The 128,222-nt window shown below is 41.2% G+C and overlaps 1 protein-coding gene across 3 annotated transcripts; it reads left to right on the forward strand.

Moving 5' to 3' along the window:
* The first annotated feature begins 13,377 nt into the window (after positions 1-13,377).
* Positions 13,378-101,538, forward strand: LOC104939798 (short chain dehydrogenase/reductase family 16C member 5). Of its 3 annotated transcripts, none has more exons than XM_027276536.1 (7): positions 13,378-13,545; positions 14,711-15,038; positions 32,325-32,456; positions 33,451-33,550; positions 42,903-43,047; positions 58,746-58,871; positions 99,020-101,538. In XM_027276536.1, exons 2-7 carry the CDS (start codon positions 14,718-14,720, stop codon positions 99,114-99,116), a joined length of 921 nt encoding a protein of 306 aa, XP_027132337.1. In that variant the 5' UTR covers positions 13,378-13,545; positions 14,711-14,717; the 3' UTR covers positions 99,117-101,538. The 3 variants fall into 3 exon arrangements, with proteins under 3 accessions (XP_027132337.1, XP_019120240.1, XP_027132336.1); XM_019264695.2 differs by lacking the exon at positions 99,020-101,538 and adding an exon at positions 60,487-62,098; XM_027276535.1 differs by lacking the exons at positions 13,378-13,545; positions 99,020-101,538 and adding exons at positions 13,556-13,738; positions 60,487-62,098.
* Positions 101,539-128,222: the final 26,684 nt, after the last annotated feature.

Consider the following 128,222-nt stretch of genomic DNA (forward strand, 5'->3'; position numbering starts at 1 on the left):
GCAATGACTTAACAGGAATCAGTGAGAGTGGACACATTAAATACTTCCAAACTTGTCATTTATTAACACTATAAAAATACACTGCACTACTCAATCACAGTAAAAGAATAGTGATGAGAAATGATGGATCACATCTGTGGGGTGAGTTTTTATATATATATACATAAAGATGCAGTCAGGTCCAGAATTATTGGATTCTCTGGTTGAACAAACACACAGCTGCATTCACATAACACTAGCAATGAACAAAATTATGTCATTATAAAAAGTGTTATTTTCTTTCATTGTAGGCTAACTTACATTGTCTTTAGCCACCTAGCTACATAAAACAGCCCATTTTTTTCCTGGCCTAAATAGGAGCTTACCCGAGGACTACTAGTTGAACAAAGAAATTGAGAGTGCTAACTCTTCACTTTTCACTCACATTTTTGGTGAGTGGTGGTGGCTTTAAATATGCCTAGGCTAGAATTACTGGAATGAACAGATACCTGCAGATGCATTCACATAACATAGACAAAATTATATAATTAATTAATTAAAAGTGAGACTTTCTATCAGTTATGTAGCCTACATTGTCCCTACCACCTGGGCTACATAAAGAGCTGATATATTTGCAGGACAAAAAAGCAACTTAGCCAATAGGCCAGCCTAGTACTCACCCCTTATTAGACTTAACAATAAGTCTAATAAGAAATTAGACTTATTGTTAATGTTGGTGAATAGTAAACAAGTTTTCTCACATTAAAGACTATTTCATTTAGAATGAAAGACATAAAAGTAGGCTACTAAGCTCGGCTTATTTTCTCATCCAGCCAGTGTGGCCTACAATGTCTTACAGTCAAAATAACGCTAATGCTCATTTCACCTGCATTAAACTAACCAACTTGGCCATAGGGCAATAGACAGAATTATTTGATTGACATTTTATCGTATTTATTAAGGGGTTGGGTGGCTTTATCCTACTCGTTGCATTTCATACATGTTCTGACAGTAGTCCAGCTTACTTAGGTTCAACAACATGCTCCTGTTGAGTGCCACTGCCACCGGCACCACTGTCATCAGTGACGGGAGCTGATGAAGGCCCTGCTGTGGCAAACATAGCAGTGATTTTGGCACACTTCGCAGCATCTGCCTGAAGAGCAAGCTCCTATTTATCGCAGAGTTTTTCTGCGCCACCTTTGTGTTTTCTCTCCATCTCTAACTGATAACGTTTCACCTGCACACCGGCGCACCAAGCCAAAGGGGGGAGGTGTTTCATGATATGATTGGGCCGGTCCCCTGTCAGTCAGCGTGTAAGGGCCTGTGGTAAGGAAACAAAGTCTTGCACAGCCTTTTTTTTTTTTTGCCTGTAGGCGGGACCAAAGCGAACGGGGTGGTTATTCAACAGTGTGTTTGGGCTGTGTGATCTACTGGTTATGGGCCGGTCAGACCAATATTAAAATATATATATATATATATATTGGGACTTACCGGCCCAAATAGCACGTCGGCCCACCGGGCAAATGCACGGTATGCCAGATTATCAGTCCGTGCGTGCAGGAGGGTCGCCCCGCCTGCAGGAGAGTCACCCCGCCTAGAAAATCTATATATGTAAGTTTGGGGACGAGGAAAAAGTTTAAAAAGTTAAATCTCATCAGTTTACTGACAAAGTCAGAGAAAATAAGGAGCAAATAATAGACCCACCGTGATCTGACTGCGTGAGTTGGATGCCCTCAAACTCGTCAGAAGTCACTTCATGAAATGAAAAAGACATTCAGTGTAAAAAAAACAAAAACAAAATCCTAGATACAACAACCCAAAAGCACCAAAAATGTCTTATAACACAGAAAAACACTGTTTTAAAATCACATATGAACATGTTAACATTACTGGCTAGTTTCTAAAATGTGTGGAAACTCTTAGCAGTAGTAAAATATTGGCTTGAAGAAAGCTTTTTGCAGAACGCTATATTAATAGCAATAATATACTAGTGCAGCAATGAACTCGTTATTCAAGTTGGTTACTCAAACTTGTCAGAAGTCACTTCAAGAACTGAAAAAGACATTTGTTGCAAAACCGAATAAAAAAAATCACTTACCGGGAAATAGGAATTGTTGGTCAGAAGGAGAAGTAGGAGGCTGAACCTCAGATGAAATATTATTTTCTAAAATAAAATAAATACTATAGTTCACTTTTTTTGGTAGAAAGACAAAAAATAAAGTTAAAGAAGTAGTTAAAGTTTTCCCATACTGCGCTCCATCTTGTCAACCTTTGTGCGTTCACTGACTCTGGCTCAACCAGCTCTAAGGTATGGTTTTATACCCAGAAAAGAGGCAACAGAGACAACATTTAACAAAAAAAAAAGCCTTTGAAGGTAAAATTTTTGGTGATAGTCAGCCATTTCCAGAACATTTTCCCACACAGTTATCCCTTATCTTGCAATATGTAATATAGTAACATGTCTGTGTATATGTGTGCGCATGCATAGACATCCCATTATAACCCTCTTTCATCTGAGCCCCCAATCTGATACACCTCATTAAAAGGTCAGAGGCTGGTTAAGGTCAAGTGGAATTCTGCATTTCTTCATTGCTCGCGTCAGAAACATCATTGTCTCTGTCGATGCTGTTGCTGGTGACGCATTTAGATCTTTTCATGATGAGTTTCCTTTTTCACCACAATGGTTTTGAGTCATTCTCGGACGCACACTCGTTTTAAAAGAATCATACAAAGTGTTTTCCACACCTCCTTTCTCTCATTGGTTGTTTCTCAGATTTTATTCTTATTATTTTCTACAACATTTGGGTTCATATCTGTGTGTGTGTGTGTGTGTGTGTGTGCGTGTGTGTGTGCATATGTGTGCGTGTATGTGTGTCTGTGTGTCTATGTCTGTGTATGTGTGTGTGTGTGTGTGTGTGTGTGTGTGTGTGTGTGCGTGTATGTGTGTCTGTGTGTCTATGTCTGTGTATGTATGTGTGTGTGTGTGTGTGTGTAAAACTCACAAAGGGTTAATAGAGAAGACACTTTCACACAACTTTTCTCTTATCTCATCTTGCACTAATTGAGGAAGTGAGGAGGGGGGGGGGGGGGGACCCTCATTAGGTCAAAGGTCAAAGTCGTAAAACTGTCAAAACGGGGTCACGGAAAAACGGAGTTTGACGAAAGGTGTGAAGTATATCTCTCTGGCTGGTGACTCAGATGAACTTACCCTCAGCAGCAGAGGTAACTCTTGGTCTTCCTTTCCTGGGGCGGTCCTCATGTGAGCCAGTTTTGTTGTAGCGCTTGATGGTTTTTGCGACTGTACTTGGGGACACATTCAAAGTGTTAGCAATTTTGCGGACTGACTGGCCTTCAGTTCTTAAAGTAATGATGGACTGTCGTTTCTCTTTACTTAGCTGATTGAATCTTGCCATAATATGAATTCTAACACTTGTCAAATAGAGCTGTCAGCTGTGTAGCAACCTGACTTCTGCACAACACATCTGATGGTCCCAACCCCATTGAGAAGGCAATATATTCAAGGCATACCTATGAAGTGAAGACCATTTCAGGTGACTACATCATGAAGCTCATCGCGAGAATGCCAAGAGTGTGCCAAGCAGTAATCAAAGCAAAGGGTGGCTATTTCGAGTAATCTAAAATATAAAACATGTTTTGAGTAATTTCTCACTTTTTTGTTCACTACATATTTCCATGTGTGTTCATTCATAGCTTTGATGTCTTCAGTGAGAAAAACCATTAAATGAAAAGGTGTGTCCAAACTTTTGACTGGTAGTGTATATATATACCTTTCACATCAAATCAAATCAAATCAAATCAAATCAAATCAATTTTATTTGTATAGCCCAAAGTCACAAACTACATTTGCCTCAGAGGGCTTTACAATCTGTACAGGGAGTGACACCCTCTGTCCTTAGACCCTCGGTTCGAGTGAGGAAAAACTTGCCCACAAAAACCCTTTTAACAGGGAAAAAATGTGGAAGAAACCTCAGGAAGGGCCACAGAGGAGGGATCCCTCTCCCAGGACGGACAAACGTGCAATGGATGTCACGTGTACAGGACAGATCAACACAAACATATTGTACAATTACAATGACTGACAAAATGACAATGAATCACAATGAATGATAACATGACCACAGTAGCAGATATGGTAGCAATAATGACAGTAATAATATATGTAGTGGACGTCGTGCAGGATCACAGCGAGAACCTGCTGGACGACAGAGCACAGAAACTCCGGGGAAGTTTGGTTAGTAACATGCATTAATGAGACATGTATGTCCACATATGGTAAGAGAGAGAGAGAGTGAGTGTTTTTGGTAAGGGAGATGTGACTGCATCATCAACCAATACCATGCCTAGCTAGGCATTACCCTGGGGGGAGGGGGAGTCCCCCGGCAGTCTAATCCTATGGCAGCATAACTAAGGGATGACCTGAGCCAGCCCTAACTTTAGGCTTTATCAAAGAGGAAAGTCTTAAGTCTACTTTTAAAAGTGTTGACTGTGTCTGCCTCCCGAACCCACAATGGTAGTTTGTTCCACAAAACAGGAGCCTGATAGCTGAAAGCTCTGGCTACCAATCTACTTTTGGAGACTATAGGAACCACAAGGAACCCAGCATCCTGAGAGCGCAGTGTTCTAGAGCAGTGGTTCTCAACTGGTCTGGCTTCGGGACCCACCATCACCCCTAAAGGACAAGCCGTGACCATGGGCGGACTGGGAAAAAAAAAATCGGCCCTGGCATTTTGGACCAGAGCAGCCCACAACAACTCCACTACTAAAAAATCCACTTCAAAATAAAAGCACAGGATTTTGTTCTTAACATTTTTTTTCTCAGGCAAAGGCCCGCGACCCACTGAGAACGGGTCCGCGACCCACTTTTGGGTCGCGACCCACCAGTTGAGAATCACTGTTCTAGAGGGGTAGTAAGGTATTATGAGCTCTTTTAGATATGATGGTGCCTGACCATGAAGAGCTTTGTAAGTAAGGAGAAGAATTTTAAATTCTATTCTAGATTTAATAGGTAGCCAATGCAAGGAAGCCAAAAATGGGAGAGATGTGATCTCTGATCTTGGTTCCTGTCAGAACACGTGCAGCAGCATTCTGAATTAACTGCAAAGTCCTAAGAGACTTATTAGAGCAGCCTGATAACAAAGAGTTGCAGTCCTCGAAATTTGTTTTATGTGGACGTTAAAGGACAAATCCTGATCAAAAACAACTCCAAGATTCTTTACAGTGGAGCTGGAGGCCAGGGTGATCCCATCTAAAGTAACTAAGTCTCTAGAAAGAGAGTTTCTGAGGTCCAATTACAAGAACTTCAGTTTTGTCTGAATTTAACATCAAAAATTGTAGGTCATCCAACTTTTTATACCCTTAAGGCATGTTTGGAGTTGACTGACTGGTTTCATCAGGCTTGATCGATAAATATAATTGGGTGTCGTCAGCATAACAATGAAAATTGATAGAGTGATTCCTAATAATGTTCCCTAAAGGAAGCATAAACTAAATAAAAGTGGTCCAAGTACAGAACCTTGTGGGACTCCATGACAAACTTTGGTATGCATGGAGGATTCATCATTGACGTGAACAAACTGAGATCAATCTAAGAAATACAAGTTAAACCAGCTTAGGGCGGTTCCTTTGATGCCAATTTGATGTTCCAGTCTCTGTAAAAGAATTTGATGGTCAATGGTGTCAAATGCGGCACTAAGATATAACAGATATAAGTACAGAGATGAGTCCTTTGTCTGATGCCATTAGGAGGTCATTTGTAACTTTGACTAATGCGGTCTCTGTGCTATGATGCACTCTAAATCCTGACTGAAAATCCTCAAATAGACTATTGTTATGGAGAAAGTCACACAGCTGATTAGCTACAGCTTTCTCAAGTATCTTAGACAGAAAGGGGAGGTTTGATATCGGTCTGTAGTTGGCTAAGACCTCTGGGTCTAGAGTGGGCTTTTTAAGAAGAGGTTTAATTACAGCTACCTTAAAGGACTGTGGTACATATCCTGATAATAAAGACAGATTAATCGTATCCAATAAAGAATGACTAACGAGAGGTAAAACATCCTTGAGCAGCCTGGATGGAATGGGGTCTAAGAGACAGGTTGACGGCTTAGCTGCAGAAATGATTAACGTTATTTGATGAAGGTCGATGGGAGAAAAAGAGTCTAAATACATATCAGGTTTTACAGCTGTTTCCAAACTTGCTGTATCAAAATGCAGATGAATGCCTGTTGAGGGCAAGAGGTGATGGATTTTGTCTCTAATAGTTATAATTTTATCATTAAAGAAGCTCATTAAGTCATTGCTACTTAGACCTAAGGCAAGGCAAGGCAAGGCAAGTTTATTTGTATAGCACAATTCGCAACACAAGGCAATTTATAGTGCTTTACAGAGGCAAGGAAAAACATTTGACATTAAGACAAGCAATAGCAATAGAAATAAAACATTAAAAAGAGAAGAAAATTTAATTAAAAACATCAGAATGTCATATAAAATCATTAAAACAGCAAATTTGAAAACAATTTAAAACATTAAACGAATCACTGGATTATGATTAAAAATTCTTTAAAAGTTCTTTAAAAGAGCTCAGCCATAAGCACGTGAAAATAGAAAAGTTTTTAACCTGGATTTAAAAGTGCTAAGAGTTGGGGCTGATTTCAGTCCTGCTGGTAGTTTGTTCCAGTTGTGAGCAGCATAACTGCTAAATGCTGCTTCACCGTGTCTGGTTTGAACTCTGTGCTCCACTATCTGACCTGAGTCAGTAGATCTCAGAGCCCTACTGGGTCTATATTCTACTAACATTTCATTTATGTATTGTGGGCCTAAACCATTCAGTGATTTGTAAACTAGTAGCAGAACTTTAAAATCTATTCTGTGGCTAACTGGGAGCCAGTGTAAAGACTTAAGAACTGGGGTGATGTGTTCTGATCTCTTTGTTCTGGTCAAAACTCGAGCTGCTGCGTTCTGAATGAGCTGCAGCTGTTTGATACTTTTTTGGGGGAGTCCAGTCAAAAGACCATTACAGTAGTCAAGTCTACTGGAGATGAAAGCATGGATCAGCTTCTCCTGATCTGTTTGGGACATAAAGCCCTTAACTCTGGATATGTTCTTAAGTTGGTAGAAGGCTGTTTTGGTGACTGATTTTATGTGACTGTTGAAGGTCAGATCTGAGTCTATCAACACGCCAAGGTTTCGGACTTGGTCTTTAGTTTTTAGAGACAGTAACTCAAGGTGTTTACTGACAGCAACCCTCTTCTCTTTATTGCCAAAAACAATTACCTCAGTTTTTTCTTGATTTAACTGAAGAAAATTTTGGTTCATCCAATTTTTGACTTGCTCTAGACAGTTACACAATGACTCTATAGGACTGCAGTCATCTGGGGACAGCGCAAGATATATCTGTGTGTCATCTGCATAACTATGATAGTTGACATTAGAATTCTGCAGAATTTGACCCAAAGGCAGCATATATAGGCTGAACAAAAGGGGTCCAAGAACTGACCCCTGAGGAACCCCACATGTCATAGCCACTCGATCTGATTGATTACTTCCAATGGTCACAAAATAACTCCGCTCCTCCAAGTAGGACCTGAACCATTCTAGGACTGTTCCACGGAGTCCTGCCCATGTTTCCAATCTGTTCAGCAGTGTGCTGTGATCCACAGTGTCAAACGCAGCACTGAGATCCAGCAGGACCAGAACTGATACTTTGCCTGAGTCAGTGTTCAACCTTATGTCATTTAACACTCTAATAAGAGCTGTTTCTGTACTGTGGTGAGCTCGAAAACCTGATTGAAATTTGTCAAAAAGTCCACTGGAGTTCAAGTAATTACTGAGTTGATTAAAAACCACTTTCTCAACAATCTTGGCTATAAAAGGAAGATTTGAGACAGGTCTGTAGTTGGTTAACTTGAAAGTATCCAGCGTTCGCTTTTTTAAGAGTGGCTTGATGGCAGCTACTTTTAGGGGTTTAGGAAACGTGCCTGATTGAAGTGAGCAATTTATTATTTGCTGCAGATCTGTTTGGACAGATTTTACAATAGCTTTAAAAAAGTCAGATGGCATTGTGTCAAGACAGCATGTCGATGATTTAAGATGCTGAACTGTTTCTTCTATGTTTTTTTGATCAACTGTATTAAATTCTGACATCACAGTTGATTCATTCCTAGGCGGTTTTAGGGATTGCGTCACTTTATCATTTTGTAGATTTGTGTTGATATTTAACCTTAAAGATTTGATTTTTTCATCGAAAAAGTGAGCAAATTCATTGCATTTTTCTTTTGAAGAGAGTTCTGAAACTATCTCTTTTGGGGGGTTTGTAAGCTTATCAACTATAGCAAACAGAGTGCGAGTGTTGTTGATGTTTTTATTAATAATTTTAGAGAAGTGTTGCTGTCTAGCCTTGATTAACTCATGGTTGAAATTACTGAGACTTTGTTTGTAGAGGTCGTGGTGAATTTGGAGTTTAGTTTTTCTCCATTTACGCTCTGCTTTCCTGCATTCTGTTTTCAATGCCTTTACCATCATAGTGTTCCTCCATGGTGATCTCTGTCTACTCAAGGTCATCTTAGTTTTAATAGGTGCAACAGCATCCATGACATTTGAGATTTTCCAGTTGAAATTATCCAGGAGTTCATCAACTGTCTCTGCGCTCACAGTTGGTGACATTGCTATAGCCTCCATAAACTTAGCACTAGTATTCTCGTTTATGTACCTTTTCCTAACAGACACAGAGGTTATCTGAATGTTTGGAATTATCTGTAAGTCAAAGAACACACAGAAATGATCAGAAAGAGCCAAGTCCTTAACAACAACAGAAGAAATGTCAACACCTTTAGAGATAACCAGATCTAGAGTGTGTCCCCGAGTGTGTGTGGGCCCTTTGACGTGTTGGACAAGGCCAAAGGTGTCAAGTAGAGAACAGAAGTCTTTGGCATTAGTATCCATGTTGTTGTCTATGTGAATGTTAAAATCCCCAGTTACGATAAAAAAGTTGTAGTCAGTGCAGATAACTGACATCAGATCAGCAAACTCATCAATAAATTTTCCTGAGTACCTTGGTGGTCTATAAATGATTAGAAAAAGGACTTTTGGATCACCCTTCATTAAAAAACAGAGATATTCAAAAGAACTAAAATCACCAAATGTAATGTCCTTGCACTGAAATACTGATTTGAAAATGGCAGCAACACCCCCGCCCTTCTTGCCATTTCGACTCTTACTCATAAAACTGTAATTTGTTGGCGCTGCCTCATTAAGAATGGTAGCACAACTACATTCAGTCAGCCATGTTTCACTAAGAAGTAAAAAGTCTAGATTATAGGTCATAATCATGTCATTTACTATCAGTGGTTTGTTGACTAGTGATCTGATATTGAGTAGGGCTATCCTTGTGGGGATAACAGGAGACACTGGTAAGTTTCGTGGTTGACATGCTATACTCAGTAGATTGGCAGATTTAAATGAACCCTTTTTATTTCTCATCAGTTTAACCACTTTTCTGTTACCTGTCATCACAGGGATTGAGAAGGGTATCTGAACTCCATAGGGCCCTGACTTTTCCTGGTGAAGATTATTTATATCAGTATTGCAGCCTGGACCCGGCACATATCAGTCAGACTCACAGATATGATGATTCAAAGGAGGTGGGGGGGCTCGGTGACTTTTAGTCGAGTGTTGTTTCCGAGGTGGAATAGGTGGGGCTGGACGGTGTGGTAGCTTAAGGGGAGAAAATAGGGGATTTTGGCGTGGTGTTAATTGGATTCCCATATTGACAAGACTCTTCATCCTGTCTGTGAAATCCAGAAGTGGGGAGTCGTCCAGACTGAATGGAGAGAGTTGGGGGCTGGGTGGGGTCTGGGGGGGTGGAGGTTGAGTGTCCCCTGTTGGGGCTGGGGGAGACTCCACTTGTTGGGGTGAGAATAATGATGTTGCCGGTTCTTTCTGGGTCTGCTGTCCTCCCTGTTCAGTCCTAATCTCAGCGCCCTCACCAGAGCGCCGCCTTATCTGTTGTTTTGGATTGTCTTGTCTTTGGTCCTTGGCAGTGGCTGCTGGTGTCTGACGCAGAAAATAAAAAATGTTGGAGCTTAGCAGCTGTACTCCTGATTTGTTAAGGCAAAATCCATCTGCCTTAAAGAGGTGCCTGCGTTCCCAAAAGATGTTGAAATTGTCAATAAAGTTTATTGATTGAGTAGCACATGTATCTTTGAGCCATCTGTTTAGCATCATCAGCCTGCTGAATCGCTCATCTCCTCGCCGAACTGTTGGTAGAGGTCCACTGAAAAACACCTCAGTATTTAGGCATTGGACTCTCTTCATCAGATCAACAAAGTCCCGTTTTAATACCTCCGACTGTTGCTTCACAACATCGAGGGCTCCTGTGTGTATGATGAGTGATTTAACTGTTGGATGATCAGTAGCAATCTTCAGGATCTTCTTTGAAATATCAGACACCATATCTTTGGTAAAACAGAGTACTTTGGTGTTTTTCTTGCTGCAAAAGCGTTTTATCTCACCCACAGCTCCGTCACCCACTATCAGAGTTTCAGGCCCAGTCGTTAGCTCTTTCTGTGGCCTTTTAGCATATGATTTAGCTTCATACCTTTCTCTTGCGCTGGAAGATGAGCTTTCTTTTGGGGAGTCAGGATTTTGGGAAAGTGGAGCAAATCTGTTCTCTAGTAGAATCCCTGTGTCTTGGGGCAATTTGCTCTTTGTTTTTGTTGTACTTCCAGTCCATGGTTGTTTTCTCCTTGGTAGCGGGGTTGAAGATGCATTCCTGTTTGATGGCAGTGCAGGCCACTCAGTGTCATCATGAGTCTCCGGGTGCTGGGTTCTGCCTGTTAACCGTCTTCCCATATCTGAGGGAGGCAATTTGTGATGCCTGGGCTTTGCACCAAGAGAGTTCCAGAAAGGAGTTGTTGATTTAGTGGCATTTACACCTGGCTCCTGCTGCGTCTTTGTGGAGCTAATTAGCTTTCTGTTAGCCTGCTTTTTCTCACTATTTTGGGACATTGGCATAGTGGTTTCATTCCCATATTGTCCATTTACCTCCACGTTCACTTCGAGCCGATGAATTTTAGTTTCCAGTACTGCTATCTTCTGGAGCAGTTTGTGGTAATCATCCGTGGAAAAGGGAGGCATCTTGCTGCTAATTAGCTTTTGTTAGCTGAGCTCCTCAGTCCCAGTCACGATAGTGCAGGCTTGTGCTGCTGATAGGCCACACTCACAAAATAAAACAGATTAAAATAAAAGTGGCAGCCTTCGGTAACTAAACTCCCAGTGATATAGGTATCCAGGATCCGCTTTCCAAAAAATTGTTTGCAAAAGGAAAGGATTACAATAACAGAAAAAACTGTAAAGCAGAGTAAAGCGGAGAGCAAAAGAGTGAAGCGTCTGCACTCAAGCAAGGTCAGCGACGGACTCAAAAACTAAGGGAATAGATGGTTCAGAACTGTGATTCTCTGTTAGCCTGGCTACAGTGCTTACATGTACATAGCTTTTGTTTTTGTTTTTGTTTATATCAATGTTTACCCGTCAAGTCCTCAGTTTTGTTTTTTAACTGTGCCTGTGTCTATATATGTTTGATCCGTACCAAGAGAGCAAAGTGTAACCGTAAGCAAATTCTTCTAGAAAAAAATATTAGTTTCACTCTGGAGCCCTGCTTATCCTCATCAGGGTCACGGTGGGGCTGGAGCCTATCCCAGGTGACTTTTGGGCGAGAGGCGGGGTACACCCTGAACATGTTGCCAGCTTATCACAGCACATAGAGACAAACAACCATTCACACTTATATGAACGTGCAATTTAGAGTCACCAATTAACCTATAAAGTAATTCCTCGAGCAGCCGCTTGAGACAGGCTGCAGAAGTGACTCAGCGGTCATATTAAAATGACCAATTTCACAGCAGATAGATTTACAGATGGCTTACTGGAGCACCCAGGTATCATTCAGACCGCCTCAGATCTGCTGATGAACCACGAGTTTTAGATTGGCCAGGAGTTCGGTGTTCATTTTAGGACATCCTCAGATCTCAGACTCAGGTGTCAGACTCAGACGAAATGGTGTCAGACTTAGACAAAAAGGCATCAGAGTCACCTAAAAGTCACTCAGTCTCAGAAAAACAGGCATCATCCTCACATGAACCAAGAAACGAATGCGAAACCGAAACCATACGAAAAGACAAATGATTTTTCATTTTAAATTATTAAATAAATTATTTAGTATTTCTTTTGGATTGTTTATTTAGCCTATTTAGCCGCTATTCTCAGCAATCCATGTGAATTTGCTAGAAGACTAGGAACCAGCTATGATTTTTTGTGTTAAGTTGACTGACGAGACGTGTGGTTTCGGTTTCACATTCATTTCTTGGTTCATGTGAAGATGATTCCTTTTCGTCTGAGTCTGACACCTGAGTCTGACACCTGAGTCTGACACCTGAGTCTGACACCTGATGCCTTTTTGTCTGAGTCTGACACCTGATGCCTTTTCGTCTGAGTCTGACACCTGAGTTTGACACCTGAATCTAACACCTGATGCCTTTTTGTCTGAGTCTGACACCTGAGTTTGACACCTGAGTCTAACACCTGATGCCTTTTTGTCTGAGTCTGACACCTGATGCCTTTTTGTCTGAAGATGACAAAGGTTTTTCTGAGACTGAGTGACTTTTAGGCGACTCTGATGCCTTTTTGTCTAAGTCTGACACCTGATGCCTTTTTGTCTGAAGATGACAAAGGTTTTTCTGAGACTGAGTGACTTTTAGGCGACTCTGATGCCTTTTTGTCTGAGTCTGACACCTGATGCCTTTTTGTCTGAAGATGACAAAGGTTTTTCTGAGACTGAGTGACTTTTAGGCGACTCTGATGCCTTTTTGTCTAAGTCTGACACCTGATGCCTTTTTGTCTGAAGATGACAAAGGTTTTTCTGAGACTGAGTGACTTTTAGGCGACTCTGATGCCTTTTTGTCTGAGTCTGACACCTTTTTGTCTGAGTCTGACACCTGAGTCTGAGATCTGAGGATGTCTTAAAATGAACACCGTACGGGAGGTGGTAGAAGCCAACCATCCAACATGGCAGAGTCCAGCACTGCATATTTTTGGCTTCAAAACAGCGCTTTGGAAACATCATGACATCACTCAGGCTCTGTCCATTCTTCATACTGTCATTGGTTAGAACACAAAATCTTACTAATAATTCGATTACTAGTTGTCTTTTACTCTTGCTTAATCTTAAACGTATAGTCTCTTGACGTGAATGCACTTTACGTGTTTTATTTGTAGTATTTAGTTGTTTGTTGCATATTCAATTTAGAAGTACAGTAATTGAAAGAGCGAAAGCAGACGCACTCCAAGTCCCACAACACCTTGCGTGGGGACTAGAAATGGCTGATTGTTTGTCACGTGACACATCCGGCTTCTCCCTGCTCAGAAACGTTAGGCTTGTGTTTGATGTGAGCTCTTCTGTTTTTTTCGCCTGGGGCTACAGACGCAGTCCAACCCTTGCCAACACAACAGATCGAGCACAGCCCGTCAGCCACTCGTTATCCTGCTAAACAAACGGTACGTTCACCCGCTTCGGCAGCTAAAAACAGACGTTTAGTGATCTTTACTGTTTGACTAGAGCCCGTGTTGTAACGTTAGCCTTTATGGTGAGTAAAGGTCTCGGTTTAAACCGTTGCACTGGATGCCCGCAGGAACAAACGAGGAGGTCGTTGTTAAACTCTCCCACTAGCTCCGTAAAACTCGTATTTTGGTAAGTTCGAGACTCGAGATGTATTTAATAACCGTTAACTTTATGGCGGCCTGTGTTTCCCGACAGCCGAACTTTTAAAGGAGTTTCTTTATGAAGTTAAACCCTCAGAACAAACAAGCAAAAATACATCCAGTGTATGACGTCCTTATGTTCAGTGTCTCGATGTTTCTACGTGTTTACTTCCATTCAAACAAACTTGTTGTTGCTCAACAAGGTATAAAGATATGAAATTAAAGTTGAATTAATTATTTTCCACACAATTCTTTATTGACATGCAAGGTAAGTGTTTTCAAATGACCCTTCAAAAAGGAAGACTGGATTCAAAGTATCAAAGTTTAAGTTGAATTTATTATTCCTGTACTAGAAGGAGCGTTTAACAGTGCAACACACAGAAGAAGTACAGTTACAGAGAAAAGGCTCCCTGTGGAGCTCTAACAGTTGGTTCTTACACACTCTCTAATGGGCTGTTTCGGACCCCTCCCCATAGATACAGATAGCATCATAACGTCTTCTTAGTTTCCTTAATTAGTAGTCAACATTTCCCCAATTTAAATGTCACCTCTCTGACCTGTCCCTGACTCTCGTTCTGTTCTGGACATCTTCTATTTATACATTAGTCTGAACTTTACCTTACCCTGCCAGCCTTAGCAACAAAGTCATATTAGAGAAGTGAAAATAGAACATGTGAGCAATAGGAACTTACGTACACATTGTATGATTTAAAACATCTGAAACACAGTATAAACCTATTTTTTATAACAGTAAGTGTAAAAAGTCAAGAGTCACACTGTCTGCTGAGCTTTTGGTAAGAACCCAACAGCAGGGTGTCTAGCAGGTATTTGCTAGATCCTGATTAGTGCATAGACATACTGTATGTAACATCATATTTTTCCAACAGAGACCACCTAAGAAGATAAAATAATTCTGATTCTGATCACTCATTTTGTCTAACTTCTTTTGTTTCCTTCCTAGACCCAATATGAATTTCTTCCTGGAAACAATCCAAGTCATCCTGCTGTCCATCTGGTACAATGTGGAATCGTTTATCCACTTCTTTGTACCTATGAAGAAGAAGAACATAGCTGGTGAGGTGGTGCTGATAACAGGAGCAGGTAGCGGGATCGGTCGCCTCATGGCTCAGGAGTTTGCAGCTCTTGGCACTGTGCTGGTGTTGTGGGATATTAACCAAGAGGGAATGAAAGAAACGGCTAGACTGGCTAAACAGAGTGGAGCTAGTAGAGTCCACTTCTATCTATGTGACTGCAGCGACAAGAGCGAGGTTTACAGAGTGGCTGACCAGGTAAGGTTACTTTTTAAAAACCTGAAAAAACTACTATACTATTTACAATTTTGATCTTGCATACTAAATTTGTACTAACTGTATTTACTTTGCCTTTTTCTGGCCAATGGCCTATTGTGTTACTCCTCTCCTAAATTAACTGCTGTTAAACCATATTTGATGCTACACTGGTAGTGTAACACTTTATGGCACTAAGTCACACACCACCAACTATTTGACTGATTTTGGTGAAACTGGATATTTTATAGAGAAAATGTTTTCTGGTTTTCCGTCTGATGGTTCTGTCCTCTGCTCCGCCTCAACTCTCTGTGATTTACAGAGTTTCCTGATGGACAGTGAAGTAAACCGCTGCCTTGCTGTTCAGAGCACTTGGGAGTATTAGTACCACAGATATTTTGGACCACCAGGAAAAGTAGGTTTGCTGACAGGGAGTGGAGAAGTGAATGAGAGTGCCAGAATGATACAGCCTAGTTTTTCACTGAAATGTGAGACAACATGAAAATTCCATGGAACTATGTAAATAATTACAAATAAAAATAAATAAGTGATAATGGATTTATTTCTGTTAATGGACCTCGAAGGGCATTATCCTGCCTATACCATGGTCACTTATGAAAGAAAGAAATATTTAATCAATTAATAATACTTTAATGTGTTTGAGGTAAAATCGTGAGGGTTTTTTTTTATTTTTACAAGTCGAGCTGACTATTTGCGTTACATGATACAAAGTATCATTTCAGAAGGCCAGTCCACTACTTACCGCTTGTGTGTGTCCAGAGGATGATGCGAAATTTTGTTTCAAAGAATGAAAGTTCACAAGTAGTTTCCTAAATTGTCAACCATTCACTCTGATCATCACATGGGTTGAAAGGAAAGGAAAGCGAGCGAGTAGCCATTATGCAAGACAGAAAGACAGACAATGGCAGTATGCCAGACGTAACTTAACTATTAACACACTATTTAAAATGAAATGCTACATTTCCATTAATTGTAAAATTTGATAGCGATATTGGCATGTCCATCATCGTGGCATTTGATGGACGGAAATTTAAAGTTTGTGGCTCGCTACGACCACTGCTTGGGACATTGGGAAATGACAAAATGTTGCTCCATTCTCGTCTGTCATTTTTTTCACCATGTTCCCCAGGTAGTGGACACCCTGCGGCTGCCTGGAGAGTCACACATCAGATGCCACAGTGATGGAGCACTTTGGGTGGAGATAAAAAGATTTTGCAGCTGGTGGACGCTTGGAGTTGTACTTTTTAAAACTTCCCACCTCTGTAATGCTTCAGTATCGCCTTAAAAACCACATTACTGGTCTTGAACACAGTGTCACTAATGATGCTGACGTCACTTTGAATGGTGGTTAATAGCGGCTCTCAGACTCCTCAAACTGGCAACACTGTATTCTCCTCCTTCCTTGGTCGTCTGGACAGACGCATAAAACAGTCACAAATGACATTGAGAGTAGTGGCAGTGTAGCTTTCAAAGTTAATGTCCATGTTTTTGTCTTATCAGATTATTAGGTATACCCTAATACTGTCATCAGGATAATGCATTTGACTCCATCTAATGCCAAATCTTAATAATCCTAACTTCATGCTTTATGTATGTTTGGAAATTTAGGTCTCTGTGTGTGTGTGTGTGTGTGTGTGTGTGTGTGTGTGTCCTTGAAGCAAGGGAGGGATGACTGTTGTGTAAACAGACCTTTAATTTGCATAATGCACTCAGTCCTAAAAGACTGTTTAATTAGGGCCCGAGCACGCGGTGCGAGGTCCTATTGAATTTCGTATGTTTATTATTTTTTTTCGTTTTTCTTTTTCTTTTTCTTCCAATAAATGAATCGCATTTTTGACAGCCCATATCCCCCCGAAAACTCACGAAAATTTGCCTAACCTCCCAATGTCAGGTGTAAAATTACGTATTTTGGGGGTCTCACACATGGACGTACGCATATGCCTCCACAGCGCCACCTAGGTGTGCGTTTTTGGAGGTGCCCCCCGCCATGCTTTCGCCCACGTGCACGAAACTCGGTGGGAGTATGTAACATGCCCAGACGCACAAAAAAGTCTCTTGGTGCCCCAGGCTACAGTGAACCGTACGGCGTCCAATTTTTGTCAATTTTGGACTTTTCGTGTTTTTGCCTCATTTCCAGGGGTCGCATTTGAACGAACTCCTCCTAGGGATTTCATCCGATGTGCTTGAAACTTGGCGTGTGTGTTCTCAAGGCCTCGACAATGAAAAGTTATCAAAATCACAACTTTTTATCAGAGGGCGTGGCCGTGACGGAGCGTCAAAATCGACGCTGCCGATTTTTTCACAAAAAAACAAGACTCCATTTACTTTTTGGCTGATTTCCGGGCAAAAGTGTGCGGCTATCATATACTTTGTCACAGCTGTCTGAAACTTCTTGGGGTTGTTGAGAGCAATATTATGCACAATTCGGCTGCATAATTAATGAGGGGGAGGGGCAAAAGCGCTCTATAGCGCCCCCTTGAATTTTTCTTTGGGACAGGCCTGCCACAGTTTTGGACACAGAATTATGAAACTCAGCCACTGTGTACAACATGGCAGGACCTACAAAAAAAATCTATTGTCCAAAACTGTGGGCGGGTCTGTTTGAAAGAAAAAATCAGTGGCAAAGGCGCCGATTTCGATGTGAGCTCATATCTCAGGAACGCTTTGGCGAAACGGAACCAAATTTGATGTCATGCTTCGAGGCGCTGTCCCCAGTCCAGGAAATAAATATGGTGTCATTTCGTCTCTAGGGGGCGCTATAATTAGCAAAACATTGTTTTTGCTCATATCTCGTGAAGTGTTTGTATATAAAATGAAATTGTGATATCCACAGATACTGTGGCTTGCCCCATTGATAGTTGATGCCAACTTTTCATGTTAGCCAATCGCTGTTGGCGGCAATGCCGCCAGACAGGACGTTTGCTCATATATCGCCAACGCTTTGACCTCTGAAGACCAAATTCGGTCACGGGCATCGAGACCCGCCCCAAAGTGTGCCAATACAATTTGGTGTCATTTCGTCTCTAGGGGGCGCTATAATTAGCAAAACATTGTTTTTGCTCATAGCTCCTGAAGTGTTTGCATTTTAAATGAAATTGTGATATCCACAGATACTGTGGGTTGCCTCATTGATAGTTGATGCCAACTTTTCATGTTAGCCAATCGCTGTTGACAGACAGGACGTTTGCTCATATCTCGGCAACGCTTTGACCTCCGAAGACCAATTTCGATCACATGCATCGAGACCCGCCCCAAAGTGTGCCAATACAATTTGGTGTCATTTGTCCACTAGGAGGCGCTGTAATTAACAAAATTGCATGTGAGCTCATATCTCAGGAACACTTCGGCGAAACGGAACCAAATTTGATGTCATGCTTCGAGGCGCTGTCCCCAGTCCAGGAAACAAATATGGTGTCATTTGTCCACTAGGAGGCGCTGTAATTAACAAAATTGCATTTTTGCTTTTTTGTCTTTTGTTGGGGTTGTTAAGACCAATATTATGCACAATTCGGCTGCATAATTGATAAGGGGCCGGTGCAAAAGCGCTCTATAGCGCCCCCTTGAATTTTTCAGTGGAACAGCCCCGCCACAGTTTTGGCCACAGAGTCACAAAACTCAGCCGAATTGTAGAACATGCCAGGACCTACAAAAAACTCTCTTGGAGCAATGGGCTAAGACTGAACAGGAAGCAAGATATTTAAGAATCAAAAGCGCCATTTTCTGTGTTTCGGCCTGGTTGACAAGGGGTCATGTTTGAACGAACTCCTCCTAGGGATTTCATCCAAGTCCCTTCAAACTTGGTAGGTGTGTTCACATAGACTTCCTGAGTACAGTAACAGTTATCAAAATGATGAATTTTGAGGAAACGGTGTGGCCATTTCCACATACCCACATTTCAACGTGCACACATTTCGACGTGCGCGCATATGCGAGGGCCCGACCATCGCTGCTTGCAGCTTTAATTGTAAGATGTATTTTGTGTTCTATTAGGCTTACAGTTTAGGAATATGTCACAGCCAGTTTGATCTGCTTAAAGACTGTGCTGTTGATTGGTTGATTGTTGAGTGTGCGTGTAAGGCGCACACTATATGTTAACCACCGCGCTTATTGAGTGTGCTTGCAAAGCGCACACTATATGTTATCCACCGCGCTTATTATTATTGAGTGTGCGTGCAAGGCGCACACTATATGTTATCCACCGCGCTTATTATTATTGAGTGTGCGTGCAAGGCGCACACTATATGTTATCCACCGCGCTTATTGGTGTGGGTGTCTGAAGGGCTCCCACACTATTGTTATCCTACATCTTTATTATTATTGGTGTGGGTGCCTGAAGGGCTCCCACACTATTGTTATCCTACATCTTTATTATTATTAATTTTCTTCTTCTGTACGTTTTTTGTCCCGTAACTACTCCTACAAATTTTGTCCCACAAAAATAAAAATGATACCACTAGATTCAGCTCATTCATGCCACTGCTGCTATTACTTTTCTCAATTCTACTATTAATATTCTACAAATTATTCAACTTTTTCTGCAAATATTTTCCTATTTAAAATGCATTACACAAACTTCAAATCATTCTACAAAACTTCTACAAACATTCTACAATTTCAACAAGTTCTACTACTACTACAGACTTCATTCAAATTTCAAACTGTACACAAACTCTTCAACTATTAAACTCGTATTTAACTTTTTTCAAAATCTTTTACCATTTTTAAACTATCAAGGCTCAAAGTTGAGCAGGTTTTTAGTCAAATTTCTGGGTTATTAAATGGGTTGTGTATTGTGTCGCGGAATAATGTTTGTGCTAGAGTGGATGACATCATCAGCTTAGCGTGAGGCAGCAGGGATGAAAAATCAGTGAAAAATAAAACGGATTTCACTACCCTGGCCTCAAATGCCCCACTACAGACACGATTTCTACATAAAAACGTAGCAAAATTTGTTGTATCACTCACATTCGCCTGCCAAAGCTGTCAACATTAGTTTTGGCTCCTGACGGGCTCTATGATCGACTACTCCGCCAACAGCCTCATAGACTCCCATGTTATAAAAGGGGAGAAAATTAACGTTTTCTCCTCTTGCTCTGAGGGCACATTTCTTCATTTATCGACACAAACGATATGTAAAACGGACAGGAAGGTCTCATCGTGCCTCAGGGTTAAGCCGGTTCAATGATTGGAAATACGGTTTTGGTCAGAAATTCCTTCCTGTTCGAGAGGAGTTCTCAGCATTTTCTTCAGTCTCTAACTGACATTCTGCAAACTGCTCCCCTGATTACCGTTGGTCCTGGTTGCTTGGCACCTCAGGCCGCTTGAAGGAAGAGAGGGGGGAGGGCCGTAGAAGCCGAGCCGCAGCCATTTTAGTAGTCGGCACAATGGAACTCGTCTGTGTAAAGCAGACAACACACACACACACACACCACCACACGCACAAACACACACCAGTAACACACACTTCAAACGAGTCCTTCAAAATAAAGACTAAAACTCTTCTTAACAGCTCCTCACCACTTCCACAAATTTGTATTACAGAAAAAAAAATTATATAACGGACATTCAGCTCATTTTACTTTCTACACTAACCTTTTACAATCCTCTAAAGGCCTACAATTTAAACTACCTGGTCCTTCTATCGAGGTCAGGCAAATACCAGTTTACCAGATCTGTTATTAGGTACAAAATCTACATAAATTCTACAAATTATTTAACTTTTTCTACAAATAATTTTACCATTTCAAACATTATACAAACTTCAAATCTTAATACAGACCTACAATTTAAATGACTTCTACTTTACTCAGACTTCATTCAAACTACACATTTCAACAGGTCTTTTACTATTAAACTTTTATTCAACATTTTTTTTTGTTCAACTCATTTGAACATTTTCTACAGCAACATGCACTGAACACACACACACACACAGTAACCACAGACACACAGACAGACACACACACAGACAACATTGAACACACACACAGCAGAGACATGAACAGACGCTCAGTAAACAGATCGACATCATCTGTGTCAAAACAAAAATAACTGCGACTACGATCAATACAGGCGCAGCTGCACACTGGACAGGAGGGAGGCGGACCGTCTGGACGCTCCACACCGCCACACGAAACACCGCCACTACAGACCTCAGGAAACATCACAGGCACCAAGAGCTGTATAGACAAACACACGACTATCACAAAAGCAACTTCTACAAATATACCAAAATCCAGACAAACAAACTAACAGACCACAATAACCCCCCTTACGACAGAGTGCAGTCCAACACACCAGGTCCCAAGCGGGGTTACATACGATGACCTCTACAATTCTACCTCATCTGAATTTCTACCGTGTTACACAACATTGTATCACTTCATACTATTCTACTCTTTTCAACCAATTTCAACATCTAAGTATATCCTTTATGGCCTTTTCAAGCTTTATAGTATAGAGACGACTGAATAGCGACCGGAATGTGAGGGGGAGAGAGAGTGAAAGAGACAGGAAAAGACATGCAGAAAAAAGCGCAGCAGTGGGCCGCTGGGGCCGGCGGCAGCAGAGGGCACCCACACCGCACTTTCCACAGGAAATGCAGTTTTCTAGTTGAGTGTGCCGTGCAAGGCGCCACATTATGTTATCACCGCGCTTATTATTGAGTGTGCGTGCAAGCGCACACTATATGTATTCCACCGCGTTTATTGAGTGTGCCTGAAAGACACACTCTTTAAAACCTCTCGGGTATTATTATTCCTTTCCGTTTTTTTCGCGTTTTTGGTTCGCTATCCTCCCAGAGTTTTTGTCGCACATACCAAAACGGGTATCAAAACGAGCGGCTCGGCCGGGAATCGTGTGCTATGTCTTTTCTAAGGTTTCGGCAAACGGTTTTGCCAAAAATCCAGAAAACGAAGCCAAAAAATGAATGGGTGTGTATTGCGAGAACTTCCAGACCTAGAGGCGTGATGTCATCGTTAGAGTGGAGAGGAGAGGGGAGAGAAAAATCAGTGAAAAAATAAAACGGATTTCACTACCCTGGCCTCAAATGCCCACTACAGACCAGATTATCCCTCAAAGTAGGAAAAATTTGTTGTATATCCATGCCTGTGAAGCTGTTCCTATATAGTTTTGGCTCCATACAGGCTAATTGATCGACTACTCCCGCCAACAGCCTCATAGACTCCAATGTTAAAAAGGAGCGAAATTTTCTGGAGAAAGCAGAGTAACGTTTTCTCTCTTTGCTCCGAGGGCACATTTCTTCATTTATCGACACAAAACGAATATGTAAAACGATCAGGAGGTCTCATCGTGCCTCAGGTTAAGCCGGTTCATGATTGGAATTACGGTTTGGCCAAAAGTCCTTCCTTTTCGAGAGGGTTCTCAGCATTTTCTCTCAGTCTCTAACTGACATTCTAACAGGTGCAGATCACTGCTGCTGTGATTAGGTCCTGGTTGCTTGGCAACCTCAGCCTGCGTGAAGGAGAAGAGGGGGGGGGGGCCACCAGAAGCCGAGCGGCAGCCATTTTAGTAGTTCTTGGCACTTAATTTGAACTTGTCTGTCTAAAATGGCAGACAGAGACAGCAGAGCAGCTAGCTCGTTAACATGCTAATGATAATTACCATTAGCCACTAGGAATTAAATACATGCTAATATTAACATGGTAATGCCAACCTGGTAATGTTAATTGCTAGTGCTTCAGCGTTAACATGCTATGCTAACATGCTAATGCTAAAACATGCTAATGTTAACATGCTAATGCTAACCTGACAATGCTAACATGTTTAATGTTAACTGTTAGCCCATCAGCGTTAACATGCTCATGGTAACATTCCATGCTAATTGTTAGCACATCAGCGCTACATGCTAATGTTAACAGCTAATGCTAACATGCTAATGTTAACTGTTAGCCCATCAGCGCTAACATGCTAATGCTAACATGCGAATGCTAACATGCTAATGTTAACATGCTAATGTTAACTGCTAGCCCATCAGCGTTAACATGCTAATGTTAACATGTTAATGTTATCATGCTAATGTTAATTGTTAGCGCATCACCGTTAAAATGCTAATGTTAACATGCTAATGTTAACATGCGAATGCTAACATGCTAATGTTAACATGCTAATGTTAACATGCCAATGCTAACTGTTAGCACATCAGCGCTAACATGCTAATGCTAAATGCAATGCTAACATCTATGTTTAAATGTTAGCCCTCAGCGTAACATGCTAATGCTAACATGCTAATGTTAACTGTTAGCCCATCAGCGCTAACATGCTAATGCTAAAATGCGAATGTTAACATGTTAATGTTAACATGCTAATGCTAACATGCTAATGTTAACTGCTAGTCCATCATTGTTAACATGCTAATGCTAACATGCTAACTGCTAGCTAAAAATGCTAATGTTAATTGCTAGCACGTAAGCGCTAGCTGCTCCTGTGTCTAAATAAACATGTTAAAAATGACTCTTTGAGGTGTGCTTTTTGAATACAGACCCCCAGCAACAGCCCACTCGTCACTCTCAAAATTTCTTTTCTAGTACTGAATTTGCTGAGCAGTGTCAGTAATAATTGTATGGGGACGACGGGGCCAGAGTCAGGCACACTCAAAATTTCTTTAGAAATTTTTCTAGTTCTTATTATTATTCTTACGCCCTTTTTTTTTGTCCTGCTACTCCTCCCAGAGTTTTTGTCGCACATACACAAAACGGGTATCGAAACGACCGGCTCGGCCGGGAATCGATTGCTATGACTTTTCTAAGAGTTTCGGCAAACGGTTTTGCCAAAAATCCAGAAAAACAAAGCCAAAAAATGAATGGGTGTGTATTGCGAGAACTTTCCAGAGCTAGAGTGAGTGATGTCATCGCTAGGGTGGAGAGGGGAAAGAACGATCAGTGAAAAAATAAAATGGATTTGACTACCGTGGACTCAAATGCCCCACTACAGACACGATTTCTACATAGAAACGTAGCAAAATTTGTTGTATCACTCACATTCGCCTGCCAAAGCTGTCAGACATATAGTTTTGGCTCCTGATGGGCTAATTGATCGACTACTCCCGCCAACAGCCTCATAGACTCCAATGTTAAAAAAGGAGCGAAATTTTCTGGAGAAAGGCAGAAGTAACGTTTCTCTCTCTTGCTCCTGAGGGCACATTTCTTCATTTATCGACACAAAACGAATATGTAGACGATCAGGAAGATCTCATCGTGCCTCAGGTTAAGCCGGTTCAATGATTGGAAATACGGTTTTGGCCAGAAATCCTTCCTGTTCGAGAGGAGTTCTCAGCATTTTCTCTCAGTCTCTAAGTGACATTCTAACAGGTGCAGATCAGCTGCTGCTGATTAGGTCCTGGTTGCTTGGCAACCTCAGCCTGTGTGAAGGAGGAGAGGGGGGAGGGGCCAGCAGACAGAATCCGAGTGGCCATTTTAGTAGTTCTTGGCACTTAATTTGAACCTGTGTGTGTAAAATGGCAGACAGAGTCAGCAGAGCGTTAGCGCAAGCTCTAAAGACATGCTATTTGCAAACATTAGCGACCAATGCTAAAATTAATGCTAAATAACATTAGCCACTAGGAATTAAATACATGTTGATTGCTAACAAGTTAATGCTAACATTCTAATGTTAATTAACATTAGCCACTAGGAATTAAACACATGCTAATGGTAACATGCTAATGTTAACTGCTAGCGTATCAACGTTAACATGCTAATGTTAACGTGCTAATGCTAACATGGTAATGCTAACTGCTAGCGCATCAGCATTAACATGCTAATGCTAACATGCTAGCGCATCAGCGTTAACATGCTAATGTTAATTGCTAGCATGTAAGCGCTAGCTGCTCCGTGTGTCTAAATAAACATGTTAAATATGACTATTTGAGGTGTGGTTTTTGGATACAGACCCCCAGCAACAGCCCACTCGTCACTCTCAAAATTTCTTTTCTAGTACTGAATTTGCTGAGCAGTGTCAGTAATAATGCATGGGGATGACAGGGCCAGAGTCACGCACACTCAAAATTTCTTTAGAAATTTTTCTAGTTATTCTTACGCCCTTTTTTTGTCACGCTACTCCTCCCAGAGTTTTTGTCGCACATACACAGAACGGGTATCAAAACGACCGGCTCGGCCGGTAATTGATTGCTATGACTTTTCTAAGAGTTTCGTATGTTTTTCGCGAATTTATTTATTTATTATTTATAATTTCCCATAGGGAATGAATGGGGAGGCCCGAAAAAAAATACATTTCAACAGACATTTTCAACAATGAACTGCTCTGGCATGCTTTCACCGAGAGACTTTGTTTAAACTTTAAAACGTTGGTATGCTTCCCTTATCTTCAGGGATTCACTACACTCATCGACTGCTTTTACCGTTTTTAAACTATCAAGGCTCAAAGTTGAGCAGGTTTTTAGTCAAATTTCTGGGTTTATAATGGGTGTGTATGTGGCGGAATGTTTGTGCTAGAGTGGATGACATCATCAGCTAGAGTGAGGAGCAGGGAGAAAAATCAGTGAAAAAATAAAACGGATTTGACTACCGTGGCCTTAAATGAGCCACTACAGACACGATTTCTACATAGAAACGTAGCAAAATTTGTTGTACCACTCACATTTGCCTGCCAAAGCTGTCTGACATATAGTTTTGGCTCCGTACGCGCGAATTGATCGACTACTCCCGCCAACAGCCTCATAGACTCCCATGTTAAAAAAGGAGGGAAATTTTCTGGAAAAAGGCAGAAGTAACGTTTCTCTCTCTTGCTCCTGAGGGCACATTTCTTCATTTATCGACACAAAACGAATATGTAAAACGATCAGGAAGGTCTCATCGTGCCTCAGGTTATGCCGGTTCAATGATTGGAATTACGGTTTGGCCAGAAGTCCTTCCTTTTCGAGAGGAGTTCTCAGCATTTTCTCTGCAAATGCTAAGATGCTAATGTTAACATGCTAATGTTAACTGTTAGCCCATCAGCGTTAACATGCTAATGCTAAGATGCTAATGGTAAAATGCTAATGTTAACATGCCAATGCTAACTGTTAGTGCATCAGCGTTAACATGCTAATGCTAACATGCTAATGTTAACTGTTAGCCCATCACCGTTAACATGCTAATGCTAAGATGCTAATGGTAAAATGCTAATGTTAACATGCCAATGCTAACTGTTAGCGCATCAGCGCTAACATGCTAATGTTAACATGCTAATGTTAACTGTTAGCCCATCAGCGCTAACATGTTAATATTAACATGCGAATGTTAACATGCTAATGTTAACATGCTAATGTTAACTGCTAATCCATCATCGTTAACATGCTAATGGTAAAATGCTAATGCTAAAATGTTAATGCTAACATGCTAATGCTGACTGCTAGTCCATCATTGTTAACATGGTAATGCTAAAATTTTAATGTTAACATGTTAATGCTAACTGCTAGCTAAAAATGCTCATGGTAATTGCTAGCACGTAAGCGCTAGCTGCTCCTGTGTCTAAATAAACATGTTAAAAATGACTGTTTGAGGTGTTTGAGGTAAAAATCGCCAAAAACGAAGCCAAAAAATAAATGGGTGTGTATTGCGAGAACTTTCCAGAGCTAGAGTGAGTGATGTCATCGCTAGAGTGGAGGGGGAGAGAAAAAGTCATTGAAAAATAAATTTGTAAACTGCGACTGTGGCTGCAAATGCACAGCTACAGACATGCTTATCCCCTCAAATGTAGGAAAATTCGAGGCGGTCACAGTGATAACACTGTTGTAGCTGTCAGATATATAGTTTTGGCTTGAAGTTGGCTCAATGATTGGAAATACGGTTTGGCCAGAAGTCCTTCCTCTTTGAGGGAAGGTCTCAGCATTTTCTCTCAGTCTCAGGATTTTAATTGACATTTTAACAGGTGCAGACCAGCTGCTGCTGATTAGGTCCTGGTTGCTTGGCAACCTCAGCCTGCTGGAAGGAGGAGAGGGGTGTGGGGCCAGCAGGCAGAAGCCATTTTAGTAGTTCTTGGCACTTAATTTGAACTTGTCTGTCTAAAATGGCAGACAGAGACAGCAGTGCAGTTAGCGCTAACGCGTAAAGACATGCTATTTGCTAACATTAGCGACTAATGCTAAAATTAATGCTAATTAACATTAGCCACTAGGAATTAAATACATGTTAATTGCTAACAAGCTAATGGTAAAATGCTATTGCTAATTAACATTAGCCCCTAGGAATTAAATACATGTTAATTGCTAACAAGCTAATGTTAACATGCTAATGTTAATTGCTAGCGCATCAGGGCAAACATGCTTATGATAACATGCTAATGTTAAGATGCCAATGCTGACATGTTAATGTTAACACGCTAATGTTAATTAACATTAGCCACTAGGATGAAATACGTGCTAATGTTAACATGCTAATGTTAATTGCTAGCGCATCAGGGCAAACATGCTTATGATAACATGCTAATGTTAAGATGCCAATGCTGACATGCTAATGTTAACACGCTAATGTTAATTGCTAGCGTATCAGCGCTAACATGTTAATGCTAACATGCTAATGTTAACATGCTCATGGTAATTGGTAGCGCACCAGCGTTAACATTCCAATTGTTAACATGTTAATTTTAACATGTTAATGTTAACATGCTAACGATAATTGCTAATGATAACACGGTAATGCTAACATGCTAATATTAATTGCTAGTGCATCAGCGGTAACCTGCTAATGTTAATATGTTAATGCTAACTTGCTAATCTTAATTGCTAGTGCATCAGCGCTAACATGCTAATGTAACATGCTAATGCTAACTGCTAGCGCATCACCGTTAACAAGCTAATGCTAACATGTTAATGCTAACATGCTAATGTTAACTGCTAGCGCATCACCGGTAACATGCTAAGGATAACATGCTAATGGAAACAAGCTAAGGATAACATGCTAATGGTAATTGCTAGCGTGAAAGCGCTAGCTGTTCCTGTGTCTAAATAAACATGTTAAAAAATTACTATTTGAGGTGTGCTTTTTGAATACAGACCCCCAGCAACATCCCACTCGTCATTCAAAATTTCTTTTCTAGTACTGAATTTGCTGAGCAGTGTCAGTAATAATGCATGGGGACCACGGGGCCAGAGTCAGGCACACTCAAAATTTCTTTAGAAATTTTTCTAGTTCTTATTATTCTTACGCCCTTTTTTTGTCTCGCTACTCCTCCCAGAGTTTTTGTCGCACATACACAAAACGGGTATCATAACGACCGGCTCGGCCGGTAATTGATGGCTATGACTTTTCTAAGAGTTTCGGCAAACGGTTTTGCCAAAAATCGCCAAAAAAACATGCCAAAAAATTAATAGGTGTGTATTGCAAGAACTTTCCAGAGCTAGAGTGAGTGATGTCATCGCTAGAGTGGAGGGGGAGAGAAAAAGTCGTCGAAAAATAAATTTGTAAACTGCGACTGTGGCCGCAAATGTACAGCTACAGACATGATTATCCCCTCAAACGTAGGAAAATTCGAGGCGGTCGCAGTGATAACACTGTTAAAGCTGTCTCTGTTATAGTTTTGGCTCCCTACGCGCTCATTGATCGACTACTCCCATCCTCAGCCTCATATACTCCCATGTTAAAAAGGAGGGAAATTTTCTGAAGGAAAGCAGAAGTAACGTTTCTCTCTCTTGCTCCTAAGGGCACATTTCTTCATTTATCGACACAAAATGACTATGTAGATGATCAGGAAGGGCACACAATGCTCCCAGTTATGTCGGTTCAATGATTGGAAATACGGTTTGGTCAGAAATCCTTCCTCTTCGAGGGATGGATTTGTAACTGACATTTTGTGCAGATTAGCTGCTGCTGATTAGGTCCTGGTTGCTTGGCAACCTCAGCCTGCTTGAAGGAGGAGAGGGGGGAGGGGCCAGCAGGCAGAAATATAGCGGCGCCATTTTAGTAGTTCTTGGGACTTAATTTGAACTTGTCTGTCCAAAATGGCAGACAGAGACAGCAGAGAGAAGCATCAGCGCTAACATGCTAATGCCAACAAGCTAATGTTAATTGCTAGCGCATCAGCGTTAACATGCTAATGTTAACATGTTAATACTAACATGCTAATGTTAATTGGTAGCACATCAGTGCTAACATGATAATGATAACATGCTAATGTTAACTGCTAGCATATCAGCGTTAACATGTTAATGCTAACTTGGTAATGTTAATTGCTAGCGCGTCAGTGCTTCACTGTTAATCAAATGCTAATGTTAGCATGCTAATGTTAATTGCTAGCGCATCAGCGTTAACATGCTAATGTTGACATGCTAATGTTAATTGCTAGCGCATCACCGGTAACATGCTAAGGATAACATGCTAATGGAAACAAGCTATGGATAACATGCTAATAGTAATTGCTAGCGTGTAAGCGCTAGCTGCTCCTGTGTCTAAATAAACATGTTAAAAATGACTATTTGAGGTGTGCTTTTTGAATACAGACCCGCAGCAACATCCCATTCGTCAGTCTCAAAATTTCTGCCCGAATTTTCTAGTACTGAATTTGCTGAGCAGTGTCATTAATAATGTATGGGGACGACGGGGCCAGCTGACAGCTGCCCTCCTGCCAAATCAGAACACAAACATCATTTATACTTCACAAAAGTGACAAAAACTTTGTTATCTTCCACTAATGTTTACAAGTAACTAGTAGTAAGTACTGCAGGAGTAGTAATTTATGCCCTTGGCTGTAGAGAAATGCTACGTTTAGATTAAGCTAGAAGATAGAGAGAAAGCCTTTAGGAGTTCAGCATGTCTGAAAACAACTGGACTGAAAATACTGGTACAACTCTAACATTAAAGGAGTGAATCTTTACTGACTTCATGATATGATTTGGTTTGATTACAATCCAAGAATCCCAATGAAAAAGTAGCCATTGACTCAAGTAGCCAGTCCCAAATACATTTTTTATTTTACTGTATTTTTCATCAATTAATATGAGCTGTCACATAAATCGGAACTGCCAGGCTACAACTGCCCATAAGTTGCATTGCTGTGACCTAGCTCAATACATAACTGTTGTGGTCATTGTTACATAAGAGTCTGCCATCTCATGGTAACTTGATGAACTTTACTCACTGATTCCATATCTGTGCTTTGGTTTGGCTGTAGAATACCTGCATCACTGATGCCCTGATGGCAGCCTGCATCTGAACTGAGCAGCTCAAGCTGACAGGAAGTCATGCACAGAAATGGCAGAGAATCTGGTTGATTAAACTGAAAAAAAAAAAAACCCTGTGCAAACTGCAAATTGTAAAAAAAAAAAAAAAAAAGCCAAAAGGGTAACAATTTAACAATTATATTGACATATTCTGAAGTACCTAAACCAAGGAAAATGACCAAATATGAGCTGGCAGACAAGTCCTTTGCTACATTAAGATATGGCATTGAATTCAATAGTGAAGGAATCACTTCCTTAAATTTGGCTACAGCACTATCAGATAAACATCTGCTGTAGGAGTTTCTACACAAAGGCTTGTAGTCCAGTAATACTCAAAGGTTATTAAAAAATGGTCAGACAGAAGAGGATTCTGTGGAAAGACTATTAGATGATCAATTTCAATGCCATATGAGAGAACAAGATCAAGAGTGAGGTTCAGACAATGAGTCGGTTTGATCATTGTCACCATTTATCATTGTGGTTGTCCACATGAATATTAAAATCACCTACAATAATTACTTTATCTGTTTTAAGGATCAAGCCTGATGCAAATTAGGAAAAAAAAATTTAGAGTAAGGACCTGGAGCTCGATATACTGTAACAAATAGAGTTGGCTGTAATGTTTTCCAGGTTGGGTGAGGGAGGCCACGAACAAGACTTTCAAATGGATCATAATTTAGGTTTAGGATTTCTTAATAGACTTGAAATATGGCTACAACGCCACCACCTTGACCGGTACTTGGAGGAATATGGACCATGGGTCGGCTGTGGCTCCGCGGTAGAGCGGGTTGTCCACTAATCAGATGATCGGTGGTTCGATACTCTCCAAGTCTGCATGTCGTCCTGTGTCAGGTGTCCTTGGGAAAGATACTGAACCTCAAATTGCTCCTGAAGGCTGTGTCATCGGTGTGTGATTGTGCATGAATGGTTCGCTCATCAAACTGATGAGCAGTTGGCACCTTGCATGGCAGCTAATGCCATCAGTGTATCAATGTGTGTGAATGGGTGAATGAGATACGTACTGTAAAAGCACTTTGAGTGGTCAGAAGACTAGAAAGGTACTATAAAGTACAGTCCATTTACAATTTATTACAATGACTGGGAGGAGTGGATTCATTTAAGATAACATATTCATCATCACGCAGCCAGTTTCAGTGAGACAAAATAAATCATAATCAGATCCACCGGACCAAACTGGTAGTGATGGGGAATTCCGGCTCTTTTTAGTGAGCCGGATCATTTTGCTCAGCTCACCAGAAGAGCCGGCTCTTTCGGCTCCCAAGTGGCTCTTCATTTTACCTTTTATAATTCAGGCAAATTTAGCTCTGTTTTTACTTGTGATTTGTATTTTAACACATATCAGTTGAATTTCAATAATTTGCTGTAGCCAACTGCATTTACAGTTGTAAAATCCCTTGTAACTCCCTGAAACCACCCAATGAATGCAGTAACTTGCTTGAAGAACCACTCTGCTACACAAAGCAGATAGAAACGCCTATAAAAACCTAAGCATAGAAATTTAAAAAAAGGACAGCTATTGACATTTTTTTTTTTTTTATATTTATATAAACACACACACACACAAAGTACTGAAAAAAATATAAATTAAATATAAATTAAATAGCACTCAAGTAAATGTGCTTTGTTAATGCCCACCACTGACATCTGGACAAATAAAACCAAAATGTTTTCGGTATAGTGTAAAAAATAATATATTTTTGCACCCCACTCCTGTCTCGTCTTCACTCCTCTCTCTCCTTCAGCGTGTCTCCCTCCTCTTGTCTCTTGTCACCTCTCAGCGCTCCTACCCCCGCCCCTCCCTGCTTGGTGGTATGCTCCTTGTCAATCCTCACATGATTTGTTGCACAGCATGCACGTGACACCCGTAGCCAGTGCCTGCAGGTACTTTTCCTAAAGAGAAAAGTAAAAAAAAAAAAGAACCGACACATCACTACAAACTGGCAAAACCAGAAATTGACCCAGCTTTATTCTTAACCCATTCTAGTGTTACCAACAGCTCCTGTAAATGGGAATATCTTTTTCAGAATGAGATTACATCATACATGTTGAACATTTTCTTTTGCTCCATGCAGGTGAAGCGAGAGGTGGGTGACATCAGCATTCTGGTGAACAATGCTGGGATTGTAACAGGAAAGAAGTTCATGGATGCTCCGGATTCCCTGATTGAGAAAACAGTGGAGGTCAACACCATGGCTCACTTCTGGGTCAGTCAGACACATTAAACATACAGAGCTGTCAGCTAGAAAGAAACACCACACTCTTACACACTTATCTTTTTCATGTCCTTTTTTTTTGTTGTGGATTAATATGATTGGAGATTTAATCTGTTCATCTAGAGCAGTGGTTCTTAACCTTGTTGGAGGTACCGAACCCCACCAGTTTCATATGCTCATTCACCGAACCCTTCTGTAAAAAATAAAATATGATTTTTTTTTTACTGGTGCACAAAATGAACCATGCATTAACATCACCTTGTTCAAATAACAAAACCAACACAGTGCATGAACTCACAACAACTTACCTCAGTGTGACTTCTGCTGTTGCCTTTGAGAGACCAGTTCAGATATGTGTGGCTTCACCTTGGCAAGTGCCAGTCTCATATCATTTTCACAGCAAAGTCTGTTCCTTTTCTTAGTTTTTATGTCCAGCATCCTCAAAAAACGATTGCTCACAAAGATATGTTGTAACAAATGGTATAAAAAATTCCAGGGCTGAGGCTCCACCGAACCCCTGAGACCGACTCACCGAACCCCTAGGCTTCGATCGAACCCAGGTTAAGAACCACTGATCTAGAGACAGATTAGGCAGTATTGTAGAGTTAACTTTAACATTTTCTCTAGCCTTTGCTTCAGTTATCAGAATAAATAATTTATTTTCAATTATTAGTCAGTACTCCATCCCATGGTCTTCATATTACATGACTGAAGTTCCATACTCGCATAACATGATAACAGTCGAACTGTCTTCCCAACTGAAAGATGCAACAAGTAGAATATGATTGAGTTGTGTTTTGCTTAGTATAGTATATTATATTATATTATATTATATTATATTATATTATATTATATTCCAATGATGTATGTAGAAGTGGTTGTTAGTTTTACTCTAAACTGAATCAATCCCTGCCTGTTTAGACAAATCTTTTTGTTTCATGCTTTAATTGTTTTTTGGGTTTTTTTTTTGTCTCTCTTCATTCAGACCTACAAGGCCTTTCTTCCTGCCATGATTGCCAATAATCATGGCCATCTTGTCAGCATTGCTAGTAGTGCTGGACTCATAGGAGTTAATGGATTAGCAGGTGTGTGCTTTCTACTTCTAATCATATCATGCATGTCATGTGTACGATTTTATTCAAATGCAACAACATGGTCAAATTTTTGCTTGTAGAAAAATATTACAATTCTGGTGAAAACTTGTAACTCAACAATGGCAAACAGAGTGGAGAACAATGCTGTAGCTAGTTACAAATATTAATAGATAATAATAATAATATGACCCGCTCTACCTCCGAGCCACAGCTGCCCCTGTGGCAAGTTATACATCTGTAACATCACCATAATCTTCAATTAACACAGAAGCTGATGGAACAGTTCAATCTTTGACACCAATGATTGACTTTGTTTTATCTGTGAGTTGACTTCTATTCTTGTGGCCATGTCATTGTCACAATTTTCTTCTTGATTTAGCTAGTTTTGTCCCTGTACTTAAGCCTTATTTCCACCGGGGACATAAGCGCTGTAGAATGGCTGCCGGAGCTGATCGCTGCCACTCTAATCAATGAAACCATTCCCCCTGGGCGCATCATCTCAGCAGCGCTCCAACAGGCCACTACGCTGCCGTCACACGGCCAGTGGACGGAGCAAAACCGCGGCACTTGCGTCCCCGGTGGAAATCCCCAGTTAGTCTGCCTTACAACCCTTAGATTGGTTAATTGTTTCTGTAGCTGGGGGTAACGTCAATTAGTGCAACGCCAGATCTATTTGATCGTAGAGAAATCAAGTGATGCATGACGGCTTGCGGCTGCGACACATTTTGGCTTTGACACATTCACACTGTGATTCACCTGGGTGTCCGCTCTGCTCCACATCGAATAACTGTTGGTTTTTTGATGGACGCCGCATCAAGCAGCAGAGCAGATTCAGCTGGTAGGAAGTCAGATACAGAAACTATGTCCCGTATTTCCTGGTTAGGTCTCTTGTAAAAATGATCTTAATTTCAATGTGACTTCTTCATTAAGTAGAAGTTCTGTACTGCAGCTCCAGAAAAAAAAAAAAACAGACCAACAGACCAAAGACATAAAACATGGCAAAACCAAACCAAAAGTCAAATTTCAATTTTGAATGTTATACACAGCCAGTAATTTTATTCATCATTCATTGAGCTTAAACAGTCAGCAGTCCAAAGTAAAATATGATTCATTCTCAAATTAAAAAAAATATCACAGTGACAGACAAAGCAGATAAGATTAATATTTATAGAAACTACACAAAGAAAGACACGTGTAGGAAAATGTTGCTAATTCTATACAGGACTGTTCTCTATCAATGTAACGTGCCTCATCACACTGCAGGTGATACGACACCTCCAGAGAGAAAACAAACTAATCTTTATGACATTGGTATTACTCTCCAACACTGAGCTGCCCTCTCGCCTATATTTGTCAGAAAGATTTCAGTGCCTTATCACCTGTAACTCTGCCTGGGTCACATTATGCAATAGATGTAGCCACGGCACAAAATCATTCCTCTCCTCTAACAGCTGTATTGTGATAGGCAAACAACACGTCACATGACTGCTATAAATGTGGATAAGAGGTGCATATTATAGATCATGTACATTTAGTACTCTTTGACTGGAATTTGTTGTGTTAACAATTTAAACTATCTTCTCAGTTTACATTGCGTTACAATGTCCTCCAGTGAGAGTACCCCTGCATCGACTATCAGTTACACTAAGAGGACAACCTGTAAAACTGGGTGTGTATTCACAAACAGTATGAGAGTACTCTGACAGAGCTCTGCTGGTTATATTTCAGATATGTCTACATACCACTGAATGTCATGTCAATATTATTTATATAACTAAGAATGCCAAATAACAAATTAGCCTCAAGGGCTTTACAATCTGTAGAGACACCCTCTGCCCTTTGTGATGATGAAAATCTGTACTTGATAACAAAACAAAGCATTTTCCAAAGTCCATGATATCATAAATGTCCTAATAGCCTGCAGTCAGGCATGCCCTGGAAGGACATTGAAAAAGTTCAGATTACTGTTAGATGTGTGGGAGAAGAAAGGAAGGTCAAAGACCGGCTGTTAATTCATTTAGAGGCCTTGGATCAGGGTGTGGTTTCTTGAGTAGAATGTGCATTATGGCTCTGTTATATAGAGAGATATGACATCTGTATATTTATATCTGATTGAACAATATGATTATGACTGTGGCATGAGATCTACTTACAAAAGGACTTATTTATGGGGAGCCAATCTTAAGCTGGTTAGTTGAACTCAGTTGAACTCATTCTCAAATTTAAAAAAGATATCACAGTGACAGACACAGCAGATAAGATTGATATTTATAGGAGCTAGACCTGGAGCTACACAAAGAAAGACAAGTGTAGGGAAATGTTGCTAATTCTATACAGGACTGTCCTCTATCAATGTTACATTGATAGAGGACAGTCCTGTGCCTCATCACACTGCAGGTGATATAACACCTTTAGACAGACAGAGAGAAAACAAACTAATGTTTATGACATTGGTATTACTCTCCAACACTGAGCTGCTCTCTCGCCTATATTTGTTAAAGATTTCAGTGTCTTATCACCTATAACTCTGCCTGGGTCACATTATGCAATAGATGTAGCCACGGCACAAAATCATTCCTCTCCTCTAACAGCTGTATTGTGATAGGCAAACAACACGTCACATGACTGCTATAAATGTGGATAAGAGGTGCATATTATAGATCATGTACATTTAGTACTCTTTGACTGGAGTTTGTTGTGTTGACTTTAATTCAACAACATGAACTGAGAAGATGCAATGTCCTCCAAGAGTCCAAGCTGATTAAAAATCTGAACAATGAAGGGACAAATGTTTCTACCTTAATGAGAAGGTGTGACTCAAAAAATGTACAAGTGATAATATGCACAGTAAAGCACATACCTAATCATATATATTAGTCTCTATTAAAACATGTTTCATGAATATAAGCCATTTTCCGAATTCCGTTTGGCATGCTGGGTTAAATGTGCAAAACATTCAACTCCATATATTAACTGAAAAATAGCACAAAGTAAACTTGTCAAATTGTTGAAACTAAGAATTTTCCCACTCTGTTCATCAGCTCATGTTTTACCAACACTCAGTAATCTTCTGAGTCTTCTCTGGAATCTTCAGAGTGGAATTTTTTCCTCATTCTGCTTGATGTAGGTTTCAGCTGCTCAACACTTCAAAGTCTCCTTTGTCACATTTGATGTTTCATAATGCTCCAAACATTTTCAGTAGGTGACTGACTCACTCTGACTCTTTGAACTATAGAGCCATGCTGTTTGAATATGTGCAGAGTGTGCTCTGACATTGTCTTGATGAAATAAGCATGGCTGTCCCTGAAAGTTCTCTACTCAGATGTTTTTATGAATATATTTTATCTGTACTAGGATCAAGTCTCAACTTTACGAACTAAAATGTCATAATTTTAAACATTTTCTTCAAATTTCATCACCAGGAGCAACTTTTTGTGCTACGAAGCTTCATGAATGTTGTACCATGTCTGTCCTGATGGGATAAGATTGTTGTATCACTTAAATGTTCATTGAAAGTTGAGTGTGCCTGAAAGCGCACACTATATGTTATCCACGAGTGAAGTTACTACCCATAGGGAATGAATGGGGAGGCCCGAAAAAAAATACATTTCAACACACATTTTCAACAATGAATTGCTCTGGCATACTTTCACCGAGAGACTTCATTTAAACTTTAAAACGTAGGTATGCTTGCCTTATCTTCAGGGATTCACTACACTCATCGACAGCTTTTACCGTTTTTAAACTATCAAGGCTCAAAGTTGAGCAGGTTTTTAGTCAAATTTCTAGGTTTATAATGGGTGTGTATGTGGAGGAATGTTTGTGCTAGAGTGGATGACATCATCAGCTAGAGTGAGGAGCAGAGAGAAAAATCAGTGAAAAAATAAAACGTATTCGACTACCGTGGCCTCAAATGCTCATTGCTTATTGCCCATAATTTTTAGTCATTAAGAATACATGCTAATGTTAATATGGTAATATTAATTGTTAGCGCGTCAAAGACAGCAGAGTAGCTAGCACATTAGCACTAGCTGTAAAGACATGCTACTTGTTAACATTAGCGACCAAAGCTAAAATTATTGCAAATGGTAATTACTAGCGCGTCAATGCTAGCAATTAGTATTAGCCATTAAGAATTTATTACATGACAACTGCTAACATGCTAAGCTATTTGCTAGCACATCAGTGCTAGCAATTAGCCTAAGCCACTTATAACCAAATACATGCTACTTGTTAACATGCTAAAGCTAACGTGCTAATGATAATTGCTAGCGCGTTGTCTGTCTAAAATGACAGACAAAGACAGCAGAGCAGCTAGCACGTTAACAATTAACATTAGCCATTAAGTATTAAATACATGCTAATATTAACATGGTAATGCTACCCTGGTAATGGTAACCTGCCAATGCTTATTGATTACTATTAGCCACTAAGAATTAAATACATGCTCATTGCTAACATGCTAATGCTAACATGCTAATGTTAATTGCTAGCAAGTTAAGGCTAGCCACTCATTTTCAGTCACTAAGAATACATGTTAATTGCTAGCACGTCAGAGACAGCAGAGCAGCTAGCTCATTAGCGCTAGCTGTAAAGACATGCTAACTGGTAACATTAGCGGCCAATGCTAAAATTAATGCAAATGCTAACATACTAATTAACATTAGCCACTATAAATTAAACACATGGTAATTGTTAACACGTTAATGTCAATTGCTTGCACGGCAGCGCTAGCTGCTCCTGTGTCTAAATAAACATGTTAATAATTACTATTTGACGTGTGCTTTTTGAATACAGACCCCCGGCAACAGCCCACTCGTCACTCTCAAAATTTCTGACGACACTCGTCAACTACTCACAGAGCTAGCAAGCTCTGGGAGTGCGCTGGCACTCGTCAACTATTGTTCTTCTGCGTGTTTCATGGCATTATTATTCATTTTCCGCCCTTTTTCGAACATTAATGCGGCCCGCAGCGGTGAGAGGACCCCAACAAATTACATATCAAAACGTGCGTCTTGATCCCGAATCGAGTGCTATTACTTTTCTAAGAGATTCGCTTTCCCATGGGAATGAATGGGGAGGCCCGAAAAAAAAAAAACATTTCAACAGACATTTTCAACAATGAACTGCTCTGGCATACTTTCACCGAGAGACTTCATTTAAACTTTAAAACGTGGGTATGCTTCCCTTCTCTTCGGGGATTCACTACACTCATCGACAGATTTTACTGTTTTTAAACTATCAAGGCTCAAAGTTGAGCAGGTTTTTAGTCAAATTTCTGGGTCTATAATGGGTGTGTATGTGGCGGAATGTTTGTGCTAGAGTGGATGACATCATCAGCTAGAGTGAGGAGCAGGGAGAAAAATCAGTGAAAAAATAAAACGTATTTGACTACTGTGTTCTCAAATGCACCACTACAGACGCGATTTATACATAGAAACGTAGGACAATTTGTCGTCTTACTCACATTCGCCTGCTAAAACTGTCAGATATAGTTTTGGCGGGAAACGTAAAGATGCGGCAGCAACCCCCCCCATCCACAGCCCATAGACTACCATGTTAAAAAGGCGGGAAATTTTCTGGAGGTAAGCAGAACCTTTCTCTGAATTGCTCTCAAGGACACATTTCTTCACTTATCGACACAAACAAATATGTAGACGTTCAGGAAGGGCACAGGATGCCCCCACTGATTTCGGTTCAATGATTGGAAATACGGTTTGGCCAGAGATCCCTCCTCTTCGAGGGGTGGTCTCAGCATTTTCTCTCTCCCTCTGTCAGGATTTTCAACTGAATTTTCAACTGAATTTTCAACTGAATTTTCAACTGAATTTCCAACTGACAACAGGTGCAGAAGCCCAGTGGCGGCCATTTTAGCAGTTATTGGCTTAATTTGAACTTGTCTGTGTAAAATGGCCGATGGAGACAGCAGAGCAGCTAGCGCGTTAGCGCTACAGGTAAAGACATGCTAACCGCTAACATTAGCGGCCAATGCTAAAATTACTGCAAAAGGTAATTGCGGCAAATGGTAATTGCTAGCGCGTCAACGCTAGCAATTACATGCTACTTGGTAATATGCTAATGATAACATGCTAATGTTAATTAGCACTAGCCATTAAGAATTAAATACATGTTAATGTCAAAATGTTAATGTTAATAGTTAGTCGCCTGCGCTAGCAATTAACATTAGCCATAAAGAATTGAATATATTATCATTGCTAACATGTTAATGTTAACATGCTAATGGTAATTAACATTAGCCACTAGGAATTAAATACATGCTACTTGCTAACAATGCTAATGCTAACATGCGCATCAGTGCTAGCTATTAACATTAGCCATTAAGAATGAAAGAAATGTTAATGTTAACATGTCAACGTTAACATGCTAATGTTAATTGCTAGCATGTGATTGCTAGCCTTTAATTTTTAGCCACTAAAAATACATGCTACTTGCTGACATGTTAAGCTAATTGCTAGCGAGTCTGTGCTAGCAATTAATATTATCTACTAAGAATTAAATACATGCTAATGTTACCATGCTAATGTTAACATGCTAATGTTAATTGCTAGCACGTCATTGCTAGCCACTCATTTTTAGTCACTAAGAATACATGCTAATGTTAACATGTTAATGTTAACGTGCTAATGTTAATAGCTAGCGCATTAGCAATTAACATTAGCCACGTTTAAATACATGCCAATGCTAACATTAATGCTAACCTGCTAATGGTAACCTGCAAATGTTAATTGCTAGCACGTCAACTCTAGCAATTAATACTAGCCACTAAGAATTAAATATATGCTCATTGCTAACATGGTAATGTTAACATGGCAATGCTAACATATTAATGCTAACATGCTAATGTTAATTGCTAGCACATCAGTGCTAGCCACTCATTTTTAGTCACTAAGAATATATGGTAATGTTACCATACTAATGTTAACATGCTAATTGCTAGCACGTTGTCTGTCTAAAATGACAGACAAAGACAACAGAGCAGCTAGCGCGTTAACAACTAACATTAGCCATTAAGTATTAAATAAATGCTAATGTTAACCTGGTAATGGTAACCTGCTAATGCTTATTGATTACTATTAGCCACTAAGAATTAAATACATGCTCATTGATAACATGTTAATGCTAGCATGTTAATGTTAACTGCTAGCACGTTAATGCTAACCATTCATTTTCAGTCACTAAGAATACATGCTAATTGCTAGCACATCACAGACAGAAGCGCAGCTAGCTTATTAGCGCTAGCTGTAAAGACATGCTAACTGGTAACATTAACGGCCAATGCTAAAATTAATGCAAATGCTAACATACTAATTTGCTTCAATGATTGGAAATACGGTTTGGCCAGAGATCCCTGCTCTTCGAGGGGTGGTCTCAGCATTTTCTCTCTCTTTGTCAGGATTTCCAACTGACGTTACAACTGACAACAGTTGCAGTAACTGCTCTTAGAGCAGGCAGGCAGAAGCCCCGTGGCGGCCATTTTAGCAGTTATTGGCTTAATTTGAACTTGTCTGTGTAAAATGGCACACAGAGACAGCAGAGCAGCTAGCGCGTTAGCAGACATGCTGTTTGCTAACATTAGTGACCAATGATAGAATTACTGCTAATTAACATTAGCCACTAGGAATTAAATACATGCTAATGTTAAAATGCTAATGCCAACATGCTAATGTTAATTGCTAGCATGTCAGCGCATCAGCGTTAACATGTTAATGTTAACATGTTAATGTTAATTGCTAGCGCATCAGCGCTAACATGCTCATGTCAATTGCTAGCGCGTCAGCACATCAGTGCTAACATCCTAATGTTAACATGTTAATGCGGGAATTTTATAGTCCTGAATTTTCTGAGCAGTGTCAGTAATAATGTATGGGGGCGAAGGGGCCAGAGTCAGGCACACTCAAAATTTTTTGCGAAATTTTTCTAGTTCTTCTTACGCCCTTTTTTGGCTTGCTTCTCCTCCCAGAGTTTTTGTTGCACACACACAAAACGGGTAACAAAACGACCGGCTCGGCCGGGATCGGTGCGCTATGACTTTTCTAAGAGTTTCGGCAAACAGTTTTGCCAAAAATGAACGGCAAAAATGAATGTGTGTGTATTGTGAGGGTTTTCGAGAGCTAGAGTGAATGATGTCATCGCTAGAGTGGACAGAGAAAGAGAAAACGATCAGTGAAAAAATAAAACGTTCAAACAGTTTTTGGCCTCAAATGCTCCACTACAGACATGATTACACCCTCAAAACGTAGGAAAATTCAAGGCCGTCGCAGTGATAACACTGTTGAAGCTGTCACCATTTATAGTTTTGGCCCTATACACAAATTTTCACCAGCTACTCCCTTCCACAGCCTCACAGACTCCCATGTTATTTTGAGAAGAGAACTTTCCAGAAGGAGCAGGGAGCACCTGTGCTTTCTCTAACTCCCAAGGCCAAAGTTTATACAATTTTCGCTTGAAAATGACATGACAAGGACATGGTCCACGTGACGAGGATTCTTGCAGTCATTTCAGATTTTGGTTTGCACACCTTATGCCATGTTCGGCCACCTCTTCGAGGGACTTCTTTTGAAGCTTTTGTGTCTGCTCAGGGGTCAGAGGGAGAGGGAGTGAGCATGCGCGTGCACACTTGTGACTAATTACTCAGACACACACACATAGACGCACAGATAAGATAAACGGCTTTCAAAATAAGAGTCCCTTCAAAATAAAAGACTATGTGTATTCAGTAACTGCTCTGCTGATTAGGCCTGGCAGGCAGAAGCCCAGCAGCGGCCATTTTAGCAGTTATTGGCACTTAATTTGAACTTGTCTGCCTAAAATGACAGACCGAGACAGCAGAGCTAACGCGCTAATTGTAAAGACATGCTAATTGCTAACATTAGCGGCCAATGCTAAAATTAGTATTAACGTTAGTTACCATTAGTAATTAGGAATTAAATACATGCTAATTGCTAACATGCTAATGTTAACTGCTAGCGCTTCAGCACTAGCAATTAGCATTAGCCACTAAGAATCAAATACATGTTAATGTTAATTGCTAGCGCGTAAGCTCTAGCTGCTCCTGTGTCTAAATAAACATGTTAAAAATGACTATTGGGTTTTGGGTTTGAGGTATAATAATAATAATAATAATAATAATAATAATAAAAAAACAACAACTGGTATGGCCCATCTGGATGAAAACAACAATATAAAATGACCATATTACCATATCTTGTCCAAATGAGACTTGAGGTAAACAAGAAAGAAGAGCCTACACTGCCCTCTGTGACTTCCTGTAAGTAATCATCCTTTTCACGTCTTTTTTAACCTGTGACTCCTCTCTCTGCAGACTACTGTGCCAGTAAATTTGCAGCAGTGGGTTTTGCAGAGTCAGTGGCTCTGGAGCTGCTGGCAACTGGAAAAGATGGCGTCAAGACTACTATTGTGTGCCCATACTTCATCAACACTGGAATGTTCGATGGATGTCAAACTAAGTATGGTTCTTTACATAATTTTCACTTTATTTATTTTATTGAATTTCACTTAGCTGGCACAGCTGGTTTCAGAATAATTTGTGCATGTAAAAAATTTACTCGGGAGTCTCTATCCTCTTGATAGAGACTCAAACAACAATGATTGTATAGATGGAACATATAATGAAATCAGATTGTAGACAAATCAATGTATCATATTATGAAGAATGTTCACTTTAGTTCTCTTTAGATAACCTGGCTTCACTGAGTCTAACATTGATGTGTGAGGATAACCAGTATTAGGTAACCTGTAACCTGGCTCAGTCAGTTCTGAGTTTTCCCTCTTCGGTTTACACAGAAGCCATGTTTCATCAGTTTTTCTACATTCAGCCCCTAAAAATATGTTTCATTTGGACAGTAATAAAAAAAAAAAAAAAGTAAGCAGTAATGAACAGGCCCATGCATGTCAGCATGTACTGTTTATTTTTTTATTTTTTTTATTGGAGAAAAGTGTGTCACTTCCTGTGTACACTGTGAGGTGCAAAAACGTAAACATATTTAATTTAAATAATAAAAGACAAAATACACCACACATAACAACGGTGCTCCACGATGACTTCACATGTCATAATGTAGCATTATCAAGGTTTTCAAGGTAGTAAACCAGTTTAAGGTGGAACTGTCCAACCGGCACAGCCTTGAGGAACAATATGGGCAAGCTTCACTATGCATCATCAGCAACGTGTGAAGGCTGTTCTGACAAAAAGTATAGGAATAATACTTTTGTTGTTAAAAAGGGGAATTTCTGCACCTTTCTAGTCTTCCGACCACTCAAAATGCGCAGCCTTTAGGAGCCATTTGTGGTTCAGTATCTTGCCCAAGGAAACTTTGATGTGGAGACAGAGGGGATCAAACCGGTAATCAAACCACCGATCTTCTGATTAGTGGACAACCCACTTTACCTCCAAGCCGCCCCAGATAACACAGATAACATGGTCTCCATGATGACATTGAGATTGGCAGACTTTTTGTATTTCTACCAATACACATGCACACACACATACACGTACACGCACGCACGCACGCACGCACACGTTTGTGTGTTTGTGTATGCTGAGGTGTGAATGGGTGAGCCAGGAAGGGGGAAACAAGATGGTGGTATGACCATGTGAGGCATTCAAAATGGCAGCCCAAGGCCATGAGGTGAATTTGAGGTGGGGGATGTGCTTCATAGAATGCACAGCGACTGTTTGTATCACACAGCAGCACAGGAGTTGAACCAAGGTTTGTGTACCATGGGCTGGTCTTTCTTTGTTTAAGCCACATGATGAGGTCCAACAATCATTGATTGGGTCATAGCAGAGGTGCTATTATGATAGATGGCTATGCCTCATTCATATACTAACGGCTTGAACAACTAATTTGACATAGTCATATTTGCCTCATGCCTGCACTTCCACCTGCATGTGCTTTGCAAAAAAGCTTTCAGGTTTCAGTAAAATAAATTGTAATATTTTCAGTTTCAGTTTACATAACATTTAACTGAAAGTCATCAGTCAACTTGACTTTATACATAGAGATCAGAAATGCCATGTGAAAAAGTTCTACTGAGCACATGTAACACATGTAAGCAGTTGCATTTTTATTGGGGTCCTCCTCTTCTTCTAATTCTTGTTGTTGTTGTTGTTGTTGTTGTTGTTGTTGTTCTTATTCTGATTTAGTATTATATTATTATTGGATTATTCTTTACTTATTATTATTATTATTATTATTATTGGGGTCCATGCAGCGAAGCTGCGGGAACTAGGGGTGTAAAGATAATCCGTTTTGGATCGGTTATCGGTCTGTGACCTATGCGATCCGAGTGCACTGGTCCATGGAGCCCCGAACGTTTCAAATGCCCTGTGAACGGTTCAATGGCCCGGATATACAGCCGCGACTTGGTTACCAGCTCCACTGGTTCACATTCAAATCCATAGACATTTATTGCGGTGTGTGTGAACTCTCACGAGACTCCAGTGACCTTTTTACTTGTGAGGTTGTGGCGGGATGTGTGTCAGTCATAATACATCCATGGTGTCAATGCAGCAACCAACATGTCGGACAACGTGGATGAGATTTACAACCTATCGCACCTGAAATCGAAGGTATGGAAATCATTTGGATTGGGGCGGCTGTGGCTCAGAGGCAGAGCGGGTCGTCCACTAATCAGATGATCGGCGGTTTGATCCCTGGCTCCTCCAGTCTGCATGTCGAAGTGTCCTTGGGCAAGATACTGAACCCCAAATTGCTCCCGAAGGCTGTGCCCATCAGTGTGTGAATGCGTATGAATGCCTAGCTCCTAAAAACTGATGAGCACTTGGCACCTTGCATGGTAGCCAATGCCATGAGTGTATGAATGTGTGTGAATGGGGTGAATGAGATATGTAGTGTAAAGCGCTTTGAGTGGTCGGAAGACTAGAAAGGCGCTATATAAGTACAGTCCATTTACCATTTAAAGAAGGATGCGAAGCTAGACAAAGGCCACGCGATTTGCAAACTTTGTAGAGCGGCAATAAAATACTCAGGAAGTACAACAAACCTTAGCAACCACCTGGCGAGGCGGCACGGTCTCACTGATGAGGGTGAACAGGAGGCTAACAAAGCTACCACGGCTACCATGGACATCCCAGTTAAGAGCGGAGAGGACAAAATGCAGAATTTTTTCCAACCGCAGTTCAGCCATAACTCGGCAAGGTCCCGGGCAATAAGGCATTGCCTTTTCTGAGTGACCAGGATGCAAAGCGGATCTTCACCAGCCTTTCTGTTGAAGCTGCAGCCATTTACAACAAGGTAAGACATTTTTTTTATTGATAAGTTACATTTTTTTTGTGCAGTGTTACCGTGTCTTGTACTCTCCACTTAATATTTTGTGACTGCTAGTGTATTTAAATTAAATGTTTTATTAAAATATGATATTTTGATTGTCAGGAAGCATTACATGCAGATGATCAGGGACAGTCAGCTCAGGGAGTTGAAAGGCAGACAGATTGTAGTAATAGTGTGTAAGCAGGTTAAAATTTGTAGGTAAAATAAAGCAAAAGAAAAGATCATTGCACACAAGACCAGTAATTAGTGGTATTCTTTTATTTTTCAGATGATGACTAGCCTTCCTGTAAGAAGAAAAGAAAAAGTGCAGCGCTGGACCAACTGTTTGGAGAGATCTTCAAAGTGAGCGGAGCAACAAGACCTTCAAGTGATAAGGCCAGTGAAGAAGTCAAGAGGTACAAATAGCGTGATCCATTGCCCCTCAAAGACAACCCACTGCAATGGTGGAAGAGACAATCAGACCTCCCACTGCTTTCCTCTCTGGCTAAAAAATATCTATGTATACAGCAACCAGCGTAGCATCAGAGAGAGTTTTTAGCACAGCAGGGGATATCGTTTCAGTGGAACGCAGTGTTCTCAGACATGACCATGTTGATCAGTTGATTTTCCTCAAAAATAATCTAGGCCTGCATGAATAAACATATACACACAGAGACAGACACAGAGGAAAGACACAGACACACACACACACACACACACACACACACACACACACACAAATACCCTTTTGCCAACACCTTCCTCTTGCTGCTGTGTTGGAGTCAGACCACACCCTGCTCATAGGAAAGCAGCCCGATGCTGCACCTAAACCTAACTCCAGTATCAATGGAGAACAATGATGTTTAAACCTTTTGTAAGACCTTTTCTAGAGAAAATGCATGCAAGGTGCAGTGGACAGTTACACAAATTCATATTCAATGTTTAGAGCCTTTCTTTTTTGTTGAGCTATGGATATTCTCTATGTATCTTGCCACTGGACTACAACAACTATGTTAAACTAAGATAACGGTGAGTATGAGACAGTGGCTAAGTTGCTGGGAAAACCTTTCTGTCCATTATCCCACTCTAGGGACTGCAGGGGTAGACTAAGTTTAATTTTGGGGTGACCTATTCCTTTAAGCACCAATAATTCTGATTTTTGCATTTACTGTTCCTCCAGGTGAGCAAATTGTAAAGGTTATGTTGCCTGAAGTTATATTTTCTCTGTTTGATGAAAAATAAACATTTCATCTATTTTGAAATTTAATTTCTGTTTTTCTCTTTCTTCTCAGTAACAAAGCACGTGGGAGATAAGTTGTCAATTTGTATCGGATCGAATTGTACTGAATCGTTCAGTATTTTTTATTAATCGTCCCTGCATCGGGTCATAGGCTGTGAATCGAGATCGAATTGGGTCGTTTTGTGAGTAAAAGGTTCACACCCCTAGCATTGTGTTTCTACGTTTTCTTAATATTATTGGGGTCCATGCAGCGAAGCTGCGGGAACTCATTGTGTCTCTACGTTTTCTTATTGGGGTCCATGCAGCGAAGCTGCGGGAACCCATTGTGTTTCTACCTTTTCTTATTATTATTGGGGTCCATGCAGCGAAGCTGCGGGAACCCATTGTGTTTCTACCTTTTCTTATTGAGTGTGCCTGGAAGAGCACACTCTTTAAAACCTCTCAGGCTTATTAGTGTGGATGCCCAGAGGGTATTATTATTATTATTATTATTATTATTATTATTATTATTATTAGCATGGTTGCTCAAAGGGCTCCCACATTATTGTTATCCTGTTTCTTTATTATTGCAAATATTTTCCCATTTAAAATGCATTACACAAACTTCAAATCATTCTACAAACATTCTACAATTTCAACAATTTCTACTACTACTACAGACTTCATTCAAATTGTACACAAACTCTTCAACTATTAAACTCGTATTTAACTTTTTCAAAATCTTTCACCGTTTTTAAACTATTAAGGCTCAAAGTTGAGCAGGTTTTTACTCAAATTCTGCGTTTATAATGAGTGTGTATGTGGTTTCCTAGAGTGATGACATCATCAGCTAGAGTGGGAAGATGACAAAACGATCAGTGAAAAAATAAAACGTTTTCAACTATGGTGGCCTCAAATGCACAGCTACAGACATGATTATACCATCAAAACGTAGGAAAATTCGAGGTGGTCGCAGTGATAACACTGTTGAAGCTGTCTCTGTTATAGTTTTGGCTCGCTACGTGTTAATTGATCAACTACTCCCCCCCACAGCCTCATATACTCCCATGTTAAAAAAGCGGGGAATTTTCTGGAGGAAGGCAGAAGTAACGTTTCTCTCTCTTGCTCCCAATGGCACATTTCTTCATTTATCGACACAATAGACTATGTAGACGATCAGGAAGGGCACAGGATGCTCAAAGTTAAGCCGGTTCAATGATTGGAAATATGGTTTTGGCCAGAAATCCTTCCTGTTCGAAGGAGGTCTCAACATTTTCTCTCAATTTCTAAGTGACATTCTAACAGGTGCAGTAACTGCTCTGCTGATTACAGTTGGTCCTGGTTGCTCAGCCTGCTTGAGGAGGAGAGGGGGGAGGGGCCAGCAGACAGAAGCCGGGCAGCAGCCATTTTTGTAGTTCTTGGCACTTAATTTGAACTCCTGTGTAAAATGGCAGACAGAGACAGCAGAGCGTTAGTGCGCGCACACACCCACACACACACCCACACACACACACACACACACACACACACACAGACAGTAACACAGACACACACATACAGTCAGAGAGGCAGGGAACACAGACACAGATTGAAACACATAAAACAAAGGACTCCCTTCAAAATAAGAGTCCCTTCAAAATAAAAGACTTAAAACTCTTAACAGCTCTCACCTACTTCCACAAATTTTGTTCGTTCGTTCGTGGTCGAACGCCTTCTCCAGGTCCACAAAACACATGTAGACTGGTTGGGCGAACTCCCATGCACCCTCCAGGGCCGCGCTAAGGGTATAGAGCTGGTCCACAGTTCCATGGCCAGGACGAAAACCACACTGCGCCTCCTGGATCCGAGGTTCAACAATCTTGCGGACCCTCCTCTCCAGGACCCCTGAAAAGTCCTTCCCGGGGAGGCTGAGGAGTGTGATCCCCCTATAGTTGGAGCACATCCTCCGGCCCCCCTTTTTGAAGAGGGGAACCACCACCCCGGTCTGCCAGTCCAGAGGCACTGCCCCCGATGTCCACGTGATGTTGCAGAGACGTGTCAACCAAGACAGCCCCACAACATCCAGAGCCTTGAGGAACTCCGGGCGGACCTCATCCACCCCCGGGGCCTTGCCACCGAGGAGTTTTTTGACTACCTCAGCGACCTCAGCCCCAGAGATGGGCGAGACCACCACGGGGTCCCCAGACTCTGCCTCCTCAACGGAAGACGTGCTGGTGGGATTGAGGAGGTCTTCGAAGTATTCCCTCCACCGACCCAAGATGTCCCCAGTCGAGGTCAGCAGCACACCGTCCCCACTGAACACAGTGTTGATAGTGCACTGCTTCCCCCGCCTGAGCCGCCGGATGGTGGTCCAGAACCTTCTCGAAGCCGTTCGAAAGTCGCTCTCCATGGCCTCACCGAACTCCTCCCATGCCCGAGTTTTTGCCTCTGCAACCGCTGAGGCCGCATTCTGCTTGGCATGTCGATACCAGTCAGCTGCTTCAGGACTCCGACAGGCCAGAAAGGTTCTGTAGGCCTCCTTTTTCAGCTTGACGGCATCCCTCACCGCCGGTGTCCACCAGCGGGTTCGGGGGCCACCGCCACGACAGGCACCGACCACCTTACGGCCACAGCTCCTGTCGGCCGTCTCGACAATGGAGGAACGGAACAAGGTCCACTTGGACTCAATGTCCCCCCGCCCCCCCCCGGGACATGAGCGAAGCTCTCCCGGAGGTGGGAGTTGAAACTCTTTCTGACAGGAGATTCAGCCAGACGTTCCCAGCAAACATTGAAGTCCCCCAGGAGGACAAGGGAGTCCCCAGAGGGAGCGCTCTCCAGCACCCCCTCTAAAGACTCCAAAAAGGGTGGGTACTCTGAACTGCCATTCGGTGCATAAGCACAGACGACAGTCAGGACCCGTCCCCCCACCCGAAGGCGAAGGGAGGCTACCCTCTCATCCACCGGGCAGAACCCCAACGTACAGGCGCCGAGCCGGGGGAAAGAAGCAGTCCCACCCCCGCTCTGCGCCTCTCGCCGGGGGCAACTCCAGAGTGGTAGAGCGTCCAGCCCCTCTCAAGGAAACTGGTTCCGGAACCCACGCTGTGCGTCGAGGCGAGCCCGACTATATCTAGCCGGTACCTCTCAACCTCATGCACCAGCTCAGGCTCCTTCCCCGCCAGAGAGGTGACGTTCCACGTCCCCAGAGCCAGCTTCTGCAACCGGGGGTCGGACCGCCAGGATCCCCGCCTCCGACTGCCGCCCATCTCTCTTCGCACCGCTCCCCCCCGAGACCCCTCCCATGGGTGGTGGGCCCATGGGAAGGGGGGCCCATGTCGCCTTTTCGGGCTGTGCCCGGCCGGGCCCCATGGGTAAGGACCCGACCACCAGGCGCTCGCCAACGAGCCCCACCCCCAGGCTTGGCTCCAGGGGGGGGCCCCGGTGGCCCGCGTCCGGGCAAGGGAAACTTGGTTCCGTCAGTTGTCATTTCATCAGGGGATGTTGAGCTGCATTTTGTCTGGACCCTCACCTAGGACCTGTTTGCCTTGGGTGACCCTACCAGGGGCATAAAGCCCCCGACAACATAGCTCCTAGGATCATTGGAACACGCAAACCCCTCCACCGCGGTAAGGTGGCAGCTCCAGGAGGGGCACAATTTTTTTTTTTTTTTTTTTATTTCTGTAATACACAAATTTTGTATTACAGAAATAAAAATTATATCACGACATTCAGCTCATTTTACTTCTACACTAACCTTCTACAATCCTTCTACAGACCTACAATTTAAACTACCTGTCCTTCTACTACAGAGGTCAGTCAAACTACACAGTTTACCAAGATCTTGTACTATTATTTTATTAAATTCTACTATTAATAATATTCTACAAATTATTCAACTTTTTCTACAAATATTTTACCATTTTAAATCCATTATACAAACTTCAAATCTTTATCAATTTAAACTACTTCTCTTTTACTACAGACTTCATTCAAACTACACATTTCAACAGATCTTGTACTATTAAACTTGTATTCAACTTTTTTTTTTTAGATTTAACTCATTTAGAACATTTCTACATACACAAGCATGCAGGCACACACACACAGACACAGACGCGCGCGCACACACACACACACACACACACACACACAGACACACAGACACACAGACACAGACACACTGAACAGACGCTCAGTAAACAGATCAACATCATTGTGTTCAAACAAAAATCTGCTGATCTACGATCAATACAGGCTAAGCTGCACACCTGGACAGGTGAGTCTCAGGACAGTCTCATGACAGTCTCTACAATCCTTCTACACTTTAAACTACTTCTCCTACTACTACAGACTTCATTCAAACTACACAATTCACCAAGATCTTGTACTATTATTTTATTAAATTCTACTATTAATATTCTACAAATTATTCAACTTTTTCTACAAATATTTTACCATTTCAAATCCTTTATACAGACCTACAATTTAAACTACCTCTCCTTCTACTACAGAGTTCAGTCAAACTACACAGTTTACCAAGATCTTGTACTATTACTATTACTCTCTACAATTCTACCGTTTCATCTGAATTTCTACAGTGTTAGACAACATTGTATCACTTCATACTATTCTATTCTTTTCAACCAATTTCAACATTTTTAAGATATATCCCTTATGGCCTTTTCAAGCTTTATAGTATAGAGACAGCTGAAGAGCGACAGGAATGTGAGGGGGAGAGAGAGTGAAAGAGACAGGGAAAAGACATGCAGAAAAAGGGCAGCAGGTGGGCCTCTGGGGCCGGCGGCAGCAGAGGGCACCCACACCGGACTTTCCACAGGAAATGCAGTTTTCTAGTTATTTTTCTTCTTCCGTACGTTTTTTGCCGTGCTTCTACTCCCACAAATCTTGTCCTACAAACATAAAAAGAATACCACCAGATGCAGCTCATTCAGGACATTCCGGCTAGTACTTTACCGATCTCTACTATTAATATTGTACAAATTATTAAACATTTTGTACAATTTTCCCATCATAGGGATGCATAGGAAATCCTCAAATCTCTCAACAGACCCACTACACTTTAAACAACAACTACGACTGCATAACTTGTCCTACAGACTTCATTCAAATTACTACTTGTACACAAGATGTTTAATTATTAACCATGTCCTCAACTTTACAAAATCTTGTACCTTTTTTAAACAATTAAATATTAAAGTTGAACATGTTTTTACTTTACAGCAGTGATTACAGCGTGTGAAGTCACAGTTAGAGTGAGAGAATAGCTAACACGTCCGTCAAAAAATAAAACATACCAGCCTCAACGGGCCGCAGATGTGACGCTACATACATGATTTACCCAGCAAAATGTAGGAAAACTGAATACCTACACAGTGATACCACTACTGAAGCTGTCTGCCTTACCAATTCGGCGTTGTGAGCCTCGGAGCAGCAGCTAGTCCCTGCAGCACTCCCATTAAGTAATGTTAAAAACGAGTGATTTTTCTTCAGGCACGCAGACAAAAGCCGTTCCTTTACCAGACGAAAGCAGTCCATTCCTTACCGGAAATCACATTTTAAGAATACCTCCACGATCAGGAAAGCCTCTTAGTACACGCGATATTTCAACGGTCTGGCTTCAAACCGGTCATTTCTGTCCTGTACTTCCTTCCGTTAACCGTTGCCGTTACCAGCCCAGCAGTCTGACAAACACATGCGGCGGCACCCGCACCCCGGCAGATGGTGGTCTTTGCTCGGTAAACGCATGGCTTCACAGTCGCGAGCTGCTGCTAAACCTCGTAAATCTCATCAGAGCTGATTGCACTGGACAGGAAATCCGACACAGAATCAACATAATAAACTTCCGCCCCCTTTCACAATAAAACAATATGCAGTTCATGTAGCTTTTCACTTCCGCCCCCTTTCAAAATAAAACAATACGCAGTTCATGTAGCTTTTCACAACTTCACATCAGCGTTACGTCATGACCGGTAGCACCAGGTGAGCAGTCACTCGATCAAAGGGTCTCAACATGAAAGATGAGAGACTGATTGTTGAAGTGGTACAACACACATTAATTTATGACACAACAGATCTTTTTTTATAATCTCCTCCACGTCGGAGAAGCAAAGTCAGCTGTTTGTTGTTTTCTTTATATACAGTTTAACGCGGGGTCTCGCGTATGACCAGGATTCTCACGTGATCTCGCGTAAATACAGTCGGCTCGCGACACTGCCGTTTACGCTGCTAACACTCACCCGTTGTGAGTTGACGCCGGGCAGAGGACAGCGCTAAGCCGCGGCGCTTACGTCCCCTGTGTGAGTCCACACACAAACGGTTAGCACGGAGCACAGCAGTCAGTCGCCAGCTGATTGGCAGTCGCCGTTAACGTAAAGTGTTTTTATTCTGTTCATGTTGTGATCTGTGTCATCATATTTGATGAGATCACAACAGGTGTATTTTAGCAGTTAAAGGTCCAGTGCCATGGTAGATGAACCACTGTTCAACTGCTGTGTTACGTGTGATAAATACAGTCAGACGTGTTTCATGCGTGTGCACGTGTAAATAAGTGGGACGCACATTCTTTCTAGTGCGCGTTTCACACACACCTTTTCGTACAAATTTCCACAGATGCATCAGGCAGTTTGGCAGAGCGCATCCACGCCGTATTTCCACAGGAAATACAATTTTTTCTAGTTCTTATTGAGTGTGCGTGTAAGGCGCGCACACTATGTTATCCACCGCACTTATTGAGTCTGTCTGAAAGCGCACACTATATGTTATCCACCGCGCTTTTTCTGCTTATACTTATTTTTACGCCCTTTTTTTGGCTCGCTTCTCCTCCCAGAGTTTTTGTCGCACATACATAAAACGGGTATCAAAACGACCGGCTTGGCAGGGAATCAACTGCTATGACTTTTGAGAGTTTCGGCAAATGGTTTTGCCAAAAATCGCCAAAAACCACGTCAAAAATTGAATGGGTGTGTATTGTGAGAACTTTCGAGAGCTAGAGTGTGTGATGTCATCACTAGAGTGGAGAGGAGAGACAACGATCAGTGAAAATAAATAAAATAAAACGTATTCGACTACCGTGGCCTCAAATGCACCACTACAGAGACGATTTATACATAGAAACTTAGGAAAATTTGTCGTCTCACTCACATTCGCCTGCTAAAGCTGTCAGATATATAGTTTTGGTGGGAGACACAAAGATTCGGCAGCAACTCCCATCCACAGCCTCATAGACTGTCATGGTAAAAAGGCGGGAAATTTTCTGGAGGAAAGCAGAAGTAACGTTTCTCTGAATTGCTCCAAGGGCACATTTCTTCACTTTATCAACACAAAATGCCTATGTAGTTGTTCAGGAAGGGCTCAGCCTGCTTCAGGTTAAGCCGGTTCAATTATTGGAAATACGGTTTTGTTTGTTCGAGGGGTGGTCTCAGCATTTTCTCTCTCTCTGGATTTCCAACTAACATTTTAACAGGTGCAGTAACTGCTCTCCTTATTAGGTCCTGGTTGCTTGGCAATCTCAAGCCTGCCTGAAGGAGGAGAGGGGGAGGGGCCATCAGGCAGAAGCCGAGCGGCAGCCATTTTAGTAGTCCTTGGCACTTAATTTGAACTTGTCTGTCTAAAATGGCAGACAGAGACAGCAGAGCAGCTAGCGCGTTAGCTGTAAAGACATGCTATTTGCTAACATTAGTGACCAATGCTAAAATTTGTGCTAATTAACATTAGCCACTAGGAATTAAATACATGTTAATTGCTAACATGCTAATGCAACATGTTAATGTTAATTGCCAATGCGTCAGCACATCAGCATTAACATGTTAATGTTAACATGCTAATGTTAACTTGCTAATGCTAATTGTTAGTGCATCAACGCTAACATGTTAATGTTAACATGCTAATGTTAATTGCTAGCATGTCGGCGCTAACATGCTAATGTTAACATGCTAATTGTAACATGCTAATGTTAATTGCTACCGAGTCAGCACATCAACGTTAACATGCTAATGCTAACATGATAATGCTAACATGATAATTGCTAGCACATCACTGATAACATGTTAATGTTAACATGGTAATGTTAATTGCTAGCGCATCAGTACTAACATGTTAATGCTAACATGTTAATGCTATTTGTGAGCGTGTAAGCGCTAGCTGCTCCTGTTTCTAAATAAACATGTTAAAAAGAACTATTTGAGGTGTACTTTTTTAATACAGACCCCCCCGGCAACAACCCACTCATCAGTCTCAAAATTTCTGCAGGAATTTTCTAGTACTGAATTTGCTGAGCTGTGTCAGTAATAATGTATGGGGACGACAGGGCAGAGTCAGGCACATTCAGAATTTCTTTAGAAATGTTTTAGTTATTGAGTGTTCCTCAAAGAGCACAGTCTTTAAAACCTCTCGGGCTCATTCTTATTGAGCGTGCCTGAAAGAGCACACTCTTTAAAACCTCTCGGGCTTCTTCCTATTATTCTATTATTCGGCTGGGAATGGTGTGCTATGACTTTTCTAAGAGTTTCGGCAAACTGTTTTGCCCAAAATCGCCAAAAACCATGCCAAAAAATGAATGGATGTGTATTGCGAGAACTTTCGAGAGCTCCAAAAAATGAATGGATGTGTATTGCGAGAACTTTCGAGAGCTAGAGCGCGTGATGTCATCACTAGAGTGGAGAGGGAGATATCCGGCCCCCCCACACACACACACACACACACATACACACACACACACACACACAGCTTCATTGACTCCCATGTTATTTTGAGAAGAGATTCTTCCGGAAGGAGCAGGGAGCAGGCTCTCAGTCCCGAGGCACAATTTTCGCCTGAAACTTGGCAAGGACATGGTCCAGGAGACGAGGATTCTTGTGGTCATTTCAGATTTTGGTTTGAGGCATACCTTATAGGTTTTTGGCCACCTTCGAGGGGGATCATTTAGACATATACTGTGCATCTCAGTGGGACAGACACACAGCGCATGCAGCACCTGCGACTAATTACTCTGAGCTGCAGCTCACCCTGGTTGCTTGGCAACCTCAAACATGCCTTTGACTAACTTTTTTGAAGTCTGTGTATAATGTCACTGACTATCAAAACACATTTTTTTATGTCGGCCATTTTATCCTTTACCATTGTGTTTCTACCTTTTCTTATTATTATTGGGGTCCATGCGGCGAAGCTGCGGGAACCCATTGTTATCCTACCTTTTCTTATTATTATTTCTTCTGCCATGGGAGTCTATGGCAGCCCATAGAATCATATGGTAAAAAGTTGTCAAATTTTGCGCATTAATTAAGGACAGTCGTATCTTTAATGTCACCAAGTTACATGTTGGCAGTAAACACGGTATAGCGCCACCAACGGGTCAAAGTTTAAGGTACATTTGTGTATGTAAGTTTTGAACCGTTAGCCCAATTTTCAAAAACAAGGTATCGTTGGATTCCTTGGATCATACAGAGTTCAATGGCGTCATAATGCACCATGATAGATTTTCCGTCATCTTGGATTTTGTTGAAAGTGGAAAAAAGTTATAGCGGTCGCAAATGTAGATTGATTCTCATGAAAATTGGCACAGTCTATCTTTAGACCAATCCGCACAAAAGTTAGGAGATGGATTTTTCAATTTCTTTGTTTGCGTGCTACAGCCAATCGAAATCAGCAGCGAAGGTGCCGATTAAAATGTGAGCTCATATCTCAGGAATGCTTTGGCAAAACGAGACCAAATTTGGTGCCATGCATCAAGGCTCTGTCCCAAGTGCAGGAAACAAATATGGTGTCATTTCGTCTCTAGGGGGCGCTATAATTAGCAAAACATTGTTTTTGCTCATATCTCTTGATGTGTTTTGTATTTGAAATAAAATTGTCATATCCAGGGTTCCCACAGGTGCTTGAATTCCTTGAAAATGCTTGAATTTCAATTCAGTGTTTTCAAGGTTGTGAAAATGCTTGAATTTTTTGTGAAGTACTTGAAAATGCTTGAAATTTGTGTGATGAATAAACCAAGAGAAAACAAAAATGTTTCCTAAGCGGCTACGCGCTTGATCCGATGCCTTTACATGCAGAACTCAGTTATCATACTCGCTTGGTGTTCTGCCGAGAAATAACAGTAGACTTTATTTGTTAATAAACAACTGAAACTGACATTCCCTGCTTGGGGAAAGTTGTATTAATTCAATAGTGGATATGTGGTTGCACGCAAATGTTTTTTCTTGTTTTCGTAAAGTTAATTTGAATTCTTTAAACATGTCAGTCCTTCACCAGTTCATACTTTATTTCAACACGTAGCTTGACACTTAAATAGACAGATAATGTGATCTTCAGCATGGAGATCCCACACTCAGGATTTTTACATTACATTCCAGTAAATCATGAGTGTCTCGTCTGTATTTTGTCTTCCTGGGGCTGGTACAAAGCAAAGCATACTGGTTGATCATCAAGCAGCACTAGCATGTATCTTGTTAATGGACAGGGGCAGTAAGTGTGGATTGGGTCTGTGTGATGGTCCTTGCTGTGAAAGGTTTCCACACACTGAAAAGAAATTACTCGTCTGCTGATAGACATACTTTAGCCCCCTTCAAGCATTTGTCACTATTATTGCGCTATGGTAGTTACACCATAGCCAATTCACAATTAGTTAAAAATCAAAACAGTCAATCTACCACCATATGAAATAATGCTAATTAGACCCATATTATTATGCCATACAGTGGCACCGCTGCGCTTCCCATGACCATCATGGCAAACACAACTAGTAGGCTACCTATTTAAAGGTGCTGGGAAAAATGGAAAAACTGGTGCTTGAAGGTGCTTGAAAAGTGCTTGAATTTGTTCATGAAAAAGGTGTGGGAACGCTGCATATCTACAGATACTATGGGTTGCCCCATTGATAGTTGATGCCAACTTTTCATGTTAGCCAATCGCTGTTGGCTGCGACGCCGCCAAACAAGAAGTTTGCTCATATCTTGGCGACGCTTTGACTTCCGAAGACCAAATTTGCTGAGATGCATCAAGACCCACCCAAGTGCGGCAAAAAAAATGTGTCATTTGTCCACTAGGGGGCGCTGTAATTAACAAAATTGCATTTTTGCTTTTTTGTCTTGACGTGTTTGGATTTGACGCCTCAGTTTTATGTCTGCTAATACTGTGGAAGGTCACAATTCAGGTCCTGTCCAAAATGTTCACATCTGCTTAAGATTGTGGCTGCCATATTGGATTTTGCCGAAAGTGAATCTAAAGTTTCAGCTGGTTCAAATTTTGGCCAATTCTCACAAAAATCGGCAGACACGATCTTCAGACCAAGCCGCACTAAACGTGGTAGACAGATTTTTAGTTTCGCCTTCGTGCTGCTGCTACAGCCAATCAAAATCAGCGGGGAAGGTAGCGATTTTGATGTGAGCTTATATCTCGGGAACGCTTTGGCAAATTTGATGCCATGCTTGTCAGGCGTTGTCCCAAGTGCAGGAAAGAAATCTGGTGTCATTCGGTCACTAGGGGGCGCTGTAACCAGCAAAAATGCGTTTTTGCTTTTTTTCTCTTGACGTGTTTGGATGTGAAACAAAATTTTCATGTATGCTAATAATTACTATTATGACATTACATGATCGCCTGATCTGCATGGGCCTCCCATTGCTGCTTGCAGTTATATTTGAATCCTTTTTCTTGTTTTTATTAGGTGGCCAAGACTGCTGCCAATCCTGAATCCAGAGTATGTAGTCAAGAAGATCATCCACGCTGTGCTCACAGACCAGGTCTACCTGCTGCTGCCCAGGAGCATGTACCTCATCGCAGCTCTCAAAAAGTTAGTCTACTTTTTATCTTCTCTTCAACACTTCATTGATATTACACATATTTCTCTACACATCTGATGTGGTCCCATCACACAACCATTGTCAGATAATATACAAGCTTAATGTCCACAAGGAGAATGTTTAAATCCTGTTTTTTCTTCCTTTGGTCTCTATTGGCACCAACTTTTTGTATTAAAGCAATCATTTATTAAGTAGTAGAGTTAAACATTGAGACAGATATTGCCAAATCCTCGACCGTCTCAGCAGGTTAATACTTGGTTGGTAATGACTCTCAGTGATCATCTCATTCAATGCCCTTTTTGCCCATCTGTGGCACAGTAGCCTTCAGTGTTGATAGGCCATTGCATGATGTGTAACCAATCAGGTAATGGTGTTGGCAGGACAGTGCTTGAGACTACAAAGTGGTGACATCAGAGCCAAAGTATTGCACTATTAAATCCATTATATTATCTCCAATAAAGAATAATTTAATAATTGTAAAAGTTCTGAAAAGCGAGCCGATAATCAGTCGACCCCGGCTACAGAGATTTTGTCATCATTGAGCTACTACACTGTGTAGATTAATTGGTAATTCCCATCCGATTGTATTTATGTGTACTATACTGTAGCAACTCATTATACTCCTAAGCTCAGTCAGGCCTCTGCCATGCACTTCTGAGAATAATAGTCAGTCAGTATGCAGGCATACAGGCCTAATACATGCCTAAATACTCACATGCTACATGCAGATGTACACACTTCTAGCCTGGCTTTGACTGTAAACTTAAATTCAAACATAAGAAATATGATTAAGTATCCAACTTAAAATATTGTTGAATGAAAAAATGAGAACTGTGTAATGTAATTCGGTATCAGATTTTTTTTTGCACACAACCTGTCCTTTGGCCTCCAAATCCAGTGTGGATGGAGCAGAAAGGGTGGTTGATGACTCATGCGAATATTTTCCATTAGCCAGGGGTCCATGTTTTGTCTCTGTTACACAGGATAATGTGTTTATGTGCAATGGCTTTGGTTGCAATTGGCCTTGTAATGGCCGGCCTGTCCATGAATTCCATTTTGCAGCTCTTGATGTACAGTTTTATTGAGAGGGGTCACAGTGGGGCTGATTTAGTACTGTGGTAATTTTCAGAACCTACCTCTGGCATTAGTCATCTACAACACTAACCTTTGTGTCCATCTGTGAGCTTCTGTTTGTTACCAGTGTTCTTTTAGCTAGTGCAGTTTGTCCATATTTGGTGTCCTGTCATGATGGTCCTATATACTAATTGTGTTTGTGCAACTAAAGCATTAAAACTCTTGTTGTTAGACCTCTTTTATAATTGTTGCTTACCTTGTTGCTTACCTATACTGCTAATTGGTAACTATCCTTGTATAATGACATCCAAGCTGAATTCTGGTAACTCTTTTATTGGATAGCCCGCCTACAACTTAGATTCCTGGTCATGTGTCTCCACTGTCATCACTCTATTCGATAGACATAAATGTATATTTATGAATTGAAATGCTGCATGCACCAGCTGCAGCTATGATAGAAGCAAATCCAGAGTTGAATATTTTTGAAGTTTCTCCCTTGCCCTCATCCTGTCCCTTCACAATCCTCTTCAGTGTTCTGCAGTGGAATCTGGCCTCCCTCCTTGGCTCTTACCTGGGATTATCAATCGAAGTAAACTGCCACACTAACGTCAGTCAGCACTGCAAATTGCACTAACACTCATTCAACATTATCACTTTGGTTTTTTGAACAAAGTAATTGCTGAGATCTGACTACACAGCAACATACCTGTAATGAGTTTAGTTTATTCAGATCTATCTAAACCATTCCACACAAGGACACAAGGCTTGTCCATTTATCCAAAATTTGAACTGCCATTCAAATGTGGAGAAAAATGATATATCAGATCTGTCGAAATGAAAAGCTACAAGCATGTTAGAAGTACAGTAGAGTAAAAAAAAAATCTGCAAAACCTGCTCTGTAAATAAACTAGGCAGTTGTTCCAAACAATGAGGAGGAAAACTAGTGAGCTGTGCAGTCATGAATAAAGGTAATGCTGTTCACTGTGTTTTTGTAAATGCAACTTTCTTAACATTACCAGAACGTTACTATGACAGAGAATCTGGAGTCAAGTGTAAGCCGAGGCGCTGCAAATGAAAGAAAATTAGCTGTAGTAAGTGTTTTATTTATTAATAGTTTGGGTAATAACTTCATATAACCTTCATATAAGTGTGTTTCTAGCTCAGCAGGATTTCTCTTTTTTTCTCTCAGATCTCAGCAAAACTTTGAGTCTGATGCTGTTACTGATAAAAGAGCAAGCAGTAATGTACTTTTTGTATGGAGAATATTGTTATTATCGTGGTTATGGAGTATAAGCCCTGCCTCAGGGCAGCTTTTCAGCAGGATCTGATCTTACTGGGATTATTGTTCTCTATTGATTTACAGGGACAGTGTACTGTAGAGCAGAGCTGCTGGCATGTTTCTCTTTGACTCAGATGGTTTATCTGGTTTTTAGGCATAAACAACTCTCACTGTTACCCAGAGACAATGCTGGGCCTGTTTGTAATGTCATCAAGAGACAAACACTGCAGAGAAACTGATGTTTGGGGATTGGTGACAGCAAACACCATGAGGGGTGTTTTAAGTGTTTGTTTGTTCTCAGGCAAAGCGTGTACAGGTTTTGATTGAATGTGAGTGTCAGCTGAATAAAGATAAGTTATTTTCCATGGTGCCTTTCCAGTATCACTTGAATATTTTCATGGAAATCGATATTGAAGCACTAAAATGTGCCTAATTATTGTGCCTAGTTGATCAATTGACTCTGCAAATGTAGAAATGAAAGTGTTTACTTGGTGAGCAGTGATCTTTAACTCCTAACCCAAAATAAATAAATTTACTATCCTAAACACATTTCCTGTAGCATTTATTACATATTACAGACAAGTTACAATACTGATAAACCCTTTGCAGTTTATTCAGGAGAAACTGATTTCTCCATTTTTCATTCTGTCTCTGTTGACTTCTCACTCGTTATTTTGTTATTCAGTTCAGTGAATAAGCCTGCATGACACTGTACCTGCTGACAGTGACTCACATTCTCAAGCATCTCTACAAATTGATAAATCCAACATTCTGCTTTCAAATGATCATGAGCACAGTCATCAAACATAACCTGAAGTCATCACAGCTGACCTTTTTTTTTTTTTTTTTTTTTTTTTTTTTTTTTTTATAAAGAACGTCATTTGTATGCACTGACTCATTGGAGTCAGAGTAGAGCTGATCTTGTTCAATATTCACTTTACTAAACGCATTTCCATTTTAGTCAACTTTTTTACGCCTTTCATTCATTGACTTCATTATTTCCATACAAATTAAATTAAAGGCTGTGGCATCAGTTTGTGAACGTGTATTTAATGGTTAGCTCTTTTCTGATGAGCAGTTAGCAACCTTGGAAGTAAGGCTGGGCATTATTAACCAAAAGTCATATCTCGATATTTTTTTAGCTGAATGGCGTTACTCGATATATATCAATATTTTTTCTGTGGCTGGATAATTTCATACATCTATTATTAATGGCCCGCTGGTAAATCACACTCATTTTACAAATCCCACAATGCACTGCAACAGCTGACACACAGGTCAAGACCTGTGCACCACCTCTAACCCCGCTGCTTCGGTTGTTTACACACTAATCAGCGGTCCAATGTTGACAACTTAGCAACTTTGTCGCTATATTTTGTTATTGGAGACTCTGATGTGACAATGTCAATGAGCAGTGGGAGACCTGGACAGAGGGAGAGGAGAAATAAAAGCAAACTGGCGTCTCAAGGGGAGAAATGTATAGTCATTTTAACGCAAAATAAACTATATCGATATTAAGGATATGGTCTCATGCTATATCACATTTGAAAATATATATCAATATAGATTAAAATGTCGATATATCGCCCAGCTGACTTGGAAATTAATATTGTTAGAGATATAAATCCATTTTTCATAAATACATGACAAAATGAAACCAAAAAAAACATATTAATCTTCTGTTATTAGAGCCAATGGTATTGTTTACAGTATGCATGCGTTCAAGTGACCCATGCTAAAGTTTAGCTGCTTAGCTAGCATAGACCCTCTTTTAATGAAGGACGACTCTGTTGTTTTGGAGATTGAAAGAATGGTAAAAACTCAATAGAGATGGATTTGGCTGTTGGAAATGGAAGAGAATGACAGGCCTTTTAGTAAAAATAAACAGCTAGGCACATGTTTCTGTGTCATATGCCACAAAAAATACAGTATGGCAGTTATAGTAATAAGTAGAACATTGTGCATGACTGTTCACACCTGACACCCACTCCCAGGTGTCTTCTTCAGTGACAGCTTACTGGACTTCAACCCCTACCAGCTCCCCCCACAGGCCCCATCTCTCACTACCACCATCACCAGTTTCTTTCCCCTCTCCCCCCTTCAGGTCCATCCTGCCACTGACACCCACACCTGCTCACAGCCACTGCTCTGTCTGCTCTAGCAGTCCTAAATGCCCAACCACCAGATATATTCCAGTCAGAATCACTACAGCACGCCTAAAAAAAGTAAGAGCACCTAGACCGGCACTGAATCTCCCCTCGCTCAGTCACTTCTCTCATCAGACGGACCAACGCTCAGCTCATACTAAAGGAATGCATATCATTCATTTGAATATTAGAAGCCTGCGACCTAAAATTGACTGAAAGCCTGGCTCACCTATAACAAACCTCATGTAATCACGCTCTCTGAAACTTGGTTGAACAGCAACATTTCTGACAATGAAGTTAAGCTTGATAACTATGCTTTATATAGAAAAGACAGAGGTTCAAGAGGAGGGGGACTTCTGACATATGTATCTTTAAATCTAACTGCAGAACTAGTTTTACCAACTAATAATCCCTTGTATTTTGAATACCTTTTTGTTAAAATTAAATTACATGAGAACAGACAACTAATTATAGGTAATATTTATAAACCTCCTAATGTTCCTACCAAAAATATCCCGTCCACAATTAATTCTTTAAACTCCACCAGTGAAAAAATGATACTGGGTGATTTCAACTCCAATTGGCTGGATCGTTCTTCTTACATTGATCGCAATCTTTTTAATAGCATAAATTTAACCCAATTGATTATGTAACCTACCAGAGTTGGTCCCAGTTCTTCCTCTTTGCTTGACTGGATCTTAGTTTCCCATCCTGAGAGAATTCTACATTCTGGGGTATTGCCCGATTCCTTCAGTGACCACTCTATTGTTTTTTGTGTCTGGAAAATTAAAATACCCCATCTTCCACCTAAACTCATTAAAGTTAGAAAATCTAATAATATAAACCCTGAACTCTTTATCCAAGATATCTTAGGCATGAATTGGGAGAGATTTCAATTAATACCATTTGTTGAAGAGGCCTGGAATTATTTTTACACTGAATTTGTTGAGACTATTAATAAACATGCCCCCTGGACAACAATTAAAGTCAAGGGTCATCACCTTCCGTGGATTAAGGGAGATCTTATACAGTTGTTCAAACAGAGAGACAAGGCATGGAAAAAGCACCGCACAACAAAGGATCCTGCTGATTGGAACATTTATAAAGAGCTACGGAATAAATGTAAAACCCATACTAGAAATGCTAAAGCAAATTACTACAAAGACTGTCTAGCCACTGATTTTAAGAACCCCAAACAATTTTGGAAGAGAATTAATAGTTTAACTAATAAATCTACAGAAATCCATACTTGTCTTAGAATCAGTGGTGAAAGTGTCAGTGAACCATTTTCAATTGCAGAGGCATTTAGTCAGCATTTCTCTACTATTGGTAGCTCCCTCTCTTATTCTCACTATGAATCTTCCCCAACTCCGAGCAGGTGTGGTAGTTCCTTTTCTTTTAGAAGAATCAAACCAATAGATGTTCAACGTGTGATTGATAATCTCAACTCTGGTTGCAGTGCTGGTCCAGATGGTCTGGAGATTAAGTTCTTTAAAATGGGCTCACATGTTTTATCATTTCCCCTGTCTGATTTATTTAACTTATCTCTTGCTACTTGTAAAGTTCCCTTATCTTGGAAATGTGCTAGAGTAACCCCTCTTCATAAAGGGGGTGACCCTTCTGATATTAATAATTATAGACCAATCTCAATTATTAATACCATAACAAAAATATTTGAAAAATTGATCTTTAATGAATTATCCGCACATCTTAATGATCATAACATATTATCTCCTCGTCAATCTGGTTTCCGACCACACTTCTCGACCACCACTGCCCTTCTAAAAGTTACTAATGATATATTTTCAGCTTTCAATAGCAACATGCACACAGGTGCCATATTTATTGATCTTACTAAAGCATTTGATTTGGTTGATCACTATCTTCTTCTGGATAAATTATATGCCATTGGTCTTTCTCCTGATTCTTTATTTTTCAACTCTTTTTTTGCATCATAGAAGTCAATGTGTTTCCTTCCAAGGTAGTCAATCTGATTTTAAGATTATTGATAAAGGCGTGCCACAAGGTTCATCCCTGGGCCCTTTACTATTCTCAATCTTCATCAATGATCTTCCACAAACTTGTTCTGACTGCCAAATTCACTTATATGCTGATGACACCGTAATTTACTCCTCCAGCTCTGATATCAGTCAGATTCGTCACTCATTACAATCAAATTTCAACTCAGTTCAAAAGTAGTTCTCTTCAAATAAACTACAACTGAATAAGAAAAAATCATATACTATGCTATTCTGCACTCGACCTGATTCTCTGCCCTCAAATGCAAACTGGTGTATTAGTTTTCTTGATGGAACAGTACTAGAAAAAACTGAAGAATTTAAATATCTGGGTCTTTGGCTTGATTCACGGCTCTGCTTTAAATCTCATATCAACTCAATTTCCAAGAAAATATATGTTCTTCTGAAATCTCTTTATCGATCCATTGAATGCTTTTTCCTACAAGTCCGTAAACGAATTATTACACAGCTCATACTCCCAATACTTGACTATGGTGATGTCATCTATCAGAACACCTCAGAAACAAATCTTCGACCTCTCGCTGTCTTATATAATTCTCTGTGTAGATTTGTACTGAGGTGTCCTTATAATACACATCACTGCCAGATGTACCAGTCTTTAAACTGGCTGGCCCCCAAGTCCAGGAGGCATGTTCACTGGTTACTACTCATTTTTAAGTGCAACTACTTCAGTTTTACTTCCTATTTGAAACAATATCTGTTTCCACTCAGCTCACAATACAATTTAAGGCATACTGATCAACTTTTCTTTCTTACTCCACGAATTAACAAAGAAATTGGTCGACATGCATTTAAATCTAAAGCCCCAGCAGACTGGAATAATCTCCCTTGCACGATTAGGTCTATAACCTCCTTTCATCACTTTAAATCCTCTCTACTTACTCACTTCCAAACATCCTGTTCTTGTTTTTGATTTTATTTATAGGTGGGCATGCATAAGTGCTCTGTGTGCATGTGTGCATATGTATAAAAATAGCCCTAGTTTTGCTTTTATATTGCTGCAGTTGTGTTTTGTGTCATTCTTATTTTGTCCATGTATATGTATGGGGGAGGGGCCTATTGGAGCATTGTGGTGAATGGGTGTCTGCGTCTTTGTATCGTCTGTAAACATTGTATATCTCTGTTGGCAACAAGGACCCCCTCGAAAATGAGATGATACATCTCAAGGGGTTATCCTTTGATAGATAAATAAATAAATTAAAAAAAAAAAAAAATACATTTCTAAAGGACATTTTTTTAATGTGTGCCTGACTCTGGCCACGTCGCCCCCATACATTATTACTGACACTGCTCAGTAAATTAAGTACTATAAAATTCCCGCAGAAATTTTGAGAGTGACGAGTGGGCTGTTGCAGGGGGTCTTTATTCAAAAAGCACACCTCAAATAGTAATTTTTAACATGTTTATTTAGACACAGGAGCAGCTAGCACTCAAGCACTAGCAATTAGCATTGGCATGTTAGCATTAGCATGTTAGCATTAGCCTGTATTTAATTCTTAGTGGCAGTCTTAGTATGCATTAGCATGTTAGCGGTGTCCGGCAGCCCTCCGCAACACATACGCAGAGCTTCTATTGTTTACGGACGCCGGAGCGCAGCGTGTAAATTCAGCACAGAGCAGATTGTGCAGGGAAGGATATTGGCTACAAAATAAAACCCCGGGTTAATTTTCAAAATAAAATACTCAAGTTTCATTACAAGAAAACATCATAATGGGCAGGACCTGAAGTCAACAGGTGAGGGGTTTTCAGGCATAATCATTTATGACACCTAAATCAATTTTCAAATCAATTTTATTTGTATAGCCCAAAGTCACAAAGTACATTTGCCTCAGAGGGCTTACAATCTGTACAGGGAGTGACACCTCTGTCTTAGACCTCGGTTCGAGTGAGGAAAAACTTGCCCACAAAAACCCTTTTAACAGGAAAAAAAATGTGGAAGAAACCTCAGGAAGAGCCACAGAGGAGGGATCCCCTCCAGGACGGACAGACGTGCAATGGATGTATGTGTACAGGACAAATCAACACAAACAATTGTACAATGACTGATAAAATGACAATGAATTATAAGAATGATAAAAATGATTACAGTATAGATATGGTAGTAATAATGACAGTAATAATATATGTAGTGGGCGTCATGCAGGATCACAGCAGCAGCCACGATCCACGAGAACCTGCTGGACGACAGAGCACAGAACTCCGGGGAAGTTTGGTTGTAACATGCATTAATGAGACATGTCCACAGATGGAGAGATATGGAGAGATATAGAGATAGAGATAGAGATAGTATATATATATATATATATAATAAATATAGATAGATAGATAGATAGATAGATAGAGGAGAGATAGAGAGAGAGAGAGAGAGAGAGAGAGGAGAGAGAGAGAGAAAAAAATATATATATATAATTAAATATATATATATATAGTAGAGAGAGAGATATATATAGAGAGAGATATATAGAGAGAGATGGGTATATAGAGAGAGATAGAGTGAGAGAGAGAGTTTTCGGTAAGGGAGATGTGTGCATCTTCAACCAATACCGTGCCTGGCTAGGCAAACCCTCGGTGGGGTCCCCCGGCAGTGTAACCTATGGCAGCATAACTAAGGGATGACCTGAGCCAGCCCTAACTATAGGCTTATCAAAAAGGAAAGTCTTAAGTCTATTCTTAAAGGTGTTGACCGTGTCTGCCTCCCGAACCAGAAAGGTAGTTTGTTCCACAGAAGAGGAGCCTGATAGCTGAAAGCTCTGGTCCCAATCTACTTTTGGAAACTATAGGAACCACAAGGAACCCAGCGTCCTGAGAGCGCAGTGTTCTAGAGGGGTAATAAGGTATTATGAGCTCTTTTAGATAAGATGGTGCCTGACCATGAAGAGTTTTGTAAGTAAGGAGAAGAATTTAAATTCTATTCTAGATTTAATAGGTAGCCAATGCAAGGAAGCCAAAATGGGAGAGATGTGATCTCTGACTTGGTTCCTGTCAGAACACGTGCAGCACTTCTGAATTAACTGCAAAGTCCTAAGAGACTTATGAAGGCAGCCTGATAACAAAGAGTACAATAGTCCAGCCTTGAAGTAACAAATGCGTGGACTAGTTTTTCTGCATCCGCCTGAGAGACAATGCGTCTGATTTTAGCGATTTACGTAAGTGGAAGAATGCAGTCCTCGAATTTTGTTATGTGGACGTTAAAGGACAAATCCGATCAAAAACAACTCCAAGATTCTTACAGTGGAGCTGGAGCCAGGGTGATCCCATCTAAAGTAACTAAGTCTCTAGAAAGAGAGTTCTGAGGTGTTTGGGTCCAATTACAAGAACTTCAGTTTTGTCTGAATTTAACATAAAAATTTGTACGTCATCCAACTTTTTATATCTTAAGCGTGCTTGGAGTTTAGTTAACTGATTGGTTGCATCAGGCTTGATCGATAAATATAATTGGGTGTCGTCAGCATAACAATGAAAATTGATAGAGTGATTCCTAATAATGTTCCCTAAAGGAAGCATATATAAACTGAATAGAAGTGGTCCAAGACAGAACCTTGTGGGACTCCATGACAAACTTGGTCTGCATGGAGGATTCATCATTGACGTGAACAAACTGAGATCGATCTAAAAAGTACGATTTAAACCAGCTTAGGGCAGTTCCTTTGATGCCAATTCGATGTTCCAGTCTCTGTAAAAGAATTTGATGGTCAATGGTGTCAAATGCAGCACTAAGATCTAACAGGACAAGTACAGAGATGAGTCCTTTGTCTGATGCCATTAGGAGGTCATTTGTAACTTTGACTAATGCGGTCTCTGTGCTATGATGCACTCTAAATCCTGACTGAAAATCCTCAAATAGACTATTGTTATGGAGAAAGTCACACAGCTGATTAGCTACAGCTTTCTCAAGTATCTTAGACAGAAAGGGGAGGTTTGATATCGGTCTGTAGTTGGCTAAGACCTCTGGGTCTAGAGTGGGCTTTTTAAGAAGAGGTTTAATTACAGCTACCTTAAAGGACTGTGGTACATATCCTGATAATAAAGACAGATTAATCATATCCAATAACGAATTACTAACTACAGGTAAAACATCCTTGAGCAACCTGGTTGGGATGGAGTCTAAGAGACAGGATGACGGCTTAGCTGCAGAAATGATTAAAGTTATTTGATGAAGGTCGATGGGGGAAAAACAGTCTAAATACATATCAGGTTTTACAGCTGTTTCAAAACTTGCTGTATCAGAATGCAGATCAATGCCTGTTGAGGGCAAGAGGTGATGGATTTTGTCTCTAATAGTTATAATCTTATCATTAAAGAAGCTCATGAAGTCATTGCTACTTAGACCTAAAGGAATAGATGGTTCAGTAGAGCTGTGATTCTCTGTTAGCCTGGCTACAGTGCTGAAGAGAAACCTGTGGTTGTTCTTATTCTCCTCTATTAAAGAAGAGTAATAGGCTGCTCTGGCATTACGGAGAGCCTTCCTGTATGTTTTGAGATTATCTTGCCAGGCTAGATGAAATTCTTCCAGTTTAGTGGCACGCCATTTGCGTTCAGATTTACGTGCGTCTTGCTTTAATTTACGAGTCTGCTGGCTATACCATGGTGCTAGCCTTCTTTGTTTAATTATCTTCTTTTTCAGAGGTGCAATAGAGTCTAGAGTTGTCCGTAATGAGCCTGTAATACTATCAACAAGATGGTCTATTTGTGGGTGGCTAAAGGAAGTAGACAAGTCCTCTGTTACAGTTAGACATGGCATTTGATTAAATGCTGAAGGAATCACTTCCTTAAATTTGGCTACAGCACTATCAGATAAACATCTGCTGTAGAAGCTTCTACACAAAGGCTTATAGTCCGGTAGTATGAACTCAAAGGTTATTAAAAAATGGTCAGACAGAAGAGGATTCTGTGGGAAGACTATTATATTATCAATTTCAATGCCATATGAAAGAACAAGATCAAGAGTGTGGTTCAGACAATGAGTCGGTTTATTTACACTTTGACAAAAGCCAATTGAGTCTAATAGAGAGATAAACGCAGTACTAAGACTATCATTGTGGTTGTCCACATGCATGTTAAAATCACCTACAATAATTACTTTATCTGTTTTAAGGATCAAGCCTGATGCAAATTCTGCAAATTCAGATAAAAATTCAGAATAAGGACCTGGAGCTCGATATACTGTAACAAATAAAATTGGCTGTAAAGTTTTCCAGGTTGGGTGAGTGAGGCTAAGGACAAGACTTTCAAATGAATTATAATTTAGTTTAGGTTTGGGATTTATTAATAGACTTGAGTCAAATATGGCTCCAACTCCACCACCTCGACCAGTACTTCGAGGAACATGAGTATTATAATGACTCGGAGGAGTGGATTCATTTAAGCTAACATATTCATCCTCCTGCAGCCAGGTTTCAGTGAGGCAAAACAAATCAATATCATAGTCAGATATTAATTCATTGACTAAGACAGCTTTAGATGACAAAGACCTGATATTCCATAGTCCACATTTAATTCTCTTATTTTGGACTGTTGGAGATGTTGATTTAATTTGTATTAAGTTTTTATGATGAACTCCTCTTCTGTTTGTTTTATCTTTAAATAATGTAGGTGGACGGGGGACAGACACAGTCTCTATACTAAAGGACTGGGTGGGCAACTGCTCTAATGGAGGCGCAGAGAAGCGTGTAAGACTGCAGCTCTGCTTCCTGGTCTCAACTCTGGGTTGTCGACATGGTTTTGGTCAGCTAATAAACTTGGCCATATTTCTAGATATAAGAGCTGCTCCATCCAAAGTGGGATGGATGCCGTCTCTCCCAATCAGACCAGGTTTTCCCCAGAAAGGTGTCCAATTGTCTATGAAGCCCACATCGTTTGCTGGACACCACCTCGACAGCCAGTGGTGAAATGACGACATGCGGCTAAACATGTCATCACTGGTCACATTGGGGAGGGGACCAGAGAAAACTACGGAGTCCGACATCGTTTTGGTGTATTCACACACCGATGAAACATTAATTTTAGTGACCTCCGATTGGCGTAACCGGGTGTCATTACCGCCGACGTGAATAACAATCTTACTGTATTTACGCTTATCCTTAGCCAGCAGTTTCACCGGCCCCCGGTGTCGCTAACTTCACGTTTCGGACTATGGAGCTGCCAATGACCTCTCAGCGGGTGTGTCGCTGAGCGGGGAAAATCTGTTTGAAACGTGGAGCGGTTGGTGGTGTACCGTGGGCTTCAGTTTGGAGCTATGTCTCCTTCGAACAGTCACCCAGCTTCCCGGCTGCTCGGGAACTACCGGAGGACGGCTAGCTGAAGCTACCTGTGGCTGTACCGCACCGGCTACAGGGGACTGGCTAACTATCTGAGCTACTGACTGTTCGGTGGTGCGGTACCGTGCCTCTAACTCACTGACCCTCGCCTCCAAAGCTACAAATAAACTACATTTATTACAAGTACCGTTATCACTAAAGGAGGACGAGGAGTAACTGAACATGTGGCACACAGGACAGGAGAGAGCAGGAGAGGAGAGAGGAGAGGAGAGGGACGCCACTGCTATAGCTAGGCTAGTTAGTGTGGCTAACAGAAACTGGAGAAACTATCAGATTGTAGTTACTAGAGTTCAGAGAGCTGTTTATGCACAGACAGAACAAGTCAAAGAGTAGTGCAGGGATAAGTAGATAGTCGCTGATGTGAGAAATATACGGAAATCTGTTCAGGTGAGCAGAGCAGAGAGCACCGTGGCAACAACACAGATACCGGAAGTGACACAATACGTTACCGTAAAGCACGCAGAGGAGGACACCAGAAAAGGACACCAGAAAAAAGATGCGGCATGGAATGCCATTGCAGGAGTCAAACAGACTACAGCCAGCAATATCGCACGATTATGCGTGAATCTGCGAGATCTCGTGCGTTCTCGCGACGCTCTGTGGCCGGCGGTGACGCACCTGAGCGCATCACAAACAGATTATGTGTGAGTTGGTGGATGGCGGAGTACGCTGTCGTTCCGAAGCGGAGCTGTTCTGCAGCCGTTCCGCATGCAGTGTATTTTAGGGGTTAGAATTTCAGTTGGAAATGCTGACAGAGAGAGAGAGAGAGAGAGAGAGAGAGAGAAAATGCTGAGACCATCCCTCGAACAGGAAGGATCTCTCCCCAAACTGTATTTCCAATCATTGAACCAGCTTAACTTTGAGCATGCTGAGCCCTTCCTGAACGTCTGCATAGGTATTTTGTGTTGATAAAGTGAAGAAATGTGCCCTTCACAGCAATTCAAAGAAACGTTACTTCTGCTTTCCTCCAGAAAATTTCCCGCTAATCCATGCAACTGTGAGGAAACTTTGATGGTTCAAGTCAGAAGGTGAGCTCCGAGGTTGACTGTGGGTGCTGAGCAGTGCATTTATATATTTTATACAATGTGTATAGTTGCAATCAAGAAAAGCATATGAGACGATCTTGAATTGGTTTGGAACTTAAGCTGGTGCCAGTGGCTGTAAAGATCTGAACTGGTTTGGCTTGTCTAAAATCTAATGAAATAAAAGAATAACATATTGGGGTCATGAATGTTGTCCCATGGAACATCTCTGATTGTAATTATCTTATTAAATGTAGGAAAATTCCCAACTAATTGAAACAAAATGGATCAGACATTGTCATATTAGACTGTTAGTTCAGGGATGCAAGTTGTACAGCCATTGAAACAATTCTGGATGAGTTCGCTTGTAGATATTCGTCGTTGTGCCTAACACCGAAACCCCACCGGGTCTGTCCACATCGCGTATGGTCTGCCCTAAACGCGACTTCAAACCCCACCGGGAGCATTTCAGAAGCAAGCGTTTAGCCTGCCAGACTTTGTATACTTGCTCAGATTTGGCCATTTTCCCAGTGTATGTTCTTCTAAACATGCTTCTACATGTGTAAATATACTACGTAGTTAATTAGTTCCACTTTTGTCTGTTTTTACAACCGGCAGTTTGCACAGGGTTTTTTATTTTGAAAATCCACCGGCTTCTCTCTTCTCTTTTTCTGTGCCTGGGTTCCGCCTGCTCAAGGTGCTCTGTGTAGATTGACACGTGCTGCTCACGTCAATCGTCAAAAATAGAACAGACGCATAATTCATGCGTAGCCGAGTGTAGAGACCTGTCTGGGAGGCTTCTGAAATGGAGCACAGCAGAGCCGGCAGGGTTTGATACATTGACTAGAATGTATGACGCGCCGCGGACAGGCCTGGTGGGGTTTGGAGGTAAGATTTGACTTTCTTTTTCCCACATCAATCACAGACCCAGAATGCTTTTTTTGTGAACATTGCTCTCTCTGATCTTGTATTCTCTTTATCTGAACTCAACTAGTTCAGATAATGAGAATACAATGCAGACATCACTATTACAAACCAACTTGTCATGTGCTTTTATTTCAGTTGTATAGAAGAAGATAGGATATATAAAGATGGCTGACTCAGACACTATTTGGGATGCGTTTGCAGTAATTGATGATTAATTCAGCACTGCACACAGCAAAAGAGAAGGGAGTGTGACAAATTGCTTGATTTAGAGGAACATCTTAAATTTCAATATATTAAAAGGTCCAACCAACAATTTGAAACCATTAGATTTCAAATAAGCAAGCTCCTCCAAAAGATTTGAGTTTTGTACTAAACAGTGCTATTACAAATAGAATGAGAGAGAAGGAAAACTGGTTAGCACAAAGAGTTACAAAACTCAGTAAAACATGATCCTGCTGATTTTTTTTTTTTTAAACTGAACTAATAATTTGGGTCTTCTATTAGAGGGGTGGCTGTGGCTCAGAGGTAGAGCAGGTCATCCACTTATCAGATCAGCTGCGGTTCGATCGGCTGCTCCTCCTGCAGTATCTTGAGCAAGACTACTTAAGCTTGGGCTTAAGTGTCCTTGGGCAAGATACTGAACCCCAAATTTGCTCCTGAAGGCTGTGCCATTGTATGAATGGTTAGCTCCTAAAACTGATGTGTCAATGGGTCAACAAGATATGTAGTGTAAAAGCACTTTGAGTGGTTTGGAAGACTAGAGAGGCGCTATATAAGTAGAGTCTATTTACCATTCTCTTAAGAATTATATACATCACAGCAGGAGGGTGCAATAGAAGTGCCCTGTATTTCCTCATCCAAGAGGGTCCTACTGTGAAACAGAGATCACACTGCAGGAGGCCTAAGAAGAGATGAGAACCCCAGCAGTGTGCAAGATGTAGACCCATATCATTAATTTTCATTAATATCGGTAATGCACATGGCAAGATGCTGTCAATGAGATTGGACGCCATACTTAAAACAATAATATGCCAAGAAGGTTTGTTCGGAGCTGGTCTCTGCACTCTTCTACATATAATGTGGGTAAACATTGGTTTTGGGCTATCGTTCATAGCATGGATTAAGTTATCATATATGGGCCCTGTGGTGTCAGTACTCTGTATACAATATCTTTCCCATTTTATTTGTATGAAGCAGTGTTAATTTCGTCAGCCGAGACGAGACGAAATATGTTCGTCAACGAGCCTTTTTCCCTTGACTAAGACGAGACGATGACGAGACGATACAATGTTCTAAAGACACTGACAAAAAAAGTGCCAATGTGCGTTTTTGTTGATGAATAAAAACGAGATGAAAATGTCATGCAAGAAATAAAAAATAAACAAAAACATCCTCCTTGTTTTCGTCTACTGTATAAGAAAAAAGCAACATCCAGTCCTGCTGTCATGTGTTTGTGCCAGCAGTTCTTTTACTGTAGACAACATCACGGCCACACGTTTGATATCCTCTTGCTGCTCTCGCACCTGTGGCTTGGAAACAAATAGCATGCAGGAGAAACATGGTGTACGGACAGCGCAATCATGCTTGTGTTACCGGCCAGCCCTGTCCTTTTAAGATGGTGGCCCAGCACGTGTGTGTGAGTTACAGATGCAAAAAGGTAAACACGGAGGGAGACATACACATCCACGGTGGTAGATGTACACAAAAGAGCTAGCTCACGTGAATGCCCAAGAGTTTAGCCTGCAGCAGTGTCCAGTCACGATTTGAATCAGTCTGGTGTTGTGTTCTGCTTTTGATAAAGAGAGGAATTATATGTGTGGTTTTGCACAAAAGCCTCTAATTCGTCCTCCTTTCTTCCCACACTTTTCCCCGGACTCTAAGACGCCAGTTACCAGCAATGAGCCAAAATATCAAACCAGCTCCCAACTACGGTTTGGAAGGTAACACTTGGAAGGAAAAAGAGACTGGACGTGTGGTCCCATATCCATTATTTAGAAGCAGAGAAAAAGTCACAATGCCTCGTTTTGACGGATGGTAATATGTGCGGGAAGAAAATTTCTGGTAGAAATACCACCAACCTGAAAAGGCACATTAACCTCAGCCACCCAAATATTAAGGTAAGCTAACTGGTCTGGCATGCGTCTGAATGCATTGGTAAGCTAATCCTAGCAGCTCGATGAATTCATTCAATTCAATTCAATCAAGACATTTAATCAATATGTTAGCTGTGGAACACAAGTGAACTGGAACTAATTAATTTTAGACTTTTAGTCAACTAAAATATGACTAACAAAAATTATTTGTGAAAGACTAAAAGTGACTAAGACTAAGAATGAACTTTGACACAAGACTAAGACTAAATTGAAAAATGGGTGACAAAATTAACAATGGTATGAAATGTAGGAGTGCAAAGCAGAGATGCAGTGTCTGTACTAATCTTTGAATTACATTTGAAACTTAAGTTATCACAATACAAAATAACTTAAGCATTAGATGTTCTATAGCAGGTCATTAGGAACATAAATTATTTGTATTATAATGATATTGTATATTATAATAAACTTCACAGTTTGTATTTAAACAGTCCTCTTCATCATGCTGTTCACATTTTGACATCATGACACCAAGACGACACCTAAGAATCCATCGACAGTACCTGGTCAGTGCTTCAAACAGGATGTACTCAGAGGGAAGTTACCACTGAGCACAGAGTGTCACAGTGTCATAAGCAGGTTGGAATAAGTCCACTTGTGAACAAATCAAAATCACATCAAATCAAATCAATTTTATTTCTATAGCCCAAAGTCACAAAGTACATTTGCCTCAGAGGGCTTTACAATCTGTACAGGGAGTGACACCCTCTGTCCTTAGACCCTTGGTTCAAGTGAGGAAAAACTTGCCCACAAAAAACCCTTTTAACAGGGAAAAAAAGGTGGAAGAAACCTCAGGAAGAGCCATAGAGGAGGGATGTGTACAGGACAAATCAACACAAACATATTGTACAATTACAATGACTGACAAAATGACAATGACTCACAATGAATGATAACATGACCACAGTAGCAGATATGGTAGCAATAATGACAGTAATAATATATGTAGTGGACGTCGTGCAGGATCACAACAGCAGCCACGATCCACGAGAACCTGCTGGACGACAGAGCACAGAAACTCCGGGGAAGTTTGGTTAGTAACACGCATTAATGAGACATGTATGTCCACATATGGTAAGAGGGAGAGAGATTGTGTGGGTGGGTGTGGGTGGGTGAGATGGTGTGTGTGAGAGAGAGATGGTGGGTAGCAGGGTTACAATGATTTATTCCAGAGATGTCATGAGGTGATTTTTGGTTTTTCTTTTCAGCTTTTAACAATCTGTCATGTAAAAGAATTGTATGGTGAGTTTTACAGCATGAGATGTCTAGTTGAGCTGTGATCGATGATCAAGGTCACATGACAAAATACTGAGACTTTTTTTATTTCTGTGAAGATGTTTCATCTCTCATCCAAAAAGCTTCTTCAGTTCTGTCTGACTGGTTGGAAGGCTGAGTCTTTTTGTGTGTAGTGTATATAGCATTAGAAAAAACCCTCTTTAATGGCACTAAAGTCTACTCTGCTAAGGATAGTGGGGACTCTCCCCTCCTTGGCTTGATAACTTGCATAACTGTCCTACAGTAATTTACAGACCCCCCAAATGGGTAGAAATTGAAAAAGAGTTACTTTTGTCAAACATTTGTTGTCCAGACAGGTTGGTCCCTGCTTCACAACCCAGTGTTAGAATTTTCAAGGGAAAGTTATAAAATGTCCCATAGTCATGTTAAAGATCTTTCATTCTGTTTGGCGTTTAAAGCCTAGCTATTGTTTTAAGATGAGAATACCCACAAGCCAAAAGCCATTTTGCTTGTACCAGGGTCACAAAGCAGGGATCCTTCATCTGGAGGACCTATCTGAAGATGGTTATATACTTACCTTGAATCATCTGAACCAAGAGAGAGAGAGAGAAGTCCCCCAGCAGTCTAGTCCAATGCAAAGCCAATGCAAAGAAGCCAAAATGGGAGAGATCTTGGTTCCTGTCAGAACATGTGCAGCAGCATTCTGAATTAGCTGCAAATTACTAATAGACTTATTGGAGCAGCCTGATAACAATGAGTTACAATAGTCCAGCCTAGAAGTAACAAATGCGTGGACAAGATTTTCTGCATCCGCTTGAGATACAATGCATCTTATTTTGGTGATATTACGTAAGTGGAAAAATGCAGTCCTCGAAATTTGTTTTATGTGGACGTTAAAGGACAAATCCTGATCAAAAACAACTCCAAGATTCTTTACGGTGGAGCTGGATGCCAGGGTGATCTCATCTAAAGTAACTAAGTCTCTAGAAAGAGAGTTTCTGAGGTGTTTGGGTCCAATTAAAATAACTTCACTTTTGTCTGAATTTAACATCAGACAATTGTAGGTCATCCAACTTTTTATATCCTTAAGGCATGCTTGGAGTTTAGTTAACTGATTGGTTTCATCAGGCTTGATCGATAAATATAATTGGGTGTCATCGGCATAACAATGAAACTTAATGGAGTGATTCCTAAAAATGTTCCTTAGAGGAAGCATATACAAACCGCATCGGACAGCCATTTACTGTGTGTCATTCCCCGTCTCTCTGCCCCCTCCTTCCTGTCTCTCTTTAGCTGTCATATCCATAAAAGGCACAAAAATATATACTTAAAAAACAGACGTTACGAGCAGAGTTTTCTTTAATAAGTTTATGTTGGCATGTTGTTGTTGGGCGTGACATAGAGTTGCAGATACGAGCGGCTGCAGCGCTGCCTCAGTGTTATCTTATCACAATTTGATAGGGCAGTTCCTTTGATGCCAATTTGATGTTCCAGTCTCTGTAAAAGAATTTGATGGTCAATGGTGTCAAATGCGGCACTAAGATCTAACAGGACAAGTACAGAGATGAGTCCTTTGTCTGATGTCATTAGGAGGTCATTTGTAACTTTGACTAGTGTGGTCTCTAAATCCTGACTGAAAATCCTCAAATAAACTGTTCTTATTGAGAAAGTCACACCGCTGATGCTTTCCAAGTATCTTAGAGAGAAAGGGAAGGTTTGATATTGGTCTGCTCTGAGTGGGCTTTTTAAGGAAAGGTTGCTCTATTCCCATTTACATATTGTGTAACCATGGCTGTTGTCAGTTCACCAGTGTGCCGGCATGCTTCTTTTTTCTTTCTTTTTTTCACTCAGATTTGATTAATTTTCGGTATATAACAACATTAAAGAACACAATAACAGCGTCAGTGGGGTACATGTTCTTAATAATAATCCTCAAATGTCTCTGTGAATCAGTCCAAGTTTTTGGTGGTGTCTCTGCTTTGAGATTTATGGTCTGTCCATTTTTCGCATTTTTTATCAAATTTTACTTACTGGAGTCTCAATATATACGTAAATCTTTCCATATTATTATCTCCTGAACTGTGTCCAGCCAGTTCCTCCGAGTGGGAGGGTCCTCTCTACACTATTTCTTGGTGATTGCCTTCTTGTTGCGTTGAGGTTTTAAAAAATATTTAGAAAGGTATTAAAAAGGTATTAAATTTAACCTCAGGATTCCTACATAAACCCTGATACAGTATATGATCATTTTTATACTTTTATAGATGAACTGTTCAATGTCTCTGTCAACAGAAGGCCAGTCTGGGTATTATCCTTGAAAAACTGCAGATGCAAAAACTAGATCAGTGAATTATGCTGATTGGCTATATTAATATAGGATGTCAAATTATTGCGAGGCAAGTGGGAATGTTGCTATGAAGGAGTCATCTCCAGTCTTTCAGGACCTCAAGAAAGCATGGAGTCCATTCCTGCACTGCAACATTGTCCAAGAACCGATTTCACATTATGCACAGCAAATGTCAACTGAGCCCATACAATCAAATCAATGCACATAATTATTTATTTATTTATTTTTGTACTTTTTTTTTCACTACATATTTGTTTCTGTATTGATCTATTTTTGGGTGCTGTATAGATGCATATTATTCATCTGTATCATTTAAATACGGAGAGAGGGGTGGATGCAAACTTGCAATTTGAAAATTACCGTATTTTCACGACCATATGGCACACCGTACGAAAAGGCACAGTCTCAGTTATATGTGCCATTACTGTATTTAACACACACATACGGCGCACCGTACGAAAAGGCGCAGTCTACACACACATATGGCGCACCGCCTTACAACAACACACACACAATTGTGCTTTATTTAAGTCTTTATTACAAAGTACTAACATTTTTTAAGCACATTACCACAGCACACATTAGCACATTACCGGTAATCATCATTAATCCAACCCATCGAAGTCCTCATCCTCCGTTTCTGAGTTAAACAGCTGCTCTAAGTCAGATATGCCAGTTCTACGTTCTTCGCTGTCAGAGTCACTTTCCGTGCCGTGCGGCCCCTCGGAAATGATGCCGGCTTTTGCGAAAGCTCGAACAACAGTGCCAGTAGACACGTTAGCCCACGCATCTACAATCAATGCCTTCCACTCTTTGTGAAACTGTGGTCTCCATCGTACACACACATACACACATAGGGCGCACTTTGAAAACAATATAAGACGTTTATATGTGCCTTATGGTCGTGAAAATACGGTATTATAATGTTAGAAATATAAATTAAAAAAAGGAACAGAATGTAGACTGACAAATAAAGTATGACAACTGCAAGATTGAGACAAAGTATTTTAGGGATAAAAGGAAGAGTGAAGTTTTGGAGTGCCAATTAGCTCAGTAGGTAGAGTGTGTGCACCATGTCCTTGCCATAGTGGCCCAGAGTATGAATCTGACCTGTGACTCTTTGCTGCCACCTTCCAATGCTGGGGTTATAATGGTGTTAACACCACAAAGCTTCCTACCCCCAGAGGAGGTATTCCCACTATGAAAACTACTTTTGAGAAATATAGTAAATTAATATATACTATTTAATATATCTGTTAATCTGTATAAAAAACCTGAATAGTTTCGAAACCCAGTCATGCTTGTACCATGTACATTGAGACAGAGCAATGATTGTGCTCTATACTTGCGTGTTTCTCCCCACACTGACAGAAGAGTTAATAAATTGTTCAATAAAACCAGGGATGGATAAACAGTACATGGATTCATAGATGTGGGAACTGAATTGTTGCACACCCAGAGCACATCTGAAAATAAAAATGTGTCCAAATGCAGAGCTTGACTGAGTACAAACTGGACCACGACCCAGCAGAAACAAACAGAGACATAATATAAGAAGTAAATCAGCTGGCTGCTCCTGACTGTTTATGACCTTCAGGCCTCAAGCTGTCTTTTATACGGCAACAGCAGTTGCAGCCATCAAAGACCATCAGTTTTATGGTGACACTGGCTGTCTTTATGGCAGTGTGCACAAGTAACTGTCTGAATACAGCTTATGAAGCATGATAATGTTCCTGTCAGGAGCAAAGCAATTTCACTCTGTTTTATGTGCAGATATGTGTTACATACAAGTGGTGTAAGATGATTGTTATTTTGATCCAGAAATTCAATTCAATCACTTTATCCCAGGAAATTATAATAGTCTGATCATACACTGTAAGTATAACTTGTCTGAAATGTTTTTTTAATGTCATGAGTGTTGGACTTACCAGCTTGTAAGATCAAGAGAACTCTGGCAGAAAAAAAATATATACAGTTGTGTGAAAAAGTGTTTTCCCCCTTCCTGATTTCTTATTTTTTTGCATGTTTGTCACACTTAAATGTTTCAGATCAAACAAATTTAAATATTAGACAAAGATAACACAAGTAAAACACAAAATGCAGTTTTTTAATGAAGGTTTTTATTATTTGGGGAAGCAGCAAAACAGCCCCAAACCATCACACTGCCACCACCATATTTTACTGTTGGTATGATGTTCCTTTTCTGAAATGCCATGTTACTTTTACACCAGATGTAGTGGGACATACACCTTCCAAAAAGTTCAACTTTTGTCTCGTCAGTCCACAGTATTTTCCCAAAAGTCTTGGGGATCATCACCTGGCAAAACTCAGGCGAGCTCTCATATTCTTTTTGTTCAGCAGTGGTTTTCGTCTTGGAACTCTGCCATGCAGGCCATTTTTGCCCAGTCTCTTTCTTATGGTGGAATCATGAACACTGACCTTAACTGAGGCAAGTGAGGCCTGCAGTTCTTTGGATGTTGTTCTGGGGTCTTTTGTGACCTCTTGGATGAGTCGTCGCTGCGCTCTTGGGGTAATTTTGGTCAGCCAGCCACTCCTGGGAAGGTTTATCACTGTTCCATGTTTTCGCCATTTCTGGATAATGGCTCTCACTGTGGTTCGCTGGGGTCCCAAAGCTTTAGAATGGCTTTGTAACCTTTTCCAGACTGATAGATCTCAATTACTTTCTTTCTCATTTGATCCTGAATTACTTTGGATCGCAGCATGATGTCTAGCTTTTGAGGATCTTTTGGTCTACTAAGTGATTTCTTGATTGAGAGTAGGTGTGGCAGTAATCAGGCCAGGATGTGGCTAGAGAAATTGAACTCGGCTTTCCAACGATGTTATAAACCACAGTTAATTTATGTTTTAACAGGAGGGGCAATCACTTTTTCACACAGGGATATGTAGGTTTGGATTTTTTTTCCCCTTAATAATAAAAACCTTCATTTAAAAACTCCATTTTGTGTTTACTTGTGTTATCTTTGTCTAATATTTAAAATAGTTTGATGATCTGAAACATTTAAGTGTAGCAAACATGCAAAAAAATAAGAAATCAAGAAGGGGGCAAACACTTTTTCACACAACTATAAGCATAACATAGCATGTTTTCATTAGTATAAATCAGTCTGTTCCTATAAGAATTTAAACGAATGAACGAATGATTCTGTATTTTTATGGCTTTATCAAATGAATTTGAAAAAAGCTATTCCTGTTTGCCTCAGTGTTATGCATACATTTTGAGATTATTTGTTGCATACTCCATCCTCCACCCTCAGCCCCAACCAATTTGGAGAGCTCAGAGTGCAGGCATTAGAATGAGATAAATACCTTTTAGACTTGCTCAGTCCCAGAGCAGATGTATGTGAGCTCTCACTCCTCTCACACAGCCTGTACATCGCTGTGAGCAAAAGCCCCACTGATTGTTGGACAAGTGGTCACATCTAGCACTTCAAGTGGTTGTGATTGATTAGTGACTGTTTCACTCTACACTGTCTTTCTTTTTTTCCCGTTTTCTCCTCATCTCTCACCACTTTCATTTCTCCTCTCTCGCGCTTTCTTCACTATTCCTTGTATTTGTTCATTTTCCATCCACATTATGTCTTTATAGCTATGTTTCTATTCATTTTTCCCACTCCACTTCTACTATAATATCACCCTTATTGCAGTAATTGAGTGTGCCTGAAAGAGCACACTCTTTATTATCTCTCGGGCTTCTTCTTATTGAGTGTGCCTGAAAGAGCACACTCTTTAAAACCTCTCGGGCTTATTCCTGTCTTTATTGAGTGTGTGTGTAAGGCGCACACTATATGTTATCCACCGCGCTTATTGGTGTGGGTGCCCAAAGGGCTCCCACACTATTGTTATCCTGTTTCTTTATTATTATTATTTTTCTTCTTCTGTACGTTTTGTCCCACAAAAATAAAAATTATACCACTAGATTCAGCTCATTCATGCCATTCCAGCTGTTACTTTTCTCAATTCTACTATTAATATTCTACAAATTATTTAACTTTTTCTGCAAATATTTTCCCATTTGAAATACATTACACAAACTTCAAATAATTCTCCAAAACTTCTACAAACATTCTACAATTTCAACAACTTCTACTACTACTACAGACTTCATTCAAATTTCAAATTGTACACAAACTCTTCAACTATTAAACTCGTATTTAACTTTTTTCAAAATCCTTTACCATTTTTAAACTGTCATGGCTCAAAGTTGAGCAGGTTTTTACTCAAATTCTGCGTTTATAATGAGTGTGTATGTGGTTTCCTAGAGTGATGACATCATCAGCTAGAGGGGAGTGGAGGGAAAACGATCAGTGAAAAAATAAAACTTTTTGACTATGGTGGCCTCAAATGCACAGCTACAGACATAATTATACCATCAAAACGTAGGAAAATTCGAGGTGGTCGCAGTGATAACACTGTTGAAGCTGTCTCTATTATACTTTTGGCTCGCTACGCGCTAATTGATCGAGCCTTATTCACTCTTTCCGGATCTTTCCGGAAGGAGGAGGCAGCACCTGTGCTTTCTCTGACTCCTACGGCCAAAGTTTATACAATTTTCGCCTGAAACTTGGCACAGACATGATCCACAAGAGCATTCTTCTGGTCATTTCGGATTTCAGTTTGGACACCTTATGCCATGTCCTATGCAACCTCTTCGAGGGACTTCATTTGAAGCTTTTGTGTCAGAGGGTCACAGGGAGAGGGACTGAGCATGCGCAGCTGTCACTAATTACTCAGACACACACACAGGCACACACACACAGAGGCACAGGCACAGATTGACACACAATAAGACAAAACTCCCCCAAGACTCCCTTCAAAATAAGAGTCCCTTCAAAATAAAAGTCTTAAAACTCTTCTTAACAGCTCTCATCTACTTCCACAAATTTTGTACTACAAAAATAAAAATTATATCACAACATTCAGCTCATTTTACTTCTACACTAACCTTCTACAATCCTCCTACACTTTAAACTACTTCTACTACTACTACAGATTAAAATACAAATACATCATACAAACTTGAAATCTTTCTACAGACCTACAATTTAAACTACTTCTCCTTTAGTTCAGATTAAAATACAAATACAAATACATCATACAAACTTCAAATCTTTCTACAGACCTACAATTTAAACTACTTCTCCTTTACTATAGAATTCATTCAAACTACACATTTCAACAGATCTTGTACTATTAAACTTGTATTCAACGTTTTTTTTAGATTCAACTCTTTTAGAACATTTCTACATACACAAGCATGCACGCACACACACACACACACACACATACACACACAGACACACACACACACAGACACACACACACTGAACAGATGCTCAGTAAACAGATCGACATCATCGTGTTCAAACAATAAAAATCTGCTGATCTACGATCAATACAGGCTAAGCTGCACACCTGGACAGGTGAGTCTCAGGACAGTCTCATGACAGTCTCTACAATCCTTCTACACTTTAAATTACTTCTCCTACTACTACAGACTTCATTCAAACTACACATTTCAACAAGATCTTGTAATATTAAACTTGTATTCAACTTTTTTTTTTGATTCAACTCATTTAGGACAGACACACACACACATTAGTTAAATAGTTCTTCAACATTTTGTGATGTAAAACACACAGACACAGAGACACACACAGACACACACACACAGAGACACACACATTTTCTAGTTGAGTGTGCCTCAAAGAGCACACTCTTTAAAACCTCTCGGGCTTATTCTTCCACTTATTTTTCCGTTTCTTCCGTGGTTTTTTCGGTTCGCTACTCCTCCCAGAGTTTTTGTCGCACACACACAAAACGGGTATAAAAACGACCGGCTCAGCCAGGAATGGTGTGCTATGACTTTCCTAAAAGTTTTGCCAAAAATCGCCAAAAATCATGCCAAAAATAAATTGGGGGTGTATTGCGAGAACTTTCGAGAGCTAGAATGCGTGATGTCATCACTAGAGTGGAGAGGGAGAGAAAAAGTCATCAAAAAATAAATTTGTAAACTGTGATTGTGGCCTCAAATGCACAGCTACAGACATGATTATACCCTCAAAACGTAGGAAAATTTGCGGTGGTCGCAGTGATAACACTGTTGAAGCTGTCTCTGTTATAGTTTTGGCTCACTACACACTGATTGATCCACTTTAATGTCGGCCATTTTATCCTTGTTTCTCGCAGACACAAACACAGACACATAGATAGAGAGACAGACACACCACACACAGACAGACAGACAGGCAGACACACACACACACAGAACAAGCAGACATGCACGCACACACACACAGGATTCAGTTTTTTCAAAATAAGAGACCTTTCAAAATAAGAGCCCATTAAAAAGGCAATGATGACACAGCCTGTTGTATTAATACTGAATTTGCTGAGCAGTGTCAGTAATAATGTATGGGGGCAACGGGGCCAGAGTCAGGCACACTCAAAATTTCTTTAGAAATTTTCTAGTTGACTTCTTAATGCTGTAGACTATGGCCTGCAGGAAATGACCAGATCAGTACATTCTTATATAAATGTAGGTACAAGAGAACAAGATATGAAGTTAGGGACTAAAGCAGAAATAATGTGTAATAACTAGAAAAATTTCTAAAGAAATTTTGAGTGTGCCTGACTCTGGCCCCGTCGTCCCCATACATTATTACTGACACTGCTCATCAAATTCAGTACTAGAAAAGAAATTTTGAGAGTGACGAGTGGGCTGTTGCTGGGGGTCTGTATTCAAAAAGCACACCTCAAACAGTCATTTTTAACATGTTTATTTAGACACAGGAGCAGCTAGCGCTTACTGCTAGCTATTAGCATTAGCATTTTTAGCTAGCAGTTAGCATGTTAAAATTAGCATTTTAGCATTAGCATGTTAACGATGATGGGCTAGCAGTTAACATTAACATGTTAGCATTAGCATGTTAGCATTAGCATGTTAGCACTGATGGGCTAACAGTTAACATTAGCATGTTAACATTAGCATGTTAACGCTGATGGGCTAGCAGTTAACATTAACATGTTAACATTAGCATGTTAGCATGTTAACATTAGCATGTTAGTATTAGCATTTTAGCATTAACATGTTAGCGTTGATGGGCTAACAGTTAATATTAGTGTAACCCTTCTGAAGCAGAAAAGTATTAGTAATGATAATAATAACTTGAACTAATGGCCAGAATAAGAAACAGAAGATTTAAATTCGGCTACGGAGCCCAGGTGTAACCAACCGATGCACATGAACGACACGACACTGTGGCTCTTTTTGTTAATGAGAACAATGCTCCCCTATTTTAATATGAAGCTGGGGAGAATAATAAACCACATGAAATACATACAACAACCTTACCCGGGTAGGTATAGAAAATAATAAACAAAATAAAAAGTTTTCGCAGCTGCACGTGTTTTTTCTTATTGTTCTGTTCACTTCACTATATATGCACCCTTTAGGTGTCAGTCCAGCCACACGATTGTGTGGGTGTGTGTGTATGTGTAAAAGTGAGCAAAAGGATTCAATTCCGCGCGGTGTACGTCTACGATCCTCCAGGGTCCGGCTCGCCATCAAGCGTCTCTCTCTGGCTCCGTCCTCCAGACAGGCTCTATCGAAATCCAAGGGTTTCCTCAAAAACCTGACCAACAATAAGTAGGATCAGAACATATTTCTTCAATTTCTCAGATCTAAACTATGAATCACTTTAAATTGTTCCTAATTCGTAGAGAATAAGTGCTTTAACAACTTGTATTGCAAAATAAGATCACAATTTCTCAGAAGCAAAAGGTAAATAATTCAAAGTATATTATGATACCAAATGATTATTTTTCTAACAGTACCATCACATATATATATATATGCTATTTACATAGACATACATACACAAATAACCAAAATGTAAACTCTTGTAATGTTCACAGTAAGAAACCATAACTTAATGTGCTTAAAATAACAAATATGGTCACAGTCACACACATAGCACACCAAACTCAAGTAAAAGCAGACAAAATTGTTACATCAGAGCTTCTTCATCAATACTTGGTGTGACTAGCAGTGCTGATTAGCCCCGGAGCTAGCGCTCCCGATATAGCATTGAGGCTAGTGTTAGCTCACGGACTAGCCGTTTAGCTTGTAGCATTAGCGTTTTAGCATTTAGCATTAGCACAGCAGGACGATCTCTCACCGCTGCGATTCTTCACCCGAGCGAATCCTCCAACTGCACTCCTGCAGGTCGGGGTCTCGCGGAGATTCCTCCTTGGTTTTTTCCGAGTTTTAATCACTTTTTTCCAGTTTATCCACTTTTCTGTTTTCTCCGTCCTGACATTAAGACCGTGTCCAGAACATGCTTCCTCTTGCTCCTTCTAGAGGCTTCGGCGAAAAGTGAACCTGCGTCAGGTGGGATTACAGACTGCGTCTGCTCCTCTGACTGTGTGTGTGTGGTGTGTGGTGTGTGTGTGTGTGTGGTCGCCTGTCTGTCTGCCTGTGTGTGTGTGTGTTGTGTCTGCCTGTCTATCTATGTGTTTGTGTTTGTGAGAGATGCATGCTTGAGGTTGCCAAGCAACCAGGGTGAGCTGCAGGTCAGAGTAATTAGTCACAGGTGCTGCATGCAGCCTGTCTGTCCCCCTAAATGCACAGTATATGTCTGAATGATCCCCCTCGAAGGTGGCCAAAAAAAACCTATAAGGTATGCATCAAACCAAAATCTGAAATGACCAGAAGAATGCTCGTCTTGTGTATAATGTCTGTGCCAAGTTTCAGGCGAAAATTATATAAACTTTGGCCGTAGGAGTCAGAGAAAGCACAATTGCTCCCTGCTCCTTTCAGAAAATTCTATCCTCAAAATAACATTGGAGTATATGAGGCTTTGGTGGGGAGTAGTCGATCAATCAGCCTGTATGGAGCCAAAACTATATGTCTGACAGCTTTGGCAGGCGAATGTGAGTGATACAACAAATTTTGCTACGTTTCTATGTAGAAATCGTGTCTGTAGTGGGGCATTTGAGTCCACGGTAGTGAAATCCGTTTTATTTTTTCACTGATTGTTCTCTCCCCTCTCCACTCTAGCGATGACATCACTCACTCTAGCTCTGGAAAGTTCTCGCAATACACACCCATTAATTTTTTGGCTTCGTTTTTCTGGATTTTTGGCAAAACCGTTTGCCGAAACTCTTAGAAAAGACATAGCCATCGATTCCCGGCCGAGCCTGTCGTTTTGATACCCGTTTTGTGTATGTGCGACAAAAACTCTGGGAGGAGAAGCGAACCGAAAAAAACACGGAAGAAACGGAAGACGAATAATAAGAATAAGCCTGAGAGGTTTTAAAGAGTGTGCTCTTTCAGGCACACTCAATGACTAATAAACTCACCCATACATATCAAAAATAGCTGACAGTAGTGGTTTTGGTCAAAATACAGCACAAATCCATCTGATTAACTGCCATTGCAGTGCATTGTCTAAACTAAAAGTAAAATTAGAATTAGAATTAAATCAAATCAATTTTGTTTGTATAGCCCAAAATCACAAAGTACATTTGCTTCGGAGGGCTTTACAATCTGTACAGGGAGTGACACCCTCTGTCCTTAGACCCTCGGTTCGAGCGAGGAAAAAGCCCACAAAAAAACCTTTTAACAGGGGAAAAAAGGTGAAAGAAATCTCAGGAAGAGCCACAAAGGAGGGATCCTTCTCCCAGGACGGACAGACATGCAACAAATCAACAGAGACATATTGTACAATTACAATAAATGATTTCAGAATAATTGGTACAAACATAGAACACTGTTTCAGGGAACGCCATGGGGTGGTCATCATGTGTCTGTAGTTAAATGTAATATTTTGACTAGGATGACTGGATAACAGCCTTTCTCACTGCTATGGTCAGGAGGAAGGCTTCAGGAAGAACCTCTACCCTCAGATCTAAGACTGCACCATAAAAATGTTACTTTCCTAACTACGTATTACTATACCATATTTGGTAAACAATATTTAAAAATTATAAGCTGGTTTAAAAGTAATAAAAGTAGATGCAAAACATGACAGGAGTTTATATCGGAATGCCCTTTACCAGATAAAGTGACCAAAATATTACGGAACACAAGTGTGCTGAGCTGTTAACCTGCTTTGTGTAGGTGGGCAGCAGACTGCAGGAAATGCAATTATTCTTGCCACCAGGATTGCATTATTGACTGGCATCACCAACCTGCAACGCACCAAATGATTTCCTTGCTCCCAAGAAAAAAAAAAAAGAAATCCAGTCCAGATCCAGTGACATCAAGGACAACATCTAGGACTTGAACTTAATAGTCAAGACTTGAGACTGAGTTCTGACTTTCAAAACAATAACGTTGTCCCATCTCCTAAAGCTTATCTCTCAGCAGCCCTCTTGTTATTTACCAGTCCTTACCAGGTTTATGATGGATTTAATTTGATTGTTACAGCTCACATTACAGTGAGTTGGAGAGTTTTGTAGCAGTGTCATCTGAACACAGTCATCTGAACACAGCTCAGTGCATCTGAAGTCATCTGAACACAGCTCAGTGCATATGCTGTTATTCAAGTTCCTGTTATTGCCTGTTTTGGCAAAAATCAGTTTTCAGGTCACAGTATTGGGATGTGTTAACGTAATGTTTTTATTACATCCAGTTTTTAGGAGTTTGTTATGCTTATGGTCCCGTAAAACATCACTCTGCATAGCTCTATTAGAAGTACTGCAATGTGAATCAATGATAGCACTTCCATCACTTGAAATCCAAAAACTGGAATGATTAATGTGTAATATATTTGCAGTAAGATTGTAATGGAAATGAAAATGCACTGTTTCTGATAACTGTGCCTAAAATCCTCAGTGCTTCAGCTGAATTGTTTTGCCCTATGATTACGTTTGATACGAGAGCATTCGGAGATGTCTTCTCTCTTTGTTCTTTTTTCTTTCTCTGGTCCATTTGTCTGAGGACAGAGCCAGTATTCTCTATTAGAAAGCTTTTCGTCTTTGGAACACAGCTTACACAATTGGAGATAGTGCCTCGCCTGTCACCTCTGTTAATTTTACATAAAAGCTCATTGTATTCAAGCTTTTAATAATGTGTTGTATTATCCAGCTTTGTCTTTGCTCCCTCTTTGAAGACATTCATTGTTAGACAGAGTATTGTTAGTCATCCAAAAGCTGCTAACATGGCCTGATTTAGGAAGAGATACTGGAAGGCATCAGGCCGACGGTTTAAATAAGACTGGGGAAGTTGTGGAATGTATTTTATTTGTAGTTTATTTGTTGCTTTGGAGGCAAGGCTCTGTGAATTAGAGGCATGGTACTGCACCACCAAACAGTCAGTAGCTGCTGTAGTTAGCAAGTCCCCTGTAGCCGGTGCGGTACCACCGAAAGGTAGCTTCAGCTAGCCATCCCCCGGCAGTTCCCGAGCACCCGGGAGGCTGGGTGACCCGAAAGAGGCATAATCCCAAAATGAAGCCCATGGTACACCACCAACTGCTCCACGTATCATTCCCCACTCAACGACACACCCGGTAAGAGGCCAACTCTGGTCATTAGTGGCTCCAGTTTGGGACACGTGAAGTTAGCGGCACCGGGGGCTATGGTTAAATGCATCCCGGCGGCTAGAGCGGGAGACATCAGGTCTAATGTTTAGAAAGATAAACGTAGATACAGTAAGATTCTTATTCACGTCAGCGGTAATGACACCTGGTTACACCAATCGGAGGTCACTAAAATTAATGTGTCATTGGTGTGTGCATATGCCAAAACGATGTCGGACTCCGTAGTTTTCTCTGGACCCCTAGCCAATGTGACCACTGATGACATGTATAGCCGCATGTCGTCATTCCACCGCTGGCTGTCGAGGTGGTGTCCAGCAAACGATGTGGGCTTCATAGATAATTGGACACCTTTCTGGGGAAAACCTGGTCTGATTAGGAGAGATTGCATCCATCCCACTTTGGATGAAGCAGCTCCATATCTAGAAATATGGCCAAGTTTATTAGTCGACCAAAACTTGACATTCATTAGAGCAGCTGCCCACTCTGTCCTTTAGTATAGAGACTGTGTCTGTCCCCCGTCCACCTACATTATTTAAAGATAAAACAAACAGAAGAGGAGTTCATCATATAAACGTAATAAAAATTAAATCAACATCACCAACAGTCCAGAATAAGAGAAATTATATGTGGACTCATGGGCGGCAGTCGGAGGCGGGGACCCTGGCGGTCCGACCCCCGGCTGCAGAAGCTGGCTCTGGGGACGTGGAACGTCACCTCTCTGGCGGGGAAGGAGCCTGAGCTGGTGCACGAGGTTGAGAGGTACCGGCTAGATATAGTCGGGCTCGCCTCGACGCACAGCGTGGGTTCCGGAACCAGTTTCCTTGAGAGGGGCTGGACGCTCTACCACTCTGGAGTTGCCCCCGGCGAGAGGCGCAGAGCGGGGGTGGGACTGCTTGTTTCCCCCCGGCTCGGCGCCTGTACGTTGGGGTTCACCCCGGTGGACGAGAGGGTAGCCTCCCTTCGCCTTCGGGTGGGGGGACGGGTCCTGACTGTCGTCTGTGCTTATGCACCGAATGGCAGTTCAGAGTACCCACCCTTTTTGGAGTCTTTGGAGGGGGTGCTGGAGAGCGCTCCCTCTGGGGACTCCCTCGTCCTCCTGGGGGACTTCAATGCTCACGTGGGCGGCGACAGTGAGACCTGGAGGGGCGTGATTGGGAGGAACGGCCCCCCTGATCTGAACCCGAGTGGTGTTCTGTTATTGGACTTCTGTGCACGTCATGGATTGTCCATAACAAACACCATGTTCAAGCATAAGGGTGTCCATATGTGCACTTGGCACCAGGATGCCCTCGGCCGTAGTTCGATGATCGACTTTGTGGTCGTGTCGTCGGACTTGCGGCCACATGTTTTGGACACTCGGGTGAAGAGAGGGGCGGAGCTGTCAACTGATCACCACCTGGTGGTGAGTTGGCTCCGATGGTGGGGGAGGATGGCAGTCAGACCTGGCAGGCCCAAACGTTCTGTGCGGGTTTGTTGGGAACGTCTGGCTGAATCTCCTGTCAGAAAGAGTTTCAACTCCCACCTCCGGGAGAGCTTCGCTCATGTCCCGGGGGAGGCGGGGGACATTGAGTCCGAGTGGACCTTGTTCCGTTCCTCCATTGTCGAGGCGGCCGACCGGAGCTGTGGCCGTAAGGTGGTCGGTGCCTGTCGTGGCGGTGGCCCCCGAACCCGCTGGTGGACACCGGCGGTGAGGGATGCCGTCAAGCTGAAGAAGGAGGCCTACAGAACCTTTTTGGCCTGTGGGAGTCCTGAAGCAGCTGACGGGTATCGACATGCCAAGCGGAATGCGGCCTCGGCGGTTGCGGAGGCAAAAACTCGGGCGTGGGAGGAGTTCGGTGAGGCCATGGAGAGCGACTTTCGAACGGCTTCGAGGAGGTTCTGGACCACCATCCGGCGGCTCAGGCGGGGGAAGCAGTGCACTATCAACACTGTGTTCAGTGGGGACGGTGTGCTGCTGACCTCGACTGGGGACGTCTTGGGTCGGTGGAGGGAATACTTCGAAGACCTCCTCAATCCCACCAGCACGTCTTCCGTTGAGGAGGCAGAGTCTGGGGACCCCGTGGTGGTCTCGCCCATCTCTGGGGCTGAGGTCGCTGAGGTAGTCAAAAAACTCCTCGGTGGCAAGGCCCCGGGGGTGGATGAGGTCCGCCCGGAGTTCCTCAAGGCTCTGGATGTTGTGGGGCTGTCTTGGTTGACACGTCTCTGCAACATCGCGTGGACATCGGGGGCAGTGCCTCTGGACTGGCAGACCGGGGTGGTGGTTCCCCTCTTCAAAAAGGGGGACCGGAGGATGTGCTCCAACTATAGGGGGATCACACTCCTCAGCCTCCCCGGGAAGGTCTTTTCGGGGGTCCTGGAGAGGAGGGTCCGCAAGATTGTCGAACCTCGGATCCAGGAGGAGCAGTGTGGTTTTCGTCCTGGCCGTGGAACTGTGGACCAGCTCTATACCCTTAGCGCGGCCCTGGAGGGTGCATGGGAGTTCGCCCAACCAGTCTACATGTGTTTTGTGGACCTGGAGAAGGCGTTCGACCGTGTCCCTCGGGAGGTCCTGTGGGGGGTGCTCCGGGAGTATGGGGTTCCGGACCCATTGATACGGGCTATCCGGTCCCTTTACTCTCGGTGCCAGAGCTTGGTCCGCATTGCCGGCAGTAAGTCGGACCTGTTTCCCGTGGGAGTTGGACTCCGCCAGGGCTGCCCTTTGTCACCGGTTCTGTTCATAACTTTTATGGACAGGATTTCTAGGCGCAGCCAGGGCGTCGAGGGGCTGCGATTCGGTGGCCTTAGGATTGGGTCGCTGCTTTTTGCGGACGATCTAGTCTTGTTGGCTTCATCGGATCGTGACCTTCAGCTCTCTCTGGAGCGGTTTGCAGCCGAGTGTGAAGCGGCTGGGATGAGAATCAGCACCTCCAAATCCGAGGCCATGGTTCTCAGCCGGAAAAGGGTGGAGTGCAGTCTCCGGGTCGGGGATGAGATCCTGCCTCAAGTGGAGGAGTTCAAGTATCTCGGGGTCTTGTTCACGAGTGAGGGAAGGATGGAACGGGAGATCGACCGGCGGATCGGTGCGGCTTCTGCAGTGATGCGGACTCTGCACCGGTCCGTCGTGGTGAAGAAGGAGCTGAGCCGAAAGGCGAAGCTCTCGATTTACCAGTCGATCTACGTTCCTACCCTCACCTATGGTCACGAGCTTTGGGTAGTGACCGAAAGAATGAGATCGCGAATACAAGCGGCCGAAATGAGCTTCCTTCGCAGGGTGGCTGGGCTCTCCCTTAGAGATAGGGTGAGAAGCTCGGCCATCCGCAAGGAGCTCAGAGTAGAACCGCTGCTCCTCCGCATCGAGAGGAACCAGCTGAGGTGGCTCGGGCATCTCGTGAGGATGCCTCCTGGACGTCTCCCTGGTGAGATGTTCCGGGCACGTCCCTCCGGGAGGCGGCCCCGGGGAAGACCCAGGACACGCTGGAGGGACTATGTCTCTCGGCTGGCCTGGGAACGCCTTGGGGTCCCCCTGGGAGAGCTGGCAGAAGTGGCTGGGGAGAGGGAAGTCTGGGCCTCCCTGCTAAAGCTGCTGCCCCCGCGACCCGATAAAAACGGATAAAGCGGAAGAAGACGGACGGACGGATATGTGGACTCTTAAATATCAGGTCCTTGTCCTCTAAAGCTGTTTAAGTCAATGAATTAATATCTGATTATGATCATCATATCTTAAAGAGCTCATAATACCTTACTACCCCTCTAGAACACTGCGCTCTCAGGATGCTGGGTTCCTTGTGGTTCCTATAGTCTCCAAAAGTAGATTGGGAGTCAGAGCTTTCAGCTATCAAGCTTCTCTTCTGTGGAACAAACTACCTTTCTGGGTTCGGGAGGCAGACACGGTCAACACTTTTAAAGAGTAGGCTTAAGACTTTCCTTTTTTTCACTCCCTCTCTCCCTCTCTCTCTCTTGCAGCTATGTTTGCACATTGCTGTACTTCACCCAGCAGGTATGTTTTTGGATAGGGTCTAGTGTCTCAAAGCCTTTCTGGGCGTTTGTAATTTATGGGAAGTATATGTCTCTGATGTCTTGGTATAGTTGGCAGGTGGTTAGGAAATGCAGCTCTGTCTCCACCTTGTATTGTGTGCAGTGGGTGCACAGTCTGTCTTCTCTGGGCAGCCAGGTCTGTCTGTGTCTGCCTCTCTCTACGGCCAGGCTGTGGTTGCTGAGTCTGTACATAGCCAACGTTTTCCTTAGTCTGGGGTCGGTTACACGGCTCAGATAATCTGCCATGGAGTATTGTCTGTTTAGGGAAAAATAGCACTGGAGTTTGCTTTGGGTTTTGGTTGCAGATGTCCAATAGTTGATGTAATTGTCTTTTTCTTTAGTTATGATTTGGTGGGACCGGATTGTGTGAGCGCGGTCTTGGTGCCCTGTGCTGTTGGCACTGAGCCGGTGGACCAGCTGGCTGAGGGGACTCCCTTCTTTGCACTCCTCTTGGCATTGCAGGGCTTTGTAGTGGTAGGAGCTGGGCTCGCTGGCTTTGAGGTGTTGGCAGAATTTGATGGCTCTTATTTGTATCAGAATTAAAAGGGGAAATTGTCCTAATTCAGCTCGACATCCATTGTTGGGGGTGTTCCTTTGGACTCCGAGAATGCTCTTACAGATCTCAGTATGTAGGCTTTCGATTGGGTGTTTGTCCCATTTTTCCATTTGATTCATAAGAGGGTCCCATACTTCACTACCACACAGTATAATAGGTTCAATTATAGAGTGGAATATTTTAAACCAGATTCTAATGGTTATATCAATAATTGAAGACTTTTTTAAGGCGTAAAAAGCCCTTCTTCCCTTGTCTCTGAGTTCATTAATGGCCAGATTAAAATTTCCTAGAGCTAATTTTGAGTCCTAAATATGTATAGTTATGTGTGTGTTCAATGTCAGCAGAGCCCAGTAAGAACTTTTGGTTTGGGTTTCCCTGACATCTGGGTCAATTTTGGAAGACCATAATCCTCGTCTTCTCTGTCAGGGGCCAGGTCTCACATAAATTTTGCAGATGATCTAGTTGCTGTTGCTGCCTCTTTAGATGGAGTTAACAGTATTAGATCATCTGCAAAAAGTAGGCATTTAATATCTGTGTCAGAGAGAGTGAGGCCAGGGATATCTGATTGTTCAAGTGATTGAATTCATCAATATAAATGTTAAACAGGGTGGGGCTGAGACTGCAGCCCTGTTTCACCCCTCTGCTTTGGAGGAATAAATCTGTTTCCATGTTGTTGATCTTCACAGCACATTTATTATTTATGTTTTAATTATGTCATAGATTTCCCCCCCTATACCTTTTTCAATTAACTTTAGGAACAGACCACTATGCCAGATTGAGTCGAATGCTTTTTTGAAGTCTACAAAACAAGAGAAAAATTTGTTCTTGTTTTGATGAACATGTTTGTTAATGAGAATGTAAAGGGTGTAGATGTGGTCAGCAGTTAGGTGTCGTGGTGTAAATCCAATTTGACTCTTGCTCATTACGTTATGTTCGCTGAGGAAGTCTTGCAGTCGGCTGTTTAGGATGCTGCAGAATACCTTCCCCAGGTTGCTGCTGACACATAAGCCTCTGTAATTGTTTGGGTCAAATTTATTTACATTTTTAAAGATTGGTGTTATGATTCCTTTCTCCTTATCTCCTTTCCAAATGTCACCATTTTGAATAGCCAATTCTTCTTTGTGTGGTTTGCTGATTGCCTTTTTTTCCAGAAATCATTTGAGTCAACGGACTTATCAATTTCATTCAGTTGGTGCTGCGCATGGTGCACCCTTTTAGTTCTGAGGGTTCTTCTGTATATTTTCAATGTTTCCCAATATTGGATGCGGAGCTTGGGGTTGTCAGGTTGTCTGTGTTTTTGATTTGATAAATTTCTGAGTGTTTTTCTCAGATGTCTGCAGTCTGTATCAAACCACTTTTTATTGGCTGATTTCTTTGATTTGTGATGTTGATACCGTTTCAGATTGGATAACCCTACTGCATTGTCAAAAATGTTGTTAATACCCTGTACAGCTTGATTCAGGCCTCTCTCTCTCTCTCTCTCTCTCTCTCTCTCTCTTTCTCTCTCCCTCTATCTTGTGCCTAGTCAGGGAAGGTATTGGTTGAAGATGTAGTCACATCTCCCTTTACTGAACACTCTATTCAAACCTTTTCTCTCTCTCTCTCACCTTCTCTCTCTCTCTCTCTCTCTCTCTCTCTCTCTCTCTCTCCATCACCATCTGTAAACATACATGTCACATTAATGCATATTACTAACTAAACTTCTTCCCAGAGTTTCTGTGCACTCTCGTCCAGCAAGTTCTTATGGATCGTGGTTACTGCTTTGGTCCTGCACGATGTCCACTACATATATTGTTACTGTACAATAATGACTATTATTTTAGTCATTATTGTTACCATATCTCCATTACAGTTTATAGTTAGTTTATAGTTAGTGTTTGCTGCTGCTGTGCATCTGTGTCTCTCTATCTCCATCACAGGTTCCACCTCTTCCTGGGTTTCTTCCACCTTTTTTTTTTTCCTGTTAAAGGTTTTTTGTGGGCAAGTTTTTCCTCACTCGAACCGAGGGTCTAAGGACAGAGGCTGTAACTCCCTGTACAGATTGTAAAGCCCTCCGAGGCAAAATGTGTTTTGTGAACTTGGGTTATACAAATAAAATTTGATGATGATGATGAATGCTTAGAAAACACGTGTTAGGTAAAGCAATCAATAAGTGATAATTATGGTCATAGAAAGGCTTAGTTATGATTCCAAATGACATACTGAAGTACAGCACTCCCTATAGTTTGTAATACACTTTAGTTTAAAACCATATTTAATTTCATTTAGAGGTTTAACCATTTACAGTCCATGATATTAAAAGATTCAGAGAATCCAGAGAAATCTCTGCAGATAAGTTCAAAAACCATAACGGAATGCAGATGATGGATCCCTCATCCAGCACTGCATTACACATTGCACTGCAAACCAACAAGATTGCATACAGTCCACATTTGGAAATCATGGACATTATGTCACATTAGGCCTACAAAGCTAAACATGTGAGGACTATTGAAGTGCAGCCAGAGAGAGCAGACTCTGTACGACAGCATTGGTTTGAAAAGAAAAAAAAAACAGACTGTGTTTGGCACTCTGGACTCCCACACAGACATTGTTTTCTATGCCTCCTCTGTTCTGGGCTTTATGAACACTAACATAATAGTAATAGTGTCACCACCTTCAAAAAAAATGACAGTGGTCCCTAATCAGAAGCTGTACATGAACAGAGAGGTCTGCCTACTGCTGAAGACACACAACACTGCTTTTCAGATCAGGACACACGAAGGGCTTAGCCACTTAGGAAGGGCTTAGCCACAAGGACAGAGGAGCATTTCAACAACAATTCCTACCCTCAGCACATGTGAAGATGTGGACACTGTGTGTTCACATGGTGGACCACCGTCAAGACGGCTCACCAGCATCTCTTGTTTTTGAGGAGACTCAAAAAGACACATTCTGTCTCAGTTTCTGGTGAAATTTTACAGCTGGACCATCAAGATCATGTTGACCAGTTTGGCCAGTTTGGCTACAGCTCTGTCTCGGACAGGAAAGTTCTGCAGAGGGTGGTGAAAAGTACCCAGCGCAACTTTGTCAGGGACACCTCTTACTTCTTTCCCTTCGGCGAAGCACTAGAGGACTTTCATATATATTTGTATTAGTGTGCAAAGCACGAGGCACACTGTCAATATTGCTTGGGACTATTTTACTTTTTTTTTAATGTTTGATGTGATACTCAGTGGTTCCCTCAGTGGTTTGGTTGCACATACACAAAAATACAGCAACATGCAGCCCAATTTTGCCATACTGCATTTTATATATTTATGCTCAAGTCCAAAATAAACTAGCCTTAGTCTTCTCTCGCTATCATCTAAAGTTGGTTTTAAATCTGAATCCAACTCTTTACTAAAACTAACCTGAATGCTCAAAGACATGGGGACCAGCGAAACGGTCTAATGACTTACTAATTTCTGTCTTGTATTTCTCTCCACAGCATCCTCCCCATGAAGCAGGGCATTCTGCTGGGCCAGTATCTCGGAGCTTTCAACCTCATGGACACATTCAAGGGGCGCTCCAAGAAACAGGCGTGAATGAAGGGAGAGGAAAATAAGAAGTGAATGACTTTAATGGATTCAGAACACACGTTAACGGCAATTTTATTCCTAATCTTATACATAGAATAAAATAATACAGAGACGGACAGTTGTCGTTAAAGTTAAATCTAAATTTTGATTTTAAAAGCCTCCTTGATTTTACTACACCATATGAAAAATGTATGTTGGATGGATTAACAGGCAAAAGAAGGAGCCCTCCCAAAGCATTATGCCCTTCCATAGCAAATAGCAAACCATCCACAAAGTGAAGAAGCCACATTGTAGCCTGTTGTTTAAAAACAGGCATCCATACTCAGGAAGACTTAACCCTACTAAATGGGTTTGCAAGATATTAAAAACTTCACCTTGTTAAGGTAGCCAATTGTCCAGACCACTCAAAGTTCTTTTTCACATTGTGTTATTAGCATGAGAATGAAAGCGTCATTGTTTTTAAAGTATTTTATTCACTTAAATTCTTAATTCACAAACTGGTGAAGCTGGTCATCCATTAATCCCAGTGTCAATCCCCAGATCCGCCCACTGCAAAGCAAAGCAAAACACTGTATAAATTCAGCCAGTTGAGTGACTGTTAAAATGTTAGGTGTATTGAGATAGCACTGGAAGTGGACTGTGAGTCTTCTGACCACTCAAAGTTCTTTTACAATGCATGTCACACTTACACACTGAAGCAGTCCAACCATCAAACAGCAACACTGTAAATAATTTTCCTGTAAAATAACAGTAAAGATCTGGCAGCAGGGACGCCAGCAATATACCGTAATTTTTACGGTAGTCATCCGTAAAATGATTTGTAAACCAAAAATACGGTATATTTCTGTATTTCTATAATTTACGGTAAAGAGCTGACAGCAGGGACGCCAGCAATATACTGTAATTTTACGGTATTCATACTGTGAATTGACTTTACAGTAGTAGTCTGTAGAAAAAATAAATGCAGCATATTTCTATTATTTGGAAATTACAGTAATATTGTTTAAGTTGTTACTTTAACTTTTCACAGTTTACTGTAGACAGGCACAGTAGATAATACAATAACTCAATTTAGCAGTTTCTTAAAATATCAGTCTTAAATGCAATCAGTATTAGAACTTCATTATTCTCAGGGCTATAGACAATTGCTTAAGCACCTATAAGGCTTGAGGATTCAAGTGTCTCTTGTCCGAACTAGCTTAATTCTGTTAACTCATTGTAAAACACACTTTACAAACAACACGACACAAACAAAATAAAACTCACCAAAACTATCTCTAGGTGATGTTCTAAAAATCCTATGGTTTGGTTGAAATAAATTGTTAACTACCGGGCAAGATATAATTATTCAAGTTTCCTAATGCTATTTTCCTGCTAGTTCCATCTGCCAATGTTGGCCTCTCGCTAATATTGTTTCGGCTAGCCTATTCAAATCTAAGCATCACTGATACATATAGCGAGACAAACTCCTGAGCGTTATATCAAACATTCTTGGAAATGTAAATACAATAGCCTACCCACAGGCAAAGAAAATAAGATTTTATTTAAGGTACCGTTTAATTTTGTACATGCAAGACCAGAATGATGGTGATGAAGACCGATGATATGTAGCACATGCCCACTAGATTGTGCATCCTGCCGTCGTCTTCTGGAACATTTCCAAAAAATATTGTAGTTTCCTGTAATTTAAAACATCAGCATACTGTTTACGGCCTCTGTCCTGTTGCTCCAAGTTAAGAAGCCCACAATGCATTGTTAACTATCGTACTAAACTGTTAAACATGAAAACAGTATTTTAGTGTTGAAAATTGGCTGTAAATTTACAGCAATTGCTTACAGTGCAACCTTCTGATTAGTGGATGACCTACTCTACCTCTTGAGGTACTAGCTAGTAGCATGCTAGCATGTGTATAAATGGCAGCACTCACAGCTGTGAGTGAACCAAAACAGTAATGCCATGCTATTTGACTGTGGCCTAGAGGAGTCATGGTGATAAAAAGCTATAGGTATGTTAAAGAATCCTCCTCACAGTATACTCAGGTGATCATGTTATGTGTAGTATTTTCAAAAGTAAAGCATAACTTGAATTGTTTTTTTAAAGTACTATCCATTTTTATGGTCCTATCATTACACACATTAAGCACATTACTACCATGTAATACTGTAATGGCCATGTTATAAATATATCTACATATGTATCATGGATGTCATTTTTGTTTTAATTTCTCATTGTTAATGTGTCCTATGTAATTTTAAACTGATTGTGATCACATGCAATGTAGATGAACATAGAAGACATCAGCTTATGAAATTATGTGGCAAACAAAAAATGTGTTTACATGTTTTTGTTTTTATTTAATAGTTTTCATAACTTCAGTGTTAATCTGCAATGAAGAAAATAATAAAGAAATATAGAAAAAACACTGAATGAGAATGTGTGTCCAAATATATACACACACACACACACACACACACACACACACATGAATTATAGATGGCGGACTCCATGAATTCATTAATTCGTACTCTGATACTTGATGATGACTCATGATACTATCACCTGTTAACAGTGAACATATTTCAGTGAACTGAAATATGTTGCTTATCTAATATCTTGTCTTCATACTGTGTTGGATTGAAAACTTGGATTTAATTGAAGTTTTTGGTCAAAAGGGGTTTACAAATCAATGTATTTATTTTACACACCTGTTAAACTTTTGAAATCAGGCTTGACTTGGCTACAGAGTTCAAATATAAACAATGAATTATGTCAGTAAGGAAGATGGCAAAAACATTGCAGATATCAAATAAAAACCTATCTGGAGGCCCGGATGTTAAATAGTGTTAGAACTCCAGTGTACACCTTGGATAGGAGCAGGGAATTAAATTGGTTCATAACACCATCAAAAAGAAGAGAGATCAATCTTAGTAATATGTCTCTGTAGTTGGTCACCTGTGTGTGATTAAAATATAAATTGATATTTTACAGCTGAAGTATTTCTTCTCATCATAAACTTTGCAGTGATCCCTCCCAACAGTTAGATGGACTGCTACTGCCATCTCATGGATTGTTTTTGAAATAACTTTTAGATCAAACATTTCTCTTTGCTCACACTTTGCCTGCTGTGTTCTAACCAAACTCATTTTTATCCTATCATCATAAATCAATCAATCAATCAAATTTTATTTGTATAGCCCAAAGTCACAAAGTACATTTGCCTCTGAGGGCTTTACAATCTGTACAGGGAGTGACAACCTCTGTCCTTAGACCCTCGGTTCGAGTGAGGAAAAACTTGCCCACAAAAAACCTTTAACAGGGAAAAAATGTGGAAGAAACCTCAGGAAGAGCCACAGAGGAGGGATCCCTCTTCCAGGACGGACAGACGTGCAATGGATGGCACGTGTACAGGACAAATCAACACAAACATATTGTACAATTACAATGACTGACAAAATGACAATGAATTACAATTAATGATAAAATGATTACAGTAGCAGTGGAACCTGTGATAGAGATAGAGAGACACAGATGCACAGCAGCAGCAAATCATTAACTATAAACTGTAATGGAGATATGATAGCAATAATGACAGTAATAATATATGTAGTGTATGTCGTGCAGGATCACAGCAGCAGCCACGATCCATGAGAACCTGCTGGACGACAGAGCACAGACACTCCAGGGAAGAAGTTTAGTTAGTAACATGCATTAATAAGACATGTATGTTTACAGATGCTGGTGGTCATCATCTCACCATTAGTCAGCTTGCCTTCCTAATAATTAAGCCCAAGCATGTATCCACCCAATTTTAAAAAGACAAAATGTGTAAGTAAGTGCACATATACTGAAAAGCCTAAAGCTAAACATGTTTAACACTGTCTATGAAACATCAGGTCCTGAAATTATCATTTAAATGTGACATCATTTCTTATATAAGACATCCAGTTATCCAGACTCTATGAGTCAGAGTGTGCTGATAAAAACACACGTCCAACAGGAAAATCCAGTGTAAAATTTTTTGTTCACGTTCAGCATGCAGTTACTATACAGGTGACGAACATGAACACTCCTGAGTGTGTTACTGTGTTCTTCCTGCAGGGGTCAGTTGTGCAGTGTGAGTTAGGCTTGAGGGGCAGACTGGGGGACAGAGGACAATTAAAATAAGTTCAAACCACCAGACTACGAATCCATGTTTTTAATGCAAGTGTCTCATCATAATAAGCCATGATAATGATATTAATATGAGCCAGCCATCCATTCACATGTTGATAGGCCGCATGCTCAAACAGGTGAATTCACTGACTTGTTGGTAGTTTGGATCATGAGATGGTTTCATTCATGAAATAACAACATGAGGGAAAGGCTGAATAAACATTTCTGCTAACTCTGCAGTTCGTATAGGAGGTTAGTCTTGAGCCACCTGTAACAGAAGGGGGGAGGGAGGAGCGCAAGAGTTCTCTCAGTGCTCTGGCTCTTCATTTATCTTCAGCAGCGTGTGCCATGGCGCCTCACCGGTACAGCCCAGGCAACTCCCACGTCATCCACAGCGAGAGAGCCACTTCAGCTGCACCGACTCCCTTCTACGGTGAGTTCAGAGCAGTGTGAGGCTCCAGAGAACTGACTTGAACTGTTTTAGTACACTTTAATTAAGGTATATTATATGAATAGAGTATCAGAATGAATGAAGCATGAATCTGCATTATTACAATCACACAGGAACCATTGGAGTATCTTATGTTCTCAAATGTAGCACAGTTCAGAGATGATTCATTCTTTATTATTGTCATATCTTCAAAGTATTAAGATCATTGGCTACAATTTAGTATCTCTGCTGTTATCCTCGCAACACATTTTGTCTTCCACACACACCCTCGCAAACCCTGCATGTTGTGGACAAACTAGCAAAACATGCCAGGAGCAGATTTGTCCTTGTTTCTGAAAAAAAAATGTTATCCTCTCACTGAAATGTCTAAAACCATATGTGGATGTGTGGATGCTGAACACAATGAAGAGGAGGATCGTGTTGCTTTATTTCCTCTTGTGGCTGGATGAAACACAGTCAAACTCTCCTGTACATTTGTATTTACACCAGAAACTAAAACTAAAGGTGTATCTTACAATCTACATCCACTAAAGTCTATACTTTACAATACTGATTTTTATTTTTTGTAAAAGATGATTCAGTCTTGACTGACATCGTCAGTCCTGTTGTAGTCAAAGAACATCTCAGATGATGCTTCGCTGTCTGGTCTTCTGATGACAATATTTCAGTTGTTTATCTGAATATGTAGGATACTGTCCAATAAATACAAAAAACAACAATGCCAACAAAGGTGTTGGTGCTTTGTAGCAGACTGTGTCTATTTTGGTAAGCAGCAGGATAAAGATTAGAAGAGTATTACTGGTCACTAATACCATCTGCTGACTTCAGGTCTGTTTAAGGATGATGTCACTTAGCCTGCTGTGTTGTACATTAACTGCCCTCAATACACCAAGTCACCAAATGGAGTTTAGTAGAATAGAATAGAATAGAATAGAATAGAATAGAATAGAATAGAATAGAGTCAGCCAGTAGCCAGTGTACACTGTAAATGTTGGCATCGACATTTTGCTACTTGAGGTTTTCTTGGAACTGACGTTCTACTGAAGAACCAAACTCAGGAATTAAAAAAATATTTGATATGATTTTGATATTTCTTACAGAGCAATTTGACTTTTGGAAGAATGTGACTGCCCTGATAACACTATTATCGCTATTCATCATTATAGAATCAGAATCAGAAATACTTTAATAATCCCAAGGGGAAATTATTTTTGTTACAATACTCCAGGTATACAAACAAACAAAAACAAAATATGTAGTAACCATCTATTAAGAACAATATATATATATAAGGTATATAAAAGATCAAATTTACAGTTAAATAATGTGCAACGACAGCAAAAAAAAGGCGGGATCTCTCTCAGCAGATAGTATGGATGGAGTCCAACGGCTAGCAGGTAAACATCCGGGTTACAGAGCTGTTCTTTAGTTGTGATGTGACCGGGATTACACCATCTGCTGTTAACTAGAATGGCAAGCCCCCGCCTTTCCGTTTACCACTCTCTGTACAATTCCGGTTGGCCCGGACAGTGTGGAAGCCATCAATGGAGACGTTCTGGTCCGTCATGTCCCTGTGCAGCCATGTCCCAGTGAAGCACATCATGCGTGGCTCAAGCAACAATTATTAAGAACACAGAAAGAACAAAGATGTATTTTTGAAGATTTCATCTTTATTGTCTTTAGCTGACGCTAAATAATTGTGCTGTTCCTAATCTAAATAGATTATTTGCCTTAATAATTCATGATAAATCAATCAATTTTAAAATCAAAATGGCTGTCGTCCTAACATAAGAACAGGCTAACAGTAGTTCTATATGGAAACTTTGAACTCAAGAAGCCATCATATAGGTGAATGGTCATGCTTGTTCAAGTTTCATCGTCAAATTTTATCTTTAATGTTAATAGAGTCACTGTTCCCCAAAACAAAAGCCCATGGCTCAAGGACCCCTCTTTCTAGAATTCACACCATGGAGATTGTTTCCCTCAAAGCTAGTGCAGTAAAACAGGAGAAAGATAAACACCACCCCATCCATTTAGACTTGCCTATACATTGGTAGAAAGGCAGGTAGCTTCTAAGATTGCTGACTGGATGACAAAAAATGTTATCCTTCATCCATCAGAATTTCAATGGCTTTGAAGTGTTCATTGCATTATCTTGCCCTACACACCTTACAGTCCATTATGTCCATTAGTTTTTAGTGCATTTTAATGCACTATTCATATTGTTCTGCAATACAATGTGCAAAAGAAAATATAACAGTTGCTCACAACTGCAAAAACTGCAAAACTGCTAAATTGGTGAGCCAGCTCTAAAAGCATCTCTTGAAACCTTAATAAGTATATGTACATAAGGATTGATGATGAAAGTGATATCTGCAAAACAACAACAACAACAACAAAATCAGTGGACACTCCATTTTAGTGGCTTGCAACTCACCTGGTATCAGTCTGTCAAGCTGATCACATTTAGGTCATTTTTCAACTGTTGTTAGGTTTATTTGGTCTCAATCATGGGGACACAATAACATTGTTGCCTTTTAGTTCTTGTCTATCTCATGTTCACAATGACTTTTTAAACACAAACCCAGAGCTGAAACTATGAAGTCTCATGGACTGACAGGTTACTGATCTGAAAATGTCTTCTTTCAGATAAAATGTCTTCATTCAGTCACTAATTCGTGCTCTTAATTTAATAACTTGTAAACAGGGGATTACTTTATTTGTTTTAATAGCTTATTGTGAGACGCCTTTGTGATCTCTTGCCATCCAAATAAAGCCACAGAGCTTCTACTTCAACAGAATAAAGTAGCTGTATTGTTAGGCTGGCTACTCACACAGGACAACATATGGACATGAGACACATGCAGGGCACATTCATCACTCTATTGTGTTATCCTCACATATGTACTATTCTGTTCGGATCAGGGCAGTATGGAGAGCTGATGGCATCATCCGTGGACCTGCTCTGTAGGTGTACTAATGCTGCTTCAAGGATTTGATGTGTTTTCAAACCAGTCTTTCAAAGCACATTGCTATGTTACTGCTACTGGGCTATTTGCCTGTTTGGGAGCAGGAATGGTTTTTGCTTTTTATGATTTCATACATGCAGGTTCAGTAGCCTGGGTCAACCTCTTTCACCTGATGCGCACTCTTCCTGACATTCAGGGTGCTAATAATTCACTTTACCTCCTGTGTCTCTATGGTGAGTGTGTGATCAATGAGGCTGGTGTGGGTGTAGCTATGACAACTGACCCATTTGTCTCAAGGCATTATTGGCTATAAGTGGGTCTTTGTCGCTCCTGGTTATGTGCTGGATGCCCTACATATGTGTCTGATCTCTGTTAGTGAAGTAATCCATGCAGCCTTAGCACATTTGACGCTTTCTTAAGGTTGTTCCTTGCAATACTATTCCCTGTAGAGTTGTCATGATACCAAAATGAGTATCCATGATACTATACCAGACAAAGTATCACCGTTCCGGGTATTATTGCGATACTGCTGCCTTTTTTTGTTATTATTATTTTTATGAACTGCGATCAAATCAAATCAAATCAAATTTTATTTGTATAGCCCAAAGTCACAAAGTACATTTGCCTTGGAGGGCTTTACAATCTGTACAGGGAGTGACACCCTCTGTCCTTAGACCCTCGGTTCGAGTGAGGAAAAACTTGCCCACAAAAAACCTTTAACAGGGAAAAAAGGTGGAAGAAACCTCAGGAAGAGCCACAGAGGAGGGATCCCTCTCCCAGGATGGACAGACGTGCAATAGATGTCACGTGTACAGGACAAATCAACACAAACATATTGTACAATTACAATGACTGATAAAATGACAATGAATTACAATGAATGATAAAATGACAATGAATCACAATGAATGATAAAATGACAATGAATTACAATGAATGATAAAATAATTACAGTAGCAGTGGAACCTGTGATAGAGATAGAGACACAGATGTGCAGCATAAACTATAAACTGTAATAGAGATATGGTAGCAATAATGACATATGTAGTGGACGTCATAGAGGATCACAGCAGCAGCCACGATCCAATGTATTTGTACAATTTGTTATAAATACTTATTAATTACTTATAATGTTGTTTGGTGCATGATAAACATAATACTGGTGAAGTAAGAATTAGACTGAAACAAGTTTTAAACAACAAGTTTGTTTTTTTGAGCAAAGTTAGTGTTGCCACTGATGACGACGCCGCGGCAGACTCTCCGCTCGGGCCCGGTGCTTCTGCCATGGTGAGTGTGTTGTCTCGTGTTTGTGACTGTAAGCCGTGCACGCGTCTGGGCGAGACAGAACTTTAGCTTGTTGTTTGTTTTCTATCGAAGCAGAGCTGTCTTGTGGGCAGAAACACACGAACAGCCAATCAGCTAACAGACAGGCGGACCCAGCATGCGGAAACAACCTATCACCAGTAACAGGCAAACAGCCAATCATTCAGCAGCTGTGTAGTTCGGTTGCGATTCCAAGTTGGTTTGTTTACAAAGGAGTAGCATGCAGTGAGAAGCTGGGAGGAGAGTAGAGGCGGCCGCTATGTAGGGAAACTAGCACCGGTAGTATAGTAATCCATGGTAGTACCGTCGTGTAGAATTTCTAGTATAGTGGGAACCGTTATGATTAGGCACCGCGGGGTACCGTGTATACCGTGGGTATCGTGCAACTGTAATTCCCTGTCTCCAGTTCTGAAGGCTGTGTTATTGTGGTGTATTCCTCTACATCGAGAACAAGTCCCAGTTGGTGGGTTAGAAACAGTCCTGCAGTCATAGAGATGCTTCCTCAGGCCATGTTTCAAACGTTTTGGAAGTGTCACAAACCACAATTTGTGTAACTTTACTTGGTACAGATATCAAATGGTTTAATTACTAAATATGCAAATATGTTCCAGCTGCCTAGACGTGTCATTGGTGCCAACGTGACGACATGGACATGGGGTAAATTGTAAAAATGCCTGGTAATCTTGTTAAACATCAGAAACCTTAGCAGTAGAAAGACAGTGGGTCTTCATGATTGAGTGCCTTACTTTCTTGTTAAGAACACTGACCAGAGACCAGGGGCCTCATGTATAAAGCTTGCGTACGCACAAAAAAGTGGCGTACGTCCTTTTCCACGCTCACGTTCAAATGTATCAAACGTGAAACAATGGTAGAAATGTGCGTGCCCCACGCCAATTTCATAGCTGTCGTACGCACGTTTCTACAGCTATTGTTCCTTTGGCGACACTTAGAGGTGAAGCTGGGAAACTGTTAATAATGTGAAAACAAGTAGTCATCAGAGTGATGTGCACATCAGAGACACACTTATGAACAATTAACACACCCACGTGTTTGCAGTTATATGGGTGGATATAAAAGCATGCGTAATGTGATGAAGAAAATGGTATTAACAATGGCAGCGTTAGCGTTGTTAGAGGACCTTGCAAACGTGAGCGATTTAAGGAACGCAAGGATTTACTTGCAAACCATGATAATTGGCTCATAAGCCGATTTCGGTTACCAAGGCCAATGTTACTGGAGTTGTGCGCAGAGCTGCGGCCGTCCCGAGAGCGCAACGGGGGCCGGCGAGTAGCTCGGGGTTGTGCTGACTACGCTGGGGTTCCTGGCAACAGGGGCATTCCAGCGGGAGCTGTTTATCTAAGTAGGAAACATTTTAATTCCATCAGTGTTCAAATCATATGTGATGCGCGAATGCAGCTAACTAACATCGTGGCAAGGTGGCCTGGTTCAACACAGGACTCATTCATTATGACTAACAGCATGGTTGGGAACAGGCTGGAGGCTGGCACGGTGCGCGATGGGTGGCTTCTTCTTAATTGTCCCGTATGTAATGCTGCTTTACATACGGGACAATTAAACGAATAAACTCTTTACTCACCCAGAAGCCGTGCCAGTGTGCTAATGCACATTTGGGCATGTGCGCATTCAAATATCATGTTTTAGGTTTTCTTTATTTTCTGCTGGTGAAATTAGAGCTGCAGAGCTTTCTAACAAGCCCCTGATTGTCTCCCTGTGTTCAGTATTCTTGTCAGTAAAAGCGAGCGTAAAATGTCAGCCACAGCGCCACACCTGTCCACACCTGCGTGTGCGCTGCTCTGATCCCACGGCATTTCCAGCCTCACACACACGCTCCCACTCACGTCTTTTTTTGGTCAAATTTATCCCTGTTGACAGGGAACCAAACAGAATCTCCACTTCATTCACTAGAATCTTTAGCTCAGACTCTGTGAAATTCATTTTCTTTCCTTTGTTCATCGCGTTATCTGATCGGACAAAGAGGTGAATCTCAGGTCCAGGGCCTATTTAAATAGATTTGCATATGTAAATGGGGCGTGGACAGGGAGGAGTTGCACTTGCGCTCAATTCCACGTTGATTGGGATGTACAAAAGAAACGTGCTTGGATCCATGCGAACGCACACTTTGATACATCTGAATATTTTTGTGCGTACGACAGTTTCCGGGTTCTGGCGTACGGCAAGTTTTAGTAGGAAATCCACGCAAGTATTCATACATGAGGCCCCAGGACTTGGATGTGGGAGGTGTAGAACTGACCAGGGCTTTAGGTCTAGCCCCAGTCCTTACCCAGGATTTATCAGGGACAATGACCAAAGATGGGTAGAGTAGGTAGCAGGACAGGAAGTTAGGCACAGGATGTGAAGGTTTCAGGCCAAAGATTATTGTGTCCATGAAATAAAACTTGAAATGTAACTTCAGCTTCCTGGATCTGGTAGTCTGTGGAGATTCTCTGTTCCAAGTCTGCAATCTTATCAGCAGGACAGATACAGCTCATGCAGAGGTCAGTGTAGCCATGGATTGTGTGGGGTGAAGAGTTGTGGAGGGGAGAGGGCTCAGGTTATTACACACAGCATTGATTTGGTTTAGCAGAAGTGATCCACAGGAAGGGCATCATGCAGTGAAAACACACTGACAGAGGCCAACAACTTTATGCAGCAGGTCCACTCCTGCAAAGAGTAGGTTTTGCCTTGTTGACATCTTGACAGCTGGTATGCAGTCCGTGTTGGTTAAATTAAAATCCACATCTGTTGACTAAAATCTTTTAACCAGTGAAAATATATCTAAAAAGTACATAAAGTATATACAGCTCCTGATTCAAGCTGCTGTAAGCAAAACCTGTGCAAAGCTATGAAAAAATCTTACACCTCTCTCTCTACTGCCTCACTATGCTAAGCCCCTCCCACCAACCCCAGAAGTTTGAATGGCACTGGGACATGTGCCAGACTGTGTCATAAACTGGAGACTACAGGGCGGCCTCTGATTGGTTTGTCTATTTCTTGACCTTGGGGCATGTATCAAAGTTTGTTTTTGAATGTTCATTTTTGAATGCTATTTACCAGCATTAGCATCAGGATGACTGGATGACAGAACACCTTCTGTTCTAGACTGAGGTGGAATGTAGACACTTTGCGATGACTGTAATAACTATGATCAACCATATGACCAATACACTCCAGATGTTAATTCAATTTTGTTTTGTCTGAATTAGGGATGTAAACGGTTAATCGACTATCGGTTAATCGTTGAAAAGAATTTAATCGATTACATTAAATTAATTAGATTAACTGAATCTAGGGCCATTTTCCACAGGAGTTTTTTTCAGTGAAATGTCATGGTGTCGCCAGTTCAGGGTGCCATTGCTTAATCTAGTCCACACCGAATGTACCTGAACATAACGCAGCGAGAGACCCGGAACACACACATGAGGCAGTCCAAATGGAGTATGGGAGCATTTCAAACTAATTAATTGTTGTGGAGAAATTGCTGAAGTCAAAGGTCAATGGTGAGGTCAGGAGGGAAGAAAGTGTTCAGGAGCCTCTGATGTCTTATGCTGTATTGTTTATTGACACTTGGCCAAGGAGAAGTAGAGACACTTTAAAAGTACATCTGAAGTCCCTGAGTCGGTCTCACATTCTGACGAACTCGTGATGGTGGATAAACTTTAAACCCAAAGATCACACCCCAAATACTACACGCCCAGAATTAGTCAAAGAATGTTTTTACCCATGGAGGTGTTATTGTCAACATATTCTAGACTGGAGACACAGATGTCTGTTTACGCAGATTGGAACGTCAACGGCAAGCTATCTATTATGTCTAGGAAGGCAGCAACAGGCCTCTTCGACCCCGGCCACCACAGTGTTGTGATATGGTGGCACCTAGTCAAAGACAAACAATTAATACTGCCGAGGACCACAAGGCTCACACGTGACCATGTGTAGCCTAAAGATAGAAAATTCCATAACAGTATTGATGACAAAGACGCTCAGTGTAAACTCTGTGGTACTACGTTTAAGTGCAGCAGCTTTACGTGTTTGCTAAGATACCACCTTCAAAACCCGCATGCAGCCGTGTTGACGTGCTGACGCGCTAGCAATTAGCATTAGCGACTAAGAATTAAATACATGCTAATTGCTAGCACGTCAGCACTATCTGCTCCTGTGTCTAAATAAACGCTCAGCTCACTCGTCACTCTCAACATTTCTGCGGGAAATTGTTAAATAGAGGCCCTCTAATTTTACTGTCACCTTCCTCAGGGATGATTTAAGCTGCGTTCAGTACTACATGTTACTGTAAGTGTCCAGGGCTAGTAATCTTACTGTTACCTTTCTCAGAACAAGGGAGATTATAAGTGCTGCTGCTAATGTTTCAAGTATTTCATCTCAGTACTTTACCAGATAATTATATGTAGGCTTAATATCAGTGTTGGGAGTAACTCGTTACTAAAGTAACTAATTACTGTAATGCATTGCTTTTTGCGGTAACTCAGTAATGTAAGGCATTACAGGGGAAAAAATTGGTAATATTTACTCGGTACAAATGTCAGTAACACGCGTTACAATGCATTTTTTTTATCCTGTAGTGAAGTGGTATTTTTTTGCTTTGGCAACAAATTCGCCAAAACCACCGCGAGACCAGCAGATGTTAACGTCCGCGCAAAATGATCCACTTCCTTTTCAATTAGAGGTTGGTCCGTCCGAGAGAGAACCGTGAGATGAGTGACCCTTCAGACAATCAACCCGACGACAGCACATTCTCCAGATGGGCATATGCTCATTACTTCAAATTTGTTAGAAATAAGGATATGAAGAATATAGTGGTCAAGTGTAGTTTGTGTGCACAACCCAAAGAACTGTCCACTTCGCGAAATAGCACCAGTAATTTAACCAAACATTTACAGAGATGCCATAGTCACATGAAGTTGGCAAGGAAGCACGCAGAGAACGAGAGTGGTGATACAACCTTCGATAAAACAAAACAGGCGAAATTAACGTTCTCTCGCCCTCCCGAGATTCTTAAGCCTGAAGAAGTTAGGAGACTTGTGGCGGAGTATGTCGTTGAAGACATGCTACCGCTTTCAACAGTGGAATCGCCAGCTTTCCGAAAACTCGTTAGCAAGATCCCTGTTGGGACTAGCAGCAATGATAAGGTAAGCAAGGCATTGCCTCAACACGTTCATTTTTTACTGAACTAGGCTGAGTTCGTATATCAGAACAAATAGCCTACATAACGTCATTTGTTACATCACGTCAAATGTATTAAGATGAAACGTAGTCTACTAAAAATGTTTAACACAGTAAACCATAAGATACGGTGCTGAGCATGAATTTAAAGGTTAATATCAAAATGTGGGATGCACTGCTTGTTTCTGCTAGCTTGATGGAAGCAGATGCATCAGGTTATGCTTATATGGATTAGGCCTACGTGTTTCTTTTAGTGTGGAACATTTTTTTAAGAGCTGGCCATGTTGAACATGAACATTGAAGCATTGGGGTAGAAATGTATGAAACCGTAGACTACAGTCCCATGAGAACATTTGACACTGAAAATCATTGTGTGTCAAAAACGCCTACAAATGGCGTAGAATGAACTTATACAGTAACATAGGCCACTAGGTTTCTAGGTGTCAACTATCCTTGACTAAGGTGAGACATGTCTATACTTGTTTAATTACTAGAAATTATGTAGAAAGTAGCCATTTTGGCTACTATACCATAGCCATCATGAACCATACGCTCAAACCTGACAAACTTGGTCTTCAAATGTCGGCAAGGATCCACAGAAATAGAATACGAGACCGCCATCTTCTGGCAGAGAAGGGAATGACCTTTCCATAGGTACCACACATGAGTGGAAAGGGTGGAAAGACATACATAGCCTACATGGCCTAAAGTTTTTGACACACATTGGTTTTCAATTCTCATGGCACAGGAAGCCTAGTCTAATTTTGCAATGTTCATTGTTCATGTTCAGTGCATACTTTACAAAAATGGATGGATAGATACTTTATTTATCCCGAAGGAAATTAAGGAAGTTAGTTGATTTCATTAGAGGTGTAAATTGTGAGACCCTTTAACTAATGTACAGGGTTTATTTGGCCCTCTAATTTTATATATGGCTATTTTCTTATATTTGCAGCATGTACTTCAAAGCAGAAAGACCTTCACCAAGGACTTGGATAAGGCCTACACAGTCATGACAAGAGAACTCAAAAAGACCATTGAAGTCCAGAACCACGTGTCCACCACCGCTGATCTTTGGAGTTCAAATAACAGGAGCTTCCTTGGAGTGACTGTGCACTGGATCGACAGTGTCAGTTTGGAACGAAGGAAGGCGGCAATTGCTTGTAGACGATTCAAGGGTATCCATACCTATGATAGGATTGCCACAGAGATTGAGGACATTTTTTCAGAATATGGCCTTACTCATGAAAAAATCACTGCATGTGTGACCGATAATGGTAGCAACTTTGTGAAGGCATTTCGGGAGTATCAGCATGTTGAGTCTGAAGAGGAAGAGGAGGAGGAGGGGGAGGAGGACAGTGGTGAAGGGGAAGTGCACTTTATAGACCTTAACAGTGTGCTTAGTGCTGATGATGAAGATGCCCAGCTTGGGCTATGTGTACTGCCCCCTCACCATAGGTGTGCAGCCCATACACTTAATCTAGTTGCAAACAATGAGGTTGATAAATGGCTGGCAACCAATCCAGAATCAAGAGCAGTCTACCGTAGTGCTACAGCCAAATGTTCTTCGCTGTGGACAAAGTCCAGCCGCTCCACATTTGCAGCTGAGTGTGTAGAAGAGGTTAGTGATAGAAAGTTGATTGTCCCCACAGTGACAAGGTGGAACTCATTTTATGATGCTTATTCAAGAATCACAGAAATGCCTCTCACTGACATTAATAATCTCTGCACACAGTTTCAGATTAAATGTATGAACGATAGGGAATACCTGTTTCTTAAGGAATACTGTGCCATTATGAAGCCTTTCACAGTTGCACTGGACATCCTACAGGGAGAGGAGACTTCTTTTTATGGAACGCTTCAACCTACACTAGAAATTCTTATGGCCAAAACATTAGCAATGAAAAATGGTCTATCACCAATGACCACTGGGCTGCCTGAGGTTATTGTGGGAGCAATCAAGACTCGATTTGCTGCAATACTTGATTCCAAGGCTGCACTACTGGCTTCTGTCTCGCTGCCCAAGTTCAAGCTGCGCTGGGTAAAAGAGGAAGCCAGAAGAGACCACATCACTCTCCTCCTTACAACGGAGTGCCGCACCCTAACAGAAGAACTTGCAGCTGTGATGCCTGATCCACCTCAACCTGCTGCTGTCGCCCCGAGTGAGGAGGACGACTTTTTCTCCTTTGAGGAACCAGTGAATGTCTCGGACGAGGCACCCATGTCAGTCGAAACAGAGGTAACATCTTACTTGAATTCTGCCCCTGTGATGGAAAGTCTCCATCTGTTTCCAAGGATTTAAAAAATTGCACTGCGTTACAATGCACCAACACCATCGAGCGCACCAGTAGAAAGACTTTTCAGTCTTGGCAGTCTTGTGCTCACCCCAAAACGCAACCGTCTTAGCGATGGCCGTTTTCAGCGCCTTCTTCTGATGCGCTTTAACAGATATTTCAGTCAAGGAGATGGTGAAATGGGTTAGCTACCCATCATCCTTAAACACACACTCAAGTCTGTTTGATTGTATATTCGATAGTGGCATTTTTGTTTACATTTTGTCAAGTGTTTTTTTTTTTTTTTAGTTTTTTTGGCTACGATTTGACATGTTTATTTTTTTTTACATTTCTGAAATGATGGGGTCATATCCCTTATTATTTTCTATGAAGCATAAACTATGCCTAATGCTGTAAAGCTTTCAGAGCCTTCTCCTGATGTGCTTTAATAGATATTTCAGGCAAGCGGGTGGTGAAATAGGTTAGCTGCCCACCAACTTTAAATAGACACACCAAGTCAATTTTGCCAGCTTTGTTTAACTGTATGCTGCCTCTGTTTTGTATATTTGGTAGTGCCATTTTTGTTTACATTTTTGTCCTGTATAACTGAGTTTTTATTTCTGGTCAAGAATGATTTAAGTTGTATTTTCCTCAAGGGTCAATAGGCCTAAGCACTTTCATGTTATTTCTAATGCTGTGTTTCGAAATGTGACTGGGTAGCCTCATAGAGCCTAGCTAAAGTCACTGTCAAGCTATGGTTTAAAAGGCTTGTGTTTTTTTTATTTTTTATCTCAGGCTAGTATTGGCTTGTATTGGCTACGATTTCCCATAATGTGTATTTTTGTGTTTTTTTTTTATGAAGCATAAACTATGCTTACTGTTGCAAACTTCAAAATAATAAAGGCATGGAAATGCTAGTTTTGTATCCTGTACAATTAATTTCAGTTCAATTAATTTTAAAATGAATAGGCCTAAAGTTACAATATTTCTATCACAATTTGCCAGACTTTGACCTTTTGTCTGTTTTTGCAATTATTGTTCCTTGGATTGTGCCATGAGCCATGACTGTGGCTATGTGAGCTGAGAGCTACATTTAGATCGTCAAATCCATATTTACAGTTATTTTGATAAGTAACTTAAAAGTAATGTAATAGTAGTGTAATGCCTTATTTTTATAATACAGTAATATTGTAGTGTAATGCCTTATATTTTATAATACAGTAATATTGTAATGTAACGAATTACTTTGAAATGTCAGTAACAAGTAATCAATAATGCATTACAGTTTTGAAGTAACTTGCCCAACACTGCTTAATATTGTGTAGGCTAAGCCCATATTGTATAGCTTTAAAAAACATTTTATGTTGCTTAATGTTTAACATGCAACAGATGAGCCAGTGCACAATTATTTTTTTTTTATGTATTTCAATTTTCTGTGCAGAATTTATTTTTGTTAAATGCCATATCTGTACTGTATCCCAACTGGTACAATAAAACATTAGTTGAGGAATATAACATGCATTTTTTATTCAGTATATAAGCAATATTTAGCTTTATGTTAAAAGACACCGTGAGAAATGTATGTTCTCAGGAAAAAAAAAAACGCTTATCAGTTAATCGTTAATTGATTGATAAGGTCAATCAACTAACGATTAATTAATTAATCGATAATTTGCATCCCTAATCTGAATCCATTAAAACTTTTTATTTATTTTGTTTTGTTCCAGGAGAACTGCACACATTTGATCCTTCTTTCAGAGGTCCAGTCCGTAGAAGGTAACTGCACACTCCCTACTTTTCATTAGAACCAGTAGAGATACTAGTGTATGTATATAATGTATTTTGTCACACAGGGCCGGTCTTAGCTATGGGCAATGTGGGCGGCCGCCCAGGGCGCAGTCTCCGTGGGGGGCGCACGGGCGCCCGAAAAAGAAAAAAACCTCGGTAATTTTCGATACCGCTCATTAAGTTAGCGGAGCGGGCGCCCCGGGAGTGGGGTGTTGACAAGGCAGAGGGGGGCGGCGGACAGACTGATGGGGGCGCACGGCGCATTCAGGGGCGTACGGGCGGCCGTGAGGGTCGCCCAGGGCGCAAATGTGGCCAGGACCGGCGCTGTTGTCACAGTAAGCTGTGCAACTTTTAAAACACTGTGTGTATGAGCCAGATTGGTCATTTTCTGTGTTCATGAGTGTCGTACACATTTGTGCCAGTAGGTGGCAGTATCTATTTACCCATTCTAATATAGAATCTATATAGGTAGGTGGGTGAATCAGCGCAGGGGCGCACGCTGGGGAATCCATACGGTTTTTGACCGTGCCATGGCGTGTAACGCCGCAGGTCAGTAGTGTGTATTATTGTGGAAAGTGAGTACTTTTTGAGATGGCTGTGTGTAACCTAATAAATATGCAACATAATTAGTAATGCTGTGGATTAGCTGTGTTATGCATTTACACCTGCATGTACCTACACCTACACTGACACGCGTACAAGCCCTTTAAACCACCAGCATGCGCAGATAGTGACAAAGGGCCCCTATATTAGTCCAAACCCCTGTTCCTATTGGACTCCTTGGGAAAGCAACAGTCGGCCTTGTGGTTCCTGTGGGCCTTCGCTATGTCTGAAAAGCCTGGAGGAGGTGATCGTGCGAGGACGACTTAAAGGAGCTGCTGTTGCTGCTGGGTCTTGGCTTGAGGCGGAGTTCGGCTACGGAGGGCCGCAGCGATTCGGACGGAGTTCGGCAGCAGCGATCCGGCGGAGACCGGAGCCAGGCCAGGCAGCTGAATATTGGATCAGCTGATCACCGCATGGCGCCTAGCTCACGGATGCCGAGGTATGAGTAGCGCTACACAATAATGGCCATTGGACCTGTGTGCACACAATTAGGGGGGCATAAATCCAATGCATTGGTAGCCGAAACGAATATGTGATTGACTTTGCGTTTGTTTGTTGTTGCGAGCTGTGGGGTGACTGAAAAAACAGGAAGTGTGGAAACGGCGTCTGCCGTAACCATGGAAACCGGAAACGGACGAAAGGGTATAATGACTGAAAAAGCGCTTGCTGATAAACTTTCAAGGTTGCAAGCGGAACGAAACTCGATGAAAGATCTCATCATAAAGGGTGATAAAACAATGGTTTGTGATGCTTTGAAGGAATTAAGGGTGGTGTGTGATAATGCAAAATGTATACATGAACAGCTGTTGGGTTTAATGCCAGGTGATGAACAAGAAAAACATGAAATATGGTTTAAAGCAAAATTTCTGTCTTTAAATTAATGTTTTAATGGTGCAGAAATGTGGGTTTCACACTTTGAAGGCAATATGCAGGAAAATGTTGGTGTTACAAACAATGAGGGTAATACAAATAAAAACTAGAAAAATTTCTAAAGAAGTATGTAAACATGCTAATGCCTAACATGTAATGTTATAATCTAATTTTAACTGTTAGTCGCTCATTCAGAATGCAATGTTAACATGCTAATCTAATGTATGCAAGTAGATCATGATCTAATGACTGTACACTGCTATAAAAATGCTAATGTTAACTTGCTAGCACGTAAGCGCTAGCTGCTCCTGGTTCTAAAACATAACATTAGAAAATGACTGTTTGGGTGTGCTTTTGAATACAGCCCCCCGCAACAGCCCCTGTCACTCTCAAATTTCTTTTCTAGTACTGCATTTGCTGACGCAGTGTCCGTAATAATGCATGGGGACGACGGGGCCGAGTCCCGCACACTCAAAATTCTTAGAAATTTTTCTGAGTTCTTAAACTTTTTCTTACGCCCTTTTTTGGTTCGCTACTCTCCCCAGAGTTTTGTCGCCATACACAAAACGGTATCGAAACGAGCGGCTCGGCCGGGACTGTGTGCTATGTCTTTTCTAAGAGTTTCGGCAAACGGTTTTGCCAAAAATCCAGAAAAACGAAGCCAAAAAAATGATGGGTGTGTATTGCGAGAACTTCCAGAGCTACAGTGAGTGATGTCATCGCTAGAGTGGAGAGGGGAGAGAACGATCAGTGAAAAAATAAAACGGATTTGACTACCGTGGACTCAAATGCCCCACTACAGACACGATTCTTACATAGAAACGTAGCAAAATTTGTTGTATCACTCACATTCGCCTGCCCAAAGCTGTCAGACATATAGTTTTGGCTCCTGATGGGCTAATTGATCGACTACTCCCGCCACAGCCTCATAGACTCCATGTTAAAAAAGGAGCGAAATTTTCTGGGAAAGGCAGAAGTAACGTTTTCTCTCTTGCTCTGAGGGCACATTTCTTCATTTATCGACACAAAACGAATATGTAAACGATCAGGAAGGTCTCATCGTGCCTCAGGTTAAGGCGGTTCCATGTTGGAATTACGGTTTGGCCAAAAGTCCTCCTTTTCGAGAGGATTCTCAGCATTTTCTCTCAGTCTCTAACTGACATTCTAAACAGGTGCATCAGCTGCTGCTGATTAGGTCCTGGTTGCTTGGCAACCTCAGCCTGCGTGAAGGAGAGAGGGGGGAGGGGCCACCAGAACCGAGCGGCAGCATTTTAGTAGTTCTTGGAACTTATTTGAACTTGTCTGTCTAAAATGGCGACAGAGACAGCAGAGCAGCTAGCTTGTTAACATGCTATGATAATTACATTAGCCACTGGAATTAAATACATGCTAATGTTAACATGGTTATGCCAACATGGTAATGTTAATTGTAGTGCATCAGCTTTAAAATGCTATGTAACATGCTAATGTTACATGTAATGGTAATGCTGCGCTCACCGTTAAAATGCTAATGCTAACATGCTAATGTTAACATGCTAATGCTAACATAGTAATGATAACATGCTAGCGCATCAGCGCTAACATGCTAATGCCAACAATGCTAATGCTAACATGCTAATGCTAACATGCCAATGCTAACATGCCAATGCTAACTGTTAGCACATCAGCGTTAACATGCTAATTCTAACATGCTAATGTTAACATGCTAATGCTAACATGCTAATGCTAACATGCTAATGCTAACATGCGAATGATAAAATGCTAATGTTAACATGTTAAGGCTAACATGCTAATGTTAACTGCTAGTGCAGCAGCGCTAACATGCTAATGCTAAAATGCCAATGCTAACTGCTAGCACATCAGCGTTAACATGCTAATGTTAACATGCTATCTAAACATGACAATGCAACATGCTAATGTTAACTGTTAGCCCATCAGCGCTAACATGCTATGGTAACATGCCATGCTAATGTTAGCACATCAGCGCTAACATGCTAATGCTAACATGTTAATGCTAACATGCTAATGTTAACTGTTAGCCCATCAGCGTTAACATGCTAATGTTAACATGCTAATGTTATCATGTTAATGGTAATTGCTAGCGCATCACCGTTAAAATGCTAATGTTAACATGCTAATGTTAACATGCTAATGCTAACATGACAATGCTAACATGCTAATGTTAACTGTTAGCCCATCAGCGCTAACATGCTAATGGTAACATGCCAATGCTAACTGTTAGCACATCAGCGCTAACATGCTAATGCTAACATGTTAATGCTAACATGCTAATGTTAACTGTTAGCCCATCAGCGCTAACATGCTAATGTTAACATGCTAATGTTAACATGTTAATGGTAATTGCAGGCGCATCACCGTTAAAATGCTAATGCTAACATGCCAATGCTAACATGCCAATGCTAACATGCTAATGTTAACTGTTAGCCCATCAGCGCTAACATGCTAATGGTAACATGCTAATGCTAACTGTTAACACATCAGCGCTAACATGCTAATGCTAACATGCTAATGTTAACATGCTAATGTTAACTGTTAGCCCATCAGCGCTAACATGCAAATGATAACATGCTAATGGTAACATGCGAATGCTAAAATGCTAATGTTAACATGTTAATGCTAACATGCTAATGTTAACTGCTAGTGCATCAGCGTTAACATGCTAATGCTAAAATGCCAATGCTAACTGCTAGCCCATCAGCGTTAACATGCTAATGTTAACATGCTAATGTTAACATGCTAATGCTAACATGACAATGCTAACATGCTAATGTTAACTGTTAGCCCATCAGCGCTAACATGCTAATGGTAACATGCCAATGCTAACTGTTAGCACATCAGCGCTAACATGCTAATGCTAACATGCTAATGTTAACTGCCAGCCCATCGGCGTTACATGTTATGCTAATATGTTAATGTTAAATGCTAATGTAACATGTTAATGCTAAAATGCTAATAGTAACATGCTAATGCTAACATGCTAATGCTAACTGCTAGTCCATCATTGTTAACATGCTAATGCTAAAATGCTAATGCTAATTGCTAGCACGTAAGCGCTAGCTGCTCCTGTGTCTAAATAAACATGTTAAAAATGACTGTTTGAGGTGTGCTTTTTGAATACAGACCCCCAGCAACAGCCCACTCGTCACTCTCAAAATTTCTTTTCTAGTACTAAATTTGCTGGCAGTGTCACGTAATTAATGCATGGGACGACGGGGCCAGTCGGCACACTCAAAATTTCTTTAGAAAATTTTTCTAGTTTTTAGTGTATTAAACCCTCATTGTTTGTAACACCAACATTTTCCTGCATATTGCCTTCAAATGTGAAACCCACATGTCTGCACCATTAAACATTAATTTAAAGACAGAAATTTTGCTTTAAACCATATTCATGTTGGTTCCTTGTTCATCACCTGGCATTAAACCCAAACCCAGCTGTTCAGTATGAAAATTTTGCATTAATCACACACAACACGTAATGTCCTTCAAAGCATCACAAACCATTGTTTTACACCCTTTATGATGAGATCTTTCATCGAGTTTCGTTCCGCTTGCAAACCTTGAAATTTATCAGCAAGCGCTTTTTCAGTCATTATACCTTTTCGTTCCGTTTCCGGTTTCCATGGTGACGGCAGACAGCCGTTTCCACACTTCCTGTTTTTCAGTCACCCCACAGCTCGCAACAACAAACAAACGCAAAGCAATCACATATTCGTTTGCGGCACCAATGCATTGGATTTATGCCCCCCTAATTGTGTGCACACAGGTCCAATGGCCATTATTGTGTAGCGCTACCATACCTCGGCATCCGTGAGCTAGGCGCCATGCGGTGATCAGCTGATCCAATATTCAGCTGCCTGGCCTGGCTCGGTCTCCGCCGGATCGTCGCTGCTGCGCACCCGTCCGAATCGCTGCGGCCCTCCGTAGCCGAACTCCGCCCTCAAGCCAAGACCCAGGCAACAGCAGCTCCTTTAAGTACGTCCTCGCACGATCACCTCCTCCAGGCTTTTCAAACATAGCGAAGGCCCACAGAACCAAGGCCGGACTGTTGCTTTCCCAAGGAGTCCAATAGGAACAGGGGTTTGGACTACATATAGGGCCTTTGTCACTATCTGCGCATGGCTGGTGGTTTTTAAAGGGCTTGTACGCGTTCAGTGTAGGTGTAGGTACATGCAGGTGTAAATGATAACACAGCTAATCCACAGCATACTAATTAGTTGCAATTTATAGGTTTACACACAGCCATCTCAAAAGTACTCACTTTCCACAATATACACACACTGACCTGCGGCGTTACACGCCATGGCACGGTCAAAAACCGTATGGATTCCCCAGCGTGCGCCCCTGCGTCTGATTCACCCACCTACCTATATAGATTCTATATTAAATGGGTAAATAGATACTGCCACCTACTGGCAACAAATGTGTACGACACCATGAACACAGAAAATGCCAATCTGGCTCATACACACAGTGTTTAAAGTTGCACAGCTTTACTGTGACAAAAGCGCCGGTCCTGGCCACTTTGCGCCCTGGGGCGACCCCCACAGGCCGCCCGTACGCCCCTGAATGCGCCGTGCGCCCCCATCAGTCTGTCCCCCCCCCCCTCTGCCTTGTCAACACCCCACTCCCGGGGCGCCCGCGTCCGCTAACTTAATGCAGGCGGTATCGAAAATTACCGAGGTTTTTTTCTTTTCGGGCGCCCGGCGCCCCCCAGGGACTGCGCCCTGGGCGGCCGCCCACATTGCCCATCTAAGACCGGCGCCCTGGTGTGACAAAATACATTATATACATACACTAGTATCTCTACTGGGTTCTAATGAAAAAGTAGGGAGTGTGCAGTTAACCTTCTACGGACTGGACCCTAAAGAAGATCAAATGTGTGAAGTTCTCCTGGAACAAAACAAAATAAATAAAAAGTTTTTAATGGATTCAGATAAGGGAGATGCAAATACGATTAATTAATTAATCTTTAGTTGAGTGACCATCATCAATTAACGATTAACTGATAAGCGTTTTTTTTTTTGCCGAGAACATACATTTCTCACGGTGTCTTTTACACATAAAGCTAAATATTGCTTATATACTGAATAAAAATGCATGTTTTCCTCAACTAATGTTTTATTGTACCAGTTGGGATACATACAGATAGGGCATTTAACAAAAATAAATTCTGCACAGAAAATTGAATACATAAAAAAAAAAATAATTGTTGCACTGGCTCATCTGTTTGCATGTTAAACATTAAGCAACATAAAATGTTTTTTAAGCTAAAAAATGGGCTTAGCCTACACAATTTAAGCAGTGTTGGGCAAGTTATTCAAAACTGTAATGCATTATTGATTATTGTTACTGACATTTCAAAGTATTCGTTACAATTACAATATTACTGTATTATAAAATATAAGGCATACACTACAATATTACGGTATTATAAAAATAAGCATTACACTACTATTACATTTACTTTTAAGTTACTTATAAAAATAACTGTAAATATGGATTGACGATCTAAATGTAGCTCTCAGCCACATAGCCACAGTCATGGCTCATGCAAAATCCAAGGAACAATAATTGCAAAACAGACAAAGGGGTCAAAGTCTGGCAAATTGTGAAGAAATATGGTAACTTTAGGCCTATTCATTTTAAAATTAATTGAACTGAAATAATTGTACAGGATACAAAACTAGACAGTTCCATGCCTTTATTATTTTGAAGTTGGCAACAGGAAGCAAGTTTAATGCTTCATAAAAAAAACACAAAATACACCTTATGGGAAATCGTAGCCAAACAGCCAATACTGAGCCTGAGATAAAAAAAAAACAAAAAACACAAGCCTTTTAAACCATGCTTGACAGTGACTTTAGCTAGGCTCTATGAGGCTACCCAGTCATATTTCGAACACACAGCATAGAAAACATGAAAGTGCTTAGGCCTATTGACCTTGGAAAATACAACTTAAATCATTCTTGACCAGAAATTAAAACTCAGGTTATACAGGACAAAAATGAAACAAAAAATGGCACTACCAAATAACAAAACAGAGGCAGCATACAGTTAAACAAAGCTGGCAAATTGACTTGGTGTGTCTATTTAAAGTTGGTGGGCAGCTAACCTATTCACCACACCGCTTGCCTGAAATACTATAAGCACATCAGGAGAAGGCTCTGAAAGCTTACAACAGCATTAGGCTAGTTTATGCTTCATAGAAAATAATAAGGGATATGACCCCATTCATTTCAGAAATGTAAAAAAAATAAACATGCAAATCGTAGCCAAAAAAACTAAAAAAAAAAAAAAAACACTGTAGCAAAATGTAAACAAATAGCCACTATCGAATATACAATCAAACAGACTTGAGTGTTGTTTAAGGATGATGTGGTGACTAACCCATTTCACACCATCTCCTTGACTGAAATATCTGTTAGGCGCATCAGAAGAAGGCGCTGAAAACGGCCTCGCTAAACGGTTGCGTTTGGGGTGAGCACAAGACTGCCAAGACTGAAAAGGTCTTTCTACTGGTGCGCTCGATGGTGTTGGTGCATTGTAACGCAGTGCAATTTTTTAAATCCTTGGAAACGATGGAGACTTCCATCACAGGGGCAGAAGTCAAGTAAGAGTGTTACCTCTGTTTCGACTGACATGGGTGCGTCGTCCGAGACATTCACTGGTTCCTCAAAGGAGAAAAAGTCGTCCTCCTCACTCGGGGCGACAGCAGCAGGTTGAGGTGGATCAGGCATCACAGCTGCAAGTTCTTCTGTTAGGGTGCGGCACTCCGTGTAAGGAGAGAGTGATGTGGTCTCTTCTGGCTTCCTCTTTTACCCACGCAGCATGGAACTTGCAGCGAGACAGAAGCCAGTTTGCAGCCTTGGAATCAAGTATTGCAGCAAGCGAGTCTTGATTGCTCCCACAATAACATCAGGCAGCCCATGGTCATTGGGAGTAGACCATTTTCATTGCTAATGTGTTTTGGCCATAAGAATTTTAGTGTAGGGTTGAAGCGTTCCATAAAAGAAGCTCTCTCTCCCTGTAGGATGGTCCAGTGCAACTGTGAAAGGCTTCATAATGGCACAGTATTCCTTAAGAAACAGGTATCCGTATCGTTCATCATCTTTAATCTGAAACTGTGGTCAGAGATTATTAATGTCAGTGGAGGCATTTCTGTGATTCTTGAAAAGCATCATAAAATGAGTTTCCACCTTGTCACTGTGGGGACAATCAACTTTCTATCACTAACCTCTCACACACCACTCAACTGTGGAGGCGCTGGACTTTGTCACAGCGAAGAACATTTGGCTGTAGCCACTACGGTAGCTGCTCTTGATTCTGGATTGGTGCTTGCCAGCCATTTATCAACCTCATTGTTGCAACAGATTAAGTGTATGGGCTGCACACCATGGTGAGGGGCAGTACACATAGCCCAAGCTGGGCATCTTCATCATCGCACTAGACAACACTGTAAGGGTCTATAAAGTGCACTTCCCTTCACCACTGTCCTCCCCCCCTCCTCCTCCTCCTCTTCCTCTTCAGACTCAACATGCTGAACTCCCGAAATGCCTTCACAAAGTTGCTACCAGTATCGGTCACACATGCAGTGATTTTTTTCTGAAAAATGTCCTCAATCTCTGGGGCATCCTACATAGGTATGGCGACCCTTGAACGGCTACAAGCATTGCCGCCTTCCTGTCGTTCCAAACTAACACTGTCGATCCAGTGCACAGTCACTCCAAGGAAGCTTCCTGTTATTTGAACTCCAAAGATCAGCGGTGGTGGACACGTGGTTCTGGACTTCAATGGTCTTTTTGAGTCCTCTTGTCATGACTGTGTAGCCTTATCCAAGTCCTTGGTGAAGGTCTTTCTGCTTTGAAGTACATGCTGCAAATATAAGAAAATAGCCATAATAAAATTAGAGGGCCAAATAAACCCTGTAACATTAGTTAAAGGGTCTCACAATTTACACCTCTAATGAAATCAACTAACTTCCTTAATTTCCTTCGGGATAAATAAAGTATCTATCCATCCATTTTTGTAAAGTATGCATGAACATGAACAATGAACATTGCAAAATTAGACAGGCTGTCCTGTGCATGAGAATTGAAAACCATGTGTGTCAAAAACTTTAGGCCATGGTAGGCTATGTATGTCTTCCACCCTTTCACTCATGTGTGGTACCTATGGAAAGGTCATGCCCTTCTCTGCCAGAAGATGGCGGTCTCGTATTCTATTTCTGTGGATCCTTGCCGACATTTGAAGACCAAGTTTGTCAGGTTTGAGCGTGGGTTCTGATGGCTATGGTATAGTAGCCAAAATGGCTACTTTCTACATATTTTCATTATAAACAAGTATAGACATGTCTCACTCACTTAGTCCAAGGATAGTTTGACACCTAGAAACCTAGTGGCCTATGTTACTGTTATAAGTTATTCTAACGCCATTTGTAGGCGTTTTTGACACACAATGATTTTCAGTGTCCAAATGTTCTCATGGGACTGTAGTCTACGGTTTCATACATTTCTACCCCAATGCTTCAATGTTCATGTTCAACATGGGCCAGCTCTTAAAAAATGTTCCACACTAAAAGAACACGTAGGCCTAATCCATATAAGCATAACCTGAGGCATCTGCTCCATCAAGCTAGCAGAAAACAAGCAGTGCATCCCACATTTTGATATTAACCTTTAAATTCATGCTCAGCCCGTATCTTATGGTTTACGTGTTAACATTTTTAGTAGACTACGTTTCATCTATAACATTGACGTGATGTAACAAATGACGTTATGTAGCTATTTGTTCGTAATACGAACAGCCTAGTTCAGTAAAAATGAACGTGTTGAGGCAATGCCTTGCTTACCTTATCATTGCTGCTAGTCCCCAACAGGGATCTTGCTACGAGTTTTCGGAAAGCTTGGCGATTCCACTGTTGAAAGCGGAGCATGTCTTCAACGACATACTCCGCCACAAGTCTCCAACTTCTTCAGGCTTAAGAACTCGGGAGGGGAGAGAACGTTAATTTCGCCTGTTTTGGTTTATCGAAGGTTGTATCACCACTCTCGTTCCTCTTGCGGCTTCCTTGCCAACATTCATGTGACTATGGCATTCTGTAAATGTTTTGGGTTAAATTACTGGTGCTATTGCGAAGTGGACAGTTCTTGGGTTGTGCACACAAACTACACTTGCCACTATATTCTTCATATCCTTATTTCTATAACAAATTGAAGTAATGAGCAATGCCCATCTGGAGAATGTGCTGTCGTCGGGTTGATTGTCTGAAGGGTCACTCATCTCACGTTCTCCTCTCTCGGACGGACCAACCCTAATTGAAAAGGAAGTGGATAATTTGCGCGGACGTTAACATCTGCGCGGTCTCGCGGTGGTTTTTGGCGAATTTGTTGCCAAAGAAAAAAAATACCACTTCACTCAGGATAAAAAAAATGCATTAAACGGTGTTACGGACATTTGTACCGA

Source organism: Larimichthys crocea, unplaced genomic scaffold (genome assembly GCF_000972845.2).
Source record: "Larimichthys crocea isolate SSNF unplaced genomic scaffold, L_crocea_2.0 scaffold428, whole genome shotgun sequence".
Lineage (NCBI taxonomy): Eukaryota > Metazoa > Chordata > Actinopteri > Sciaenidae > Larimichthys > Larimichthys crocea.

Coding starts and splice junctions, on each gene's coding strand:
- LOC104939798 (XM_019264695.2), top strand. CDS start 14,718: ATGAATTTCTTCCTGGAAACAATCCAAGTCATCCTGCTGTCCATCTGG. Junction 32,457..33,450: donor ACACCATGGCTCACTTCTGG/GTCAGTCAGACA, acceptor CTCTTCATTCAG/ACCTACAAGGCCTTTCTTCC. Junction 43,048..58,745: donor TTCGATGGATGTCAAACTAA/GTATGGTTCTTT, acceptor TGTTTTTATTAG/GTGGCCAAGACTGCTGCCAA.